Source organism: Toxotes jaculatrix, chromosome 3 (genome assembly GCF_017976425.1).
Source record: "Toxotes jaculatrix isolate fToxJac2 chromosome 3, fToxJac2.pri, whole genome shotgun sequence".
NCBI lineage: Eukaryota > Metazoa > Chordata > Actinopteri > Toxotidae > Toxotes > Toxotes jaculatrix.
The window spans coordinates 16458697-16580592 of record NC_054396.1 but is presented as its reverse complement, the minus strand read 5'-3'; the positions used below and the strand labels follow the sequence as shown (position 1 = coordinate 16580592).

Genomic DNA, 121896 nt, shown 5'->3' with positions numbered 1-121896 from the left:
TTAATAGCGTAACAGCATTTGGGTTTCTGTGTATCTGTGGTATGTTACAAGCTAACTAATCAATCAACCCACTTTACAAAGTCCTCTCCACAGAAAATATAAATAGAGCTGACCAGCCAGGCAAACAAATAATATCACACTCACATAAACTGCTAATTGGATCTTTACATCATTACTTGATGCACAGAATCTGTGCTTATTTTACAGTAACCTCTAATCTGAAAATAAGAGAAAGGCATTTGAATGATTAAAGTTTAGCCTGCATGTTTTTGCAGATGATTAATTTTAAAGAGAAAGAAAGAATGACAGAACGACTGAAAGAACAATTTCTTTAACACCTACTGATATTGACTGATCAGTCTTAAGGCTAACAGCACTATTTATTTTTTCATCTACTATGTAGCATCTTACAGGCCAAATTTATTTGTTTCACCAAGCTCAGTTTCTGGGGGAATGTATTTTTTGCTTCAAGTGTACTATACTTTTTTTTTCATCAGATACATACAAATGTTTGTTATTCACCTAACAGGTGCTTCTCTCCTGTTTCCTCAGATCTGACTTTGATGTGCTTCACCTATTAAGGCATGAAATAAGTCACCCATGTGTGGTTCAGAGAGTCAGAGCAGTCTCATTTCAGCGCGCCCCTGTTAAGGACCCTCTGGTGGCTACACCGCCGATTCACAGGACATGTACGGCAGTGCCAGAGCTGTAGGCCATATAGAGAGCAGCCCCGCACGGTCCCCGCGCCTGCCAAGGTCCCCCAGACTGGGCCATCGGAGGGCCAACAGCGGGGGCGGGGGTGGTGCGGGGGGCAAGACGCTCTCCATGGAGAACATCCAGTCCCTCAACGCTGCCTATGCTACTTCGGGGCCCATGTACCTGAGTGACCACGAGGGCGTGGGCTCCACTGCCACCTACCCCAAAGGCACTATGACTCTGGGTCGCGCCACCAGCCGGGCCATGTACGGGGGCCGCGTCACAGCCATGGGCAGCAGTCCTAACATCGCTTCAGTGGGGCTGCCCCATGCTGACCTTCTGTCTTACAGTGACCTGGGCTCCCTCTCCATGCTGCACCCCCACCACCACCAGGGGGTGCCCTCTGCCCTGCTGAGGCAGGCGGTGCGGGGCAGTGGGGGGGAGCTGCTGGAGATGCAGGCCCAGCTCAGGGAGATGCAGAGGGAGAATGAGATGCTGCGCAGGGAGCTTGACCTGAAGGACAGTAAGTTGGGATCTTCCACCAACAGCATCAAGAGCTTCTGGAGTCCTGAGCTGAAGAAGGAGAGAATAATGAGGAAAGAAGAAGCTGCACGCACATCAATCCTTAAAGAGCAGATGAGAGTCACTCATGAGGAGAACCAGGTGAGACCAGCCCTCTGAGCTAATCCACTCATTACTGCAGTAAATTTCAGTTGCTGCTAGTGTATTGTCCTTCTTTTTTCAAGTATTGTCTCTTTTGATCTGTGTCTCTGCTTTCATTGCTCTTTTTCTGCAATAGATCGCTGTCATCCCCAGTTCAAGCATTCAGAGAATTACTGCAGTCAATCATGTTGTTCAGTACTTGTGGAAACCTTTCTGGAAAGAGTAATTTGTGTACATAAATATTTAACACACACTCTCCTCGCCTAGTACTCCAGTATCAGTACAGAATCAATGTCAGAGAGATCACTTGAGCCACAGGAAATATGAAACCCTTTAATCTTGTTTTCTATAATGTAGTTTTTGAAATCTGTGCTGATATACAGAGACTCGTGTCTTGTATGTAACCACTGTATACTCCACAATTTGAACAATACAAAGCTGCTCTCGGTTGTTTAAGGACTGAGTGAGAAGCATGATGACACTGCCAACAGGTGAATTGTAGCTTTATTATAGTGTGGCCAAAATAACACTTTACTTTACTTTCATCGTTGTGATCGGACTGGCCGTAGAGAGTGAGACTGCTTGCCTCATTGTGGGGGTGTAGTCATGGCCCAGTTAAATCAGTTACTGACAAGAGTAGGCACGAGGCCCAGAGACAAATGTCAAGGACACTTAAACACTCAGTGTCTGTCTTACTCTCTCTCCATCTCTCTCCTTTTCCATTCCCTTTCCTTTACTTACTCTGACTTTGATCATTTCTCTCTATCCACCTTTGTTTATCTGCCCTTCACTATTTTCAAACATAGTTTTTTTTCTGGAAAAGTGTAGAAAAATATCAATACCAGATATACTCTTCTTTTTTAATTCAGGTACATTGAAAAATGTGTATTCTTCTACCAGTCAGGTGACAACGTGGTATCAAAGATGGCTGTGCTAACCTGATTTTGATGATTTTCATGTTTAATCTGAGTTGCAGGACTGCATTATCCTCTACAAACTGGGAAACAAATTTCATCATCTTTGGGATATACACTATATAACAGCAAATAGTAAACTGAGTCATAGTTCAGACAGAACGTTTCGATAGAAAGCCCTAGTGTGATATTTCCACTGCAAGCAAAAGTGCACGAAACACTGAAGTAGATTTCTGGAATAGGTCAGTGTATTGCTTGACTGGCTAGATGAAGCTTTACAGTGTTTTGTTTTTTTCCTTTTTCTTTTTCTTTTTGAGACAGGCTGTGGCATGATGCAGCAAATTGCAACAACGCTTCGAGCAAAGTAAAGGTTGAATTTTACCAGCTGGTCGTGGTCTTTGTGCCAGTCTGCCTGCGTTTCTGTCTTTCTAGCTGAGTGATGTTGTCAGACACAGAGCAGCCAATAGGCCGCTCATTACTCAAAGAGGCAGACACTGTCCCTCCACCCTTCAAGGGCATAGCAGGATACCATTAGTGTGACCCTTAAATGAGACCCGTCTGTCTGTGTCTGCTTGAATTTCTGTATATGAACGTTCCCTTCTAAAATTAATAGATTTTTGCTCACTTGATTTCACTTGAGTTTAAAGAGGCTGCAGTGTTCCAGCTCGTCTCTGAAGCAGTGCCATGCTGCCTGCTAAAGGGAAGGATGTTGAGCTCTCTGCCTCACAATTGGATGGTTTTACCTGCTGGCGATCCCTAGAGCGGAGCCAAAGGTACTTTCATTCTCTTATACCTGTATGATTCATGAAAATGTATAAGGATGATGTTGTGGAAAAGAATGTGCCTGTTCAAGCTAAACCAGCACTGGCACTGACAGGGCCCAGCCATTCATCATTTCACTTATTCCTTATGTTCACTGCGATTAAATACTCGGCGTGAATCCTTGTGGACAGCATATTTTTAGCTTGGCTTCATACACTGTAGGAGCTGAGTGTGTCCGGCAGAATGTGAAAGCTGTACAGTGTGGGTTTTCATTCCTTTGTGCTTGATACAAAGAGAGGACACTTTTTTATATCCTCAGCTTTGTCCATCAGTGTTTGCTCTGACTCTACACTGAATGATATTTATAGCCCTCCTGGTAGGGCTCATTAATGAAGTATGTCAGCTAATAAAAGGCAGATGTGCCTTGTTACTATAATTGGTCTTTTCTATCTTGATTTCTGGGGCTGTGAGGCATCCTTACATAAGTGTATACTTACGGTGGGATGGTTCGGTCACACCCATCGGGCTGGCTGAGGTTCTGACTGAGGAGCAAATTGCCTCATTAATAATGGAGTAATTTCAGGCCAATCATTACATCTGTCTTGTAGCACCCTTTGCAATTGCATCAGGTGCCTCAGGCCTCTATTAGCTTGAACAAATGCCATGCATTATTTATTTTGTGAAAAATAAGATCCTGGAAAACATGCTACCTTCTTTTTTTAACCAAATCTTTGAAAAAGAATAAAACCATTCAGGCATTAGAATCTGTTTTGTAAAGCACAGACTCCACTGTGAGTGAAATACCAACCATTGCCTGCAGAGCTTTAATCAAGACAGTCGATGGTCATGACTAAAGGTAATGATTAGCCCGGGACTTGTTTTGTGTTGCGCATTTTAATGTACTGTGCAACTGGCTAAGGCTGTTAAAGCAGAACCATCTGACTTGAATTCAACAGAATTTTTTGTCATGCTGAAGCTGGACAAGAGCTGCTGGAGGCAAGTGTGTGAGCTAGAGCGTACCATATCTGACTGAGTCATGACCACTGCTGCTCAGCCACCCAGTCAGCCTTCATCAACACAATCCCCAAAATGGAGGCTGAACTTCTCATATCACACCGCTTTGTCTGTGCATAGATACGGTGCCTCAGACACGACATGTTGTTTTCTCTCTCTCTTTACTGTGATTTGCTGATTGTTGCAAGAATAGTGTGAACATATGAACATGGTGGGACAGTTGTGTCTCATCAGTGTCAGGGTTTGAGCATACAGTATTGGGAGCACACTGTGAGAATAAGAATGCATTCTTGTCTGCGTGTTTGTACCATACAGTCTGTGGTGTGTACTGAATGTGTATGGATGGATGTATGTTTGCAGTTTTTATTATAGGTTTCCTCCCTTTGTAGTGATGCCACAGCTAATGTGTGTGCAGAGGTTTAGTCAACCCCATCTGTATTGTGTGTGGGATAGGTATAGTCACAATTGTTCTTTTGCATATGACTCATATGTGGTGGGGGGGCAGCAGGTGTGCACACAACACAATGTACATTAATGCAGAATGTTGAGAAGGTGGTAGCAGTCACATATACATACAGTGAGCAAAGGTATTGATGTTTTCAGTGATGTCAGGGAACGGTGAGCTCATGTGGACACAGGAAGTATCATGTGAACACCCATGGATATCCTTTCTGTGGCAAACCCCACCCCCAACCCCCAACCCATCTGAGCATACAAGATGGCTGCTGCTTCATCAACAGGACAGGGAGGTGATGAAATGAAGAGTCTCTCCCCTCATTTCATCTCAACAAGATGAGATGAAATGCAAAGAAGCAGGGGGGTACTCAAAGAGAGAGGGTTGGAAAGATTAAGATGGGAGTGGAGGATGGAGGGACAAAGCAAAGGGGATAAGATGTGTTACAGTCTGCTGCATCTCTTTCTCCAGAACTGTTTTAGATTAGATCAGAGCAGTGCAGAAATGTCCATTTTAACAAGTAAAGACTCCAATGCTGACGATTTATCCTTCTTTAAACAAGGAAAGAAAATTGGACAATAAGATGAATTTCTGTTATTTCCACTGCAATTTTACTTCTTTTTCAGAAACTTTCTGGAAATATAAGTAAACACATCAGATCACAGAATAACACAGATTACTCTATTTGGCATGTTTTCATAGTTTTATATAAAATGCATAATATTTTTAGATTGTGAGAATGAGCTTATTTAAAGTAAGTATAGCCAAAACAATATCTTGTAATAAGCATCTTAGGATAATATACTGGAATGAGGCAGTCATACATATGGTGAAAGAAAAGGAAAAGTGTTCTGAGCTGTGTGTCTTTGTTGATATTTGCAGTCCTCAGCTCCACAATAATGTGAGCGTTTATATTATTCTCTGGTCGTCTTGGTCTGGAGCTATCAATGACTCTCCACTGTCTCAGCTTTAGGAAGCAGTAACATGTGGACATATGCTTTTGAATCAGCATTGGTAGACAGACTGCATGGTTTCATGCAAAATCATTGTGAAATTATAAGGCTTCATCTCACCATAACCCAGACACTGTGAATCACTGAGCATTTTGCATTAGCATGAAGTAAAAGATTTAATACCCAGAATTAAATCACATAGCTGTGATTCATAGTGCAAATGCCAGAGCCTAACAGATGTACTGGTGCTTATGCAGCCTGTATCACCCTCTTACAGATATGATATAGAGGCTGATATTCCACCAACAATGCAGCAGATAAACATATTGGGTAAAAAAGTGGCCGTCAGCACCATCACCAGGTCCAAATTTGTCCAAGACTTTGGTTTGTGATAAAATAGCTGCATAACTAATAACATTCCCAACAGCCACAGCTGCACATTGAGTGTAGTTCTAATAAGTGAACGTTAGAATGCCAACATGCTAAACTAAGATGGTGAACATGATAAACATAACATCAACATGCACTGTTATTGTGAACATGTTAGCATGCTGATGGTAGCATTCAGCCCAAAGCGATACTATGCTGAAGTTCAGCCTCACAGAGCTGCTAGCATGGGTAATGCTGCATGGCTGTAGACTTACTGAGTGGTATTTGTATAGTATTATTACAGTGTTAGTGAATACTCATTATACTCATCGCTGTATTATTAGTATAGCTTACAGAATGCCATCCATTTGAGACTGCTGTAAATGCTGAAATCTGTGAAATCTGTGTGTGTGTGTGTGTTAATGTGTAATATCACCATTGATGACACTTTGACATAGAGTAAATGAAAGGAAACCTAAAGATAGGGACTGGTCTTTGGTGGCTTTATCAAACTAAATAATGGTCAGCTGTTACAGTTGGCTGTTTTGTTATACGAGGAGAGCTTGTAATATCTGCTCAGGCACGTATTATACACTTCAGATGATGAATAACAATACAAATAAAAGATATTATAAATGACCCTCTGCACAATGGGTGAACACTGAAAAGCACTATGACGAAAATCATTGAGTATTCAGTACGGTATTACTTAACTCCTGCATGCTGTCCTGACTCAGATTTCTGCATTCCCACTGCTCCAACTTTCTTTTAGCTGAGTGGAGATGAATAAATGCCACGTTTGCTGGCATGGCTGTGGGTGTAATTGTATATTGTCAGCCATCACGACATACAACACAGAGATTAGGAATGTAGTGAGAAGTAGGCTTCTCTGACTCAGCGCTTTGGAGCTGTCCATCTGTCAGATAGAAACACCCACTCTTTCGAACACACATGCAAATACAGTACAATATAACACACATACAGCTGCTCGTGCTTTTGCCACCTGGTTAAAAAAAAACCAAAAAACTATATGTCACCAGCTTTTAGTATCAATCTGTGGACAGGGTAGCTTTATTCATTTTCAAAACACTTTTGTAGCCATTTTGACCGACGGTCCAGACTGAAATATTTCAATACCTGAATTGCCATGAAATTTAGACCAATAATTCACTGTCCGAGGGTGAAACCTCCTGTCCCAAAACTATGAGTCTGCAGGACTTAAGTGATTCCCTGACTTTTCCTGTGGTGCCATGATGAGGTTGACATTTGTGGTTTTAGTGAAACATCTCAACAAGTAATGGGTGGATTGACATGACTTTAGCACACACATTCATGTCCTCCTCAGCATGAATTATAAAATCCATGAATCTATGAATCTTTTGTCTAGTGCCACCATCATGTCAAAAGTTTTGGTTTGTGATCAAATACCTGTAAAACTAGAGGCATTGCTCTAATTTTGAGGAGCATGGTAAACATAACTTCTCAACATTGTTTTGCATGAATAAAAGCTCACAAAGCTGCTACTGTGCCTGCAGACTCTTAGTCTTGTGAAAAGTCAAACCTATAGTGTGCTGGTGGATCTGTAATTAACTTGCTCGTAAGCAGACTTAGCTCTTGGCAGTTTGAGATTTTGAGGGGTTGGGGGTAGGCAGAGCCTAACTCCTCTTATCTCCTTCTTTTGTAGCTCTCAGAAGGGTTTTGTGTTTCTGCACAAAAGGATTTTTGACAGTCTGTTACCCCTGGCTGCCCCAGGTGTCAGTTAGAGGGGGAAACACTGTAGCTCAACATGTCTCCTTGACTCGTGAAACCTCTGGAAGCTCATTTTTAGAATATTCAGTGGTAGAGAAGCCTTCTTTTGAGGTGACCACAACTCAAGTATCTGCTGAGTCATGGCTGTCTCACAGGGACTGGTACAGTTTTGCTGTGGATGACGGGGGGATACAGAAGGAATGGCCGTATAGTCACTTTAACCCACAATGCAATTATGCAAATGGAATCATTGGAGTGCCTCCTGCAGTTTAGTTCCAAGGCAGCAGGTTATTGATCAAGGCAGAGAGACAGAGTACTGATGAAAAAGGGAGAGGGAGCAGGACTGAGCAGGGTAGAAGCACGCTGATATTTTCAGGGAGTTATTCTGTACATGGTCATAACTCATGAAGGAAACCGGTCATTTCTCATTTTGACTGGTTAAACTGACTACAACAGTATTGCGTGTGTTATTTTAAAGTAATCCCAGTTGTATTGTATTACTCAGACACTTCACAGATCCTTTCTTTGTAATTTATGGAAATGTGAGTAAGTGATAGCATGTGCGTGCAAATGAATGGGCTGCACTCAGTGTGAATTTGAGATGTATTATGTGGTTTCTGTTGCGGGACCAAATGCCACTGACTCACATAAGGGAGTGTGACAAAAACTGTTGAAGATGGCAGCGGTCTTGCACTCAGATTCATCAACTCCTTCTGCTAACACAAACACTGCCCTCTCATGGTTGGAAGAGCACATGCTTCACATGCATACAGTATCACATCTTGTGCACTGTGGAAGTGAACAGAGGAACAATAGAGGGATAAATAGTGCTTCTTTTTAGCTTGATTTGTTAGTAGCATCAGTATATCAGAGCTGCAACTGATGATTTCATTATGGATTCATCTGCCAGTTTTTTATTGATCAAGTGTTTGGTCTGTAAATGTCGGAAAAAAGTGAAAAAAAAAAAAAAGCCTGTCACGATTTTCCAAAACCTAAGGCCCAAAAGTATTCAGTTCACTATCACACGAGACAGAGATAAGCAGCAGATGTTCACATTGGAGAAGCTGGAGCCACATAATACTGATAATTTCTCTTGAAAAATGACTTATATGATTAATCAGTTATAGTTAGTGTTTAAGTTTCTGTTGCAATTTTCTGAGCAATTATCAGTTGATCGACTAATCTTTTCAGCTCTACAACTACTACACTACAACTCTAATACCTCCTCTCATCCTCATCTGATTATCACTACACTACTGACACTACACTACTAATTTTATTTACAATACTACTATTAATTGTCATGCTACAACAAGACCAATTATTGTAAAATCATGGTGATTAATTGGAGCCATTTCAAACCCATTTCAGATCTTTTCATCTCTCTCCAGAAAGGTCATCTTGATAAAGTCATATTTTTTCTGTGGGTATATTGACCTTTTTTATGGCAGACACTTTGGCTCGTCATAGCAGGAAAAGCACAGGTGAAACAGATTTTGTTAACAAAGGCTCAGTTCCATCAAGTGTCCTACTAAGCTCTGTCAGTGAACCAGCATGAACAATACCAAGACCCTGGAACAAGCTCAGCTAAATGGAAAACAGTCAACACTATTCAAATTATTGATCCCAGCTGTGCTGTTCCTGTTATGACAAGCCAGAATGTCTGATGTGAAAAAGGTCTCTTGTGAATGTGATGTACTGACTGATGGCTGAAGACTGATTAACAGGCAGCTGGACAGACTTACGGAGTGGCTCTCATTTGAAAACCCGGCCTCATATCAAAATGGGAAATAGCAACGTTTGTCCACAGTACAAAACGTATCAGTCTCACAATTAGGGCCTGGAAATTGTGAATTGTTCCCGTTTTTTGTCCTATTTGTTATAAGAGTGGCGTGTCCTTTTAAGAAGCTGGGCAGTGTATATGTTCTGTGTGTGCGCGCGTACCTGTTGTTTATGTGCGTAAGTGTGTGCGCGAGGAAGATGAATGCTGGAGAGTAAAAGTTGAGCGAGTTGTATGTGAGCTGCAGGAATTTAATACGGTGAATGTAAGAGTAACAATGAAGTTGAAACCCTTCCAGGTGAACAAGACTCCCGGCCCGTTTTTGGAGTTCTGCCGTTGTGTGTGCCGTTGTCCCTGGAGCTTTTCACGGTTCCTCTCTGCTCTCGGACCACGGTCGCGGAGCTGAGCAGAAATGGTTAACACATTCTTTTCTATTGGCCTGCCGACAGGTCACGTGACTGATTGCAGCGGTCTTCTCAAAATAAAAACATGGCGGCCATTCCTTTCATTCTCAGTGGAAAATGCATTATTTCAAGATCGTTTGGACATAAAAAAAAAAACATTTTGATGATAGCTCTAGCGAGAAATATACATCACAATATTCGTTCAGTTCTTGTAAATTATCTTTGTTTGTTATTACGATGAATATTTCACGTCTCGGCATTAAACTGTTAGTGTTACGTTTTCTGCCGTTATGTGGTTGCTATGAACGCTGCCACAGACGAAACCAAGTGGCGTGTTTGTTATTGTATATATTAGTTACATTGTGAGCTGCTGAAATATTTCTATAACTGTTGATGATATCCGTTCAAAACAAAAACAATATAAAACGGATTTTAGTGCCCCGGGGATTACATATATGAATATATTTATTGTTTTATTTTTATTGGACTAAAAGATAATCCTTTCCGGGTTGACCTAGTTCAATTCGATTTCTATATTAGTACTTCCGGTCAAAACTTCCGGTGATCTAACAGCGACAGCGGAAGACAGCGAGAGCCAACCAACAGCGATCGAGTTACATTAACAGTGAGATTATTTTATTCTATTTACATAGCACTAGCTATGTAGCTAACATTTAGGTCAGTTGTCCTGTAGATGTTTTAGAATTATCCGTTGTTTTTTCAGCGTTTGACGTTTTTTAGTTGATGTGCATACGAACAAAAAAAAAAAAAACACACGGCACCCTGAAAAAAGCGCCAACTTTTCTCGACCAGAAGAAACGATTCAATCTGGCGCAGAGAAAGCATAACCTATCGCTGTCGGAAACTACATTTAGACCAGGGGTCGGCAACCCGCAGCTCCAGAGCCGCATGTGGCTCTTTCATCCCTCTGCTGTGGCTCCCTGTGACTTTGGAAAATAAATAATGACTATTTAATTTAAATGTATTTTTATTTTAGTTCGTTGGTTTTTTTAAATGTAATTCTAAAGATGATGGCGATCTTGTAACATCAAAATAAAACGTTTTTCGTCACAACCGCCGACACCCGGCGGCAATATTTATTGAGCTTTTCGACCCCCGGTAGGTAAACGATGGATAAATCCAAGAAAAGTTTGGCAGACCACAGGTTACAGTCCTGATGTGCAGATTTTTATTTCATAAATACGAGGACATTGAGTATTTTATTTGAAACTTAGCATCAACAAAGCGTCTTTTTTCGGAGTTTGAAACGTTTTTGTTACATGCAGAAATAAAATTTCGTGTTCTCTGTATCAGTTCACTGGTTTCATAAATGCAACATGCAGTGTTGTCCTCATTTTAGATGTCAAAGGGTTTTGTGGCTCCAGGTGTTTTCTTTTCTATGGGAGGCGGTACAAATGGCTCTTTGAGTATTTAAGGTTGCCGACCCCTGGTTTAGACAGCTGTCAAGTTAGGAGTAGTATGAGATTGTCAGAGGCAGGCCTACCGAATAGTTGTTTGACTATTTCTAATCAAACAACGATTGCACCAGATGAAACACATGATGCACGGAAAAGGTGGTAAATAATCTTGATCGCGGCCGTTGGTAGTGTCCGACAGCGATAGGTTATGCTTTCTCTGCGCCAGACTGAATCGTTTCTTCTGGTCCAGAAAAATTAGCGCTTTTTTCAGGGTGCCGTGGTTTTTTTTTTTTTTTTTTCTTTTTTTTGTTTTTTTTTTCGTATGCATCTCAACTAAAAAGCGCCAAACGTTGAAAAAACAACGGATAACATCTACAGGACAACTGACCTAAATGTTCGTTACAATCTCTCTGTTGTCTCTCGCTCTCGCTGTCTTCCGCTGTCGCTGTTAGATCACCGGATGTTTTGACCGGAAGTACTGGCCCACACACTCAAGCTCTAACGTCAGCGGTCGCCATATTGTGCAAGGAGCGAATTGTGAGACTGATACGTTTTGTACTGTGGACAAACGTAGCTATTTCACATTTTGATGGCCTGTCTGACAGGCCGGCTGATTGGCGTGTGCCCCTGTCTAAGTGTAGAAATTGAAACCGTCTGCCAGGGGGCCTGGCTGGCTGATTTGTCTGGCGGGCCGGCCGATGGGCGTGATCGAGTCCCTGCCTAACTGTAGAAATTGAAACGTAGGGGGCCTGGCTAGCTCGCTCCCTTGGCACATGACGCCAGGTACGTCCACCCGGAAAGGATTATCTTTTAGTCCAATAAAAATGAAACAATAATATATATATGTAATCCCCGGGCACTAAAATCCGTTTTATGTTGTTTTTTATTGAACGGATATCATCAACAGTTACACAAATATTTCAGCAGCTCACAACGTAACGAATATATACAATAACAAACAGTGTTCATAGCAACCACATAACAACGGCTTGGTTTATAGAAAAGAATAGAAATAGAATGGGACAAAAAAGCGTGAACATTGCGCAATTTTCAGGCCCCAAATGTGAGTATTTCACATTTTGCATTTGAAACTCTGGCTGGTTTGTGTTGATCATCCGTCTCTGTTGCATCATGCTCTGACGCTCTGTTTTTACCATACATTTGTTTTTCTGTTCATTCTGCCCATGCTCTGCAGCTGCTGGATGCCAGGAGAACCAAGGTTTGTCCCTATGTTTGCACCACATTTTGTGTGCACAACATAGAGTCACCTTCAGTGTGGCGTGTATTTTCCAACACCTGGCAATCCCTTATACAACCTCCTCTCCTATGATCCTGTAAACTCCAAACAGAAGGGAAATATTCATAGCAGTTCAGTTTACCCCCTTGTCCTGTGAACCCTCATATGTTTCTCCACAAACACTGTAAAACTACAGAAAAGGATTAATTTGTTCAATTTTGTCAGTTGAAACGTGTCTGGTGCTCCATCTCCCTGTAGTACCACAAACCCTACAACCCCAGACTTTCTGTAATGTTGGTTTGATTTCACTATAGAAAACTGTTTCCACTCCTTCAAATCCTGTTTGGGGCCATTTTCTGGACATGGATTGATCTGTTTTTCTCTGGAGAAATCTGCTGGAAGAAAATTTCAACGGGCAAAATGAGCCCGGGTCAGTCTTTGACAGAAACTAGCCCTTGGCCCTAATGTTGTTCCCCTAAACCCAGAACCAAGAGCCCTACACACAATAAAATGTATTAGGTATAATATTGTGTGTTTAACTTTATTTTATTCTGGACCGACAGATTCACAGACCTACACACCTTTAATTAGCACTGCCCATTTCCTCTCTACAGTGTGTGGATAGTGTAGGTTCTGTTTATACATTTCATATTTTGTGCTGTCTGCATCCAATGGTAATGGCTCATTATTATCTGATGCTTGGGTGTTAGAGAGCAAAGACCTCTGCTGTGCTGCAGGAAAGCATCAGGGTGGTCTTCTGCTTTGATTAGCAAGTTAACAACCCTCATTAATTCTGCTCATGTGTATAAAAACAGAGCAACCTTTCACAGCACACTAATAAATTAATGTTTGACAGCTGTGATTTATTTCAATGCTTAATATAGTTTCTAGTAGTTAAATTAATACTGTGATTCTAAAGGACTCAAATTTGATTTTGGTCCCAGAAAAAAAAAATTCAAAAATTTTCTCACGTTTTCTCCAAAGTAGCCGTACTGTCATTTGTCAGTATCAGTTGTTAACTGTCTGTATGCCTGTAAAGATATCCAAAGGTAAGTAATTGATTCCCCATGTTTGTAGCATTTTTCCACAGCACTGTGTGCAACAGCATTTCAGAAGTGTGTGAATGTGTGGTTACCCTCATGTGTGGTGTTATCAAGACAAACTCTTGTGTGTTTATTCCTGAATTGAATTTCAATAATTGTTGAGTCTGTACATGTGTGTACATGCTTGTGTTTGTGTGTGTGTCCATCAGCATCTCCAGATGACCATCCAGGCTCTGCAGGACGAGCTGCGCACGCAGCGAGACCTAAACCACCTGCTGCAGCAGGAGAGCGGTAACCGCTCCGGTTCTGATCATTTCACCACCATTGAGCTGACGGAGGAGAACTTCCGTCGACTGCAGGCCGAACACGACAGGCAGGCCAAGGAGCTCTTCTTGCTGAGAAAGACGCTGGAGGAGATGGAGCTGAGGATCGAGACACAGAAACAGACACTGGGTGCCAGAGACGAGTCCATTAAGAAGCTACTGGAGATGCTGCAGAGCAAAGGGCTTCCCCCGGGGCCGGGCAGGGCATCTGAGGAGGAAGAGCAGGAGAGAGCCAGGCGCATTGCTGAGGCAGAAGCCCAGCTGGGACACCTGGAGGTCATTCTAGATCAAAAGGAGAAGGAGAATATCCATCTGCGAGAGGTATTCTATGACCATAGGTCATACTGTTATCTCTGTTTAAGAGCTAAAACTGACTGTCTTATATTTTGTCATCACTAGAGGGCAGTACCGAGTGTCACAAAATCCATATTCTCCACTCTGCTGCTCAAATTGTAGCATGTTGATTATGTAATGTAGAAACCAAAAACTGCAGAGCATATTGGTAGTGTTACGTGTACAAACAAACTTTATATGCAGTTTTTTTCAGTCAAATGGCCCTGCTTTCAGCAGTAGAGCTCACAGTAGATTCTGCTGCACAGGTGCCACATAATGTTGTGTCTTTTCTGTAAGGAACTGCACAGAAGAAATCAGCTGCATCAGGATCCAAGCAAAACCAAGGCCCTGCAGACCATCATAGAGATGAAAGTAAGACCCTGACTTGCAACATACAGCCTGAGCACAACCAAATGCAGCACTCACTATTAGCAAAGACATCACTCATCTAACTCCTCAGTACATGAACTCCTCCTGGTTGTATACAAACAAACAAACTAATCAAACCAGATTCATTTAAAATCAGATGTTGTATTTTTAATGCGTTTGAGTCACCGACCTTCACAATCCTTTGTGTTCTGCGTTAACTGCTGCACATCTAAATGGAGGCCTATGCTGATGTGTGTTCTACTGACTCTATTGTTGTCATTGTGATCCTCAGCAGCTGAGTCAATAGTCAACATACTGCCACTATTGCTCTCTCTCACAGAGACATGGAGGCACACTGTGTATCAGCTCACAAAGCAGTTGTGTAAACATAAACAAGAATCAATATTACAGTTCAACATTTCAGCTATCATTGCTCGCTGAAGAGGCGCAGCAGCCAGCCTGCAACATACTGATTGCATGACAAGCAATGATACGTTTAATCTTAATAATTAACTGTTCAACAGACATTACCGACTGTCTGCAAACATCTCAGACTGTCGGTGTGTCGTTTCTACCTAACTTTGTGCAGCTTCACTATGTGCAGAGCATCATTTAAAATTTTTATCTGAATAGACAAAATAGAGTCAGTCTGAATTACAGTAAACATGTGCATCAAATGAAGCTATTTGATGTAAGCTGATCGTGCAGGTCTTAAAATGGCATCTTGGATTTGAATAATTCACGTAAAAACAAGCAGTGGAAGAATATATATGTAATGTTTTTATGTAACTTTGAAGCTTGAGGGGAAATTTAAAGGACATTTAAATACTGGGACTGGGACATTCAAATTAAATTAGGAAGTATTTAATAGGATGGACTTGGATTGCAGTTTCAGACCACCATTATCAAATGTGATTGTATTTAGCTTTCAGCTCAAGCATATTTTAATTTTATACACATTAATATTCCATTCTGTGAGACAAATGTGTAACACTGAATGCAAATATTTATAATATGCTTATTTTCCATTCCAAGGGTAATAATGTCCGTTCAAATCAGGACTTGTTGTACAACAGCTGGATCTGGCATCAGAGAAATCAGGGCCATCCAGCTACTGAACCCACTGTAGACACCCCCAGCCTCACTGCAGAGGCCTGACATCACTTCCTCAAAATAAATCATGACATCATCGCTGAGCTGACACAGCCCCTCTCACTTGGCTGGATCGACGCTGTGCAGGCCCCAGCCTCCTCCAGCGCGGTCATGTGACATCTGTGTTCTGGGATCCTGTTGATTTGCATACAGAGCGAGGGAAGACCCACCTCCTCCTCCTCCTCCTCCACCTCCTGTGCTGTGCAGGAAGACCCTGCATCTCTCCCCTCTCCCTCTGCTGTGTTGATGCTGATGGAAGCACGAATAATCCTCCCTCCCTCTCTCCCCCCTACATCCCTCCCGCCCTCTCCTCCTCACTCACCAGAGACAGTGCACAGTATATAGCCTGCCTGCTGCTACCATGGAAACAGGTGTGGTTGTTTATGACAGTGAGAGGGCAGTATGCAGAGAGATAGAGAGAAAGAGAGACACACAGAAGCAGGGAAAGAGAGATAAAGAGCAAGATTTACTGACCAGGTCGATATACCAGTGATCACATGTGGATGGAATAAAATCTCCCTCCTTTGAAGGTACGGTGTCTTGTGTCTATTGCAGAAATGTTAGTTCACTGATGTTCGTCTCGGAACACGGAGACTGAGGTGAGATGCAGCGGCAGGGCGAAGTGCATGTACATGTACAGTGCTCATGCATTGATGTTAACCCCTCAGATCCTTCTCGGGTCGTCCACCATTCCTCATTACGATACATTACCCATGTTCCTCTGCAGTGGGCTATGACTGACCCTGCTAACGGCCACAAGTTCACAAGTTCAGAGCCACTAGGAGGAAAGAAGGAGAGACACAAAAAGACAGGAAGGAACAAGGTTGCTCTGTGCTCTGCTGGAGAGGGAGATGGACCATGGCTAATCTTAAAGACGTTGTATTATTTATTTAAAAAGCCGTGAAGCCAAAGCTGCACTCACAGTCGCAGTCCAGAGACTGGATTCTGCATTGATCTGCAAGCAGCTACGGCAAAAGCTACGGCTTGTTACTTTTCTTTCTTTCCCTCCGCACGTTTCTCTCCGGTCCTCGCTGATCTCTCCGTTCTGGATGTGTGCTCAGTATTTCCCAATGGTGATTAATCCTCTGAGCTGCTGCAAGGAGCTGGGTAGAAAGCTTCTGATTTCACCGACAGATGCTGCATTTGCTCTCAGCTACACCAAAGAGCTTCTTCCAGTTTCTCTTTATCTCACTATCTCGCTCTCTCTCACACTATCTCTTTTAGTCCCTCTAAACCTTTTTTGGGGGGGGGCTTGCTTTCAGTCTTTCTGTTTGTCCTGGGCTCTTGTCTCTAGCTCAGGTTTATTTGCAGCATGCAACTTGTGGACATGCCAGTCAGGGCTTTGAGGTGTGTCTCCTCTGCGTGTTTGTGTGCAGGACACCAAAATTGCCTCTCTGGAGCGCAACATCCGAGATCTGGAGGATGAGATCCAAATGCTGAAGGCAAACGGCTTACTGAACACAGAGGACAGAGAGGAGGAGATCAAACAGATGGAGGTCTACAAGAACCACTCTAAGTTTATGAAGACCAAGGTAGATACCATCTGCACTATGCATGCACTTTTAGAAGTACAGATCCTGTGAAAATTTTGCTGAGAAACAAGACGGAGTTGCTCGGGGTACAGAAAGACCTGTGCAGTGAGGAGAATGCTAAATGAAGCTGATGTGTCACTTAAATTAGCTGCTTTTGCGTTTAGTGTCATCAGCAAAGTGTCCTGCTGGCAACAATCTGAGCGATGCTTCTCTGCTGCTTTTTGTGAAGAGCTCAGTGTCAAGAATACCAAAAGAGGCATAATCAGCAAGTACACACTGTGGCATAATAAAAATACTCACTTACTGCTTCCTTAATTACGTATGAAAGCTGATTACTTTCTTATTCTGGCGTCAACAGACAATTAGGATGTACATTATGTTCAAAGAGTGAGGTGTACGCCTGCTCACAAAGTCAATGATAGATTAGTTTTTATTAAACCGACTTCACCTGCTTTAGTTTTCAGACTTGTCAGTGTTTTCATCACCCCCCGGCTCCATGACGAAATGAGAACTTGTGTTTTTGGCTGCTGCACGTCAGTAATTAGAGCTGTACTGTCAAGCCTTAAGCATACGTAGCCACCTGAAATCTGTGATCGTGTCAAGGTGTGTGTGTGTCGGTTGCTCTCTGGGGCTCATATGTCTCTCCAGGGCTTTGACTCTGTGTTTACATACCGCTTCTCATATTAGCCGACCAGGCGCAGACCAGTCACAGTTTTGTAATTCTATTTTTAGATCTCTTTTCATCAATCATGAATAGAGATGATGTATAATATATGATGAATGCAGGGGAGTCAGTCCCAAATGCATTTTTAATGAGAGAAAAGCGCGTTGATGAAAATAGTTCAAAAGCTGTACCAACTAAAAAGAATTTTCTCTTGCTTGCTTTCTGTCACACACACGTGCCGTGATGGTAAAACAATACATTGCTGATGTAATAGGTCTGATGTGTTGTCTGTTTCACGTGCCATGCAGATTGACCAGCTGAAGCAGGAGTTATCAAAGAAGGAGTCGGAGCTGTTGGCTCTGCAGACCAAACTAGAGACCCTCAACAACCAGAACTCAGACTGCAAACAGCATATCGAGGTGCTCAAAGAGTCTCTCACTGCCAAGGAGCAACGTGCTGCCATCCTGCAAACAGAGGTAATGAAAAACCCTTAACTTATTGGTACACATGCAGTAAATCAACCTAACAATACGCTGCCTCACAAACATTTTCATCCTCCTAGCCAAACTGAGCAAATAATAGGCTTGCCTTGTGCCTGAGGCTTATTACAGCAAATCATATCAGCACTTTATTTGCTTTGGGGACTTCAAACTAACTGTGTGTGACTGTGTGTGACTCAGGGCAACACCAAAAGAAACAGTAATGCAGAGTGTACTGTCACAGCACATCTAACAAACATCAAAAACATCAAAAAGCTGCACTAACAAATAAATAATTGTAGCAGCACCACACTGATAAATCCCCATGTGTTTTTTTCTGCAATTGCATGGAGATTAAGTGGAGATGAATACTTGAAAGCACTCGAAATGAATGCTGTTTTCCCTGTAGATATTTTAATAGGAGTTTTAGGTTTTGCAAATTTGTTGTGTTTAATAACTCCTATGAATCGTTTTGCTCAGTTACAGTCAAAACCACATTATATAAAATTCTTTTATTTTGAGTAGGCTCTGCCTGTGGACTTTCTCTAAGGTGTTTTTGGCTGTGTTGTGCTTCAGGTGGATGCTCTACGTCTGCGTCTGGAGGAGAAAGAGTCCTTCCTGAACAAGAAAACCAAGCAGCTGCAGGACCTAACGGAAGAGAAAGGCACTCTCGCCGGTGAAATCAGGGACATGAAGGACATGCTAGAGGTCAAAGAAAGGAAGATCAATGTCCTGCAGAAGAAGGTGAGAATCAGAGGTGAAGAAAACCTCACCATTTTTCTCCTTGAGTTATTGTTTCATTATTTATGGGTTAAACCAAACTACAGTGAGTAGGTGGAGGCATGTTTACTGCACGTGTACTCCAGATGTAGTCTGATGTTTGAAATGACTGACGAAGGGAGCAAGTTATTCTGTCAAATTCTTGTGTCCTGGACTAAACCAGTCACTCTGTGAAAATACAAAGCTGAGTGGTTACTCTCTCCATTAAGAGTGAGAGAGTCTCTGTTGCTCCCAGGGGAAAAGTGTCCATAGAAAGACAAGCAAGAAGATATTTCTGCCTCACTGGCTATAGTGCGTGTGTGCTATAAATACTCACAGAGTGTTACTCCCTCTCTCACCCTGACCTGCTCACCCATTCCCTGTGTTTTTTTTTCTCCTCTCTTGTTCTATTGTGCCTCCTCTCATTGATCCACTTTTATCTCTCAGTTTGTCGCCACTCTGCATCTAAATCTTTGTTTTTCATCCGATTTACTTATTTGTTTTTTTTCTCTGTTATGTCATTAATACAATATAGTAAATTGGATTAGTGCATATACTGCCGTGTCTCTACAGTAATCTAAATACACAGCAATTATTTGCTCATCAGTGACAGCTGGAGTCTACTTTTATTCTGCAGAAGTTCTCAAAACTCTTCTTAAAAGTCTGACTGTTTTTGATGTATTTCTTCTTGAAATGGAAAATGCTTCTGTGTAAAGCCCCAGCACATTTCAAGTTATGAACATGATGTCTGTAGAGGCTTTTAATCTTCAAAGACTTCTGTAATCTCAGTCTATTACACCAACTTTAAATAGTGCTCTGCTTTTGAGATCATGCTTGTTACTTCTGTTTCTCTGCTTTCTTTTCTCCCTTGTGGTAACACCATCCTGCCTTCCTGAGTCAGATTGAGAACCTGCAGGAGCAGTTGCGGGACAAAGACAAGCAGCTGGGTAACCTGAAGGACAGGGTCAAGTCTCTGCAGACCGACTCCAGTAACACAGACACTGCCCTGGCCACTCTGGAGGAGGCACTGTCAGAGAAGGTACAGGACTGCAGCAAACTGAAGATGCAAAGACGCATCTTGGGCACGGTTGGGATCTGACCGGCTGCTGTGAGACTAAATAATTTTTCCTCATTGGGAGCCACTTCATTGCAGGTTTCTGTCCTTCCGAGATGAATAAGTTTTGATGTCAGGGCCTGTATTTATTTAACTGCTAAAAGGGAAATTTTGAATCATTTACTTTTACTCCTTCCCTCAGACTTAAGAATAAATGTTATTTATCAAAGTCCTTACAACTTAAAAATGTTCTCAAATTTAAAAGAGCTCCAGAAGTCAAAAAAAAAAAATTCAAATTCAAATGCAGGGTTAATCCCTGTCTCTGATTGGCTACTCCTGCTCTGAACACACATATGATCAATCATGTGACCCTGATCATGTGAATACACATGCTCTTGAAGTTTACTCTTAAACGTCACTTGATGTAGGTTTATTTTGTTTGATCAATGGGTCTTGTTCTTTATATTCAGCATTAGAACATTCTTAACACTTTTGATTCTGTTTATGTGTGTGTGTGTTAGGAGAGGATTATAGAGCGTTTAAAGGACCAAAGAGAAAGAGAAGACAGAGAACGTCTGGAAGAAGTGGAGTCGTATAAGAAGGAGAACAAGGAGCTGAAGGAGAAGGTCAACAGCCTGCAGATAGAATTAACAGAGAAAGAGGTCAGTTCATGGAGTGAGGAGATTTTCTTTTATGTTAGGGTGTAGGGTGGTTGTGTGTTCACATGACTGCATATTGCACACACGTTGTGCCTTTGTGTTTCTCTACCCTGTGGTACTATAACACACGCAATGCACCTCTTTGTATGTACTGTGCAGCCTGCGCCATGCTTCTTTCTTTCAGTAGGCCTCTATATGACTTTTAAGCTGCTGCCTCTGGCTCTGTGGCCTTCTTATACCTGCTGACACTGTGCTGGCCCTGCCTGGTTTGAACCTGTGCTGCCTGTCTGTGCTGTTTGTCCATTTGCAGTCAAGTCTCATCGATCTGAAGGAGCATGCTTCATCCCTTGCGTCTTCTGGCCTCAAGAAGGATTCAAAGCTCAAATCACTGGAGATCGCTATCGAGCAGAAAAAAGAGGAGTGTAGTAAGTTGGAGACGCAGTTGCAGAAGGTAGGTGTGTGTATTACAGTGCAGAATCACTAACATAAGCATCATCATTATATCGGCAGCTTTGATCGAAATTTTATTATTGAGTGATGAGATTTGCAGTATATTTAGGTGTCTGAAATCTGCATCTAAGCAACTACGGTGAGATGACATCTACAACTCAGTCTGCTGAGTAAGATCATATGATATGATCGAAAGCCCAACTACTGTTTCCGGGGTCAAGAAATTAAAGTTCAGTCCCGAATTTACTCATTTTAATTTGTTGTTATGATGTAAAGGACATACATATGAGAAATTTCGACATATAATCTTCTATGCTTAATACTTCAGCTGTGACCGAACTGTGGAGAGCTCCTTTGTCCTGAATGAAGACTGTAGAGATGTCCTCATTAATTGCACTGAAGTGTAGATAAAAAGCCAGAGCAGCATGTCCGCTGTGAAGAAAAGAATTGGCTCACTGTGAGTCCAGGGACCTCTTAAATGGGGACTATAAAGTAGTTCTAGACTTAAATGAATTTTTTTTTTTATTCTAATTAGTTTGGTTTCATATTGGCTTAGTGGGTTTCGCCTGTGTTTTATTTTTATGAAGAAAAACACTGAAGAAGTCTGAATACCTAATAACAGACTCATCAATAGAAAAAATAACTTAAGCCCTTGTTTGAAAAGAGAAAAAGTTCTGTTAATATCACTCTAATCTGGACGCTAACCTGTCTTATATAAAACACAGTTAATTATGATAATGGATACCGTGATGCTTTCACTCCTGTTAGAGGCTGCATGCCTTTGTTAGGCCACTGCAGAGAGAAGACAGTCCACCCCCCGCTCTATAATCCACAGACTATCCCTGTGTCTGTTCCTCTGCATTTGTCCGTGTTTGTGTTGCCCTTAACCTGTAACAACAACATGTGCTGTTACTGATGTTACCAATGTGTCAAACATGTATTGAAACATGTCTGATCCTGCTGTACTCTTCTGTGGCTCAAAACTAACTCCTAACACTTACTCTCCCGGGTTTCCACCCCCTCCACTCCTTCCCTCAACCTCTCCGTTTGCAATGTAGCAAGCTGAGCAGCTATTCAGTCACATGAACAATCCTGTAAGTTCCTCTCTTGAGCTCTCTGAGGCACATATTGAAAGCATGAGGACACTGATGATTTCTTTGAAATATGCTAGATGGTGATCATGTCAGGCCCCAGCACAGGTTCTGCTTTCACCCACCGCCCCGCCCAGATGCATGTTGATCATTGCACTGTACTGATACAATAAGCTTTATACTGCACTCAGAGTCTCATGAGTCTCATTCTGCAACTGTTTGTGTTTGTGACACGTGGTGAAACTGGTGCTACGTATACAATATTTAAAGCTCACTTTATGTAGTTTGGTGGATATATTTAGTTTAGTTTCTACTATGCTGAATATACAGTACAGTAAATGTATTTATTTGTAACTTTTTGTAAAAATTGTGGCTCTGTAGTTGGTTTATCTGTGATTAGTTTATCTTCCGTGGGATTTTATTTTTCTTCCACATTAGAGAGAAAAAAGCTCTCTGCACGCTCAGGTCCAATGCAACAATTTAAAGTTACAGCTATGGAATGGAATGGAAGTAAAAGGATGTGGCCCGGTGTTAACTTCTGGTTCTCATATGTTTTGATACCTGCAACCCAAGAATGTAAAACAAAATTGGCCTTTAGTGTTGTCAAACTGTGACCACCAAATTTTACCAAGTATTTATGATGATGACAGAAAAATTAGTTAGATTTTATACTTTTACTGAATCAAATTCTGTGTATTTAAGAATATCTGTCAATGTCCAAGTCAAGCTTTAAATTTTTTCTTGGGATGGACTGATATTGATTTTTTTTTTTTCTTTAAGCTGATACCAACATTTAATATCTTACTGAAAGACTGTGTGTAACTCGTTGAAATTGCTGATGCAAAACAGTTTAAGTTTTAATTATCCTGCAGTATTGACAGATATTTTTGCAGTATTATTTGTGAAACTTTCAACAAATACCACATATCACAAAAACAGAGGATAAACAAAATATTGAAAGCAATTAGGTAAAGAGAAGCCATTATAAAAATGGAGCTCCTACAACCCTCAGCAGGCAGTATGGATCCTAATTTGTATGTCCAATAAAGTTTTCTTGTAGGTATTTTTAATATACCTCTGCAATGATTAGCGGTTCTAAAATGATTTCATGTACATTTTACAATCAAATTAGTGAGAATATTCCCCCTAATATTCATCCTAACATCTCTCCTCATGCTTAAAATATGAAACTTACTGTCAGCCGACAGATTGACTTGGTTTCTGTCGCTTGTATTTCTCCATTCTTTTGACTGACAAGTGCAAAGACTGTGCAGCTTCGTTGGGTTTGCATGATTTGGTCGACCTTGTTGCATGTTGTCCCTGTCAGTGTTGCCACGCTTCTCTTTCGTCTCAGTGTGGTGCGGTTAGCTGAGGTATCGGCCGTGGTTGGAGATCACTGCAGTGTTTTGGTGGATGGCTCTGTATAACTCCTGCACCTGTGCTGACATGTGTTGCTGCATATTGTCTCGAGGTTGACGTGCACCGCTGTAATGTAATTCACGGAGAGTTACAAACCGTTGCTATAATAGTGAGATTAGTCCATATTGAGCAAACGGCAGTGCTCTGATTAGTTTTTGACAGGTAACTAATGAGACAGAATAAGGATTAGCATTGTGCTGCTACTGATTTGTTTTTGTTTTGTTTTGTTTTTCTTTTTGCTTATTAAAGTGCAGTCCTGTACACACACATCGCCTGTACTTGGCATACTCACCACGTGTGCGAAGTGACTGGAAGTCTCAAAGGGCTGTTAAATGGAGCTAAATAATAGCTCTGTTAAAGCTAATGAGCCGTCACCAGTAATGATGCCTTTGTCCACAACATTTTACTCTGCTTTATTCATTCAGAAAGAGAGGGAGAGAGCAAGGGGAGTAGTTAATATAAGACACTGATGGACTACAGTGTGCTGTATGTATCTCTCTTCCATGGGCAGTAAAACACTCTGTGCTGCATTGCATGGCTGTGTTGACGTTATAATATTAACTGAGTGCATCTTTGCACGTGTGCATGTCTGTATGTGTCTTGCCCTGGTGTGTGGATGCAGAAAGCCCACGAAGTAGAGCAACAGTCGGGCTCCAGAGGGAACCCGGAGTACGTGGACCGGGTGAAGCTGCTGGAGAAGGAGGTGAGCTACTACAAGGACGAGGCCAGCAAGGCTCAGGCGGAGGTGGAGAGGCTCCTGGACATCTTACGAGAGGTGGAGACTGAAAAGAATGACAAGGACAAGAAGATTGCTGAGTTGGAAAGGTAACTGACTCTGACTCTAAAGTCTAGAAAAGTTAGTTAGGTTCCGTTTAACCTGTAGTGATGTAATTACTCCTTTTGTCTCAATTATTGTCTTAATAGTGATGGAGGGACATAGAAATTAGGGATGCACAGAATATTCGGCCACCGAAAATTTTCAGCCGAAAATGGCCCAAAAGTGCATTTTCGGTTTTCGGCTGAAAGACTTTTATCACCGAAACAATACGACCGAAACCGGATGTTGTGATTACGAAAATTTTAAAATGCACTTGACTTATATGCACTTTGTGTTTTTATCAGAGAACGTATTTAATTTTACAATCTTGTTTAAATTGATTTATTCTTTGGAACATTCATATTAATTTATGTAATCGCAATGCCTTGCAATTTTCGTGAGCTTAGTACACAGTCATATCCATAAATGCTATGGTACTAATAATTGGCATAATAATTTCTTTCGGTGTTTCGGTTTTCGGTTTCGACCAAGAATTTTCATTTCGGTGCATTCCTAATAGAAATATAATAAATAGAAATATTGTAGAAATATACACAAAGTATATTGTACACTTTAATTGAGCAGGGGCCTTTGCATATTAGAATGAGTGCAAGATGAGGACCACCAAAATTTTCTCACTTACCTCTGCTGTTGTCATTCAGGTAGTTTTGATTTTATCTGTAAGTGTTTTAATATATTAGTCTCAAAGATTTCTTGTTCAGTGATGTGTGCACAACAAACACATTTCAAGAGACAAAATATTGAGGTGAACCAATCCTTTAATTTTATTTTTCTAAACTAAATGCCAGTTTCCTCTGTCAGTTTTAAAGTGCCCTGAACTGTGTGCTCCATATTTTAAGTGAACTTCCATGTGTTTGTGGATCCATGTGAATGTCATTTCTGTTTTGTTTCTTTTTTCTGTACAAGTGCGACATCATAAGGGTCTGTCAGCACATTGTTCTGCTCTGGATGCGGTCATGTTCTTGTATAATATACTCAGAAAGATCTTACACCAGGAAGGATGTTTGTAAAAGTCCTGACACTATGTTAAATGTGAACACAAAGTGCCCCTCAAAGTGCCCCTCAGTCATCCCCTTAATGGAAGAGATTTCAATTAATGGGCCACATAAAAAAAAAAGCTGGTGGCCCCAACAGCTGTTGGCCTACCTCTCAGTGTGCTACGTGGTCCACAATCCCCACTCTGGAAGCAGCGTTTGGCTTTGGTTCGGCTGAAGTCTTTCTGGAGGAGAACATCATTTTGTCTTTCACCTGGAATGGATCTCAAACTGATGAGACAGAGACAAAGTCTGGTTGGACTGCATGAGAATCACACATGAGCACTCTCTGGCAATGAAATCAACCTCCCTGTCCTTTGCCACTTATAGAGTCCCAGTCCCCACCACTTACTTTTAAAACCAGATATATTTTTCCTTCTCAGTCAGCAAAAAGGGCGACTTCGTTTTAGTGTCATGCTATTTTGTTTGAGGTGTTTGATTAATTGAGTGTTCCTGTCTTTTTTTTGCCATCTTTACCCACTTCTTTCTGTCCTATTCCCTTTTCTATTTTCTGTTTCATGCCCACCTGCCCTCCCCCAACCCCCCTTTTTTTTTACCCTCTGCTGTTGATCACTCTCAACCTTGGTCTTGAACTTCCTTTTTTTCCTTTCTCAAATCCAATTCTGTTTTTTCATTCCCTTCTCCATCTCCCTTGCAACTCTTTCTCTGTTGTGCCCCCCCTGACACCAGCCCCCCTCCCTCTGCCCCTCGCCCCATCCCTCGTCCCGGTGGCAGAGCTCCCCCTGACCCGCTCCCTTCTGTGTCCGCTGCTCCCCAGCAGATAGGGGGCATGGTGTGGGATTTCCTGGGAAAGTGAGTGCTCTGCCCTGGCACTTCAGCTCGGCTGCGTGGTTAAAGTCTCCGACTGCGACTGCTGCAACTGCATCTGGTTTCACCTGTGTGCCTGGGTCTGCCTGCTGTCTGAAGGATTCACAGATCTTTGTATCAGAGTGACAAGCTCTGTTTTTACTCTCTGGTGTCATTACTGTACCTGTGCACATGATACAAAGATCCCTGGATTCATGTTTGCTTTTATTTCTTTAGCATGCTTAGTGGTTAACTCTATGCTTATGTGCCATGAATGGTTTTTGATCAGTCTGTGTGAGCATGTGACTTTGTGTGTGTGTGTGTGTGTGTGTTTGAGAGAGAGAGAGAGAGACCGAAAGACAGAGTTTTGGCTGCATGTTTATTTATTCAAACTGCATGTGTCAGCCAACACTGACAGCCATTTATCTCTGCACTATTGACAGAATGGGGATTTAAGTCAGCAAAAAGTTTGTTGTATGACAAATCAAATTACAAATGAACAAATTAAAGCACCAAATACGGTGTGATTAATTGTAGAGATGGGACTCATACTGTATGTGTCTCAATATTAAAATTCAACGTGAGGTACAAACCTTCAAGTTTGTACCTCAGATAATGTATAAGTGCAACAAAACAGGTCATAAAATTTGAAATATATGTCAGGGCATATATTCTGTGATATTCTTTGGATTCACTGAACAGTAATTGATTTGCTTCACGCTGTTGTTCCTGTCATGGCCTGTGTCTGTAATAATGCATGGTATAGCAGTAAAAATGATCACACCAAGGATTCAGTCAACCAATTTACATAGGAGAAAAAAATCTGTTGTGAATCAAAGCCACTTTTAAAATTTGCACTTGTTTATAAATATTTAATACAAAAACTGTAAATATTACACTACGTACTGTATTATTAGCTGTCTGAAGAGTTTGTAGAACTTGGTGTGATTTTTCCAACTGCTGTTGCTTCTTTTGTACATTTCAGTTCACTATACTGTACATGCTGTACCTCCTTGTGTTCTTTGTTGAAATATCTTTCACACACATAATACACATGCAGACACACACACATATACCCTTTTGTGTCTTTTTGTGGTGTTTGGTGTGGCTGTTTGTTGTAGCTTACTGTATGTAAGAATTTTTTGTCCTTAGAGCTGAGGCCTCCTCCTGCCATGAGCACGCTTCCCCTGCTCATTCCAGCCACCCATCTGCCCGCCTCATCCTACATCATCCTCCTCCTCATCTGTAACTCTCAGTCACCCTCACTCCTTCAAGTCATCCCAATAACATCACCTGACAGCCCCCTCTCTTCTCAAGTGGTCTTTCCCGGGGACCCACCTTCCTGCTCTCTCCCCGCCCAACCTGCCCCACTCCTGCCCTGCCTAGCTTGCTCTACCAGACACTAAGGGAAATGATCAGCCTAGTGGCCTGCATGAATAGAGATGCTGTGCTCCAGATCTACACGCGCTCAGTGAGTGAGGTGCTGTAGTAGGTAGGGTCTGGACTGAACCCTTGTTCCTGAAGTGTGTCGGTTCAGTCGGGTCTCTTCTGTCTCAACAACCCTGCATCCATAACCGATTCTCTCACTAGCTCACTCCTTCTCGCCCACTCGGTCAAACCACTGTTGGCTTCCCCTCCTTTTGCTCGGCACTTGAACCTTCACCCCTGTCCTCCTCCCCTCCTTTTTTGCCCGGCTGATTTTTTGCCTGTTTGACTGCATGTCTGCCACTCCCAGGCTTGGCAGCAGATGCACATGGTTCCATGTTTTCAGAGAAGGTGCATCCTGCATTAGCTGTGTCAGGCTGCAGAACGGCAGCTTTCACAGGCGCCTTTGTAGTCAGAGAACACACTGTGACTCCTCTGGGTCCACTCTATTGTTTTCTTGTGCTTGTTTCTTTATGTTCTGGTTCTAATGTCTCTTTCTTTACTTTTTCCTGTGTCTGCTCTGGTCTCCTGTTTTCAATGTCCCTTCCACTTGTCCCGTTGTTCCTTTCTCTTCTACCTTTTCCTCTCCCCATCTGCAGTCTAGCTCCCAGGTAAGCAAAGCCCCTGCCCCCCATCGTGCGCCCCATCTCTACCTACCCCATGCTAACTCTGGTGCTTAAACCTGTGAGTCATCTAAGCAGTGTCATGTTAACATGAAGCTATCAATTCATTTGTGATGCTCATGTCTTGTTGCTGTCCAAGTGATCTCGTGACTGGTACAATTTTGAAATAAGTCTCATTCAAAATGCACCTAACATTGATTGTCCACTGCATTTGTTGTACTTGTTTGTGTTTCATGTTTTTTGTTGTGGTATATGGGTACACTGTAACTACAGAATGGGATTTTGAAAGGTGATTGGCATGAAAATGTTCTTAAATCTTTGTGGTTGTACAGACAAGGAGGCAAAGACCAGACTAAGAAGGGTCCAAACATCAAACTGGGACCACAAGGAGACAAGAAAGGCTTAGGACAGGACCCTCGTAAGGACAGCTCCATGGACAGTGGCCACCACTTAAAGGTGCAGATTTTTCTCATGAGAAATATTTACCACTGATGATAAAGTGTTTAGTACTTGGCTAATGAAATGTGTGTCTATGAGGTTCCTGTATGCCCTTTGTGGGTTCCCACATCATATTTGTTGTCTAACAGCTGGAGGAGCTGATGAACACGCTGGAAAGGACAAGGCAGGAGTTGGACTCCACCAAGCAGCGTCTCTCCTCCACACAGCAGTCGCTGCAGGAGAGGGATACCCACCTCACCAACATGAGACAAGAACGTAGGAAACAGCTGGAGGAGATCCTAGAGATGAAGTTAGTGTCATTGTGACTTTAGACATTAGGCTTACAAAGACAGCCCCACAGTTTTATTTTTCTTTGTGTGTTTGCTACAAATACACTAAGAAAAATAAAACTAAAAAGTTTTTTTTCCATCCGGGATCAGTTCAGTTACTCCCTTTAACTATCCATCAGAATTAATTTATGAAAATGCAATGCATGCAGCTCATGCTTCATTTTGACTTAAAGCCACATCAGCATTTACACCTCCATAGTTTGCTGGTACTGGTTACAATTTTTGTCCATTTGGTCCTGTATCCTGAACTTTTTACAAACTTTAACAAATAAAACATCAAGTTTAGCTTTACCTGGCTGCTGGCTGTAGCCTTATATTTAATGGACAGACATGAGGGTGGAATCAATCTTTACATCTAACTCTTGGCACAAAAGTAAATAAGCACATTTCCAAAATGTCAGAATAATCCTTTAAAATCTCAGAGTGACAAGTGAGCTTGAGAAATGTGGTCTGACTTGTGAGGCCAATTTTATGTCATCCATCAGAGGAGAATAAAGTGATCAGATTTTTTGATTCGCTTGTGGCATTTATCATCATATGGCTCCTTTGAAGATGGATCCAAGCCAGAACTAGGTTTTTTTTTCTACTACATTTGACATCGATACAGGTGAATTGATGCGATTTGATTTACAGTTCTTTAATTAGTTTGATAGAATATAAGTGCTGATGCTCTAATCTTGTTTTTCTTCTTCAGACAACAAGCTCTCCTGGCAGCCATCAGTGAGAAAGATGCTAATATTGCACTGCTGGAACTGTCTGCCTCCAATAAAAAGAAGACCCAGGAGGAGGTGCTGGCCCTCAAGAGGGAGCGGGACAAACTGATGCACCAGCTCAAACAACACGTCAGTGCTGCAGCACAATGTCAAAGAAATCTCTCTCTGCACTGTAACTTGTTGCCAAGGCAACGTTAATCAGTATGGAAAAATATAGCTGCACAAGGCAACTAGCCATTTTTTTCCATTTCATATACAGGGGGTTGTACATGCACACTACCACTGATCCGTTTTGGTAGCTCAGTTTGGCAGGAAAATTTAGCATTTCATAATTTTGCAGCATGAGTCAGAGCTGTTGTTATGTTTTTGGGGGAAAGTTAAGTCCAACTCGAGTTTTAATTTGCTGACTGCCAGGCAAGTGCACATCTTTTGACCTAACATGACATTTAACTATTCCTGTCAAACTGTTTGACATAACTGAGGGCAAATCCATTCAATGTATATACTTGTTAATGTAATATTGAAGATGGTCAAAACTTGATAGTTAAAGACCTTTTCCACCAAGACTCAAACCAAGTTAATTGATATTTAACCCTGTGAGACCTGAACTATGAAAGAATGGTCAGAAAATTCTAATTTTTCAAATATGAACTCTTTATTTGTCCCTTTGACAAAATGTAAAAAAAAAAAATTAAAAAAAAAAAATTCTAAGTATATTTTTTGTTTGTATCACACATGTCAAAACATTTAGAAAAGTGAGGAGTGTCTACCAGGAGTCAGTATACGAGCATAAGAGTTCATCTAAAAGGGTTAAATGCAAAGTTTATGCTTGATGGTGATGCAATGAGTCCCAGAAATGTGGGTATCATATATGATACGTACGGGCTCACAGGGTTAACATGATATCAGTCACTCCTGTAGCTGCTTTTGTAACTAATTTGCATGTAACATGCAATGAAATAGACATAAACTTTGATGTTGGCAACACAAAGAGTAACTACACAAATGAATCCACTTTCAAAAATCACAAAGATATACAAAATAATCCAGAGTAAGTGCATTAATAAAGAGAAACTGTAAGTCACTGCTGACCGATTAAAGGAACAGTTCAACATTTTGCAAAATATGCTCATTTGTCAGGCTAGCTGGCTAGGCTAGCTGTTTCCTCATGTTTGTAGACATTATGCTAAGGTAACCTAATACGCGGCATGACAACAGAGAAGAATCAGCAGCAGGTACAGTCTAAAATACTGAAACAAGCACATTGCTACCCTAATTTGCATATATTGTAAGGTATCTCTGTTTTATGTCCATACGGGTCATTGTGCACTAATCAGTTTCCTCTTCCTACAGACACAAAGCAGAATGAAGCTGATAGCCGACAACTATGAAGATGAGCAATATCATCCACATGGTCCTCACCACCCCCAGCCTCAGCCCCCACACGCTCAGCCTCAGCCCCAGCCCCAGTATCCCCACCCTACCCATGCCCAGCAAACTCAGTATCCACACGCCCCACATCTGCAGCATCCGCAGCACCCACAAGCCCCCCCACAGCACCCGCACGCCCAGCAGCCACAACCACAGTATCCTCACGCTCCTCACCCACAACACCCCCAGCAGCACCCTCAGCATGCCCAACCACCTCCCCAGCACCAACAACACCCACGTCCCCCACAGCCCCAACACCCCCACCAACAGCACCCCCAGCACCCGCCACAGCACCCACACGGACATCCCCCTCCGCAGCACTCTCACTCTCAGCACCCACATGGTCCTCCCCAACAAGGACCACACCCACAGCATCCACATCCCCAGCATCCGCAGCATCCCCAGCATCCTCAGCATCCTCAGCATCCTCAGCACCCACAGCACCCACAGCACCCACACCACGCCCAGCATCCACGTCACCCATCGCCCCATCATCGTGGAGGGCCAGCCCGAGGACCCCCACATGCTGGTCACCGCCCGTCCCCAGACCAGGTTAGATGTCTCTCTATGTCATTCCTGTTATAATTTTCTAAGTCCCACCAAATTCACCAATAACTTCGACACCATTAACATGTACAATTAGCAACTGAAATAATTGTTAAATCAGCCATTATACAACAGCACAGCAATGTGTTGCCAAAGGTATACAGAGAACAACAGTGAGGTTTCCAGATATTTTTATTAAAACATAGTGCTGCAGCTGAGGTATTCTGTCAGCTAGTTTCCCCTATCATATAAAACCATGTAGCTTCCACTGCAATCCACCCAATTCAAAGTATAGCTGTGTGAGATTGTTGCCAATCTAGTACTGAAAGTACTTAGCACTTTAATTTTGCACATTAATACTTTGATGTCTTCTAATCAGCAGTTACTCCAGTTTCTGTCTACTTTCTTCTCTTCATGCATATCGCTCCTGTTGTCTTCAAACACTGCAAACACCAGGATGACGAGGAGGGCATTTGGGCATAATCCTTGCTGTGACAACCAAAGCTCTAATGTTGTTTTGAGGGGTGAGATATATTTAAGACTTTTCCGCTTTATGATTCTTAATTCCCTGTCTGCCTGCAGTGTCTGCTGTGTTTTGTAACAAACTGAACAGCTGGGTGACATCTGGATATCTTTATCTTTCACATTCAGATGATTCAGTCACTACTGGAGGAGCACAGCCATGCCATGATATTGAAATACTACCCAATCAAACATTTATTATCTCCAATCAATCAACACTCCGCAATGGGACTTTTGTTTATTTTCTGGGGAAGAGGAGGGTTGCACTCAGGTGTGCAGGTCCTGTGGGCAGACTGACAGTCGGGCAGGTAATTTCGATCATTTTCATCTTCAGTGTTTATTAAAAATACGCTTCCAAACTGAAGCTTAAACTAAGTTCTTCCGTTCTTGCTTAAGGTGACCTGGGACCTCTTCTTTGTGTGGACAGGAGCAGATGTCATCCACTTCCTCCATATAGGGTCACAGATGTGGGACTGAATTGGATAGAAAGAGGCAGATGTTGAAGTGCTCTTTGTCAAATTATTTGGACAGGCATGTGATCAACATGGCGGCCCTGCATCAGAGGTCTCACAGAGGTCACCTCACCTGTCTTGTCACCTGCTGAGCGGTCGACCTCTTCAGGCTGACAACGCCCTCTTGATCCTCCCAGCAGAGCTCTCATGACTGTCTGCCAGCCCAGTGTTTTTTTTTTTTTTTCTTCATCCTTCCTCCTTTGATTGGTTCAAGATCATGGTTGTCTTGCTATCTGTTTCACCTGCCTGACTGACTCCTCTGGCTCTGGTTGGCTCCCCCCGCCTGACTCTGTCATGGTTTCTCAATCCTCACTGCCCTGCTGACATCACCTGGTGACATCTGACCCCTCTGCCTGGCTATGATGACCCGCAATTGCAGAGTCTCTTGTACTGTTTTAATCATCTGATTGTGGCACACAGTAACCTCTTTTATTTACCATTATACGTGCTCCACCCACAATCCCTTTCTACAGAACCTCATGTTCAGCATTTCTGTGTGAAGTAGTGTCTCTTCACCTGCTTTTTTCCTTTAAACCTGAGAATAGCATGTTCCACACACACTGGATTTGAGTGATTTTTGTTTTTTTTTGGTTGTCATTTCTTGTTGGGGAAAAGGAAGCGCTTTGAGCTGACTGATAGTACGCCTTTAGCCTTGCCTGCAGCATCGAAGGGTTTCCTTGGCTGCATGAGCAGGGCCCTCCAGTTCTTGGGCTTGTTTTAGCCTTAAGGCTGTGGTTGCCATTGATGTTTCTCTTCATGTTACCTCATTTATCAGAAGTAGTCAAAAAAAAAAGGTATCAATCTATGCAGACGTCAGTGTAGAGTGAATGCATTTTTATTTCCCCATCTGTGCTCAAATTTATCAATCAAAGTGTAATTAACCATCCAATCAGAGTGGCCAAGAGAGTGGTCAGAAAATATTCATCAGAGTATTTTGAGTTTCTGAGACTATGCACCTATGCACCTCCTCTGTTGCAGGAATTTTTACTAATGGTGCTTCTGCTGGTGCTCAAACTAAATGGTGTCAGAAGACCTGGTCACGAGCATCTTTTAGTCCTTTTACAGTCGACGGACTTGATCCCGGGCTTCAAAAACAACTGTAAAAGACTTTGTACATATGATTTGACAATGGGGGCTTTGTGAGCAACAATCACTTAAAGACCCACACGGAGGAGATTTCACTCTATTAATACTGCTAATATAAAAAAAAAACATTATAGACTATGAAGTGGCAGCAATGTCCAATAGATGTTTTCCCTGCAGGTCTCTTTGTACCACTGACACCCCAGCCTCTGACCTACAGTATGCTCCTGCTCCCCTCTCCCTTGTGCTCTTCCACCAGTAGTCTGTTTGACCTCCCCAAACACAGTGACTCGTTTTCTCCTTCTCAACAAGGTGGCCTGTGCCTCGTAAAAAAAATGTACACATATATGATAGATATGCATATATTATACATATAGAGAGAAATCTATAGAGTGTGTCTATACGTGGTCAGAAAATCGTTTCAAACTGACAAGATACTATATGTTTTTTCTTCATGGTTATTTTTCTAACTGGCTGGAGGTCAGAGAGATGTCTTATTTAGAGTGTTGAGTGGTGTGATTTTCCTCTGATTTGTACATCATGAGAAAACCCCTCAGCAGCAAGTAACATTCCCTGTCTGGAAATACAGGACAGCCCAAAAGAAAAAAAAAAACATAAGAGCTTTAGAGCAGTTTATGGGAAATAGAGAAGTGTATCCAAATCTATCTAGAAGTCTAGAAAAGATCACATTATTACATTCCTTTCTAAATGTGAAAACAACTCAGTTGAAGACCACCTGGCCTGTGGTAACAACTAAGAACAACAACAAAAAAAAAAACAGAATTTTGCAGCTCACATAAGTAGCAATGAGATTATGTCTGCTTCACTCAGCAGTCAGAAACTTGCACTTGTGAGTGAGGACTATCACTATTAACATCCAAGTGGAGGTTTGAGTGACTCTGTCGGGATGCATTTCTTTCGAGTGTTTGTCATCGTCGTCGTCTTGTAAACAAAAGTGGTGACATATGTGACCGTGACAGCTGATTAAGTAAAAAAAAAAACACACATTGTTACAGTATAGTGGAAAATTTAATTAGACTGTTACTATCCCCACTTCCTCTTCCTCCCCCCTCATGGTGCCTGTGTGTCGCCCTACTATGGCCAAGTGTTGATTGTTGTATATAAATGTCCTTCCATCTCCCCATCTTCCACAAACTGAGATGATCCATGCATCATCTTTTATGTGTCTGCTTCCTCCATGAGCCTTTACAGCTCCTGTCACCGACTAAGAATTAACAGATCGTGTGAAAACGTTGGTGTTTGTGTTTACAAATGTTAAGAGAAAGGTCCTGATTTAGATTTAAGAAAAAAAAAGAAGGGACGACAATGCAAACAGACAGAGGAGCGAAAATCTTCTCACTTCACCATCAGGGGGGCGGAGTACAAATCCTCCATTTTCAGGTCCTTATCTACTGAATACTTGAAGTAGGGGGTTCTCCTACCATGAAATAGCATATATGATTTACATGGTAGACAACATGGAACATTTCAATTGTGCCCATGCATGCAGATTTTTACATAATGTGCCAACTGAAAGTGATGATGTAAGGATAATCTCCTGTTCTCTATGCAGAGCGATTTCTCAACTGTTGTGTCAAAATGGTTTAGGAGACACAGGGCTTAGAGGCTGGGGCTGGTTTCCTGGGCTTAGACTAAAGACTAATCCTGGTTATGAATGACCGACATCGCACTTCAGTGTGAGGTGGAGTCAAAAAGTCAAGTCTGCATCTGTGCCTAGAAGCAGCCGTGTAGAGAGACTTGAGTTGAAAGGCCTGTAGATTCACCAGTAATTTTCAAAAGGCCTTTAAAAGAAAAAATAAGTCTGAAAAGCCTAACATACATTTTCACTTTATTGTTGTATACAGGTTGTTTTTCTTTTGTTTTATGTCGCTAAAAACTTTGGATTAAACAAATCACTGTGACCAATGCCAGAAACATTTTTTTTCTTTGACAGAACAAATATTGTGTTTACTTTTTTATTATTCATTTTTGTATTTAAGTTAGCTTTATTTATTGAATATGCCAGTTTGAGACTGTGCTATTTGTATAAGTAAATGTTTTGAGCTGTACAGTAAAGACCTAGGAACAAGTTAAATGTGAGTGTCCAGCATGCTGAATGATTACTTGTGTGAACGTGAGCTAATCTCCCATGAAGCATCATTCTTCATACATTAATTGCATCTGCATCGTGCATTGTGACGGTGTGATGTTGTGTTTGAGAGTGATGTGTGTCTCACTTACTGTGTCCCCTTAGTAGACAGCCTGTGCAGTTTTGTGAGAGTGCAGCATGCTTTTGGGGTTGCTGGTGTAAATGTATTCAGAAAACGAGTGTGTGTGTGTCTGTGCGTATGGGTATGAGTGTGGGTGTGTGTGTGCACACACAACTGCATTTATTGATTTCTGGGTGTGTCTGTATGCCAGTGTGTGTGTGTGTTATGAATGCACAAGAGAAAAATCTATCTAAAAAAAAGCTTCATCCGAGGAAGTCCCTAGAGAAAAAAAAAAAAAAAGCGAGATTGAGTAAAAGTTTTGAATGAAGCATGGATACTCTGTAATGTTTTCTGTTTTTTAAATCCTAGGAGGCTGTCCTCAGTGCCCCAGTTTGCTATTGTATGTGATGTATCAGAATATTACTATTGAGTGTTGGCCAGCTTGTTTATATCCATCAAATAAAGGTGACTTTCTTTCTGTCTTTGTGATTGTCTATTTAAATGTAAAATCAGTTTTATCTTCATAGCTTTCTATTGCTAATACAAACAGTAAAAGTATTGAATGCATTGTATGATACTGCTGTGAAGTGCAAACATACACATTGACAACTGAAGTTTAGTTCAGTTTCTTATAAAAACTGCAGTGAAAGAATCATGATTATTCCTGGTTAGTCTAAATAAATAATATATGCATAGTCAACCAAAAAAAATAAAAAGCTGTGGCTGAAAACTACAGTTTGATTTGTTAGTTGTTCTGGCCGTCTGTATCTAAAACCTAAATTTCATTAACAAGGCAGACTATTATGAAGACTCTCCTAAAACATAATAATAAAACTCAGGTTCTACACTGTTGTTGTTAATTTGCCATGATAATTTTTCGAACACAGAGAGAAGTGTTGGTGTAATAAGAATCTTTCACATAGTATAGAAAAGGTATTCTTTCATATAAATAACCTATATTGTCCATAACACAAGTGAATGCACACAATTCACCCGCTTGAGCATGCTGGTGCATCTTCCATGTGAAATGTTTAAGTCCTTTTTGCAACAGTTGTGAGCTTTAAGGTCGCTTTAGGAAGCTGTGTAAGAAACGGTCTGCCCTGTCAGAAAGCCAGTACCCTGCCATGGCTGCCAATCCTCCTATGAATACAGAAGTGTAGACCAAATCTCCCTTAGCGGCCAGTGTGGCCAGAGCACAAAGCACCACCCCGAAGAACATCTGCTGCAGCACCTCCACCTCATCATCTTGGATATCCTCAAACAGACCTTTCTCCTGAACACCTGCAAGGGGGGGGGGGGGGGGGGGGGGGGGGGGGGGGGGATGGATGTGTGAGTGGTAGCAGTGAGGTTAGGTGTTACGTGTGGGTGTAAACATCCTTCTTGGTGTATGATGAGACTCACTAGGCAGCTGCTTCTTCACACAAACACTGTCCTTACGGATGAATCCTTTAGCACAGTCACAGCGGAAAGAGCCATCTGTGTTGGTACAAATCTCATCCAGACCATGGCAGGCGAGTACCCTGTCGCTACATTCATCTATATCTGAGCAACAGAAAGAGAGGCACATAATATAATCTCATCAGAGACTTGTATATTACTGCTGCTCCTCAGAAGCACAGAATAATACATAGGTAAAAAAAAATGATCTCTTATTTATAATTACCCAAACACTTGGACCCTGTCAGTCTGTACCCAGAAGCACATTTTCTGCAGCGTGCTGGTCCGCTACCCATACAGCCCACACAGGCAGGGTCACAGTCTGAGGAAGGAGTGACCACATAATACTTTAATTTACAGGCTATAAACACTATATATGAGTGACACTATATATGAGAGACTGATATTTTAATTGGGATTGAAAGCTCTCCAGTGAAATATTAATAAAGAAGAGACTAGCTTTGATCCACTGACCTCTGCACTCAAAGGACCCCTCTGTATTGAAGCAGTAGCTGGTGGGAGGACAGTTGCCCAGTTCGGTGCCACACTCATCGATGTCTATGAAACAAAACAAAACATGTATTCAGTGATTAGTCTCCTTGTCTCCTTATGTCATGCACATACAGTATATGATGTTTTCCAAGCTCTGCATACAGTACCTATACAGGAGTTATTATGGAGAATCCATCCTGCTCTACATTCCTCACACTGGTCATTTTCTGGGCCTGAACATTTACTGCAGGTACCAGGACAGCTGTGCACCTGAGCAGCCAACAGACAACACAGCCAAGCAGCCTGGAGCAGGTTGCTGGGAAGTATTCTTTTTCCCATCTGTCCTATCTGGTCCAGAAGATAAAGTTGTTTATATCGTCCAAAATATCACATTGAGGTTTGCTGAACAATGCTTGTACATTGGGAGCATAATAACTAGACTGTTGTTAGAATAAGTATATGACAGATATAAAAAAAAAAAAAACAACAACTTTGGGACATCTTGGGAAGAAGAGATTAGGACAGGTCTGACTGTTTGTGGCAACAAAGATTCATTTACTTGAGTACCGTACCATTACATTACAAATACCATTTTCAGGTACTTTACCTGAGAATTTCCAGTTCATGTTTCTTTGTAATAGATTTCAACAGTAAATGTGTATTTTTTTTTACTCCAACAAATTAACCTACAGCCAGGGCCGTCGGGAGGTTCGGGAGGTTTCCCAAACGGCTGATCTGGTCCAAGGTGGTGGTCGGAACGTTTTTTTTTTTTATCCTATAAAAAAGTAATAGTATTCTAAGATGTCAAAATATGCCAAAAAAAGTCATATTTTAGTAAGACCTCAAAATGTCATAAAAAACGTCATACGGGGGTAAGACGTCAAAATATGCCCCAAAAAAGTCATATTTTAGTAAGATCTCAAAATGTCATAAAAAACGTAATAGTATAGTAAGGCGTCAACATCTGACAAAAAAAGTCAAAAAATTTTTTGACCTCAAAATGTCATAAAAAACGTCATAGTATAGTAAGGCGTCAAAATCTGACAAAAAAAGTCAAAAAAAAATTTGACCTCAAAATGTCATAAAAAACTTCATAGTATAGTAAGGTGTCAAAATCTGCCAAAAAAAGTCAAAAAATTTTTTGACCTCAAAATGTCATAAAAAACGTCATAGTATAGTAAGGCGTCAAAATCTGCCAAAAAAAAGTCAAAAAATTTTTTGACCTCAAAATGTCATAAAAAATGTCATAGTATAGTAAGGCGTCAAAATCTGACAAAAAAAGTCAAAAAATTTTTTGACCTCAAAATGTCATAAAAAACTTCATAGTATAGTAAGGCGTCAAAATCTGACAAAAAAAGTCAAAAAAATTTTTGACCTCAAAACGTCATAAAAAACGTCATAGTATAGTAAGGCGTCAAAATCTGACAAAAAAAGTCAAAAAAAAATTTGACCTCAAAATGTCATAAAAAACATCATAGTATAGTAAGGCCTCAAAATGGGCCAAAAAAAGTCAAAAAAATTTTTGACCTCAAAATGTCATAAAAAACGTCATAGTATAGTAAGGCGTCAAAATCTGACAAAAAAATTCAAAAAATTTTTTGACCTCAAAATGTCATAAAAAACGTCATAGTATAGTAAGCCGTCAAAAAATCTGACAAAAAAATTTTTGACCTCAAAATGTCATAAAAAACGTCATAGTATAGTAAGGCGTCAAAATGGGGCAAAAAAAGTCAAAAAATTTTTCGACCTCAAAATGTCATAAAAAACGTCATAGTATAGTAAAGCATTAAAATGGGCCAAAAAAAGTCAAAAAAATTTTTGACCTCAAAATGTCATAAAAAACGTCATAGTATAGTAAGGCGTCAAAATCTGACAAAAAAAAGTCAAAATTTTTTTTGACCTCAAAATATCATAAAAAACGTCATAGTATAGTAAGGCCTCAAAATGGGCCGAAAAAAGTCAAAAAAAATTTTGACCTCAAAATGGCATAAAAAACGTCATAGTATAGTAAGGCGTCAAAATGGGGCAAAAAAAGTCAAAAAATTTTTCGACCTCAAAATGTCATAAAAAACGTCATAGTATAGTAAGGCGTCAAAATGGGCCAAAAAAAGTCAAAAATTTTTTCGACCTCAAAATGTCATAAAAAACGTCATAGTATAGTAAAGCATTAAAATGGGCCAAAAAAAGTCAAAAATTTTTTTGACCTCAAAATGTCATAAAAAACGTCATAGTATAGTAAGGCGTCAAAATCTGCCAAAAAAAGTAAAAAATTTTTTTGACCTCAAAATGTCATAAAAAATGTCATAGTATAGTAAGGCGTCAAAATCTGACAAAAAAAGTCAAAAAAAAATTTGACCTCAAAATGGCATAAAAAACGTCATAGTATAGTAAGGCGTCAAAATCTGACAAAAAAAGTCAAAAATTTTTTCGACCTCAAAATGTCATAAAAAAACGTCATAGTATAGTAAAGCATTAAAATGGGCAAAAAAGACAAAAATTTTTTTGACCTCAAAATGTCATAAAAAACGTCATAGTATAGTAAGGCGTCAAAATCTGACAAAAAAAGTAAAAAATTTTTTTGACCTCAAAATGTCATAAAAAACGTCATAGTATAGTAAGGCGTCAAAATCTGACAAAAAAAGTCAAAAAAAAATTTGACCTCAAAATGGCATAAAAAACGTCATAGTATAGTAAGGCGTCAAAATGGGGCAAAAAAAGTCAAAAAATTTTTCGACCTCAAAATGTCATAAAAAACGTCATAGTATAGTAAGGCGTCAAAATGGGCCAAAAAAAGTCAAATTTTTTTTTGACCTCAAAACGTCATTAAAAACGTCATAGTATAGTAAGGTGTCAAAATGGTCCAAAAAAAGTCAAAATTTTTTTTGACCTTAAAAAGTCATAAAAAACGTCATAGTATAGTAAGGCGTCAAAATGGGCCAAAAAAAGTCAAAAAATTTTTTGACTTTAAAATGTCATTAAAAACGTCATAGTATAGTAAGGCGTCAAAATGGGGCAAAAAAAGTCAAATTTTTTTTGACCTCAAAATGTCATAAAAAACATCATAGTATAGTAAGGCCTCAAAATGGGCCAAAAAAAGTCAAAAAATTTTTTGACCTCAAAATGTCATAAAAAACGTCATAGTATAGTAAGGCGTCAAAATCTGACAAAAAAAGTCAAAAATTTTTTGACCTCAAAATGTCATAAAAAACGTCATAGTATAGTAAGGCGTCAAAATCTGACAAAAAAAGTCAAAAAAAAATTTGACCTCAAAATGTCATAAAAAACGTCATAGTATAGTAAGGCGTCAAAATCTGACAAAAAAAGTCAAAAATTTTTTTGACCTCAAAATGTCATAAAAAACGTCATAGTATAGTAAGGCGTCAAAATGGGGCAAAAAAAGTCAAAAATTTTTTCGACCTCAAAATGTCATAAAAAACGTCATAGTATAGTAAGGCGTCAAAATGGGCCAAAAAAAGTCAAAAAAATTTTTGACCTCAAAATGTCATAAAAAACGTCATAGTATAGTAAGATGTCAAAGTCTGACAAAAAAAGTCAAAAAAATTTTTGACCTCAAAATGTCATTAAAAACATCATAGTATAGTAAGGCGTCAAAATCTGACAAAAAAAGTCAAAAAAAATTTTGACCTCAAAATGTCATAAAAAACGTCATAGTATAGTAAGGCGTCAAAATCTGACAAAAAAAGGCAAAAAAAAATTTGACCTCAAAATGTCATAAAAAACGTCATAGTATAGTAAGGCGTCAAAATCTGACAAAAAAAGTAAAACATTTTTTTGACCTCAAAATGTCATAAAAAACGTCATAGTATAGTAAGGCGTCAAAATCTGACAAAAAAAGTCAAAATTTTTTTTGACCTCAAAATGTCATAAAAAACGTCATAGTATAGTAAAGCTTAAAAATGGGCCAAAAAAAGTCAAAAAAATTTTTGACCTCAAAATGTCAAAAAAAACGTCATAGTATAGTAAGGCGTCAAAATCTGACAAAAAAAGTCAAAAAATTTTTTGACCTCAAAATGTCATAAAAAACGTCATAGTATAGTAAGGCGTCAAAATGGGCCAAAAAAAGTCAAAAATTTTTTTGACTTTAAAATGTCATTAAAAACGTCATAGTATAGTAAGGCGTCAAAATGGGGCAAAAAAAGTCAAAAATTTTTTCGACCTCAAAATGTCATTAAAAACATCATAGTATAGTAAGGCGTCAAAATGGGGCAAAAAAAGTCAAAATTTTTTTTGACCTCAAAATGTCATAAAAAACAAGATAGTATAGTAAGGCGTCAAAATATGACAAAAAAAGTCAAAAAAAAATTTGACCTCAAAGTGTCATAAAAAACGTCATAGTATAGTAAGGCGTCAAAATCTGACAAAAAAAGTCAAAATTTTTTTTGACCTCAAAATGTCATAAAAAAACGTCATAGTATAGTAAAGCTTAAAAATGGGCCAAAAAAAGTCAAAAATTTTTTTGACCTCAAAACGTCATTAAAAACGTCATAGTATAGTAAGGTGTCAAAATGGTCCAAAAAAAGTCAAAATTTTTTTTGACCTTAAAATGTCATAAAAAACGTCATAGTATAGTAAGGCGTCAAAATGGGCCAAAAAAAGTCAAAAAATTTTTTGACTTTAAAATGTCATTAAAAACGTCATAGTATAGTAAGGCGTCAAAATGGGGCAAAAAAAGTCAAATTTTTTTTGACCTCAAAATGTCATAAAAAACGTCATAGTATAGTTAGGTGTCAAAATGGGCCAAAAAAAGTCAAAAAATTTTTTGACCTCAAAATGTCATAAAAAACGTCATAGTATAGAAAGGCGTCAAAATCTGACAAAAAAAGTCAAAAAATTTTTTGACCTCAAAATGTCATAAAAAACGTCATATTATAGTAAGGCGTCAAAATCTGACAAAAAAAGTCAAATTTTTTTTTGACCTCAAAATATCGTAAAAAACGTCATAGTATAGTAAGGCGTCAAAATCTGACAAAAAAAGGCAAAAAAAAATTTGACCTCAAAATGTCATAAAAAACGTCATAGTATAGTAAGGCGTCAAAATCTGACAAAAAAAGTCAAAAAAAAATTTGACCTCAAAATGTCATAAAAAACGTCATAGTATAGTAAGGCGTCAAAATCTGACAAAAAAAGTCAAAAAAAAAATTGACCTCAAAATGTCATAAAAAACGTCATAGTATAGTAAGGCGTCAAAATCTGACAAAAAAAGTCAAAAAAAAATTTGACCTCAAAATGTCATAAAAAACGTCATAGTATAGTAAGGCGTCAAAATCTGACAAAAAAAGTAAAACATTTTTTTGACCTCAAAATGTCATAAAAAACGTCATAGTATAGTAAGGCGTCAAAATGGGCCAAAAAAAGTCAAAAATTTTTTTGACCTCAAAATGTCATAAAAAACGTCATAGTATAGTAAGGCGTCAAAATCTGACAAAAAAAGGCAAAAAAAAATTTGACCTCAAAATGTCATAAAAAACGTCATAGTATAGTAAGGCGTCAAAATCTGACAAAAAAAGTAAAACATTTTTTTGACCTCAAAATGTCATAAAAAACGTCATAGTATAGTAAGGCGTCAAAATCTGACAAAAAAAGTCAAAATTTTTTTTGACCTCAAAATGTCATAAAAAACGTCATAGTATAGTAAAGCTTAAAAATGGGCCAAAAAAAGTCAAAAAAATTTTTGACCTCAAAATGTCAAAAAAAACGTCATAGTATAGTAAGGCGTCAAAATCTGACAAAAAAAGTCAAAAAATTTTTTGACCTCAAAATGTCATAAAAAACGTCATAGTATAGTAAGGCGTCAAAATGGGCCAAAAAAAGTCAAAAATTTTTTTGACTTTAAAATGTCATTAAAAACGTCATAGTATAGTAAGGCGTCAAAATGGGGCAAAAAAAGTCAAAAATTTTTTCGACCTCAAAATGTCATTAAAAACATCATAGTATAGTAAGGCGTCAAAATGGGGCAAAAAAAGTCAAAATTTTTTTTGACCTCAAAATGTCATAAAAAACAAGATAGTATAGTAAGGCGTCAAAATATGACAAAAAAAGTCAAAAAAAAATTTGACCTCAAAGTGTCATAAAAAACGTCATAGTATAGTAAGGCGTCAAAATCTGACAAAAAAAGTCAAAATTTTTTTTGACCTCAAAATGTCATAAAAAAACGTCATAGTATAGTAAAGCTTAAAAATGGGCCAAAAAAAGTCAAATTTTTTTTTGACCTCAAAACGTCATTAAAAACGTCATAGTATAGTAAGGTGTCAAAATGGTCCAAAAAAAGTCAAAATTTTTTTTGACCTTAAAATGTCATAAAAAACGTCATAGTATAGTAAGGCGTCAAAATGGGCCAAAAAAAGTCAAAAAATTTTTTGACTTTAAAATGTCATTAAAAACGTCATAGTATAGTAAGGCGTCAAAATGGGGCAAAAAAAGTCAAATTTTTTTTGACCTCAAAATGTCATAAAAAACGTCATAGTATAGTTAGGTGTCAAAATGGGCCAAAAAAAGTCAAAAAATTTTTTGACCTCAAAATGTCATAAAAAACGTCATAGTATAGAAAGGCGTCAAAATCTGACAAAAAAAGTCAAAAAATTTTTTGACCTCAAAATGTCATAAAAAACGTCATATTATAGTAAGGCGTCAAAATCTGACAAAAAAAGTCAAATTTTTTTTTGACCTCAAAATATCGTAAAAAACGTCATAGTATAGTAAGGCGTCAAAATCTGACAAAAAAAGTCAAAAAAAAATTTGACCTCAAAATGTCATAAAAAACGTCATAGTATAGTAAGGCGTCAAAATCTGACAAAAAAAGTCAAAAAAAAATTTGACCTCAAAATGTCATAAAAAACGTCATAGTATAGTAAGGCGTCAAAATCTGACAAAAAAAGTCAAAAAAAAAATTGACCTCAAAATGTCATAAAAAACGTCATAGTATAGTAAGGCGTCAAAATCTGACAAAAAAAGTAAAACATTTTTTTGACCTCAAAATGTCATAAAAAACGTCATAGTATAGTAAGGCGTCAAAATGGGCCAAAAAAAGTCAAAAATTTTTTTGACCTCAAAATGTCATAAAAAACGTCATAGTATAGTAAGGTGTCAAAGTCTGACAAAAAAAGTCAAAAAAATTTTTGACCTCAAAATGTCATTAAAAACATCATAGTATAGTAAGGCGTCAAAATCTGACAAAAAAAGTCAAAAAAAATTTTGACCTCAAAATGTCATAAAAAACATCATAGTATAGTAAGGCGTCAAAATCTGACAAAAAAAGTCAAAAAAAATTTTGACCTCAAAATGTCATAAAAAACGTCATAGTATAGTAAGGCGTCAAAATCTGACAAAAAAAGGCAAAAAAAAATTTGACCTCAAAATGTCATAAAAAACGTCATAGTATAGTAAGGCGTCAAAATCTGACAAAAAAAGTAAAACATTTTTTTGACCTCAAAATGTCATAAAAAACGTCATAGTATAGTAAGGCGTCAAAATCTGACAAAAAAAGTAATAAAAAAATTTGACCTCAAAATGTCATAAAAAACGTCATAGTATAGTAAGGCGTCAAAATCTGACAAAAAAAGTAAAACATTTTTTTGACCTCAAAATGTCATAAAAAACGTCATAGTATAGTAAGGCGTCAAAATCTGACAAAAAAAGTCAAAAAAAAATTTGACCTCAAAATGTCATAAAAAACGTCATAGTATAGTAAGGCGTCAAAATCTGACAAAAAAAGTAAAACATTTTTTTGACCTCAAAATGTCATAAAAAACGTCATAGTATAGTAAGGCGTCAAAATGGGCCAAAAAAAGTCAAAAATTTTTTTGACCTCAAAATGTCATAAAAAACGTCATAGTATAGTAAGGCGTCAAAGTCTGACAAAAAAAGTCAAAAAAATTTTTGACCTCAAAATGTCATTAAAAACATCATAGTATAGTAAGGCGTCAAAATCTGACAAAAAAAGTCAAAAAAAATTTTGACCTCAAAATGTCATAAAAAACATCATAGTATAGTAAGGCGTCAAAATCTGACAAAAAAAGTCAAAAAAAATTTTGACCTCAAAATGTCATAAAAAACGTCATAGTATAGTAAGGCGTCAAAATCTGACAAAAAAAGGCAAAAAAAAATTTGACCTCAAAATGTCATAAAAAACGTCATAGTATAGTAAGGCGTCAAAATCTGACAAAAAAAGTAAAACATTTTTTTGACCTCAAAATGTCATAAAAAACGTCATAGTATAGTAAGGCGTCAAAATCTGACAAAAAAAGTCAAAAAAAAATTTGACCTCAAAATGTCATAAAAAACGTCATAGTATAGTAAGGCGTCAAAATCTGACAAAAAAAGTAAAACATTTTTTTGACCTCAAAATGTCATAAAAAACGTCATAGTATAGTAAGGCGTCAAAATGGGCCAAAAAAAGTCAAAAATTTTTTTGACTTTAAAATGTCATTAAAAACGTCATAGTATAGTAAGGCGTCAAAATGGGGCAAAAAAAGTCAAAAATTTTTGACCTCAAAATGTCATAAAAAACATCATAGTATAGTAAGGCGTCAAAATCTGACAAAAATTTTTTGACCTCAAAATGTCATAAAAAACTTCATAGTATAGTAAGGCGTCAAAATATGACAAAAAAAGTCAAAAAAAAAATTGACCTCAAAATGTCATAAAAAACGTCATAGTATAGTAAGGCGTCAAAATGGGGCAAAAAAGTCAAAAAAATTTTTTGACCTCAAAATGTCATAAAAAACGTCATAGTATAGTAAGGCGTCAAAATCTGACAAAAAAAGTCAAAAAATTTTTTGAACTAAAAATGTCATAAAAAACGTCATAGTATAGTAAGGCGTCAAAATTCTAAAAAAAAAAGTCAAAATTTTTTTTGACCTTAAAATGTCATAAAAAACGTCATAGTATAGTAAGGGGTCAAAATGGGACAAAAAAAGTCAAAAAATTTTTTGACCTCAAAATGTCATAAAAAACATCATAGTATAGTAAGGCGTCAAAATCGGACAAAAAAAAGTCAAAAAAAAATTGACCTCAAAATGTCATAAAAAACGTCATAGTATAGTAAGGCGTCAAAATCTGACAAAAAAATTCAAAAAATTTTTTGACCTTAAAATGTCATTAAAAACGTCATAGTATAGTAAGGCGTCAAAATGGGGCAAAAAAGTCAAAAAAAAATTTGACCTCAAAATGTCATAAAAAACGTCATAGTATAGTAAGGCGTCAAAATGGGGCAAAAAAAGTCAAAAATTTTTTCGACCTCAAAATGTCATAAAAAACGTCATAGTATAGTAAAGCATTAAAATGGGCCAAAAAAAGTCAAAAATTTTTTTGACCTCAAAATGTCATAAAAAACGTCATAGTATAGTAAGGCGTCAAAATCTGACAAAAAAAGTAAAAAATTTTTTTGACCTCAAAATGTCATAAAAAACGTCATAGTATAGTAAGGCGTCAAAATCTGACAAAAAAAGTAAAAAAAAAATTGACCTCAAAATGTCATAAAAAACATAGTATAGTAAGGCGTCAAAATCGGACAAAAAAAAGTCAAAAAAAAATTTGACCTCAAAATGTCATAAAAAACGTCATAGTATAGTAAGGCGTCAAAATCTGACAAAAAAATTCAAAAAATTTTTTGACCTTAAAATGTCATAAAAAACGTCATAGTATAGTAAGGCGTCAAAATGGGGCAAAAAAGTCAAAAAATTTTTTGACCTCAAAATGTCATAAAAAACGTCATAGTATAGTAAGGCGTCAAAATCTGACAAAAAAAGTCAAAAAAAAATTGACCTCAAAATGTCATAAAAAACGTCATAGTATAGTAAGGTGTCAAAATCTGACAAAAAAAGTCAAAAATTTTTTTGACCTCAAAATATCATAAAAAAACGTCATAGTATATTAAGGCGTCAAAATCTGACAAAAAAGTCAAAAAAAAATGTTGACCTCAAAATGTCATAAAAAACGTCATAGTATAGTAAGGCCTCAAAATGGGCCAAAAAAAGTCAAAAAATTTTTTGACCTCAAAATGTCATAAAAAACGTCATAGTATAGTAAGGCGTCAAAATCTGACAAAAAAAGTCAAAAAATTTTTTGAACTAAAAATGTCATAAAAAACGTCATAGTATAGTAAGGCGTCAAAATTCTAAAAAAAAAAGTCAAAATTTTTTTTGACCTTAAAATGTCATAAAAAACGTCATAGTATAGTAAGGGGTCAAAATGGGACAAAAAAAGTCAAAAAATTTTTTGACCTCAAAATGTCATAAAAAACATCATAGTATAGTAAGGCGTCAAAATCGGACAAAAAAAAAGTCAAAAAAAAATTGACCTCAAAATGTCATAAAAAACGTCATAGTATAGTAAGGCGTCAAAATCTGACAAAAAAATTCAAAAAATTTTTTGACCTTAAAATGTCATTAAAAACGTCATAGTATAGTAAGGCGTCAAAATGGGGCAAAAAAGTCAAAAAAAAATTTGACCTCAAAATGTCATAAAAAACGTCATAGTATAGTAAGGCGTCAAAATGGGGCAAAAAAAGTCAAAAATTTTTTCGACCTCAAAATGTCATAAAAAACGTCATAGTATAGTAAAGCATTAAAATGGGCCAAAAAAAGTCAAAAATTTTTTTGACCTCAAAATGTCATAAAAAACGTCATAGTATAGTAAGGCGTCAAAATCTGACAAAAAAAGTCAAAATTTTTTTTGACCTTAAAATGTCATAAAAAACGTTATAGTATAGTAAGGCGTCAAAATGGGCCAAAAAAAGTCAAAAATTTTTTTGACTTTAAAATGTCATTAAAAACGTCATAGTATAGTAAGGCGTCAAAATGGGGCAAAAAAAGTCAAATTTTTTTTGACCTCAAAATGTCATAAAAAACGTCATAGTATAGTAAGGCGTCAAAATGGGCCAAAAAAAGTCAAAAATTTTTTCGACCTCAAAATGTCATAAAAAACGTCATAGTATAGTAAAGCATTAAAATGGGCCAAAAAAAGTCAAAAATTTTTTTGACCTCAAAATGTCATAACAAACGTCATAGTATAGTAAGGCGTCAAAATCTGACAAAAAAAGTAAAAAATTTTTTTGACCTCAAAATGTCATAAAAAACGTCATAGTATAGTAAGGCGTCAAAATCTGACAAAAAAAGTCAAAAAAAAATTTGACCTCAAAATGGCATAAAAAACGTCATAGTATAGTAAGGCGTCAAAATCTGACAAAAAAAGTCAAAAATTTTTTCGACCTCAAAATGTCATAAAAAACGTCATAGTATAGTAAAGCATTAAAATGGGCAAAAAAGACAAAAATTTTTTTGACCTCAAAATGTCATAAAAAACGTCATAGTATAGTAAGGCGTCAAAATCTGACAAAAAAAGTAAAAAATTTTTTTGACCTCAAAATGTCATAAAAAACGTCATAGTATAGTAAGGCGTCAAAATCTGACAAAAAAAGTCAAAAAAAAATTTGACCTCAAAATGGCATAAAAAACGTCATAGTATAGTAAGGCGTCAAAATGGGGCAAAAAAAGTCAAAAAAATTTTCGACCTCAAAATGTCATAAAAAACGTCATAGTATAGTAAGGCGTCAAAATGGGCCAAAAAAAGTCAAATTTTTTTTTGACCTCAAAACGTCATTAAAAACGTCATAGTATAGTAAGGTGTCAAAATGGTCCAAAAAAAGTCAAAATTTTTTTTGACCTTAAAAAGTCATAAAAAACGTCATAGTATAGTAAGGCGTCAAAATGGGCCAAAAAAAGTCAAAAAATTTTTTGACTTTAAAATGTCATTAAAAACGTCATAGTATAGTAAGGCGTCAAAATGGGGCAAAAAAAGTCAAATTTTTTTTGACCTCAAAATGTCATAAAAAACGTCATAGTATAGTTAGGTGTCAAAATGGGCCAAAAAAAGTCAAAAAATTTTTTGACCTCAAAATGTCATAAAAAACGTCATAGTATAGTAAGGCGTCAAAATCTGACAAAAAAAGTCAAAAAATTTTTTGACCTCAAAATGTCATAAAAAACGTCATAGTATAGTAAGGCGTCAAAATCTGACAAAAAAAGTCAAAAAAAAATTTGACCTCAAAACGTCATAAAAAACGTCATAGTATAGTAAGGCGTCAAAATCTGACAAAAAAAGTCAAAAATTTTTTTGACCTCAAAATGTCATAAAAAACGTCATAGTATAGTAAGGCGTCAAAATGGGGCAAAAAAAGTCAAAAATTTTTTCGACCTCAAAATGTCATAAAAAACGTCATAGTATAGTAAGGCGTCAAAATGGGCCAAAAAAAGTCAAAAAAATTTTTGACCTCAAAATGTCATAAAAAACGTCATAGTATAGTAAGATGTCAAAGTCTGACAAAAAAAGTCAAAAAAATTTTTGACCTCAAAATGTCATTAAAAACATCATAGTATAGTAAGGCGTCAAAATCTGACAAAAAAAGTCAAAAAAAATTTTGACCTCAAAATGTCATAAAAAACGTCATAGTATAGTAAGGCGTCAAAATCTGACAAAAAAAGTAAAACATTTTTTTGACCTCAAAATGTCATAAAAAACGTCATAGTATAGTAAGGCGTCAAAATCTGACAAAAAAAGTCAAAAAAAAATTTGACCTCAAAATGTCATAAAAAACGTCATAGTATAGTAAGGCGTCAAAATCTGACAAAAAAAGTAAAACATTTTTTTGACCTCAAAATGTCATAAAAAACGTCATAGTATAGTAAGGCCTCAAAATGGGCCAAAAAAAGTCAAAAAATTTTTTGACCTCAAAATGTCATAAAAAACATAGTATAGTAAGGCGTCAAAATCGGACAAAAAAAAGTCAAAAAAAAATTTGACCTTAAAATGTCATAAAAAACGTCATAGTATAGTAAGGGGTCAAAATGGGACAAAAAAAGTCAAAAAATTTTTTACCTCAAAATGTCATAAAAAACATCATAGTATAGTAAGGCGTCAAAATCGGACAAAAAAAAGTCAAAAAAAAATTGACCTCAAAATGTCATAAAAAACGTCATAGTATAGTAAGGCGTCAAAATCTGACAAAAAAATTCAAAAAATTTTTTGACCTTAAAATGTCATTAAAAACGTCATAGTATAGTAAGGCGTCAAAATGGGGCAAAAAAGTCAAAAAAAAATTTGACCTCAAAATGTCATAAAAAACGTCATAGTATAGTAAGGTGTCAAAATCTGACAAAAAAAGTCAAAAATTTTTTTGACCTCAAAATATCATAAAAAACGTCATAGTATATTAAGGCGTCAAAATCTGACAAAAAAGTCAAAAAAAAATGTTGACCTCAAAATTTCATAAAAAACGTCATAGTATAGTAAGGCCTCAAAATGGGCCAAAAAAAGTCAAAAAATTTTTTGACCTCAAAATGTCATAAAAAACGTCATAGTATAGTAAGGCGTCAAAATCTGACAAAAAAAGTCCAAAAATTTTTTGAACTAAAAATGTCATAAAAAACGTCATAGTATAGTAAGGCGTCAAAATTCTAAAAAAAAAAGTCAAAATTTTTTTTGACCTTAAAATGTCATAAAAAACGTCATAGTATAGTAAGGGGTCAAAATGGGACAAAAAAAGTCAAAAAATTTTTTACCTCAAAATGTCATAAAAAACATCATAGTATAGTAAGGCGTCAAAATCGGACAAAAAAAAGTCAAAAAAAAATTGACCTCAAAATGTCATAAAAAACGTCATAGTATAGTAAGGCGTCAAAATCTGACAAAAAAATTCAAAAAATTTTTTGACCTTAAAATGTCATTAAAAACGTCATAGTATAGTAAGGCGTCAAAATGGGGCAAAAAAGTCAAAAAAAAATTTGACCTCAAAATGTCATAAAAAACGTCATAGTATAGTAAGGCGTCAAAATGGGGCAAAAAAAGTCAAAAATTTTTTCGACCTCAAAATGTCATAAAAAACGTCATAGTATAGTAAGGCGTCAAAATCTGACAAAAAAATTCAAAAAATTTTTTGACCTTAAAATGTCATTAAAAACGTCATAGTATAGTAAGGCGTCAAAATGGGGCAAAAAAGTCAAAAAAAAATTTGACCTCAAAATGTCATAAAAAACGTCATAGTATAGTAAAGCATTAAAATGGGCCAAAAAAAGTCAAAAATTTTTTTGACCTCAAAATGTCATAAAAAACGTCATAGTATAGTAAGGCGTCAAAATCTGACAAAAAAAGTAAAAAAATTTTTTGACCTCAAAATGTCATAAAAAACGTCATAGTATAGTAAGGCGTCAAAATCTGACAAAAAAAGTAAAAAAAAAATTTGACCTCAAAATGGCATAAAAAACGTCATAGTATAGTAAGGCGTCAAAATCTGACAAAAAAAGTCAAAATTTTTTTTGACCTTAAAATGTCATAAAAAACGTTATAGTATAGTAAGGCGTCAAAATGGGCCAAAAAAAGTCAAAAATTTTTTGACTTTAAAATGTCATTAAAAACGTCATAGTATAGTAAGGCGTCAAAATGGGGCAAAAAAAGTCAAATTTTTTTTGACCTCAAAATGTCATAAAAAACGTCATAGTATAGTTAGGTGTCAAAATGGGCCAAAAAAAGTCAAAAAATTTTTTGACCTCAAAATGTCATAAAAAACGTCATAGTATAGTAAGGCGTCAAAATCTGACAAAAAAAGTCAAAAAAATTTTTGACCTCAAAATGTCATAAAAAACGTCATAGTATAGTAAGGCGTCAAAATCTGACAAAAAAAGTGAAAAATTTTTTTGAACTAAAAATGTCATAAAAAACGTCATAGTATAGTAAGGCGTCAAAATGGGGCAAAAAAAGTCAAAAATTTTTTCGACCTCAAAATGTCATAAAAAACGTCATAGTATAGTAAGGCGTCAAAATGGGCCAAAAAAAGTCAAAAAATTTTTTGACCTCAAAATGTCATAAAAAACGTCATAGTATAGTAAGATGTCAAAGTCTGACAAAAAAAGTCAAAAAAATTTTTGACCTCAAAATGTCATTAAAAACATCATAGTATAGTAAGGCGTCAAAATCTGACAAAAAAAGTAAAAAATTTTTTTGACCTCAAAATGTCACAAAAAACGTCATAGTATAGTAAAGCTTAAAAATGGGCCAAAAAAAGTCAAATTTCTTTTTGACCTCAAAATGTCATAAAAAACGTCATAGTATAGTAAGGCGTCAAAATGGGCCAAAAAAAGTCAAAAAAATTTTTGACCTTAAAATGTCATTAAAAACGTCATAGTATAGTAAGGCGTCAAAATGGGACAAAAAAAGTCAAAAAAAATTTGACCTCAAAATGTCATAAAAAACATCATAGTATAGTAAGACCTCAAAATCTGACAAAAAAAGTAAAACATTTTTTTGACCTCAAAATGTCATAAAAAACGTCATAGTATAGTAAGGCGTCAAAATCTGACAAAAAAATTTTTGACCTCAAAATGTCATTAAAAACTTCATAGTATAGTAAGGCGTCAAAATCTGCCAAAAAAAGTCAAAAAATTTTTTGACCTCAAAATGTCATAAAAAACATCATAGTATAGTAAGGCGTCAAAATCTGACAAAAAAAGTCAAATTTTTTTTTGACCTCAAAATATCGTAAAAAACGTCATAGTATAGTAAGGCGTCAAAATCTGACAAAAAAAGTCAAAAAAAAATTTGACCTAAAAATTTCATAAAAAATGTCATAGTATAGTAAGACGTCAAAATCTGACAAAAAAAAGTCAAAAAAAAAATTTGACCTCAAAATGTCATAAAAAACGTCATAGTATAGTAAGGTGTCAAAATCTGACAAAAAAAGTCAAAAATTTTTTTGACCTCAAAATATCATAAAAAACGTCATAGTATAGTAAGACCTCAAAATGGGCCAAAAAAAGTCAAAAAAAATTTTGACCTCAAAATGTCATAAAAAACGTCATAGTATAGTAAGGCGTCAAAATCTGACAAAAAAAGTCAAAAATTTTTTTGACCTCAAAATGTCATAAAAAACGTCATAGTATAGTAAGGCGTCAAAATCTGACAAAAAAAGTCAAAAAATTTTTTTACCTCAAAATGTCATAAAAAACGTCATAGTATAGTAAGGCGTCAAAATCTGACAAAAAAAGTCAAAAAAAATTTTGACCTCAAAATGTCATAAAAAACGTCAGAGTATAGTAAGGCGTCAAAATCTGACAAAAAAAGTCAAAAAAAAATTTGACCTCAAAGTGTCATAAAAAACGTCAGAGTATAGTAAGGCGTCAAAATTTGACAAAAAAAGTCAAAATTTTTTTTGACCTCAAAATTTCATAAAAAACGTCATAGTATAGTAAAGCTTAAAAATGGGCCAAAAAAAGTCAAATTTTTTTTTGACCTCAAAACGTCATTAAAAACGTCATAGTATAGTAAGGTGTCAAAATGGGCCAAAAAAAGTCAAAAATTTTTTTGACCTCAAAATGTCATAAAAAACGTCATAGTATAGTAAGGCGTCAAAATCTGACAAAAAAAGTCAAAAAAATTTTTGACCTCAAAACGTCATGAAAAACGTCATAGTATAGTAAGGCGTCAAAATCTGACAAAAAAAGTCAAAAAAAAATTTGACCTCAAAATATCATAAAAAACGTCATAGTATAGTAAGGCCTCAAAATGGGCCAAAAAAAGTCAAAAAATTTTTTGACCTCAAAATGTCATAAAAAACGTCATAGTATAGTAAGGCGTCAAAATCTGACAAAAAAAGTCAAAAATTTTTTTGAACTAAAAATGTCATTAAAAACGTCATAGTATAGTAAGGCGTCAAAATCTGAAAAAAAAAGTCAAAATTTTTTTTGACCTTAAAATGTCATAAAAAACGTCATAGTATAGTAAGGCGTCAAAATGGGACAAAAAAAGTCAAAAAATTTTTTGACCTCAAAATGTCATAAAAAACATCATAGTATAGTAAGGCGTCAAAATCTGACAAAAAAATTTTTGACCTCAAAATGTCATAAAAAAACTTCATAGTATAGTAAGGCGTCAAAATCTGACAAAAAAATTTTTGACCTCAAAATGTCATAAAAAACATCATAGTATAGTAAGGCGTCAAAATCTGACAAAAATTTTTTGACCTCAAAATGTCATAAAAAACTTCATAGTATAGTAAGGCGTCAAAATCTGACAAAAATTTTTTGACCTCAAAATGTCATAAAAAACTTCATAGTATAGTAAGGCGTCAAAATGGGACAAAAAAAGTCAAAAAAATTTTTGACCTCAAAATGTCATAAAAAACATCATAGTATAGTAAGGCGTCAAAATCTGACAAAAATTTTTTGACCTCAAAATGTCATAAAAAACTTCATAGTATAGTAAGGCGTCAAAATGGGACAAAAAAAGTCAAAAAAATTTTTGACCTCAAAATGTCATAAAAAACGTCATAGTATAGTAAGGCGTCAAAATCTGACAAAAAAAGTCAAAAATTTTTTTGACCTCAAAATGTCATAAAAAACGTCATAGTATAGTAAGGCGTCAAAATCTGACAAAAAAAGTCAAAAAAAATTTTGACCTCAAAATGTCATAAAAAACGTCAGAGTATAGTAAGGCGTCAAAATCTGACAAAAAAAGTCAAAAAAAAAATTGACCTCAAAGTGTCATAAAAAACGTCATAGTATAGTAAGGCGTCAAAATTTGACAAAAAAAGTCAAAAATTTTTTTGACCTCAAAATTTCATAAAAAACGTCATAGTATAGTAAAGCTTAAAAATGGGCCAAAAAAAGTCAAATTTTTTTTTGACCTCAAAACGTCATTAAAAACGTCATAGTATAGTAAGGTGTCAAAATGGGCCAAAAAAAGTCAAAAATTTTTTTGACCTCAAAATGTCATAAAAAACGTCATAGTATAGTAAGGCGTCAAAATCTGACAAAAAAAGTCAAAAAAATTTTTGACCTCAAAACGTCATAAAAAACGTCATAGTATAGTAAGGCGTCAAAATCTGACAAAAAAAGTCAAAAAAAAATTTGACCTCAAAATATCATAAAAAACGTCATAGTATAGTAAGGCCTCAAAATGGGCCAAAAAAAGTCAAAAAATTTTTTGACCTCAAAATGTCATAAAAAACGTCATAGTATAGTAAGGCGTCAAAATCTGACAAAAAAAGTCAAAACTTTTTTTGACCTCAAAATGTCATAAAAAACGTCATAGTATAGTAAGGCGTCAAAATCTGACAAAAAAAAGTCAAAAAAAAATTTGACCTCAAAATGGCATAAAAAACGTCATTGTATAGTAAGGCGTCAAAATCTGAAAAAAAAAGTCAAACTTTTTTTTGACCTCAAAATTTCATAAAAAACGTCATAGTATAGTAAAGCTTAAAAATGGGCCAAAAAAAGTCAAATTTTTTTTTGACCTCAAAACGTCATTAAAAACGTCATAGTATAGTAAGGTGTCAAAATGGGCCAAAAAAAGTCAAAAATTTTTTTGACCTCAAAATGTCATAAAAAACGTCATAGTATAGTAAGGCGTCAAAATCTGACAAAAAAAGTCAAAAAAATTTTCGACCTCAAAATGTCATAAAAAACGTCATAGTATAGTAAGGCGTCAAAATGGGCCAAAAAAAGTCAAAAATTTTTTTGACTTTAAAATGTCATTAAAAACGTCATAGTATAGTAAGGCGTCAAAATGGGGCAAAAAAAGTCAAAAATTTTTTCGACCTCAAAATGTCATTAAAAACATCATAGTATAGTAAGGCGTCAAAATGGGGCAAAAAAAGTCAAAATTTTTTTTGACCTCAAAATGTCATAAAAAACAAGATAGTATAGTAAGGCGTCAAAATATGACAAAAAAAGTCAAAAAAAAATTTGACCTCAAAGTGTCATAAAAAACGTCATAGTATAGTAAGGCGTCAAAATCTGACAAAAAAAGTCAAAATTTTTTTTGACCTCAAAATGTCATAAAAAAACGTCATAGTATAGTAAAGCTTAAAAATGGGCCAAAAAAAGTCAAATTTTTTTTTGACCTCAAAACGTCATTAAAAACGTCATAGTATAGTAAGGTGTCAAAATGGTCCAAAAAAAGTCAAAATTTTTTTTGACCTCAAAATGTCATAAAAAACGTCATAGTATAGTAAGGCGTCAAAATGGGCCAAAAAAAGTCAAAAAATTTTTTGACTTTAAAATGTCATTAAAAACGTCATAGTATAGTAAGGCGTCAAAATGGGGCAAAAAAAGTCAAATTTTTTTTGACCTCAAAATGTCATAAAAAACGTCATAGTATAGTTAGGTGTCAAAATGGGCCAAAAAAAGTCAAAAAATTTTTTGACCTCAAAATGTCATAAAAAACGTCATAGTATAGAAAGGCGTCAAAATCTGACAAAAAAAGTCAAAAAATTTTTTGACCTCAAAATGTCATAAAAAACGTCATATTATAGTAAGGCGTCAAAATCTGACAAAAAAAGTCAAATTTTTTTTTGACCTCAAAATATCGTAAAAAACGTCATAGTATAGTAAGGCGTCAAAATCTGACAAAAAAAGTCAAAAAAAAATTTGACCTCAAAATGTCATAAAAAACGTCATAGTATAGTAAGGCGTCAAAATCTGACAAAAAAAGTCAAAAAAAAATTTGACCTCAAAATGTCATAAAAAACGTCATAGTATAGTAAGGCGTCAAAATCTGACAAAAAAAGTCAAAAAAAAAATTGACCTCAAAATGTCATAAAAAACGTCATAGTATAGTAAGGCGTCAAAATCTGACAAAAAAAGTCAAAAAAAAATTTGACCTCAAAATGTCATAAAAAACGTCATAGTATAGTAAGGCGTCAAAATCTGACAAAAAAAGTAAAACATTTTTTTGACCTCAAAATGTCATAAAAAACGTCATAGTATAGTAAGGTGTCAAAATGGGCCAAAAAAAGTCAAAAATTTTTTTGACCTCAAAATGTCATAAAAAACGTCATAGTATAGTAAGGTGTCAAAGTCTGACAAAAAAAGTCAAAAAAATTTTTGACCTCAAAATGTCATTAAAAACATCATAGTATAGTAAGGCGTCAAAATCTGACAAAAAAAGTCAAAAAAAATTTTGACCTCAAAATGTCATAAAAAACATCATAGTATAGTAAGGCGTCAAAATCTGACAAAAAAAGTCAAAAAAAATTTTGACCTCAAAATGTCATAAAAAACGTCATAGTATAGTAAGGCGTCAAAATCTGACAAAAAAAGGCAAAAAAAAATTTGACCTCAAAATGTCATAAAAAACGTCATAGTATAGTAAGGCGTCAAAATCTGACAAAAAAAGTAAAACATTTTTTTGACCTCAAAATGTCATAAAAAACGTCATAGTATAGTAAGGCGTCAAAATCTGACAAAAAAAGTAAAACATTTTTTTGACCTCAAAATGTCATAAAAAACGTCATAGTATAGTAAGGCGTCAAAATCTGACAAAAAAAGTCAAAAAAAAATTTGACCTCAAAATGTCATAAAAAACGTCATAGTATAGTAAGGCGTCAAAATCTGACAAAAAAAGTAAAACATTTTTTTGACCTCAAAATGTCATAAAAAATGTCATAGTATAGTAAGGCGTCAAAATGGGCCAAAAAAAGTCAAAAATTTTTTTGACCTCAAAATGTCATAAAAAACGTCATAGTATAGTAAGGTGTCAAAGTCTGACAAAAAAAGTCAAAAAAATTTTTGACCTCAAAATGTCATTAAAAACATCATAGTATAGTAAGGCGTCAAAATCTGACAAAAAAAGTCAAAAAAAATTTTGACCTCAAAATGTCATAAAAAACATCATAGTATAGTAAGGCGTCAAAATCTGACAAAAAAAGTCAAAAAAAATTTTGACCTCAAAATGTCATAAAAAACGTCATAGTATAGTAAGGCGTCAAAATCTGACAAAAAAAGGCAAAAAAAAATTTGACCTCAAAATGTCATAAAAAACGTCATAGTATAGTAAGGCGTCAAAATCTGACAAAAAAAGTAAAACATTTTTTTGACCTCAAAATGTCATAAAAAACGTCATAGTATAGTAAGGCGTCAAAATCTGACAAAAAAAGTCAAAAAAAAATTTGACCTCAAAATGTCATAAAAAACGTCATAGTATAGTAAGGCGTCAAAATCTGACAAAAAAAGTAAAACATTTTTTTGACCTCAAAATGTCATAAAAAACGTCATAGTATAGTAAGGCGTCAAAATGGGCCAAAAAAAGTCAAAAATTTTTTTGACTTTAAAATGTCATTAAAAACGTCATAGTATAGTAAGGCGTCAAAATGGGGCAAAAAAAGTCAAAAATTTTTGACCTCAAAATGTCATAAAAAACATCATAGTATAGTAAGGCGTCAAAATCTGACAAAAATTTTTTGACCTCAAAATGTCATAAAAAACTTCATAGTATAGTAAGGCGTCAAAATATGACAAAAAAAGTCAAAAAAAAATTTGACCTCAAAATGTCATAAAAAACGTCATAGTATAGTAAGGCGTCAAAATGGGGCAAAAAAGTCAAAAAAATTTTTGACCTCAAAATGTCATAAAAAACGTCATAGTATAGTAAGGCGTCAAAATCTGACAAAAAAAGTCAAAAAATTTTTTGAACTAAAAATGTCATAAAAAACGTCATAGTATAGTAAGGCGTCAAAATTCTAAAAAAAAAAGTCAAAATTTTTTTTGACCTTAAAATGTCATAAAAAACGTCATAGTATAGTAAGGGGTCAAAATCTGACAAAAAAAGTAAAAAAAAAATTGACCTCAAAATGTCATAAAAAACAGTATAGTAAGGCGTCAAAATCGGACAAAAAAAAGTCAAAAAAAAATTTGACCTCAAAATGTCATAAAAAACGTCATAGTATAGTAAGGCGTCAAAATCTGACAAAAAAATTCAAAAAATTTTTTGACCTTAAAATGTCATAAAAAACGTCATAGTATAGTAAGGCGTCAAAATGGGGCAAAAAAGTCAAAAAATTTTTTGACCTCAAAATGTCATAAAAAACGTCATAGTATAGTAAGGCGTCAAAATCTGACAAAAAAAGTCAAAAAAAAATTGACCTCAAAATGTCATAAAAAACGTCATAGTATAGTAAGGTGTCAAAATCTGACAAAAAAAGTCAAAAAATTTTTTGACCTCAAAATATCATAAAAAACGTCATAGTATATTAAGGCGTCAAAATCTGACAAAAAAGTCAAAAAAAAATGTTGACCTCAAAATGTCATAAAAAACGTCATAGTATAGTAAGGCCTCAAAATGGGCCAAAAAAAGTCAAAAAATTTTTTGACCTCAAAATGTCATAAAAAACGTCATAGTATAGTAAGGCGTCAAAATCTGACAAAAAAAGTCAAAAAATTTTTTGAACTAAAAATGTCATAAAAAACGTCATAGTATAGTAAGGCGTCAAAATTCTAAAAAAAAAAGTCAAAATTTTTTTTGACCTTAAAATGTCATAAAAAACGTCATAGTATAGTAAGGGGTCAAAATGGGACAAAAAAAGTCAAAAAATTTTTTGACCTCAAAATGTCATAAAAAACATCATAGTATAGTAAGGCGTCAAAATCGGACAAAAAAAAAGTCAAAAAAAAATTGACCTCAAAATGTCATAAAAAACGTCATAGTATAGTAAGGCGTCAAAATCTGACAAAAAAATTCAAAAAATTTTTTGACCTTAAAATGTCATTAAAAACGTCATAGTATAGTAAGGCGTCAAAATGGGGCAAAAAAGTCAAAAAAAAATTTGACCTCAAAATGTCATAAAAAACGTCATAGTATAGTAAGGCGTCAAAATGGGGCAAAAAAAGTCAAAAATTTTTTCGACCTCAAAATGTCATAAAAAACGTCATAGTATAGTAAAGCATTAAAATGGGCCAAAAAAAGTCAAAAATTTTTTTGACCTCAAAATGTCATAAAAAACGTCATAGTATAGTAAGGCGTCAAAATCTGACAAAAAAAGTCAAAAATTTTTTTGACCTCAAAATGTCATAAAAAACGTCATAGTATAGTAAGGCGTCAAAATCTGACAAAAAAAGTAAAAAAAAAATTTGACCTCAAAATGGCATAAAAAACGTCATAGTATAGTAAGGCGTCAAAATCTGACAAAAAAAGTCAAATTTTTTTTTGACCTCAAAATATCGTAAAAAACGTCATAGTATATTAAGGCGTCAAAATCTGACAAAAAAAGTCAAAAAAAAATTTGACCTCAAAATGTCATAAAAAACGTCATAGTATAGTAAGGCGTCAAAATCTGACAAAAAAAGTCAAAATTTTTTTTGACCTTAAAATGTCATAAAAAACGTTATAGTATAGTAAGGCGTCAAAATGGGCCAAAAAAAGTCAAAAATTTTTTTGACTTTAAAATGTCATTAAAAACGTCATAGTATAGTAAGGCGTCAAAATGGGGCAAAAAAAGTCAAATTTTTTTTGACCTCAAAATGTCATAAAAAACGTCATAGTATAGTAAGGCGTCAAAATCTGACAAAAAAAGTAAAAAATTTTTTTGACCTCAAAATGTCACAAAAAACGTCATAGTATAGTAAAGCTTAAAAATGGGCCAAAAAAAGTCAAATTTCTTTTTGACCTCAAAATGTCATAAAAAACGTCATAGTATAGTAAGGCGTCAAAATGGGCCAAAAAAAGTCAAAAAAATTTTTGACCTTAAAATGTCATTAAAAACGTCATAGTATAGTAAGGCGTCAAAATGGGACAAAAAAAGTCAAAAAAAATTTGACCTCAAAATGTCATAAAAAACATCATAGTATAGTAAGACCTCAAAATCTGACAAAAAAAGTAAAACATTTTTTTGACCTCAAAATGTCATAAAAAACGTCATAGTATAGTAAGGCGTCAAAATCTGACAAAAAAATTTTTGACCTCAAAATGTCATTAAAAACTTCATAGTATAGTAAGGCGTCAAAATCTGCCAAAAAAAGTCAAAAAATTTTTTGACCTCAAAATGTCATAAAAAACATCATAGTATAGTAAGGCGTCAAAATCTGACAAAAAAAGTCAAATTTTTTTTTGACCTCAAAATATCGTAAAAAACGTCATAGTATAGTAAGGCGTCAAAATCTGACAAAAAAAGTCAAAAAAAAATTTGACCTAAAAATTTCATAAAAAACGTCATAGTATAGTAAGACGTCAAAATCTGACAAAAAAAAGTCAAAAAAAAAATTTGACCTCAAAATGTCATAAAAAACGTCATAGTATAGTAAGGTGTCAAAATCTGACAAAAAAAGTCAAAAATTTTTTTGACCTCAAAATATCATAAAAAACGTCATAGTATAGTAAGACCTCAAAATGGGCCAAAAAAAGTCAAAAAAAATTTTGACCTCAAAATGTCATAAAAAACGTCATAGTATAGTAAGGCGTCAAAATCTGACAAAAAAAGTCAAAAATTTTTTTGACCTCAAAATGTCATAAAAAACGTCATAGTATAGTAAGGCGTCAAAATCTGACAAAAAAAGTCAAAAAATTTTTTTACCTCAAAATGTCATAAAAAACGTCATAGTATAGTAAGGCGTCAAAATCTGACAAAAAAAGTCAAAAAAAATTTTGACCTCAAAACGTCATAAAAAACGTCAGAGTATAGTAAGGCGTCAAAATCTGACAAAAAAAGTCAAAAAAAAATTTGACCTCAAAGTGTCATAAAAAACGTCAGAGTATAGTAAGGCGTCAAAATTTGACAAAAAAAGTCAAAATTTTTTTTGACCTCAAAATTTCATAAAAAACGTCATAGTATAGTAAAGCTTAAAAATGGGCCAAAAAAAGTCAAATTTTTTTTTGACCTCAAAACGTCATTAAAAACGTCATAGTATAGTAAGGTGTCAAAATGGGCCAAAAAAAGTCAAAAATTTTTTTGACCTCAAAATGTCATAAAAAACGTCATAGTATAGTAAGGCGTCAAAATCTGACAAAAAAAGTCAAAAAAATTTTTGACCTCAAAACGTCATAAAAAACGTCATAGTATAGTAAGGCGTCAAAATCTGACAAAAAAAGTCAAAAAAAAATTTGACCTCAAAATATCATAAAAAACGTCATAGTATAGTAAGGCCTCAAAATGGGCCAAAAAAAGTCAAAAAATTTTTTGACCTCAAAATGTCATAAAAAACGTCATAGTATAGTAAGGCGTCAAAATCTGACAAAAAAAGTCAAAAATTTTTTTGAACTAAAAATGTCATTAAAAACGTCATAGTATAGTAAGGCGTCAAAATCTGAAAAAAAAAGTCAAAATTTTTTTTGACCTTAAAATGTCATAAAAAACGTCATAGTATAGTAAGGCGTCAAAATGGGACAAAAAAAGTCAAAAAATTTTTTGACCTCAAAATGTCATAAAAAACATCATAGTATAGTAAGGCGTCAAAATCTGACAAAAAAATTTTTGACCTCAAAATGTCATAAAAAAACTTCATAGTATAGTAAGGCGTCAAAATCTGACAAAAAAATTTTTGACCTCAAAATGTCATAAAAAACATCATAGTATAGTAAGGCGTCAAAATCTGACAAAAATTTTTTGACCTCAAAATGTCATAAAAAACTTCATAGTATAGTAAGGCGTCAAAATCTGACAAAAATTTTTTGACCTCAAAATGTCATAAAAAACTTCATAGTATAGTAAGGCGTCAAAATGGGACAAAAAAAGTCAAAAAAATTTTTGACCTCAAAATGTCATAAAAAACATCATAGTATAGTAAGGCGTCAAAATCTGACAAAAATTTTTTGACCTCAAAATGTCATAAAAAACTTCATAGTATAGTAAGGCGTCAAAATGGGACAAAAAAAGTCAAAAAAATTTTTGACCTCAAAATGTCATAAAAAACGTCATAGTATAGTAAGGCGTCAAAATCTGACAAAAAAAGTCAAAAATTTTTTTGACCTCAAAATGTCATAAAAAACGTCATAGTATAGTAAGGCGTCAAAATCTGACAAAAAAAGTCAAAAAAAATTTTGACCTCAAAATGTCATAAAAAACGTCAGAGTATAGTAAGGCGTCAAAATCTGACAAAAAAAGTCAAAAAAAAAATTGACCTCAAAGTGTCATAAAAAACGTCATAGTATAGTAAGGCGTCAAAATTTGACAAAAAAAGTCAAAAATTTTTTTGACCTCAAAATTTCATAAAAAACGTCATAGTATAGTAAAGCTTAAAAATGGGCCAAAAAAAGTCAAATTTTTTTTTGACCTCAAAACGTCATTAAAAACGTCATAGTATAGTAAGGTGTCAAAATGGGCCAAAAAAAGTCAAAAATTTTTTTGACCTCAAAATGTCATAAAAAACGTCATAGTATAGTAAGGCGTCAAAATCTGACAAAAAAAGTCAAAAAAATTTTTGACCTCAAAACGTCATAAAAAACGTCATAGTATAGTAAGGCGTCAAAATCTGACAAAAAAAGTCAAAAAAAAATTTGACCTCAAAATATCATAAAAAACGTCATAGTATAGTAAGGCCTCAAAATGGGCCAAAAAAAGTCAAAAAATTTTTTGACCTCAAAATGTCATAAAAAACGTCATAGTATAGTAAGGCGTCAAAATCTGACAAAAAAAGTCAAAACTTTTTTTGACCTCAAAATGTCATAAAAAACGTCATAGTATAGTAAGGCGTCAAAATCTGACAAAAAAAAGTCAAAAAAAAATTTGACCTCAAAATGGCATAAAAAACGTCATTGTATAGTAAGGCGTCAAAATCTGAAAAAAAAAGTCAAACTTTTTTTTGACCTCAAAATTTCATAAAAAACGTCATAGTATAGTAAAGCTTAAAAATGGGCCAAAAAAAGTCAAATTTTTTTTTGACCTCAAAACGTCATTAAAAACGTCATAGTATAGTAAGGTGTCAAAATGGGCCAAAAAAAGTCAAAAATTTTTTTGACCTCAAAATGTCATAAAAAACGTCATAGTATAGTAAGGCGTCAAAATCTGACAAAAAAAGTCAAAAAAATTTTCGACCTCAAAATGTCATAAAAAACGTCATAGTATAGTAAGGCGTCAAAATGGGCCAAAAAAAGTCAAAAATTTTTTTGACTTTAAAATGTCATTAAAAACGTCATAGTATAGTAAGGCGTCAAAATGGGGCAAAAAAAGTCAAAAATTTTTTCGACCTCAAAATGTCATTAAAAACATCATAGTATAGTAAGGCGTCAAAATGGGGCAAAAAAAGTCAAAATTTTTTTTGACCTCAAAATGTCATAAAAAACAAGATAGTATAGTAAGGCGTCAAAATATGACAAAAAAAGTCAAAAAAAAATTTGACCTCAAAGTGTCATAAAAAACGTCATAGTATAGTAAGGCGTCAAAATCTGACAAAAAAAGTCAAAATTTTTTTTGACCTCAAAATGTCATAAAAAAACGTCATAGTATAGTAAAGCTTAAAAATGGGCCAAAAAAAGTCAAATTTTTTTTTGACCTCAAAACGTCATTAAAAACGTCATAGTATAGTAAGGTGTCAAAATGGTCCAAAAAAAGTCAAAATTTTTTTTGACCTCAAAATGTCATAAAAAACGTCATAGTATAGTAAGGCGTCAAAATGGGCCAAAAAAAGTCAAAAAATTTTTTGACTTTAAAATGTCATTAAAAACGTCATAGTATAGTAAGGCGTCAAAATGGGGCAAAAAAAGTCAAATTTTTTTTGACCTCAAAATGTCATAAAAAACGTCATAGTATAGTTAGGTGTCAAAATGGGCCAAAAAAAGTCAAAAAATTTTTTGACCTCAAAATGTCATAAAAAACGTCATAGTATAGAAAGGCGTCAAAATCTGACAAAAAAAGTCAAAAAATTTTTTGACCTCAAAATGTCATAAAAAACGTCATATTATAGTAAGGCGTCAAAATCTGACAAAAAAAGTCAAATTTTTTTTTGACCTCAAAATATCGTAAAAAACGTCATAGTATAGTAAGGCGTCAAAATCTGACAAAAAAAGTCAAAAAAAAATTTGACCTCAAAATGTCATAAAAAACGTCATAGTATAGTAAGGCGTCAAAATCTGACAAAAAAAGTCAAAAAAAAATTTGACCTCAAAATGTCATAAAAAACGTCATAGTATAGTAAGGCGTCAAAATCTGACAAAAAAAGTCAAAAAAAAAATTGACCTCAAAATGTCATAAAAAACGTCATAGTATAGTAAGGCGTCAAAATCTGACAAAAAAAGTCAAAAAAAAATTTGACCTCAAAATGTCATAAAAAACGTCATAGTATAGTAAGGCGTCAAAATCTGACAAAAAAAGTAAAACATTTTTTTGACCTCAAAATGTCATAAAAAACGTCATAGTATAGTAAGGCGTCAAAATGGGCCAAAAAAAGTCAAAAATTTTTTTGACCTCAAAATGTCATAAAAAACGTCATAGTATAGTAAGGTGTCAAAGTCTGACAAAAAAAGTCAAAAAAATTTTTGACCTCAAAATGTCATTAAAAACATCATAGTATAGTAAGGCGTCAAAATCTGACAAAAAAAGTCAAAAAAAATTTTGACCTCAAAATGTCATAAAAAACATCATAGTATAGTAAGGCGTCAAAATCTGACAAAAAAAGTCAAAAAAAATTTTGACCTCAAAATGTCATAAAAAACGTCATAGTATAGTAAGGCGTCAAAATCTGACAAAAAAAGGCAAAAAAAAATTTGACCTCAAAATGTCATAAAAAACGTCATAGTATAGTAAGGCGTCAAAATCTGACAAAAAAAGTAAAACATTTTTTTGACCTCAAAATGTCATAAAAAACGTCATAGTATAGTAAGGCGTCAAAATCTGACAAAAAAAGTAAAACATTTTTTTGACCTCAAAATGTCATAAAAAACGTCATAGTATAGTAAGGCGTCAAAATCTGACAAAAAAAGTCAAAAAAAAATTTGACCTCAAAATGTCATAAAAAACGTCATAGTATAGTAAGGCGTCAAAATCTGACAAAAAAAGTAAAACATTTTTTTGACCTCAAAATGTCATAAAAAATGTCATAGTATAGTAAGGCGTCAAAATGGGCCAAAAAAAGTCAAAAATTTTTTTGACCTCAAAATGTCATAAAAAACGTCATAGTATAGTAAGGTGTCAAAGTCTGACAAAAAAAGTCAAAAAAATTTTTGACCTCAAAATGTCATTAAAAACATCATAGTATAGTAAGGCGTCAAAATCTGACAAAAAAAGTCAAAAAAAATTTTGACCTCAAAATGTCATAAAAAACATCATAGTATAGTAAGGCGTCAAAATCTGACAAAAAAAGTCAAAAAAAATTTTGACCTCAAAATGTCATAAAAAACGTCATAGTATAGTAAGGCGTCAAAATCTGACAAAAAAAGGCAAAAAAAAATTTGACCTCAAAATGTCATAAAAAACGTCATAGTATAGTAAGGCGTCAAAATCTGACAAAAAAAGTAAAACATTTTTTTGACCTCAAAATGTCATAAAAAACGTCATAGTATAGTAAGGCGTCAAAATCTGACAAAAAAAGTCAAAAAAAAATTTGACCTCAAAATGTCATAAAAAACGTCATAGTATAGTAAGGCGTCAAAATCTGACAAAAAAAGTAAAACATTTTTTTGACCTCAAAATGTCATAAAAAACGTCATAGTATAGTAAGGCGTCAAAATGGGCCAAAAAAAGTCAAAAATTTTTTTGACTTTAAAATGTCATTAAAAACGTCATAGTATAGTAAGGCGTCAAAATGGGGCAAAAAAAGTCAAAAATTTTTGACCTCAAAATGTCATAAAAAACATCATAGTATAGTAAGGCGTCAAAATCTGACAAAAATTTTTTGACCTCAAAATGTCATAAAAAACTTCATAGTATAGTAAGGCGTCAAAATATGACAAAAAAAGTCAAAAAAAAATTTGACCTCAAAATGTCATAAAAAACGTCATAGTATAGTAAGGCGTCAAAATGGGGCAAAAAAGTCAAAAAAATTTTTGACCTCAAAATGTCATAAAAAACGTCATAGTATAGTAAGGCGTCAAAATCTGACAAAAAAAGTCAAAAAATTTTTTGAACTAAAAATGTCATAAAAAACGTCATAGTATAGTAAGGCGTCAAAATTCTAAAAAAAAAAGTCAAAATTTTTTTTGACCTTAAAATGTCATAAAAAACGTCATAGTATAGTAAGGGGTCAAAATGGGACAAAAAAAGTCAAAAAATTTTTTGACCTCAAAATGTCATAAAAAACATCATAGTATAGTAAGGCGTCAAAATCGGACAAAAAAAAGTCAAAAAAAAATTGACCTCAAAATGTCATAAAAAACGTCATAGTATAGTAAGGCGTCAAAATCTGACAAAAAAATTCAAAAAATTTTTTGACCTTAAAATGTCATTAAAAACGTCATAGTATAGTAAGGCGTCAAAATGGGGCAAAAAAGTCAAAAAAAAATTTGACCTCAAAATGTCATAAAAAACGTCATAGTATAGTAAGGCGTCAAAATGGGGCAAAAAAAGTCAAAAATTTTTTCGACCTCAAAATGTCATAAAAAACGTCATAGTATAGTAAAGCATTAAAATGGGCCAAAAAAAGTCAAAAATTTTTTTGACCTCAAAATGTCATAAAAAACGTCATAGTATAGTAAGGCGTCAAAATCTGACAAAAAAAGTAAAAAATTTTTTTGACCTCAAAATGTCATAAAAAACGTCATAGTATAGTAAGGCGTCAAAATCTGACAAAAAAAGTAAAAAAAAAATTGACCTCAAAATGTCATAAAAAACATAGTATAGTAAGGCGTCAAAATCGGACAAAAAAAAGTCAAAAAAAAATTTGACCTCAAAATGTCATAAAAAACGTCATAGTATAGTAAGGCGTCAAAATCTGACAAAAAAATTCAAAAAATTTTTTGACCTTAAAATGTCATAAAAAACGTCATAGTATAGTAAGGCGTCAAAATGGGGCAAAAAAGTCAAAAAATTTTTTGACCTCAAAATGTCATAAAAAACGTCATAGTATAGTAAGGCGTCAAAATCTGACAAAAAAAGTCAAAAAAAAATTGACCTCAAAATGTCATAAAAAACGTCATAGTATAGTAAGGTGTCAAAATCTGACAAAAAAAGTCAAAAATTTTTTTGACCTCAAAATATCATAAAAAACGTCATAGTATATTAAGGCGTCAAAATCTGACAAAAAAGTCAAAAAAAAATGTTGACCTCAAAATGTCATAAAAAACGTCATAGTATAGTAAGGCCTCAAAATGGGCCAAAAAAAGTCAAAAAATTTTTTGACCTCAAAATGTCATAAAAAACGTCATAGTATAGTAAGGCGTCAAAATCTGACAAAAAAAGTCAAAAAATTTTTTGAACTAAAAATGTCATAAAAAACGTCATAGTATAGTAAGGCGTCAAAATTCTAAAAAAAAAAGTCAAAATTTTTTTTGACCTTAAAATGTCATAAAAAACGTCATAGTATAGTAAGGGGTCAAAATGGGACAAAAAAAGTCAAAAAATTTTTTGACCTCAAAATGTCATAAAAAACATCATAGTATAGTAAGGCGTCAAAATCGGACAAAAAAAAAGTCAAAAAAAAATTGACCTCAAAATGTCATAAAAAACGTCATAGTATAGTAAGGCGTCAAAATCTGACAAAAAAATTCAAAAAATTTTTTGACCTTAAAATGTCATTAAAAACGTCATAGTATAGTAAGGCGTCAAAATGGGGCAAAAAAGTCAAAAAAAAATTTGACCTCAAAATGTCATAAAAAACGTCATAGTATAGTAAGGCGTCAAAATGGGGCAAAAAAAGTCAAAAATTTTTTCGACCTCAAAATGTCATAAAAAACGTCATAGTATAGTAAAGCATTAAAATGGGCCAAAAAAAGTCAAAAATTTTTTTGACCTCAAAATGTCATAAAAAACGTCATAGTATAGTAAGGCGTCAAAATCTGACAAAAAAAGTCAAAAATTTTTTTGACCTCAAAATGTCATAAAAAACGTCATAGTATAGTAAGGCGTCAAAATCTGACAAAAAAAGTAAAAAAAAAATTTGACCTCAAAATGGCATAAAAAACGTCATAGTATAGTAAGGCGTCAAAATCTGACAAAAAAAGTCAAATTTTTTTTTGACCTCAAAATATCGTAAAAAACGTCATAGTATATTAAGGCGTCAAAATCTGACAAAAAAAGTCAAAAAAAAATTTGACCTCAAAATGTCATAAAAAACGTCATAGTATAGTAAGGCGTCAAAATCTGACAAAAAAAGTCAAAATTTTTTTTGACCTTAAAATGTCATAAAAAACGTTATAGTATAGTAAGGCGTCAAAATGGGCCAAAAAAAGTCAAAAATTTTTTTGACTTTAAAATGTCATTAAAAACGTCATAGTATAGTAAGGCGTCAAAATGGGGCAAAAAAAGTCAAATTTTTTTTGACCTCAAAATGTCATAAAAAACGTCATAGTATAGTAAGGCGTCAAAATCTGACAAAAAAAGTAAAAAATTTTTTTGACCTCAAAATGTCATAAAAAACGTCATAGTATAGTAAGGCGTCAAAATCTGACAAAAAAAGTCAAAAAAAAATTTGACCTCAAAATGGCATAAAAAACGTCATAGTATAGTAAGGCGTCAAAATCTGACAAAAAAAGTCAAAAATTTTTTCGACCTCAAAATGTCATAAAAAACGTCATAGTATAGTAAAGCATTAAAATGGGCAAAAAAGACAAAAATTTTTTTGACCTCAAAATGTCATAAAAAACGTCATAGTATAGTAAGGCGTCAAAATCTGACAAAAAAAGTCAAAAATTTTTTTGACCTCAAAATGTCATAAAAAACGTCATAGTATAGTAAGGCGTCAAAATCTGACAAAAAAAAGTCAAAAAAAAATTTGACCTCAAAATGGCATAAAAAACGTCATAGTATAGTAAGGCGTCAAAATGGGGCAAAAAAAGTCAAAAAATTTTTCGACCTCAAAATGTCATAAAAAACGTCATAGTATAGTAAGGCGTCAAAATGGGCCAAAAAAAGTCAAATTTTTTTTTGACCTCAAAACGTCATTAAAAACGTCATAGTATAGTAAGGTGTCAAAATGGTCCAAAAAAAGTCAAAATTTTTTTTGACCTTAAAAAGTCATAAAAAACGTCATAGTATAGTAAGGCGTCAAAATGGGCCAAAAAAAGTCAAAAAATTTTTTGACTTTAAAATGTCATTAAAAACGTCATAGTATAGTAAGGCGTCAAAATGGGGCAAAAAAAGTCAAATTTTTTTTGACCTCAAAATGTCATAAAAAACGTCATAGTATAGTTAGGTGTCAAAATGGGCCAAAAAAAGTCAAAAAATTTTTTGACCTCAAAATGTCATAAAAAACGTCATAGTATAGTAAGGCGTCAAAATCTGACAAAAAAAGTCAAAAAATTTTTTGACCTCAAAATGTCATAAAAAACGTCATAGTATAGTAAGGCGTCAAAATCTGACAAAAAAAGTCAAAAAAAAATTTGACCTCAAAATGTCATAAAAAACGTCATAGTATAGTAAGGCGTCAAAATCTGACAAAAAAAGTCAAAAATTTTTTTGACCTCAAAATGTCATAAAAAACGTCATAGTATAGTAAGGCGTCAAAATGGGGCAAAAAAAGTCAAAAATTTTTTTGACCTCAAAATGTCATAAAAAACGTCATAGTATAGTAAGGCGTCAAAATGGGCCAAAAAAAGTCAAAAAAATTTTTGACCTCAAAATGTCATAAAAAACGTCATAGTATAGTAAGATGTCAAAGTCTGACAAAAAAAGTCAAAAAAATTTTTGACCTCAAAATGTCATTAAAAACATCATAGTATAGTAAGGCGTCAAAATCTGACAAAAAAAGTCAAAAAAAATTTTGACCTCAAAATGTCATAAAAAACATCATACTATAGTAAGGCGTCAAAATCTGACAAAAAAAGTCAAAAAAAATTTTGACCTCAAAATGTCATAAAAAACGTCATAGTATAGTAAGGCGTCAAAATCTGACAAAAATTTTTTGACCTCAAAATGTCATAAAAAACGTCATAGTATAGTAAGGCGTCAAAATCTGACAAAAATTTTTTGACCTCAAAATGTCATAAAAAACTTCATAGTATAGTAAGGCGTCAAAATCTGCCAAAAAAAGTCAAAAAATTTTTTGACCTCAAAATGTCATAAAAAACGTCATAGTATAGTAAGGCGTCAAAATCTGCCAAAAAAAAAGTCAAAAAATTTTTTGACCTCAAAATGTCATAAAAAACGTCATAGTATAGTAAGGCGTCAAAATCTGACAAAAAAAGTCAAAAAATTTTTTGAACTAAAAATGTCATAAAAAACGTCATAGTATAGTAAGGCGTCAAAATCTGACAAAAAAAAAGTCAAAAAAAAATTTGACCTCAAAATGTCATAAAAAACGTCATAGTATAGTAAGGCGTCAAAATGGGGCAAAAAAAGTCAAAAAATTTTTCGACCTCAAAATGTCATAAAAAACGTCATAGTATAGTAAAGCATTAAAATGGGCCAAAAAAAGTCAAAAAATTTTTTGACCTCAAAATGTCATAAAAAACGTCATAGTATAGTAAGGCGTCAAAATCTGACAAAAAAAAGTCAAAATTTTTTTTGACCTCAAAATATCATAAAAAACGTCATAGTATAGTAAGGCCTCAAAATGGGCCGAAAAAAGTCAAAAAAAATTTTGACCTCAAAATGGCATAAAAAACGTCATAGTATAGTAAGGCGTCAAAATGGGGCAAAAAAAGTCAAAAAATTTTTCGACCTCAAAATGTCATAAAAAACGTCATAGTATAGTAAGGCGTCAAAATGGGCCAAAAAAAGTCAAAAATTTTTTCGACCTCAAAATGTCATAAAAAACGTCATAGTATAGTAAAGCATTAAAATGGGCCAAAAAAAGTCAAAAATTTTTTTGACCTCAAAATGTCATAACAAACGTCATAGTATAGTAAGGCGTCAAAATCTGACAAAAAAAGTAAAAAATTTTTTTGACCTCAAAATGTCATAAAAAACGTCATAGTATAGTAAGGCGTCAAAATCTGACAAAAAAAGTCAAAAAAAAATTTGACCTCAAAATGGCATAAAAAACGTCATAGTATAGTAAGGCGTCAAAATCTGACAAAAAAAGTCAAAAAATTTTTCGACCTCAAAATGTCATAAAAAACGTCATAGTATAGTAAAGCATTAAAATGGGCAAAAAAGACAAAAATTTTTTTGACCTCAAAATGTCATAAAAAACGTCATAGTATAGTAAGGCGTCAAAATCTGACAAAAAAAGTAAAAAATTTTTTTGACCTCAAAATGTCATAAAAAACGTCATAGTATAGTAAGGCGTCAAAATCTGACAAAAAAAGTCAAAAAAAAATTTGACCTCAAAATGGCATAAAAAACGTCATAGTATAGTAAGGCGTCAAAATGGGGCAAAAAAAGTCAAAAAATTTTTCGACCTCAAAATGTCATAAAAAACGTCATAGTATAGTAAGGCGTCAAAATGGGCCAAAAAAAGTCAAATTTTTTTTTGACCTCAAAACGTCATTAAAAACGTCATAGTATAGTAAGGTGTCAAAATGGTCCAAAAAAAGTCAAAATTTTTTTTGACCTTAAAAAGTCATAAAAAACGTCATAGTATAGTAAGGCGTCAAAATGGGCCAAAAAAAGTCAAAAAATTTTTTGACTTTAAAATGTCATTAAAAACGTCATAGTATAGTAAGGCGTCAAAATGGGGCAAAAAAAGTCAAATTTTTTTTGACCTCAAAATGTCATAAAAAACGTCATAGTATAGTTAGGTGTCAAAATGGGCCAAAAAAAGTCAAAAAATTTTTTGACCTCAAAATGTCATAAAAAACGTCATAGTATAGTAAGGCGTCAAAATCTGACAAAAAAAGTCAAAAAATTTTTTGACCTCAAAATGTCATAAAAAACGTCATAGTATAGTAAGGCGTCAAAATCTGACAAAAAAAAGTCAAAAAAAAATTTGACCTCAAAACGTCATAAAAAACGTCATAGTATAGTAAGGCGTCAAAATCTGACAAAAAAAGTCAAAAATTTTTTTGACCTCAAAATGTCATAAAAAACGTCATAGTATAGTAAGGCGTCAAAATGGGGCAAAAAAAGTCAAAAATTTTTTCGACCTCAAAATGTCATAAAAAACGTCATAGTATAGTAAGGCGTCAAAATGGGCCAAAAAAAGTCAAAAAAATTTTTGACCTCAAAATGTCATAAAAAACGTCATAGTATAGTAAGATGTCAAAGTCTGACAAAAAAAGTCAAAAAAATTTTTGACCTCAAAATGTCATTAAAAACATCATAGTATAGTAAGGCGTCAAAATCTGACAAAAAAAGTCAAAAAAAATTTTGACCTCAAAATGTCATAAAAAACGTCATAGTATAGTAAGGCGTCAAAATCTGACAAAAAAAGTAAAACATTTTTTTGACCTCAAAATGTCATAAAAAACGTCATAGTATAGTAAGGCGTCAAAATCTGACAAAAAAAGTCAAAAAAAAATTTGACCTCAAAATGTCATAAAAAACGTCATAGTATAGTAAGGCGTCAAAATCTGACAAAAAAAGTAAAACATTTTTTTGACCTCAAAATGTCATAAAAAACGTCATAGTATAGTAAGGCCTCAAAATGGGCCAAAAAAAGTCAAAAAATTTTTTGACCTCAAAATGTCATAAAAAACATAGTATAGTAAGGCGTCAAAATCGGACAAAAAAAAGTCAAAAAAAAATTTGACCTTAAAATGTCATAAAAAACGTCATAGTATAGTAAGGCGTCAAAATGGGGCAAAAAAGTCAAAAAATTTTTTGACCTCAAAATGTCATAAAAAACGTCATAGTATAGTAAGGCGTCAAAATCTGACAAAAAAAAGTCAAAAAATTTTTTGAACTAAAAATGTCATAAAAAACGTCATAGTATAGTAAGGCGTCAAAATTCTAAAAAAAAAAGTCAAAATTTTTTTTGACCTTAAAATGTCATAAAAAACGTCATAGTATAGTAAGGGGTCAAAATGGGACAAAAAAAGTCAAAAAATTTTTTACCTCAAAATGTCATAAAAAACATCATAGTATAGTAAGGCGTCAAAATCGGACAAAAAAAAGTCAAAAAAAAATTGACCTCAAAATGTCATAAAAAACGTCATAGTATAGTAAGGCGTCAAAATCTGACAAAAAAATTCAAAAAATTTTTTGACCTTAAAATGTCATTAAAAACGTCATAGTATAGTAAGGCGTCAAAATGGGGCAAAAAAGTCAAAAAAAAATTTGACCTCAAAATGTCATAAAAAACGTCATAGTATAGTAAGGTGTCAAAATCTGACAAAAAAAGTCAAAAATTTTTTTGACCTCAAAATATCATAAAAAACGTCATAGTATATTAAGGCGTCAAAATCTGACAAAAAAGTCAAAAAAAAATGTTGACCTCAAAATTTCATAAAAAACGTCATAGTATAGTAAGGCCTCAAAATGGGCCAAAAAAAGTCAAAAAATTTTTTGACCTCAAAATGTCATAAAAAACGTCATAGTATAGTAAGGCGTCAAAATCTGACAAAAAAAGTCCAAAAATTTTTTGAACTAAAAATGTCATAAAAAACGTCATAGTATAGTAAGGCGTCAAAATCTGACAAAAAAAGTCAAAATTTTTTTTGACCTTAAAATGTCATAAAAAACGTCATAGTATAGTAAAGCTTAAAAATGGGCCAAAAAAAGTCAAATTTCTTTTTGACCTCAAAATGTCATAAAAAACGTCATAGTATAGTAAGGCGTCAAAATGGGCCAAAAAAAGTCAAAAAAATTGACCTCAAAATGTCATAAAAAACGTCATAGTATAGTAAGGCGTCAAAATCTGACAAAAAAATTCAAAAAAATTTTTGACCTTAAAATGTCATTAAAAACGTCATAGTATAGTAAGGCGTCAAACTCTGACAAAAAAATTCAAAAAATTTTTTGACCTCAAAATGTCATAAAAAACGTCATAGTATAGTAAGGCGTCAAAATCTGACAAAAAAATTTTTGACCTCAAAATGTCATTAAAAACTTCATAGTATAGTAAGGCGTCAAAATCTGCCAAAAAAAGTCAAAAAATTTTTTGACCTCAAAATGTCATAAAAAACATCATAGTATAGTAAGGCGTCAAAATCTGACAAAAAAAGTCAAATTTTTTTTTGACCTCAAAATATCGTAAAAAACGTCATAGTATAGTAAGGCGTCAAAATCTGACAAAAAAAGTCAAAAAAAAATTTGACCTAAAAATTTCATAAAAAACGTCATAGTATAGTAAGACGTCAAAATCTGACAAAAAAAAGTCAAAAAAAAAATTTGACCTCAAAATGTCATAAAAAACGTCATAGTATAGTAAGGTGTCAAAATCTGACAAAAAAAGTCAAAAATTTTTTTGACCTCAAAATATCATAAAAAACGTCATAGTATAGTAAGACCTCAAAATGGGCCAAAAAAAGTCAAAAAAAATTTTGACCTCAAAATGTCATAAAAAACGTCATAGTATAGTAAGGCGTCAAAATCTGACAAAAAAAGTCAAAAATTTTTTTGAACTAAAAATGTCATAAAAAACGTCATAGTATAGTAAGGCGTCAAAATCTGAAAAAAAAAGTCAAAATTTTTTTTGACCTTAAAATGTCATAAAAAACGTCATAGTATAGTAAGGCGTCAAAATGGGACAAAAAAAGTCAAAAAAATTTTTGACCTCAAAATGTCATAAAAAACGTCATAGTATAGTAAGGCGTCAAAATCTGACAAAAAAAGTCAAAAATTTTTTTGACCTCAAAATGTCATAAAAAACGTCATAGTATAGTAAGGCGTCAAAATCTGACAAAAAAAGTCAAAAAATTTTTTGACCTCAAAATGTCATAAAAAACGTCATAGTATAGTAAGGCGTCAAAATCTGACAAAAAAAGTCAAAAAAAATTTTGACCTCAAAATGTCATAAAAAACGTCAGAGTATAGTAAGGCGTCAAAATCTGACAAAAAAAGTCAAAAAAAAATTTGACCTCAAAGTGTCATAAAAAACGTCAGAGTATAGTAAGGCGTCAAAATTTGACAAAAAAAGTCAAAATTTTTTTTGACCTCAAAATTTCATAAAAAACGTCATAGTATAGTAAAGCTTAAAAATGGGCCAAAAAAAGTCAAATTTTTTTTTGACCTCAAAACGTCATTAAAAACGTCATAGTATAGTAAGGTGTCAAAATGGGCCAAAAAAAGTCAAAAATTTTTTTGACCTCAAAATGTCATAAAAAACGTCATAGTATAGTAAGGCGTCAAAATCTGACAAAAAAAGTCAAAAAAATTTTTGACCTCAAAACGTCATAAAAAACGTCATAGTATAGTAAGGCGTCAAAATCTGACAAAAAAAGTCAAAAAAAAATTTGACCTCAAAATGTCATAAAAAACGTCATAGTATAGTAAGGCCTCAAAATGGGCCAAAAAAAGTCAAAAAATTTTTTGACCTCAAAATGTCATAAAAAACGTCATAGTATAGTAAGGCGTCAAAATCTGACAAAAAAAGTCAAAAATTTTTTTGAACTAAAAATGTCATTAAAAACGTCATAGTATAGTAAGGCGTCAAAATCTGAAAAAAAAAGTCAAAATTTTTTTTGACCTTAAAATGTCATAAAAAACGTCATAGTATAGTAAGGCGTCAAAATGGGACAAAAAAAGTCAAAAAATTTTTTGACCTCAAAATGTCATAAAAAACATCATAGTATAGTAAGGCGTCAAAATCTGACAAAAAAATTTTTGACCTCAAAATGTCATAAAAAAACTTCATAGTATAGTAAGGCGTCAAAATCTGACAAAAAAATTTTTGACCTCAAAATGTCATAAAAAACATCATAGTATAGTAAGGCGTCAAAATCTGACAAAAATTTTTTGACCTCAAAATGTCATAAAAAACTTCATAGTATAGTAAGGCGTCAAAATCTGACAAAAATTTTTTGACCTCAAAATGTCATAAAAAACTTCATAGTATAGTAAGGCGTCAAAATGGGACAAAAAAAGTCAAAAAAATTTTTGACCTCAAAATGTCATAAAAAACATCATAGTATAGTAAGGCGTCAAAATCTGACAAAAATTTTTTGACCTCAAAATGTCATAAAAAACTTCATAGTATAGTAAGGCGTCAAAATGGGACAAAAAAAGTCAAAAAAATTTTTGACCTCAAAATGTCATAAAAAACGTCATAGTATAGTAAGGCGTCAAAATCTGACAAAAAAAGTCAAAAATTTTTTTGACCTCAAAATGTCATAAAAAACGTCATAGTATAGTAAGGCGTCAAAATCTGACAAAAAAAGTCAAAAAAAATTTTGACCTCAAAATGTCATAAAAAACGTCAGAGTATAGTAAGGCGTCAAAATCTGACAAAAAAAGTCAAAAAAAAAATTGACCTCAAAGTGTCATAAAAAACGTCATAGTATAGTAAGGCGTCAAAATTTGACAAAAAAAGTCAAAAATTTTTTTGACCTCAAAATTTCATAAAAAACGTCATAGTATAGTAAAGCTTAAAAATGGGCCAAAAAAAGTCAAATTTTTTTTTGACCTCAAAACGTCATTAAAAACGTCATAGTATAGTAAGGCGTCAAAATCTGACAAAAGTTTTTTGACCTCAAAATGTCATAAAAAACTTCATAGTATAGTAAGGCGTCAAAATATGACAAAAAAAAGTCAAAAAAAAATTTGACCTCAAAATGTCATAAAAAACGTCATAGTATAGTAAGGCGTCAAAATCTGACAAAAAAAGTCAAAAATTTTTTTGACCTCAAAATGTCATAAAAAACGTCATAGTATAGTAAGGCGTCAAAATCTGACAAAAAAAGTCAAAAAATTTTTTGACCTCAAAATGTCATAAAAAATGTCATAGTATAGTAAGGCGTCAAGATCTGACAAAAAAAGTCAAAAAAAAATTTGACCTCAAAATGTCATAAAAAACGTCATAGTATAGTAAGGCGTCAAAATCTGACAAAAAAAGTCAAAAAATTTTTTGACCTCAAAATGTCATAAAAAACGTCATAGTATAGTAAGGCGTCAAAATCTGACAAAAAAAGTCAAAAAAAAATTTGACCTCAAAATGGCATAAAAAACGTCATAGTATAGTAAGGCGTCAAAATCTGACAAAAAAAGTCAAAAAATTTTTTGACCTCAAACTGTCATAAAAAACGTCATAGTATAGTAAGGCGTCAAAATATGACAAAAAAAGTCAAAAAAAAATTTGACCTCAAAATGTCATAAAAAACGTCATAGTATAGTAAGGCGTCAAAATCTGACAAAAAAAGTCAAAAATTTTTTTGACCTCAAAATGTCATAAAAAACGTCATAGTATAGTAAGGCGTCAAAATGGGACAAAAAAAGTCAAAAAAATTTTTGACCTCAAAATGTCATAAAAAATGTCATAGTATAGTAAGGCGTCAAAATCTGACAAAAAAAGTCAAAAAAAAATTTGACCTCAAAATGTCATAAAAAATGTCATAGTATAGTAAGGCGTCAAAATCTGACAAAAAAAGTCAAAAAATTTTTTGACCTCAAAATGTCATAAAAAACGTCATAGTATAGTAAGGCGTCAAAATCTGACAAAAAAAGTCAAAAATTTTTTTGACCTCAAAATGTCATAAAAAACGTCATAGTATAGTAAGGCGTCAAAATCTGACAAAAAAAAGTCAAAAAAAAATTTGACCTCAAAATGGCATAAAAAACGTCATTGTATAGTAAGGCGTCAAAATCTGAAAAAAAAAGTCAAAATTTTTTTTGACCTTAAAATGTCATAAAAAACGTCATAGTATAGTAAGGCGTCAAAATGGGACAAAAAAAGTCAAAAAATTTTTTGACCTCAAAATGTCATAAAAAACATCATAGTATAGTAAGGCGTCAAAATCTGACAAAAAAATTTTTGACCTCAAAATGTCATAAAAAACGTCATAGTATAGTAAGGCGTCAAAATCTGACAAAAAAAGTCAAAAAATTTTTTGACCTCAAAATGTCATAAAAAACGTCATAGTATAGTAAGTTGTCAAAATCTGACAAAAAAAGTCAAAATTTTTTTTGACCTCAAAATGTCATAAAAAACATCATAGTATAGTAAAGCGTTAAAATGGGACAAAAAAAGTCAAATTTTTTTTTGACCTGAAAATGTCATAAAAAACGTCATAGTATAGTAAGGCGTCAAAATGGGCCAAAAAAAGTCAAAAAAATTTTTGACCTCAAAATGTCATAAAAAACGTCATAGTATAGTAAGATGTCAAAGTCTGACAAAAAAAGTCAAAAAAATTTTTGACCTCAAAATGTCATTAAAAACATCATAGTATAGTAAGGCGTCAAAATCTGACAAAAAAAGTCAAAAAAAATTTTGACCTCAAAATGTCATAAAAAACATCATACTATAGTAAGGCGTCAAAATCTGACAAAAAAAGTCAAAAAAAATTTTGACCTCAAAATGTCATAAAAAACGTCATAGTATAGTAAGGCGTCAAAATCTGACAAAAATTTTTTGACCTCAAAATGTCATAAAAAACGTCATAGTATAGTAAGGCGTCAAAATCTGACAAAAATTTTTTGACCTCAAAATGTCATAAAAAACTTCATAGTATAGTAAGGCGTCAAAATCTGCCAAAAAAAGTCAAAAAATTTTTTGACCTCAAAATGTCATAAAAAACGTCATAGTATAGTAAGGCGTCAAAATCTGCCAAAAAAAAAGTCAAAAAATTTTTTGACCTCAAAATGTCATAAAAAACGTCATAGTATAGTAAGGCGTCAAAATCTGACAAAAAAAGTCAAAAAATTTTTTGAACTAAAAATGTCATAAAAAACGTCATAGTATAGTAAGGCGTCAAAATCTGACAAAAAAAAAGTCAAAAAAAAATTTGACCTCAAAATGTCATAAAAAACGTCATAGTATAGTAAGGCGTCAAAATGGGGCAAAAAAAGTCAAAAAATTTTTCGACCTCAAAATGTCATAAAAAACGTCATAGTATAGTAAAGCATTAAAATGGGCCAAAAAAAGTCAAAAAATTTTTTGACCTCAAAATGTCATAAAAAACGTCATAGTATAGTAAGGCGTCAAAATCTGACAAAAAAAAGTCAAAATTTTTTTTGACCTCAAAATATCATAAAAAACGTCATAGTATAGTAAGGCCTCAAAATGGGCCGAAAAAAGTCAAAAAAAATTTTGACCTCAAAATGGCATAAAAAACGTCATAGTATAGTAAGGCGTCAAAATGGGGCAAAAAAAGTCAAAAAATTTTTCGACCTCAAAATGTCATAAAAAACGTCATAGTATAGTAAGGCGTCAAAATGGGCCAAAAAAAGTCAAAAATTTTTTCGACCTCAAAATGTCATAAAAAACGTCATAGTATAGTAAAGCATTAAAATGGGCCAAAAAAAGTCAAAAATTTTTTTGACCTCAAAATGTCATAACAAACGTCATAGTATAGTAAGGCGTCAAAATCTGACAAAAAAAGTAAAAAATTTTTTTGACCTCAAAATGTCATAAAAAACGTCATAGTATAGTAAGGCGTCAAAATCTGACAAAAAAAGTCAAAAAAAAATTTGACCTCAAAATGGCATAAAAAACGTCATAGTATAGTAAGGCGTCAAAATCTGACAAAAAAAGTCAAAAATTTTTTCGACCTCAAAATGTCATAAAAAACGTCATAGTATAGTAAAGCATTAAAATGGGCAAAAAAGACAAAAATTTTTTTGACCTCAAAATGTCATAAAAAACGTCATAGTATAGTAAGGCGTCAAAATCTGACAAAAAAAGTAAAAAATTTTTTTGACCTCAAAATGTCATAAAAAACGTCATAGTATAGTAAGGCGTCAAAATCTGACAAAAAAAGTCAAAAAAAAATTTGACCTCAAAATGGCATAAAAAACGTCATAGTATAGTAAGGCGTCAAAATGGGGCAAAAAAAGTCAAAAAATTTTTCGACCTCAAAATGTCATAAAAAACGTCATAGTATAGTAAGGCGTCAAAATGGGCCAAAAAAAGTCAAATTTTTTTTTGACCTCAAAACGTCATTAAAAACGTCATAGTATAGTAAGGTGTCAAAATGGTCCAAAAAAAGTCAAAATTTTTTTTGACCTTAAAAAGTCATAAAAAACGTCATAGTATAGTAAGGCGTCAAAATGGGCCAAAAAAAGTCAAAAAATTTTTTGACTTTAAAATGTCATTAAAAACGTCATAGTATAGTAAGGCGTCAAAATGGGGCAAAAAAAGTCAAATTTTTTTTGACCTCAAAATGTCATAAAAAACGTCATAGTATAGTTAGGTGTCAAAATGGGCCAAAAAAAGTCAAAAAATTTTTTGACCTCAAAATGTCATAAAAAACGTCATAGTATAGTAAGGCGTCAAAATCTGACAAAAAAAGTCAAAAAATTTTTTGACCTCAAAATGTCATAAAAAACGTCATAGTATAGTAAGGCGTCAAAATCTGACAAAAAAAGTCAAAAAAAAATTTGACCTCAAAACGTCATAAAAAACGTCATAGTATAGTAAGGCGTCAAAATCTGACAAAAAAAGTCAAAAATTTTTTTGACCTCAAAATGTCATAAAAAACGTCATAGTATAGTAAGGCGTCAAAATGGGGCAAAAAAAGTCAAAAATTTTTTCGACCTCAAAATGTCATAAAAAACGTCATAGTATAGTAAGGCGTCAAAATGGGCCAAAAAAAGTCAAAAAAATTTTTGACCTCAAAATGTCATAAAAAACGTCATAGTATAGTAAGATGTCAAAGTCTGACAAAAAAAGTCAAAAAAATTTTTGACCTCAAAATGTCATTAAAAACATCATAGTATAGTAAGGCGTCAAAATCTGACAAAAAAAGTCAAAAAAAATTTTGACCTCAAAATGTCATAAAAAACGTCATAGTATAGTAAGGCGTCAAAATCTGACAAAAAAAGTAAAACATTTTTTTGACCTCAAAATGTCATAAAAAACGTCATAGTATAGTAAGGCGTCAAAATCTGACAAAAAAAGTCAAAAAAAAATTTGACCTCAAAATGTCATAAAAAACGTCATAGTATAGTAAGGCGTCAAAATCTGACAAAAAAAAGTCAAAAAAAAATTTGACCTCAAAATGGCATAAAAAACGTCATTGTATAGTAAGGCGTCAAAATCTGAAAAAAAAAGTCAAAATTTTTTTTGACCTTAAAATGTCATAAAAAACGTCATAGTATAGTAAGGCGTCAAAATGGGACAAAAAAAGTCAAAAAATTTTTTGACCTCAAAATGTCATAAAAAACATCATAGTATAGTAAGGCGTCAAAATCTGACAAAAAAATTTTTGACCTCAAAATGTCATAAAAAACGTCATAGTATAGTAAGGCGTCAAAATCTGACAAAAAAAGTCAAAAAATTTTTTGACCTCAAAATGTCATAAAAAACGTCATAGTATAGTAAGTTGTCAAAATCTGACAAAAAAAGTCAAAATTTTTTTTGACCTCAAAATGTCATAAAAAACATCATAGTATAGTAAAGCGTTAAAATGGGACAAAAAAAGTCAAATTTTTTTTTGACCTGAAAATGTCATAAAAAACATCATAGTATAGTAAGGCGTCAAAACGGGCCAAAAAAAGTCAACATTTTTTTTGACCTCAAAATGTCATAAAAAACATCATAGTATAGTAAGGCGTCAAAATATGCCAGAAAAAGTCAAAAAAAATTTTGACCTCAAATGTCATAAAAAATGTCATAGTATAGTAAGGCGTCAAAGTCTGACAAAAAAAGTCAAAAATTTTTTTTACCTCAACATGTCATAAAAAACGTCATAGTATAGTAAGTTGTCAAAATCTGACAAAAAAAGTCAACATTTTTTTTGACCTCAAAATGTCATAAAAAACATCATAGTATAGTAAAGCGTTAAAATGGGACAAAAAAAGTCAAATTTTTTTTTGACCTGAAAATGTCATAAAAAACGTCATAGTATAGTAAGGCGTCAAAATGGGCCAAAAAAGTCAACATTTTTTTTGACCTCAAAATGTCATAAAAAACATCATAGTATAGTAAGGCGTCAAAACATGCCAGAAAAAGTCATATTTTAGTAAGACCTCAAAATGTCATAAAAAATGTCATAGTATAGTAAGGCGTCAATATGGGCCAAAAAAAGTCAAAAAATTTTTTTGACCTCAAAATGTCATAAAAAACGTCATAGTATAGTAAGGCGTCAAAGTCTGACAAAAAAAGTCAAAAATTTTTTTGACCTCAAAATGTCATAAAAAACGTCATAGTATAGTAAGGCGTCAAAATGGGACAAAAAAAGTCAAAAAATTTTTTGACCTCAAAATGTCATAAAAAACGTCATAGTATAGTAAGGCGTCAAAATCTGACAAAAAAAGTCAAAAAATTTTTTGACCTCAAAATGTCATAAAAAATGTCATAGTATAGTAAGGCGTCAAGATCTGACAAAAAAAGTCAAAAAAAAATTTGACCTCAAAATGTCATAAAAAACGTCATAGTATAGTAAGGCGTCAAAATCTGACAAAAAAAGTCAAAAAATTTATTGACCTCAAAATGTCATAAAAAACGTCATAGTATAGTAAGGCGTCAAAATCTGACAAAAAAAGTCAAAAAAAAATTTGACCTCAAAATGGCATAAAAAACGTCATAGTATAGTAAGGCGTCAAAATCTGACAAAAAAAGTCAAAAAATTTTTTGACCTCAAACTGTCATAAAAAACGTCATAGTATAGTAAGGCGTCAAAATATGACAAAAAAAGTCAAAAAAAAATTTGACCTCAAAATGTCATAAAAAACGTCATAGTATAGTAAGGCGTCAAAATCTGACAAAAAAAGTCAAAAATTTTTTTGACCTCAAAATGTCATAAAAAACGTCATAGTATAGTAAGGCGTCAAAATGGGACAAAAAAAGTCAAAAAAATTTTTGACCTCAAAATGTCATAAAAAATGTCATAGTATAGTAAGGCGTCAAAATCTGACAAAAAAAATCAAAAAAAAATTTGACCTCAAAATGTCATAAAAAACGTCATAGTATAGTAAGGCGTCAAAATCTGACAAAAAAAGTCAAAAAATTTTTTGACCTCAAAATGTCATAAAAAACGTCATAGTATAGTAAGGCCTCAAAATCTGACAAAAAAAGTCAAAAATTTTTTTGACCTCAAAATGTCATAAAAAACGTCATAGTATAGTAAGGCGTCAAAATCTGACAAAAAAAAGTCAAAAAAAAATTTGACCTCAAAATGGCATAAAAAACGTCATTGTATAGTAAGGCGTCAAAATCTGAAAAAAAAAGTCAAAATTTTTTTTGACCTTAAAATGTCATAAAAAACGTCATAGTATAGTAAGGCGTCAAAATGGGACAAAAAAAGTCAAAAAATTTTTTGACCTCAAAATGTCATAAAAAACATCATAGTATAGTAAGGCGTCAAAATCTGACAAAAAAATTTTTGACCTCAAAATGTCATAAAAAACTTCATAGTATAGTAAGGCGTCAAAATCTGACAAAAAAAAGTCAAAAAAAAATTTGACCTCAAAATGGCATAAAAAACGTCATTGTATAGTAAGGCGTCAAAATCTGAAAAAAAAAGTCAAAATTTTTTTTGACCTTAAAATGTCATAAAAAACGTCATAGTATAGTAAGGCGTCAAAATGGGACAAAAAAAGTCAAAAAATTTTTTGACCTCAAAATGTCATAAAAAACATCATAGTATAGTAAGGCGTCAAAATCTGACAAAAAAATTTTTGACCTCAAAATGTCATAAAAAACTTCATAGTATAGTAAGGCGTCAAAATCTGACAAAAAAAGTCAAAAAATTTTTTGACCTCAAAATGTCATAAAAAACGTCATAGTATAGTAAGGCCTCAAAATCTGACAAAAAAAGTCAAAAATTTTTTTGACCTCAAAATGTCATAAAAAACGTCATAGTATAGTAAGGCGTCAAAATCTGACAAAAAAAAGTCAAAAAAAAATTTGACCTCAAAATGGCATAAAAAACGTCATTGTATAGTAAGGCGTCAAAATCTGAAAAAAAAAGTCAACATTTTTTTTGACCTCAAAATGTCATAAAAAACATCATAGTATAGTAAAGCGTTAAAATGGGACAAAAAAAGTCAAATTTTTTTTTGACCTGAAAATGTCATAAAAAACGTCATAGTATAGTAAGGCGTCAAAATGGGCCAAAAAAAGTCAACATTTTTTTTGACCTCAAAATGTCATAAAAAACATCATAGTATAGTAAGGCGTCAAAACATGCCAGAAAAAGTCATATTTTAGTAAGACCTCAAAATGTCATAAAAAATGTCATAGTATAGTAAGGCGTCAATATGGGCCAAAAAAAGTCAAAAAATTTTTTTGACCTCAAAATGTCATAAAAAACGTCATAGTATAGTAAGGCGTCAAAGTCTGACAAAAAAAGTCAAAAATTTTTTTGACCTCAAAATGTCATAAAAAACGTCATAGTATAGTAAGGCGTCAAAATGGGACAAAAAAAGTCAAAAAATTTTTTGACCTCAAAATGTCATAAAAAACGTCATAGTATAGTAAGGCGTCAAAATCTGACAAAAAAAGTCAAAAAATTTTTTGACCTCAAAATGTCATAAAAAATGTCATAGTATAGTAAGGCGTCAAGATCTGACAAAAAAAGTCAAAAAAAAATTTGACCTCAAAATGTCATAAAAAACGTCATAGTATAGTAAGGCGTCAAAATCTGACAAAAAAAGTCAAAAAATTTTTTGACCTCAAAATGTCATAAAAAACGTCATAGTATAGTAAGGCGTCAAAATCTGACAAAAAAAGTCAAAAAAAAATTTGACCTCAAAATGGCATAAAAAACGTCATAGTATAGTAAGGCGTCAAAATCTGACAAAAAAAGTCAAAAAATTTTTTGACCTCAAACTGTCATAAAAAACGTCATAGTATAGTAAGGCGTCAAAATATGACAAAAAAAGTCAAAAAAAAATTTGACCTCAAAATGTCATAAAAAACGTCATAGTATAGTAAGGCGTCAAAATCTGACAAAAAAAGTCAAAAATTTTTTTGACCTCAAAATGTCATAAAAAACGTCATAGTATAGTAAGGCGTCAAAATGGGACAAAAAAAGTCAAAAAAATTTTTGACCTCAAAATGTCATAAAAAATGTCATAGTATAGTAAGGCGTCAAAATCTGACAAAAAAAGTCAAAAAAAAATTTGACCTCAAAATGTCATAAAAAATGTCATAGTATAGTAAGGCGTCAAAATCTGACAAAAAAAGTCAAAAAATTTTTTGACCTCAAAATGTCATAAAAAACGTCATAGTATAGTAAGGCCTCAAAATCTGACAAAAAAAGTCAAAAATTTTTTTGACCTCAAAATGTCATAAAAAACGTCATAGTATAGTAAGGCGTCAAAATCTGACAAAAAAAAGTCAAAAAAAAATTTGACCTCAAAATGGCATAAAAAACGTCATTGTATAGTAAGGCGTCAAAATCTGAAAAAAAAAGTCAAAATTTTTTTTGACCTTAAAATGTCATAAAAAACGTCATAGTATAGTAAGGCGTCAAAATGGGACAAAAAAAGTCAAAAAATTTTTTGACCTCAAAATGTCATAAAAAACATCATAGTATAGTAAGGCGTCAAAATCTGACAAAAAAATTTTTGACCTCAAAATGTCATAAAAAACTTCATAGTATAGTAAGGCGTCAAAATCTGACAAAAAAAAGTCAAAAAAAAATTTGACCTCAAAATGGCATAAAAAACGTCATTGTATAGTAAGGCGTCAAAATCTGAAAAAAAAAGTCAAAATTTTTTTTGACCTTAAAATGTCATAAAAAACGTCATAGTATAGTAAGGCGTCAAAATGGGACAAAAAAAGTCAAAAAATTTTTTGACCTCAAAATGTCATAAAAAACATCATAGTATAGTAAGGCGTCAAAATCTGACAAAAAAATTTTTGACCTCAAAATGTCATAAAAAACTTCATAGTATAGTAAGGCGTCAAAATCTGACAAAAAAAGTCAAAAAATTTTTTGACCTCAAAATGTCATAAAAAACGTCATAGTATAGTAAGGCCTCAAAATCTGACAAAAAAAGTCAAAAATTTTTTTGACCTCAAAATGTCATAAAAAACGTCATAGTATAGTAAGGCGTCAAAATCTGACAAAAAAAAGTCAAAAAAAAATTTGACCTCAAAATGGCATAAAAAACGTCATTGTATAGTAAGGCGTCAAAATCTGAAAAAAAAAGTCAAAATTTTTTTTGACCTTAAAATGTCATAAAAAACGTCATAGTATAGTAAGGCGTCAAAATGGGACAAAAAAAGTCAAAAAATTTTTTGACCTCAAAATGTCATAAAAAACATCATAGTATAGTAAGGCGTCAAAATCTGACAAAAAAATTTTTGACCTCAAAATGTCATAAAAAACTTCATAGTATAGTAAGGCGTCAAAATCTGACAAAAAAAGTCAAAAAATTTTTTGACCTCAAAATGTCATAAAAAACATCATAGTATAGTAAGGCGTCAAAATCTGACAAAAATTTTTTGACCTCAAAATGTCATAAAAAACTTCATAGTATAGTAAGGCGTCAAAATCTGCCAAAAAAAGTCAAAAAAATTTTTGACCTCAAAATGTCATAAAAAACGTCATAGTATAGTAAGGCGTCAAAATCTGACAAAAAAAGTCAAAAAATTTTTTGACCTCAAAATGTCATAAAAAACGTCATAGTATAGTAAGTTGTCAAAATCTGACAAAAAAAGTCAAAATTTTTTTTGACCTCAAAATGTCATAAAAAACATCATAGTATAGTAAAGCGTTAAAATGGGACAAAAAAAGTCAAATTTTTTTTTGACCTGAAAATGTCATAAAAAACGTCATAGTATAGTAAGGCGTCAAAATGGGCCAAAAAAAGTCAACATTTTTTTTGACCTCAAAATGTCATAAAAAACATCATAGTATAGTAAGGCGTCAAAATATGCCAGAAAAAGTCAAAAAAAATTTTGACCTCAAATGTCATAAAAAACGTCATAGTATAGTAAGGCGTCAAAGTCTGACAAAAAAAGTCAACATTTTTTTTGACCTCAAAATGTCATAAAAAACGTCATAGTATAGTAAGTTGTCAAAATCTGACAAAAAAAGTCAAAATTTTTTTTGACCTCAAAATGTCATAAAAAACATCATAGTATAGTAAAGCGTTAAAATGGGACAAAAAAAGTCAAATTTTTTTTTGACCTGAAAATGTCATAAAAAACGTCATAGTATAGTAAGGCGTCAAAATGGGCCAAAAAAAGTCAACATTTTTTTTGACCTCAAAATGTCATAAAAAACATCATAGTATAGTAAGGCGTCAAAACATGCCAGAAAAAGTCATATTTTAGTAAGACCTCAAAATGTCATAAAAAATGTCATAGTATAGTAAGGCGTCAATATGGGCCAAAAAAAGTCAAAAAATTTTTTTGACCTCAAAATGTCATAAAAAACGTCATAGTATAGTAAGGCGTCAAAGTCTGACAAAAAAAGTCAAAAATTTTTTTGACCTCAAAATGTCATAAAAAACGTCATAGTATAGTAAGGCGTCAAAATGGGACAAAAAAAGTCAAAAAATTTTTTGACCTCAAAATGTCATAAAAAACATCATAGTATAGTAAGGCGTCAAAATCTGACAAAAAAATTTTTGACCTCAAAATGTCATAAAAAACGTCATAGTATATTAAGGCGTCAAAATCTGACAAAAAAAGTCAAAATTTTTTCTGACCTCAAAATGTCATAAAAAACATCATAGTATAGTAAGGCGTCAAAATCTGACAAAAAAAGTCAAAAAAATTTTCTGACCTCAAAATGTCATAAAAACGTCATAGTATAGTAAGGTGTCAAAGTCTGACAAAAAAAGTCAAAAAAATTTTTGATCTCAAAATGTCATAAAAAACGTCATAGTATAGTAAGGCATCAAAATATGCCAGAAAAAGTCATATTTTAGTAAGACCTCAAAATGTCATAAAAAATGTCATATGGCCGTAAGGCGTCAAAGTCTGACAAAAAAAGTCAAAAATTTTTTTGACCTCAAAATGTCATAAAAAACGTCATAGTATAGTAAGGCGTCAAAGTCTGACAAAAAAAGTCAACATTTTTTTTGACCTCAAAATGTCATAAAAAACGTCATAGTATATTAAGGCGTCAAAATCTGACAAAAAAGTCAAAAAAAATTTTTGACCTCAAAATGTCATAAAAAATATCATAGTATAGTAAGGCGTCAAAATCTGACAAAAAAAGTCAAAATTTTTTTTGACCTCAAAATGTCATAAAAAATATCATAGTATAGTAAGGCGTCAAAATCTGACAAAAAAAGTCAAAAAAATTTTCTGACCTCAAAATGTCATAAAAAACGTCATAGTATAGTAAGGTGTCAAAGTCTGACAAAAAAAAGTCAAAAATTTTTTGATCTCAAAATGTCATAAAAAACGTCATAGTATAGTAAGGCATCAAAATATGCCAGAAAAAGTCATATTTTAGTAAGACCTCAAAATGCCACAAAAAATGTCATACGGCCGTAAGGCGTCAAAATATGCCACAAAAAGTCATATTTTAGTAAGACCTCAAAATGTCATAAAAAACATCATAGCATAGTAAGGCGTCAAAATATGCCAAAAAAAAGTTATATTTTAGTAAGACCTCAAAATGTCATAAAAAACGTCATAAGGCCGGCTGACCCATAGAGTAACCGCCTCTCCGCTAAATATTGAAAGTACACTCCCACTAAAATCCAAGATGGCGCAGCTCAAATCCCATGGTTTGGTCACAAAACCGACTCCCCGAAACCTATGGGTGACGTCACGGGTGCTACGTCCGTGTTTTATACAGTCTATGACCGTAACGTTAGACTGGGATGATTCCGCACCGCTGGACTGGGTGAAACTAATATTTTGCATATTAAGGGGGGATACGAACGGCCCCTCCCAATTTGAGATGATCCCTGTTTCTACTGAAATGTGATTGGCTCAGCCGCTCAGTCAGTCATCAAACTGTCAAAAGAAAACAAGAAAGACGGGCCAGGTAAATTAAGAGAGAAGCCACACACACACACACACACTCTTAATTGCTTTTATTTGAGCAAAACCACATGCAAGCAGTACACAAGGCATGTTCTTTTCCATGTTTTCATGGTACCAAATAAAGCAGAAATTGAACAGAATTTTGCCAGTATTTTTGCCTCCGTTCTCTGCACACGCGCGCGCGCACACGCACACACACATGCACACTAGTTTTAATTTTTAAATAAACATAGTGTTTGAGTATGCACAGTATGTGTGAGCATATGTAGCTTACTTTAGTACACTCTACTTACTGTATATCATGTATATCATTAGATTGTTTTTATATTGCAAATAAAGTATTCATGTTAAAATCACAGTTCCACTTACATCCGTTGTGCGATCGGGTAAAAGGCCTCTCCAAACCAAGCTCCCGGGCTGAATTTCAACCCCAGCCCGCCCCTGCCTACAGCCATAGTTACTTTTTCATAGTAAATGTTTACATACTAACATATAATCTGTTTACGAAATATGACGCAATGCCATAGATTGAACTACTGCTGTCAATAATGTCAAAAATACTTTTGCATGTCTAATAATACTCATAAACCTGTTGTGGTACTCGTTTGTTTTTGCCTCGTTAAACTTTATTTACTTGTTTTATCTTTCTACAACATTTACACACGGGGTCACATTCTGACAAATCAGCACACGGTAATTCTGACACTGGAACAGTCAACAAGCATTAAAGTAGAGCTTAACACAAAATCTACAGGTAAGTCGTGAGTTTTCTTTACCTCCCTCAAGTGCTGTCGACCTACTCTGAGCTGTCTTTAGTAAAGTTTCAACGCAGTGAATCCATCTGAGACGCACTTGTCATACTCGCCTGGCGCCCTTGTGTGTGATTACAGACTAAAACCCAAACGTCCCGAGCGAGCGGAGCGTGTAACGAGCCTGTGAGCACCGCCCCGCCAGAATGTAGTGCAATATGTAACAAGCGCTCTTCTGTGTGATTAGACTGACACTGGGTCGCACCAATCAGATCCTCATTACTGCGGCCAATCACAACCTGAGACCCATACCCATACGCAGAAATTAGTACATTTATTTATAGACAAGCGTGGACAGACTTACAGTACACGGATATATTTAGTTTGTACCACTTTTAGGTTTAAAACTTTAAGGATAAGTTTTATTATATTATGTATATGGATTGTTACTAATAACCCAATGACCGGTGTAGCTTATTCCTGTGTGTCGTGGGGCTTCAAGGAGCCACATTGTTGACACTGGGTGGCATATTCCTTCTGTGCACTAATCACGGATACTGCAGTTTGTTTTGAGGCAATCATACATATCCTGCTGCAATAAATACACAGCAGTTCACCAAATCCTCAGCTGAAAACCATAATATAGATTATTTACAACCTTTAAGTGTCTGATCTTAATTTCATCCATGATTTGGATGAACATGTCCTTCATAACATCTATGGGTGCTTCAAGGGCGTTGTCTCCAAGTTTTTATCAACTCCAGGATATTTACACATTGATGCCTTCTCCTTGTCTGGTCTCTGTTTAGACTTTGTTCTCCATCCAGCTGTGTCGCCCCATTTCCACTCTGTCCATGTCTTTCTACCAGATCTCCTCCCTGTCCGTCCCACACTTAGCTCAGTTAGAAGAGCCTGGGTCTGAGAGGGAAGCTTGAACAGAGGCAGTCCCTGAAGAAGCTCTGGTAGATTCCTGTCACTGCTTGGATGGGAGTCAAATTTCACCAGAATAAAACGCTCTCCCGCTCTGCCCAGCTGCTTTTCCGCTTGAATGAGACACAGTATCGCTGTGAACACATCAGAGTAAGGGGAACATATCTGAGGGAGAGCCTTGTCTTCCCCCTTCATCTTGATAGCCTCCTTGTGCTGATGGGTCCATTCCTCTGTTCTCTCCATTGCTTTGTGAGTCAAAACGACCACAACTCGCTTCCCCTGGCTGTTCAGCTCCGGTAACTGGGAGTACAACCATAGCAGAGGCCCCAGAGTGCACTGCTCCTTCCTGCTCCACTGGTCCACAGATACATTGAACCCATGGTTGCAGAGCATAGAGCCAAGTCGACAAACTGACTCTGAAACACCATCATCCACATCTGGAGGGCTCAGCAGCACCACGTGACCTTTTCTGCCAACTTCAAAGAAGAAGAACAAGGAGATGAATGTCAGAGTTAGCTTGCTCCGTTGTAACGTCATATATATATACATTTTATTTATTTATTTAAACTAATTAATGAATTTATTTATTTATTTTTAGGAAAAGTAGAAAAAAAACTCACTCTTCACAAATCCACCATGATGCCAACTCCACACCCATTCTACAAAAGTTAGAAAATTAAGAGTAAATATACATATATTTGTGGGTAAAATGCACATATAAGTGTGTACTTTAAGAACATTTCCCGCAATTAGTAAACATGATTTGGTCTTTGAGGGGAATGAAATGAGCCTTTGTGATGTGTGCGATGTGTGCCTATCTTGGCATTCTTACATATTTAATACACTTACTGCAAAAAGAAAAAAAATAGATGAAACTTACTCTTGACAAAGTCATGAATTAAACAAAATATGAGCGCGGTCAAGCAAACCAGCAGCATAACACCGGCAATCAGGAGACTCCAGCGCCACCTGAGAGCTGCAGGGGCTACAAAACAAAAACCCCATTGATATACATATATACATACTTTTTTTTTTTCAAATAACAGGTATTGCACACCAGCTAAATACACCATATCATGACCCAACCAGTATTAGTTTCTGTATTTATATAGTGTGTCAGACTTACTGTTATCAATACAGAATGGACCCAGTTCATGTCCCATTCCCTCTATTTTCACCTGCATGAATGGATGAACATGAATGAGTTATTCAGCTTCAGTAATTTATATCATACGACTCTGTGGCTGACAGTTGAGAATACTTTACCATAACACATGGTGAGAGGTTAAGGTTGACATCTTCAAACACCCCTATTTTCGCCTGAGGAGAACACAATTGTAAATCTTATTAGTTTTTTCTCAAGACATCTAGAGTATTTTCAGTTTATTTAATGGAGCAGCTGTAAGTGTAAACATTATATTCAATCATCAGTTAGTATGAAGGTGACACAGACTATATATATGTGTCAGACACATAAGATGAATAAGATGATTTTTCCAAACTTAAAGCACCTAAGTGGACATAAAAGTGTCAAGTTTGTTGTCAGGGGGCTACAACCCAAACAAATGGTACTTTTGTTGGGTTAAAAATGAGGGGTACAAGGCTAATTAAGATCTCCTTACCCAGAGTCCTTTGCTGTTTTGTCTCCATGTGCCTAGAGACAGCTGTTGCCTGAAGCCCTTAATCTCGCTGCAGCTGTTGTGTTTTTGACACAACCACACCTCCCCCTCCAGCCTGCAGGGGGCAGATAGGTTCCACCACAGCATTGTGCCATTGTTGTTCATTTGACCCTGGCCTACAGACACTGACACGTTCTGCCACGTATTCCTTCGGGATAAATCTGGAATAGACACATAGAAAACAGCAGCACACCAATGATGAACTATCCACACTTTACCCTGTAAACTGAAACTGAAGAGGAGACCTTAAGGTTTCTCACCAGTGTCCTTGAAGGGGCAGCTGAGGGAGCGCACGTACTGCTGATCATACCATGCCTAACACCCACAAAATAAACAGGTCAGTCATAAAAATCAGGACGCAGCACTGTTGATAAGGTAGCTGTAAATAATCATGATGTGGAAGTGACAGTACCATGAGACACATGCAGTGAGTCACAGAATAGAGTGGGATGATCACCCTGTTCCAAGTCTGTAAGGCAAGTAAGAAATACAATACTTTTTACTCCAAAACTAGTGTCTGGCAGCTGCAATTACTAGTTACTTAGCAGATTTGGATTTTATACACAGTAACACATGGTAACATATGACAGCACTCACATAAAGACTGGCAACAGCTACTTTCACCTTTGATACTTAAATACATTTTGTTGATAATTATGCACTAGCACTGAAGTAAATGTTTTCTTGTAATTGAGTTGTTTTATTGTAATTTTGCTTATTTTACTTGAGTGAAGGATCTGAATGGTTCCTCAGCCTCTGCACCAAACACAAATGACAAACTGGAAACAAACTGACAAACAAAGGCACTGACCTGACATGTCCCATTCCGCTCATACTGGATGCACACTGAGGGGAGGCTATCATTCTTGCCATCAAACCACAACTCCACGTAATTCTTCTCTTCATGAATTACAGGCCTTATTTCAGGCACTGAAAAGAAGGGAATAACTATTTTAATGCCAAAAGACAAATACAAATGAAAAATGGTAGTGTGACATGTAGGGATTTTTTTTTCTTACCACGACACTCTTCTACACATTTCTTCAGCTCCTGGGAACACACTGAGGAGATATAGTGTTACAGTATGTGTCAATCACTGCTGCCATAGGTTGTAGTCACGAGTTAAATCTCTGAAAGATGAGAAACTTTACCTTCATCTAGAGAAGGAGCAACGACTTCTTCCCTTACGAGCAACTTTGAAGAATAAACAGACACTTTACTGCTGAAGGAAACCCCAGGTAGCTTAGCAATCACCATGGACATCTAAAGAAGTCACACACAGACATACACACAAAGTTTTTGAGCCAAGGTAGCTGAAAGGAAGCATGCAGTATATCTCTACTGACAATACAGTTAAAATTCCAGTACAATGAGTCTCCAGTACCTTTGCCCGGTTTTGCTGAGTAAGAGCTGCGTGATTGACTGTAAACTCCACCTTTTTGCATGTGGGCAGAGAAGGCGCTGTTTTGTAACACACTGTCACGGATGCTGTTGCAACAGAGAAAACATGACAGAGAGATAGCTTAGAACTGAAGCTTAGAAAAGAGTAATGGTAAATTTAGCTGTTAGAAAAGTACTTAAAACTCACTTCCAAACCCATACTTAAAAGACCATGCTAGTGGACAGCAGCCATTTACACAAACACAACAAAATACTGTTTACTTCACATTGTCATTTTCACACCAGCTCCCATGTTTGCTCATTCAATCTTTCAGTAATGATTTCCCAACATCCCTTAACATGCTCTACAACAGCTTACTGTCAGTCTTGGATGGTGTTCAAAACAGTTTTCGCTCGTAACTACACCACCATGTGTAACTCTGACTAACAGTAAAGAGAAACACTAAACTAAAGAAGAGGAATTGTTCACTGGACTCGGCGACCTATTACAAACAAATTTAAAGTCTCTGAAAGTCAATTTTCATGAATTACTGAAAAACAAAAGAAATCCAATGGGTGTCTGGATGGTAGGAAATCACTTGTAGCATACTTTGGGAGATGGTCTGTACATAAAGGCTAATTCATGGATGGGTTAATGGATTTAAACCTTTTGGATTCCTCCTCTCCTCACTGTCATCCTCCTCTTCGAACCCGGAGTGGCCTTCATCCTCCACATCGTTATCTGAATGGACATGGAGCTCTGTGTCTATCACCAGACATAAGGTACACGACTCATTGCTCTTTGAGCAGAGCTTGATAGATGCTGTCAGGTTCTGAACATTCACAACGTTATTCTCTGGTAGGGAGAGTATCTCATCCATCATGGAGCATTCAGAGAGACCCTTAAAGGAGGCAAAATGTGAAAAGGTAAACTATTTTACATTTTACTGAGTCTGGAGAGCAAATATTTGCTGTCCAGAGGTTTATATTGGGATTAATGTGTATACAACAGCTCTGTATTGTGACGAACTGGCAGATGGCTACTTTTAATTAATAATGTTTGAGAATAAAACACTAAATCAGTGAGAAGGGAAATTAAAATGTCAGAGCAGGCTACTTCAGTCCTAACAGGAAATTAAAAGCTTAATATGTCAACAAAAACTGTATGTACAGTATTGCAGCACAGGAAATGTCTGCTTTGGTGTATCCAAGCAGTGTGTCCTTGAGTACCTGTGAGCAAATGACTTCATCGCTGTCATATCCAGAAATCTCCAAACCACATGCTGACATGCATAGGGTCAGTAAAACCCCCCACATGAACCATCCAGGAAGAAACATCGTGTCTCCTGACACTCAGAAAGATTCAAGCCCTATGGCATTTTCCTGTAAGTGCCTTTCTCCAAGAGCAATGCGAAAACCTTGTTAAACAAGTCCAGTGTCTTCGCATCACGACTTTAGATTGGAGATTAACCTCAAGAAATCCTGGAAGCGACGTCACTCTGGCACAGTGAGCAATCAGTCGAGACAACCTGTTAGAGCGCAGCTGTGGATGTCACCTGGGTTTCAAATTAGTTTTTTGGGCTGGGGAAGAAGAGACATAAATTAATTCTGCTCTAAGTATCCTGTGACTTTTTTTCTTTGCTGTGAATAAAATTTGATACAAACTAGCCCCAACAGTTTTCTGGTGTAAGTCACAAATCCCGTAACAGAGATGATAGTTGGGAAACGGGCTGTCCCTTTTTAAAACACCTTCAGACATTATGTAAGCAAACAGTGCAACAGCATAAATGTAAATAATGTAAAATTAATGTAACATTAGATATTGTATCAAATAACACCAGTAATCTTATAGAAATATAATCTAAATTACTTACTGTGTTTAGTGACCCACTTGAAATAATCCACTCTGAGGAGTGCATGTCCTCCCCACAGGCTATTCAGCTCTACACTTTGTCAAAGTATCCTAGAAGTGCGTCATGTGAAAATTGCACCATACAGCACGTCAGTGTCTTGACTCATGAGATGCCCCTCCCTCTCTCGCTCTCTCTCTTTCTCTTTGAGTCTCTCTGATTTACAGTCCCTTTTTCATGTTAAATGCACATTACTATGAAACTTCCTGTTCTGAAGTCTTCATTACAGTGTAACCAGCACAACCTTGATGGGTCAAAGTCCGCAACTATTTTTAATCAGATTAACACTCCACCTTGAACAGTGGATTAAAGTAGTTCTATACACAGGCCGGCATTTTAAACAAACTTTATAGCTTGTTTGTTGGCAGCAATTAGTTAAACGTTCTCTGTATTGTTATGTGGATTTGGCAAGGATTCCTCCTTTTGCAGTTCCCTGTAAACTGTGCCTTGACAAACACGTTTATCACATTCACTGAAAAGAAACCACATACCTTTGACCCACACTAAGGGAGTCCAAGGCCAATGAAACACAACCACACACAGCTCAACTGGTTTGACTACATTATCTCAGACTAAATACAAAACCTGTGTCTGCCTTTCACCTTTGGGAAATGTGTTCAAACCGGACTGAAAACACACAATAAGTGGCAATGAATTTTGAATATAAATTACGTTGTTGTGTAACTTAACTATGAGGTAACAAACCTTTCCATTTTATAAGGATTTATACATGTTCTCTGCAATATTTCAGACTGAAATGTTTCACTCTGCAATATTATTGCTGCAGTTAGTTGTTTCCTGATTAAAAGATAAACAGTAAGTGATGCAGAACTAGCACCACCTAAGTGAACCAGTTCTACTACTTGATGTTCATGCAATGTATCAAATTTACCACTAATATTCTTTAATTCAATTTTAGTAAAGTTCTGAATCTAGGATCTTTTATTTTTTTTACTGTCATGTTTTATTTTGTGGTGCTGCCAGTAACAGATTTGAATAGCCACAAAAAGGGGGATGAAGGAGGGAGGGAGATTGTGCTTTTTTCCTTTTATCTCAATTAAAGTTGCTTCAATTTACTGTATATTTGTGATAAAAATTCTAAACTTTCATGAACTGTTCCCCAGTACTGATTCACTTCACAGCATTGGCTACATATTGAATACACTTCAGTAAATACTGAAAACACCACTGTTAACCGGTCAAATGAAAAGGCGTACCACATGAACAAAACACAAATGCAGGGTTGCTGCGCAATAGTGTTGCATTCTTTACCTGTGAAGTGCTAAGATGCTTATCAGAAGTGCTCGTTATGTCAACAGGAGACTGCAGCTTTTCTGCTAACTAGGCTCTAACAAAGCCTGTAACACTGATGTAGTGTTTGACCATGAGTAACTGTTATACTCATGTGGTTGATCAGCAAGCATTATACAGTATGCCTCTGTTTTAGTACACATATCATAGATGGTGTGTTGGCATAGTCACATATTTTCATGCAGTATTATCACTGAAAATTAAGTTTATTTGTAACTACATGATTTTAACTTTTTAATTTTATGTGAATAATAAAAGTGTAGAATTGGTGTTTAGCATTGACAAGCCTGTGCATTCAGGATGAAGTTGATGCCATGCACGGCTATTGTGCTGTAGAAATGTCACTATGAATTCTTGATTGTTTCTTGAATGAAATTGCATTGTATACAACTTAAAATTAAATCTTTTCAAGTGATTCAGCATGGTTCACAGTTAGATTTGTGAAACGATAAAATCATCCAGGGGTCTCTGCAGGGCAGACTCAGCAGACATGAGCCAGCAGTCCAGTGTTGGGGGGAAGATAATGCTGTAGTCAACAGCTCTGGACCTACAGAAGAAAGACATTAATGGTCACCTTTGTGTATCAGAGTGATAAAACTTATTGTAAACTGTCTCAAACAGCTCTCTTTATGATACCAACAAACAATACAGAAATGTACCTGGTAACATCAATCTCCTGGTCATTGATAATGAGCTTTGTTAAGGGAGTTTGTTGCACCTCTTGATAAACTGCTGGCTTGAGAACTGGACACACAAAGGACAAACGATAAAGGAATGGCACTGAAAAAGCTGGCACTTAAAGAGACACAGCTCAAAACATTTGTTTCTTTTAATCAATAATTTCTTTATCAAACATCTCAGGGTGGGAGCAAATATTGATTCAATATATTTTTGACCTGATATGAAATAATAAAAGCAAATGCAGCAATTTTCCAAGCTGTGCACAGATGTACACACACAGCCTGTTCACCCACCTAAAATTCCTTCAGTGCTGTTGTCAGATGACTTCTGTCTCAAAACCGGCCACAGGAATTCTATCCCGCTCTTCTCTTGTAATAAGATGACAATGCGGATATCTCCAGCTGCAACATCTACTTCATTCTGCCGCTTAATCACAGTCACACTAAAAAAAAAATGCAATTTATCTTAACTATCTTATGGACTATTTTTAAAGGCTCTGCACACCCACACAAGTCATTTCCCAACAGGCACGTATTTACTCTAAGGGCTACACCAGCAGAAGACCACGTCAGTTTCCACTCCTGTGAGCCAAGAACAGAAGTCTGAGGCTGCAGTGGGAACAAGCTCACCAAAACCAAGTTAAACCAAGTTAAGAATGGAAAAAAAGTAGACTGGTCTGATGGACCTAACCTGCCTTGTGTCAACAGTCCAGGCTGCTGCTGGTGGTGGTATAATGGCGTGTTTTCTTGGCTCACTTTGGTCCCTTAATACCAATCATTCATGGTCCGAATGTCACAGCTTATCTGGGTATAGTTGCTGACCATGAGCATCCCTTTGTAGCCACAATTTACCATCTTCAGGATCTCAAAGATGTGTTTCTAATTCATGCCATGAAGAACTGAGGCTGTTTTGAAAGCAAAGGGAGGAACTACCCAGAACTATGGTGTTCCTAATAAATTGTTCAGTGAGTGTATCTTGGCTGAAGAGGTCCTAAGCTATGCTGGGCTTTACATGAGTTCATCAGAGTCCATGCAGCAATAAGAATGATAAAGGTATTTTTTTGTCCCAAACAAAGCTAGCAAGAGAGTGAAGAAGATGTCAGTCAAACATCAAACTCTGATACACTCATGAGAAGAGCGCTTCTTACCCAAAATAATTCAAATCAGCTGTGTGGGTATGTTTAAACATTCAATCATACCACAATATGTCTGTGCCTTAACTGGACACTTCAGTGTTTCATTTGTGGCCTAATGTCACATCAGAAGCACACTTGGTTAAAACTGTGAAATATGCAAAAATCAAGCTGAACAAGTTGAACAGCCGATGGTAGATTTATTCTTTGTGGAATCACTCCTCTTATCTAACTCTTGGCAAGGAAGTCAGTGGTCAATGGAAGTTTTTTTTCCAAAATGTCGAACTGTTCCTTTAAGAGTCGCTCTGACTGGACCTTAGGCCATACACCTGTACATACCACTGGACATGATCATAGCGTAATTCCTGACTATTACAATGAAAAGTCACCTTCCAGCTGTGATGAGATCCTCTCCAGTGTGGTGTATCGCTCTTTGTCCATCGTGTACAATGATTTCCCTGGTGTCAATCTCAACATACTGGTCAGTTCTGAAGTGGATGACGATCCTTGAGAAGCCTCCCTTTTCTTCCGAATCAAGCTCTCCGTTTATAGACAGTTCTAGTACAAAAGAGAATAACCACACTTGAAACAAGGGAGTAATTACGGAGAGCAAAATGCTATAATATGATATTACTGACTTAGTGATGGCACAGAGAGGAACATTACTGACCCCTGCTGGGCTGATGAAGTAGTTTAAGGCCCATGTTTCCAGTGACATCAAAGCATAGAGGAAGAGACTGATTCTCAGTTTTTAGCAAAAACCTGTGGACAAGAGGAACTAGAGATACACAGACACACACATACAGAGTCACACAGCAGAGGGAAACACATGTCCTGAAAATAAACTGCTTTTGCACTCAGTACCAACTTAACTAACTAATGATGCATTATAGCATGTTTGATAATGACTATAAACTCCAAATCTCAAATCTGGTGACGATCAGTAGACATGAGCATTTGCAAGGTAAAAGCATGCGTGTGCCTGCGTGGCCCTTTCAAGACATTTACCATTGTGCCCTCAGACTCACTACCACACTTTTTGTACTATTTTGTAATATTTACTATGCAAAAAAAGAAATAGATTTTACATAAAATATACCATGAATAACATTAGTAAGATACTTTACCACTAGTTGCTGTGGCTGGCAGACTTTCATCTTCGTCGATTAGTGAAGAAGTTGTTACAGCAACAGCATTTTGTACATCATCATCATAGTCATTGGCCAGTATAGGTGAAGAAGCTGTAAATAAATTTACACAAAACCAGTTATGTACATTTCTATTATAAAACATTACAGCATATTGTATTAATTGAAGCGGAAAATGCATAAACTAGCATCCGTTTTCTGACACCTCAAAACAAACCACTAAATATATACCATTATAATCTTCTAACTGACCACAGACTTAATATAACATTGATTTAAATGCTCACATTTTGTAATTTTGTGGATACAATTTGCTGCATTATTGGTACTTGATTTTAAAAAATCATGAAACACCACCTTGTTCATATTAAACCATGTGACTGACATTTTTACTTGTAGGCCAAACAAAAATACACAAATTTATAGATGGTGCTAAGAATACAAGTTCATACACCCAAACACTGAATGAAATGATGACTCCCAGTCTCAAGAGGCTTGGCAAGAGAGAAAAGACTGAAAAAATTAAAAAAGAAATAGATTTTACATAAATTATACCATGAATTACATCTGTGAGATACTTTACCAATAACTGTTGGGGCTGGTAAATTGTCAAAACGGCTGATTTGTGCATCAAATCCTCCTTGAAGAAGAAGTCCTGTAGCAACAGAGCAATGGGGCACAATTTACACAAAGCCAGTTATGAAAATTTCTATTACAAAATGCTAGATCATATTATATATTGTATATTCATTTAAGAGGTAATAGTATTAACTAACGTCTATATTCTGACACCTCAATACAAACCACTAAATACATGTACCATTATAATTACCATAAAAATGACTTACTTTTTATTTTTGCAGTACTAAATTTTAGTTATGCAAAAATAGACAACAGATCGGGATATGTTGGGGTAAAGACAAAGAAAATGACATAAGCATAAGCATAATGCAGTGCCTCTGCCAAGAAGGTTGTGTTTTCTGCCTTGTGTGTTAATATAATACTTCAAAAAGTGCTAAAGACCTGAAGAAGTTTGGTGGAAAGTTTAGGCCAAGAAGCATAGCAGATCAATAAAGTTTTGAGAAGATATACAATTTGTCTATCAAGAATAAATCACATTCTCACAATTATTTCATGAGGAGAGGTAAAATATATTTGATTCCAACTTTATGCGCAACAGTGCATAAGTCCTTATACATGAAATGGAAGCAAATTATTTTTGTTCTCTACAAGATTCCTTGAAAGATTTATTGGCTGGCAGATCCATTTTAGCCTAAACTAATTTCCACCAGTCAGTAAATACTTAACATAACATAATCTTCAGACATAGCTTGAGAAGAAAGTCAGGGTTTTTTTTTTTGTTTGTTTTTTTTAATTTGGTAAGTCATGCCTATGTTTTTATGTGTTATCTTTCATTGTGTGTTGTGATGCAGAAAATTTCTATTCCTTTTTCAATTTTTGGAGGGATTGATTTAGAGGATTGTCCAGCCTTGGTGAAGGTATGCACTGCCTGTGCCTGTTACATGAATATTTGTGGTTGGTGCCATAATTACAAAATAGACGGATGGGTCAGAATTGGCCCAGAAATAGTAGGTTACCTGAAATATGTGGTAATTGGAAGTCCCGGGATCCTCCAATTAGGGGGGGCTTTCTGTGCATCATTACCCTGTTCCTGGGAGCTAGAAAATAAACAAATTTAAGAAATAAACATCTGTCACTATCTCGCATGTACTATTTAATTTTATTTGATTTTACATTTTGCATATACATGTACAGCTCAACCCAGCCTTATATCGACACTGTATCTGCTTAGATTAAGCTGCTGTGGCCAGTCCCTCAAGTAGAGGCCTGTCCACCAGGAGCTTGCCCCTCCAGGTGTCTCTCCAGGAGGAACCCCTGGTTTGCCTGAGTTGGGCAATGTTACAAATTTTCTGTGATTCAAAGAGGGTTTTGGCAAAGCAAAGTAAAAGTTGATTATAAGATCATAAAATGCATACATCTGGCATATTTTTGATGAGGCAATAAATACACTGAAAAGAAAAAGTAAGTGAACTTTTTGGAATTGCATTTGTGTATAAATTTGTCAGTTATGAACAAACACAATCAATCTTAACTAATGTCACACAAATCATTGTATTGTCCTTGTTAATACTCGATACATCTTTTAAACATTCACAGTATTTTGGAAAAAGTGTGTGAACCCCATGGCTAATGACTTCAAAAAAGCCAACTGGAGTCAGGAGACTGCAAAACCTGGAATCCGTTCAATGAAACCAGATTAGAGGTGTTAGGGCTATTTTGACTTATAAAAAAATACTCAGATATTTTGAGTTTGCTCTTCACAAGAAGCATCTGCTGATGTGAAGCACGTCTCACAAACAAGAGATCTCAGAAGACTTTGTCGTCTTTATCGTCAAGAATTTTTGGTTTGTAAAAAGCTGGAGAGAGTTACAGAGTCATTTCAAAGAGTTTAGGCATTCATCAGTCCACAGTCAGACAAAGTTTAGTTCTGTGGCAGCTCTCCCTAGAAGTGGGCGCCAGCTAAGATGACCCCAAAGGCACAAGGCATAATGATCAGTGAGGTAAAAAAGAAGCCCAGTGTAACAGCTACAGCCTACTTTAGCTGGTTAACAGCTCTGTTCATGAGTCTACCATATGCAAATCATGGTGCAAGATTGCACAGGGCATGGCGTCCATGACAGGACCCCACCGAGGAAGCCACTGCTCTCCAAAAAAAAAAAGAAAGTGGTGACTGAAGTCCGGGTGGCTGTCACCAGCAGAAGTTCAGTGGAAGCTGAACAGGTCAATGACCCAAAAGATCAAAGTAAATCTACTATAGAGTGACTTCAAACAAAGAAAATCCACCCTTTGGCATCAGAGCCCAGACCTTAACCCAGCAGAGCTGCTGTGGAATGAGCACAGAGAGTGGCTCACACCAGAGGTCCCAAGAACATGTCTGAGCTTAAGCAGTTCTGTGAACAAGAATGATCCAAAACTCTTCCTGAATGTTGTGCAGGTGGATTTTTTTTTTTTTTTTTTGCTGTTTTTTTTTTTCCTCTCTTGTTCAGCTTTGTCAGTGGGGTTGTGCTCTGTTTTGTTGATGCATTAAATGTATATGATGTAGATTGTATATACTGGGAAATGTAAATAAGATTTTTTTTTTTTTTGCAAAAGTTGTAAGTTGTCATTCTGGAAACATCATCGGGGACATCTCTGAAGCTATAAAATCTCTACATACAGTAAAATACATATAGTGTAGATGTGTGTTTAGTGTGTCATACCTTTAGGGCTGTGACTATAACCATGAGAATGAACTCTGGCTGTTGAAAATAAAATGAAATCAAGATATGATATAAAATGAATCGGTTAATCAAGTTCTTGTTAATTAATTAACTGTATTTCATACAAAAATACATGGTCCTTGTTAACTGCAATAACTGTATTCATGCATTGTAATAAATTGGAAACATAAATTGCCAGAGAAACTGATAAGAAATTGATAAGAGAAACATGTTGAAAAAGAGAAGCTGAATACTATTGAGTGTGCAAGGTGTTTGATTTGTTCACATCTGAGTTACTCACAGATAACTGAGGTGCCACCAATCAACCTGGGTGAGGACGCTTTTTGATAAGCTTGCACCAGCCCCAGCTCCAGCTCAGGTGTTTCACCTTCCTTGGGTTTATGGAGCACATCTGTGTTCTCCCCTGGAGGCTTGGTGACAACCATGGATGTGAGTGGGGTCACAAAGCTGTACTTCAGCGACAGCTCCAAGGCCTCTTTCTTGACTTTCTCCTTCTCAGTTTCAGATGACTGCAACCTGTGCCACAAATTGTGCACATATGTTTTAAACATGATAGCTAACATGAGGGTGTTGTATGACAAAACTGTTTATCTTTTGAAACCAATTTTGCTAAGTCATCAGTAGAGTCCCCTAGCCCCAGTTTGCACATTTTTCCAAAGATAACCAGTTAATTATCAGCAAGAAATGAGAAGCGTACTTTTTTCTACTTACATGTGAAATCAAAAATTATACCATGAATTTGGACCTGTAAATCTGCCACTGTGTTCACTGTAAACCACATATGAGTCCTAGGAAAATGGAAAGCTTGACAGGTATAACAGTAACTAAAAGGGCTTAAAGGGCTTAATATTTGATTGACAGAAAATTAATCAGCAACAGTTTTGATAATTGAATAAATTATTTAAATCATAGCAAAATCAGTAAACATTCTCTTGTTCAGGCAATTTAAAGATGTTTTCACCTTGGTCTCTGGGAAACTGTGATGGGCCTTTACCAATATTTTCTTATACTTTATAGTCTCAACAATTAACTGATTATACAGAAATATGAAGGTTGCAGCCATTCAAGAAATAACTGATCACAAACAGCAACAAAGACATCACACTCACTCTTTCTCCAGAAGCTGCTGGACTGTAAGGTAGGCCCAAACCCTTTGGATGCGGTCTTCAGACATTGCTCCAGTAGACTCCACAGTGGCGTTTGAGTCAGAAAATATCATCTTTCTATTCCCCTGTCATAGTCCGAATTAAGTGTTAAGAATATACATGGACTTTCAACGTTTCAGAAGATTACAGCTGATGCACAGAGTGGATTGATCCTTACTGAAATGGCCACAACTTGGGGGATGAAGGTATCAAGGCTGTTGTCAGTGATCTGACCGGCCACCACAATCTCAGAGCCATTATAATATTGGCTGAAGTTAGTCTGGGTTAGATTGGTCCCACCCAGATAGATCATTGTCACATCTGTCAACAGAGGAGTTGCCACCTCTTCATAGAATCCCTGTAGAACCACATTATATGAATATTTAATCTCTCCAAAGCCAACCACGCTCAGGTTTAACTATGAAAATGTGCAAAATCACATGAGAAACAGAATGCTCATAATGCAATGGAAATGCAAGCAATTCAAAATACCTTCAACTGCAAATCAGCATCAGAATCCTCATAAATTCGTCGTGCCACACCATTGTTTTGCAGCGACATTGTCTTAAGGAAGTCAAAATTGACATCAAAACCAAAACCAAGACAGTACAGGGGGAATTTGCCTCCAATGGCCTCTCTTGCATTTGACTGTATTGTTTTGAGAGCTGTCACCCCTGCAAAGACACAGGACGTGGATTGAAAAGGATTAGAAATTGATGAACTCAAATTCCTTTACACAGTACAACCAAACAACTATCCTATAAGTCGAAGTTACAGTACATAAATACATTTCATCGACTTAAATGCAAATAGCGTTATTATCATTTGCATTTAAATGTCCATGATCTCCAAAGTCCCCACATCGATGGGTTGTAGCCAGCTGCCAGAGGAGGGTACTGAGAAAAAGACTGCAGTCTATCCAACGATAGTGAGATCACTTAAAAATTGACTGTGCTGTTTTTAAGCATTTGTGCATGTGTGTTTTATTATAACCTGTGGTTGGGTCTCCATCAGTGAGAAGTATAAGGATAGATGCTGAAGTTTCTCTGGGATTTGCATTCAGCATACGAGCTCCTTCCAACACTGCACTGTTAATGTCTGTGGCTAAAATGAGAAAAAAAAGTGTCATTCCTGCCGTTTGGCTGTCAAATATCAACATCCCATAACAAAGAAATCATTGAAAAACTTCACCTCCTCTATCTTTAATATTCTGTGCAAAGTTCTTGGCACTCTCCAGGTTCCTCTTGGTGGCCTGAACAAGTTTTCGTTTCCAGTGAAAAATGGAGCTATCAAAAGTGATGAGACCAAAGTAGTCATCTTCTTTCAGGTCATTCAAGATGTGGATTAGTGCTATTCTGGTCTGAGAAAAAAAAAAAATTAAAAAATACAAGTTACTCAAAATAAGACATGTTATGGTGTTTGTTTCATGTGTGTTCTTAAATAATTGACTTTAAATGTGAAAACTGAAAACTAAAATGCTTCCAATGCTTCAGCTCATACAGTACCTGTTCTATTTTTCTGCCATGCATGGAGCCACTTTGATCGATGACAAAGACAACATTCTTTGGTATGCGGGGAAGACTAGATGGAGCAAAGTGATGAACAAAGTACCCGCTTGAGCTCTGGGGAAGTGTTTGAGAAGACAGTTAGATTGGTTAAAAAAAGGCAGGGGAAGATAAAATATCCATTTAAGAAAAATATTATTTAGAGTATTTATGTTCAGTGCCAATAAACCAGTTAAAGTCATTAGTCCTCCAGGAAATTAACCCTTGCTGTACCGTGATGTGTCCCAGTGAGGTGTCCCTGTTGACATCATAAACAATAACCAGATCTCCATTCATACCCTCATTGCCACAGCTGCCACATGTTTTCTGTTGTTCCTCTGTGGGGTAAAAATACACCCACGCCTGGAAACAGAATGAAAGTAGTAAATGGGTTTTATTGGTCAAAAAGACGAGTCATCTGCTTTTCATCCGATTTGATTAGATTCGTCTTTGTTGACACTTCATGGTGGTGAGTACGACTGGTACAACAAAATGGAAAATGCAAACTGTTAAAGTACATATAGACATATTTTATATAAAAATTAATGAATAATGCTAAGAGCAATAAATCAGAATGTGGTTTGTACAGTGCTATCATGTATAGTACAATTAAAAAGTTCAATATGGGTCAGGATAAGAAAGCAATCAAGTTAAATAGAGGTCACAATTTTGCACGATCTGCATGCTGTACCTGTTTGTCTGTGTGTGTTTTGGTGATAGCATTAGCCAGGGCTTCGGTGCTTAGATCTCCTTTAACCTCAATATAACTGATGCTGGCTGTGTCATGAATGTACACATCAACCTGGTATTGAGAATAAAGCAGAATAATTAGGACGACTGACCATCCATCACAGCTGTCCTGGATGACCACTGAAATAGATACCAACAGGTAAAGACACACCTTGAAGTCTTTGACCGGCTGCATGGGGCGAGCGTGGATTTGCAACTCGTACTTGCCAAGCTTACGTTTCAGCAGTTCCTCATATGTGAGTTCAAAAGTCACCTTTTTGTGAGCAGCCACAGTCACTGAGGTCTTAAATTCCTCCAGAGTCCGTCCAACAGAGCTGCAAAACAGATGATAGTCATAGCATTAAAGCAATGGTCCTCCTGCTCCTCATGACCCTATAAAACAAAATTCTTTGCGACCCCTCATCACAGGTTATGGCCTTAGTGCGTTTAGGAATTGTGAGTAGTTCAACCAAAGATTTTTTTTCCCACCTAAGATTGTTTCAGTTGAAAGATTTGAGAGATCTAAAGATGTGAAAGTAGCCAGTATTTTGCAGGAAAAAAAGCAAGAATTTGAGAGAAAAAATAGATTTTTTTTCTTCTTTTTCTTCTCCCTTATCCCAAAGTACAATATAAAATCCACCTGTTTAAGACTTGGCAATAAACTGATCCACCGATCTATGTACCTGACAAGCCCAGCACTTTGGCCACGGGACACAGCCTGAGTATACTGCTGCTGAGCTTGCTCCTTAGCTTTCACGACACCATCGTACACCTGCCCATCCATAAACCTAAGGAAGAGCAAGAAAAACTTCTTGTTTATGTACATATTTCTTAATAGCCCATGATTTATTTTCATGATTCTTTAATGAGTTATTCTTTATGTGCAAATTCCTTGAAAACATTCAGTTTTCTTCACACACATTCTGAATTTACTGATGAAGGCATTCTTGGGAATCCGGACATGGAATTCTATTTCCTTTGACTCTTCCATACGATTTGCCACGCGGCTTGTGATGACAGTGGTGGCATAACGACTGGTCACGGTAGAGTTGATGTGAAAGCTGTAGATGTCCCAGTCATCCTGAGCAAATATAGGGGGCAGATTTCACAATAAAAAAAAGGGCTTCATTGATTGCTGGCTGACAGCTAGCTGACCAAAGATCAGATGATGGTGGAAAACAAAGTATTGGTGGATGACATCATTGAAATCTCATTGGTCTGACTGCAGTAACACCCCCTTCTCGTTATTTTTCATTTTGACTTTGCACATGCACACCTTCACACTTTTCACACAACACATACATTGCACTGATTTATGTTCCTTTCCTGAAGACTTGCTTTAACATTAAACTTTTACCTTAACCTAACCATACCAATACTTAAACCTAAAATGTAAAGATTTACATCAGGGAACCCTGAGTCCCCTCGATTGTGACTGGGTGAACAGACTATTGCACATTCAAACACACACAGACACATACATATGAACAACATGACATAACACTGAAGGTAGGGAGCCAGCCTATCAGAGGCAGAGTTCAGACAGCTGAATCTCACAAAGAAGCTGAAGTACAAAAAATTTAAGCACAAGCCTCAGATGTCTGTTACGATAACTGTTCAGGATTTAATTTATGAATTAGTCAGCAGGAAGATATTGATACATTCAATAGATTTTCTTACCTTTCAGTGTGGTATCCTATCTTTTTAGCTTTTATGACCTTACCTTGTTTGGCTGTGTGGTAACCAAAGTCAGCAGCAACCCAAAGAGGGTGATTTGCACCACAGCTCTCACCATGATGGCTCCTGTCCGAGTGCAACCCAGGCAGCCGAAACTGTCTTTTAAACTCAAACAGACAAGGACAGCATTAATGTGTACATAAATTTTTTTTTTTTTTTTTTTTTTTTTTTTTAAAGGGCAAACTCTTCTTTCGCCTCCTGTCTCACTTGTATACGTGACAAAAACACACGCCCACACACACAAACACACTCCCACTACATACTCCTGGGAACCACACAAAACTAACACAAACAGCCACGATAGGCTGACAGCAAAAATTCAACTACTTATGTGAGCTTTACTGTTTACATCAAGGTTACAGCTTGTCCACTTTGCAAAGACTTTGTAACCATACTGAGAGCTTTTCATGGCAAGCATGTGGCGATGTACTACAAGGGATATTGCCTGAAACTCAATATTAATGTAAAGAAACCAATAATTGCACAAAGGAATATCAGAAATTGACAATCAGACAACAAAACCAAATATATAAAGATCTTTATTAGTAAAATAAGCTAAAAACAATAGATAAAAAGAGTACTCCGGAGAATCGAATTAAAAGAGTCCAACAGGCTGTCCACTGGCCCAGACGGAGTGTAGGTGATTCCCTGAACAGCAGGTCTCTGCATGGCTGTCTGTTGGTAGCTTGAGAGACAAACAAAATAGGGCATCCGTCAGGGTGGTCAGCCACTTTTCAGTCTTTGTACTATGTATACCAGTCCCAGAAAACAAAATCAATAAACCTGTGGGGCAAATACAAACAAAGATATATATGTATAAATAAAGAAACACAACAAACTCAAGAACCCAACACAAAACAACTCAAAGAATTAAATAACTAATCCATTTAAAGTAAATCCACTACAAACAAAATAAGGCCCAATCCACAAAGATTACTGAAACTATTTGGGGAAAAATGACCGAATCTGAATGACTGAATATCGAAACCACTAACAACAAAGGAAAGATAGAATAATCGCAGCAAACAGCGTCACTAAACGCTATTTCAATCGATGTATGCAAAGAAATCCAGGGCTACTTAACCGCAGGAGGGGTGGAACGCGTCCCCACCTCTCCACTTTCATCCAAGGCCACCCCCTCTCGCACCGGGCGTCTGTGGCGTGGTCTCAGCAGCGGACAAACACGACTCAATTCTCGCGCTGTTCGCCGGACTCTTAAGGCAAGGTGCCGTGGCGACCGTCTGACCAGCACTCTTCCACCGCGTTCTCGGTCGTTTCTTGCTCGCCGTCGGCTCAGCTGCTTCTCCTGCCCGCTGCTCCTGTTCTCCGCTGCCTGCGTCCCGCCAAAACACACACCTGTGTCTTATCAGGTGTTCAATTAGTTCCGGTCGGTGCGCACGCAACCTCTCTCTCTCTCTCTCTCTCTCTCTCGCTCTCTCTCTCTCTCTCTCTTACACACACACACACACACACACATTTAGACACATACACTTAGTGACCCTGTGACACATACATTACATCATAATTTTACAGCATGATACATCTTCTCAGTAAAATAATTATTGCTTTTTTAAATCAGTTTCGTGTTCCCGCAGTTTAGCGAATTTCCTAGCCTTCTCTTGTGACATTCAGACTGACTGTTTTGGCGACTTCTTGAGGTATGAGTTTCAGTTGTGTCCATAAATGTTTTTGAAAAGCACATTGGTGAAGGTATTGTATCCTAAGATCCAAGAAAGAATAAATTTGTTTTTATTTCACAAAGAAAATAATAGAAATCTGATCTGATTTGTATGTGTAATCACAAAAGCAGGTTCTGTGGTTATCGATTCACTAATAAATTTTCACATTATTTAAAATTTACATGTTGTGTCCTGATGTTTAGCATTACCTATTACCCTGTTGCAGATTCCTTAATTCCTAGATTGTAGATTTTTTTTTTTAATTATTGATTATTGAAATTCTATACAAATAATGTATGAACAGTCAGAATGACTGATATGGCCATTCTAGTAATTCTGGTAGTTTGAGTGTTAGTGAAACAAGTACATGACTAATAACGGATCGTGTCAAGCAAAAATGAATTTATTATTACTCTCTTCAAGTATGTACAGCTTTTGTGAAAGAGTACCGATCTGACGAGGTCAGGAAAGTTTGAGAAGAAAGGTGATACAGCAGGCAAAAGCAAACATACAACTAGCTTTCATTGCAAGCGTTAAAGTGATCAAAGACAGGAATTACTGTGTAAAGCACAAAGAAAAATAGCTGCATAGGAGATCTAGAAAAAATCTATGTCACCATGAAAGAAATACTGCCTTTAAGACAAATGTTCAGTTTAATTCAAAATATTCTCACGCTGTGCAAATATGGAGGGATTTTATAGGGGCATTCCATCGAATTTACGCATAAAGTTCAGCTTCCTCATCACAAGGAGTGCTGCTTAGCCTGTGCAAACTGCTGCTCTGGAAAAAAAAAGCTCTCTCAAATTTGAAAAACCCTAATGATGTCAAAGTTTTTTACCAAGTTATATTATGGGAAACCCAGTTTCCAGCCTTCCTGGAACTCCGCCTACACTCTGGACTAAAAGTCAGGACATCTCAACTGTCATATCATGTTGCCTATAGTTTTTTGTTGTTGTTGTTGTTGTTGTTTTTTATCTGTCTCTTTTGAGACCCCAAACTGTATGGAAGTGCAATAAAACAATTGCCCCTTAAACTGAAAAAAAAAAAAAAAAAGTTAAAACTGAACGTGCTATCAGCTGGAAAACAGAGGAAACACAAAGAGATTAAAGTAACTCTTGTTAAATTCAGTCTGCACTGAGAAATCTGCCTGTATTGGCTGTCTCAGTTTTGTACAACTGACTCAATCTACCCATCCTTTTGGACTACCTAGACACACTGATGCATTCCACAGACTATTCTTCCGAGGGAATTAAATAAGTTATACAATAGAAATAAGTATTGAAAGTGAACGTGTTGTTTTTCCGTACTACTGGAATAACAGAAACGGTGATAGTGCAATATTTGTTGGAGATCTTTGAATTCAGCCAGCCATAATACATACAATTAGCTGTATGAGCCAGATGATTGTGTGAGGCCTGCATCTAATAAATATAGTTTACAAAACCTACGCATTGTACAAATAACACATCAAACAGTTGTGGCTTCTCAATAATTCACATTCTTCATGGCTGTGTCTCTAACATCATCATATCATCAGTGTTTATCAAACAACAACCAACCACACAGTAATCTCTTGAAAAACCACAAAGGCAACGATATATAAAGCTACAGACTGCATTGGTAGAGGTATGGGATGACTATGATTTTGACTCACATGTTGAGTCCTTCAGCCCTCCATGTCGTATGGTTTCATTGCCAGTTTGTCTCAACAATATCCTCCTCCTGTAACTCACCACATCAACCTGTGCACATTCAGAATATCAGTGTATTCATGCAGGCTGTGGTGCAGGTGGTAGAACAATCCCACAGAAAAATGATTTCAGTGAACAAGGAAAAACTTAGTTAAGATATTAAACAACCTTTTTTTTAGTTTTACAATCTGTGATATTTTATGAACTGCAACATGACCAGATTATAGTGTTTAATTATGTTCTGTTGCTAAATTAAATATGTTTTATTCCACATTCATTATTCAAATCACATAATTTACCTTGGATGGTGAAAGCATACATAGAATATCTAGTGTCTGCTTTGAATCTAAATGCTTTTCTTCAGAAAACTGAAACTGCAATTCAAGGCACTCTCACAGGTGTTCTTTTTTTTCACCTGAAGATAAAGTTCAAGTTCATTCAAATCTCTTAAGGATATTTCAAGCGCTTGTGCTGGAAGCATTTCATCGATGAAGAATGAAACCTATCCTTGGACTGAGAGAGCAAAGTTAAGCAACCGGTCCTAGTGACCAGGATGTCAAGTCTTCACAGTGACGGCATGATGGTGGCTAATAAGGTGTTGCATTAAGACACATAGCTGCAGCACCAACCTATGGGTTATCTAATGTTAACTGTACAAACACAGGAGCTATGTACAGACTAACAAGAATTCATATATACACACAGCAGCTTATATATAGGAGTGATATGAGCAAACACAAACATGAACTATTTATATAAACACAGCATGAATGAACCGTACATTATGTACATTCAGTGAGTGGAAAGGTATGTAAGCAATGACAAAAATCTGCACTTTTAAGCCTGACTTGGCTAACTATACATCTTTAAATGTACTACTACCGTTGCACTGCACTCATGGGTTATGTACTGTAATATGGACATGAGGTATGTTGATGCAAATTAAACAAACAACATAAAACTCAAGAATCGAGACGAGTATGTACATATGGTTACATACATGCTGGTTAAATCTATACAGTATATGCACATAAGATTGACTAGAACTATAATGAGATTTCTTTTTGGTACTAGAGTTGGAAGACGCAATGCTACTCAGGTTAGAGAGTCCTGGCTTTGGGGTCGGGCGGCTGATATGATGGAGCTGGGGCAGGGCTTGGGGCATCCTGGGCTGAGGGCACAGCAGGAAAGGCAAAAACTCCTGAAGGGAGAGGGAAGGAGGACAAGGCCCTGAACGGAGCAGGAGAGTGTAGCTGATAGCTGGGATGGGGCCCTGTGGACTGGCTGGTCATCATGGAGGTGTCAGGCCACAACAGGGGCGGACCGCAGGCCCCTGGACCAGGGGCTATCCATGATGATACCTAAAAGGGTTACATAATGGACAGCTATTAGCCTTCACAACAATGATTAAATGCATTTAGAAAATGCAATAAAATACACAAATCATATGCTGCCTGACAACCTGTAGAACATTCAAAACTTTTCTTTGTAAACTTTTCTATTTTCCCAAGCTTATGGTTATCTACTGTGTGTGTGTGTGTGTGTGTGTGTGTGTGTGTATTTGTGATTTATGTCTGTCGGGTGGATGCAGTGTAGGGTTCATCACTCTTTGGGTGGATTGGTGTTTTGTTATTGTTGCATTTTCTTGTATTTAATCAGTTATATTCTTCTGTTCATGTTGAGTGTTGCTGTTTGTATTGTGATGTTTAAGTCAATAAACCAACTAAATAGTTTACTTAGCACACTACTTGTAATTACATGTTATGTATACAGTATAATGGCACAACAATTTTAGTTGTGAGCAGTATTAATTTATTCTTTTTTATTATTTTTTAAATTTTAAGTGCCTATTGTGCAACTTCTCCACTTTCAGCCTCACTATCTAAACGCGTCTAAAAGATTTTCACTCCACCTTGAACACAAATTGGTACATAACTAGCATGAAACTCACATCTGAAGCACAAGTTAGTTGTCTGTGTGTTTGAGGCATAACCTGATCCCACAGCTGCTGCCCACTGATGCTCAGAGAGTTGGTTCGCGGCCTGTGGGTGACAATAAGAACCTCCTGGGCCCAGTCGTCCATCAGGCGCTGCAAGTCTTCAGGCAGGTTGTTTTCATTGGAGCTCCTTGATGCGCCAGTGTATGTGGCTGTCTTGTTGTTGCTGTTATTGGCCTGAGCTTGGGCCAGTCCCATCACTGGCTGATGAGGAGGTGTGGCACTGGTAGGCGGCTGCTGTGATTGATTGAAAGACCCTGATCCGGCTGCAGACCCTAAAAGGACACACACACAAGCTGATTACACTGATTTGAACATGATTTAACATGACTTTGAATTAATTCATTTTTACTAAGACACTGCAACTCTACATACTGCTGCCGCGCTCCTTGCCGAGACACAGTCGCTTCAGGGTTGACCCTATAAGACAAAAAAAAGCCTTATACATATTATTGTTCTCATTAGCAGGTAATAATGATTGATAACAGGATGCAGTGCAAAGCAAAGCTGCTGAATACTGCCACAAAACAAATGATCAAACTAAAATTAAATCGACAAATGGGTAAACAAAGCAATCAGTCCCCTGAAACAAGACAGGACATTTATTAGGAAATTCATGCAGGTGGCCCAGGTGAGAGCCATGTCAAAGGGCAGTGTTGGATTGTTAGACAGACAGAGATAAGAAAGAGGAGAGAGATGTTAAAGAGAGATGAGAGTGCAGACTGGGGTGCATGTGGCATGCAAAAGTCCATTGCCTAGTAATGCAGGATGGACAAGTTACAAAAAATATGTAAGTTATAAGGCGGATAAATAGCATAAGTATCAGTAGGAGACACTTGTGAGAAAATGGCTATTACTATTATAATGAATCTTGATTATCCAAACCTCAAACCTCTGAAAGAAGGCAACAGTTCCAACAAACTATTGGGCAAATTCTTGGTTCTTCTTAGTTGGGAGAAAATTGTGTACATTCCTGATTCACATTTGGAAAGGATTTTTGAAATAACCTTTAACATGAAAAAAAAACATTTAATCAATCAAAAATGTTTACTGCTTCAAAACAAACTTTACTGTTCAGGGTGGGGGGTGTCGGGGGGTGTTCAATAAGCGGTTTGAATAAACAATATCTTTTTGTGCAAGCAAAAATACAAGATAAATGAAAGAGATAAATTCGAGGCAAAGCAAAAGAAAACCCAGCAGTGTTGCAGAATAGTTTTGTAGAGACAGAAAAAAAAGACATCAGTGAGCGAAAAGAAGAGAAATAGACTATATGGGAAAAAAACAGGTGAAGCTATGCAGGAAGAAAAGAGATACAAACAGATAGATAAAGACACAGGCCCACTGAGAAATCTAGCTCGTGGCTTGCTACTGGATTTATAGGTCACTCTCTCAGATGGTTGAGGGTAATTAGACCAGCCTGTAGAAGAGTATAATCAAAGAGGCAGAAAGATACCAGGGTAAGAAGAGCACACACTGAAATACTCAACCTCATTAAACAAAACACCACAGACGAGCATTTGTTATTAATTTTCTGGTGGTTTGAGATGTTTACAGTCAAGTAATAGCTGAAAGACTGTGTTGCTGGTGGTCACCTTGTCCGAGTGGAGCTTGTGTGCTGGTACCGTCTCCGTGTAGTCCAGCGTAAATATTATCAGAAGACAAAGACCCCTTGAGGGAACAGGGCTGCTGAGTCTGCACAGGCTCTGATGTAGAGCTGGGAATGTGGCTTGTGCATGACCTCGCCCTGCCATGAGTGGGGAAAGACCCTTTAGCTGGAGAGCCATTTAAACTCAATGTGGGCTCACCTGTACCAGTCGCAGCACCTGAAAACATACACAGAATGCATTAGAATGCTGGACACCTTGCTATAAATATTCAACTTATAACACTGGAGATTCAGAAAAGATACTCACTGGATCTGCTGGAGTCACTAGTTTTGGTTGTGACATTTCTAAATTGCTGAACCAGAGGGCTGAGAAGTTTGCCAGGCTTCAGTTTGTGCTTGCTGGACCTCTTCCTACGGCCAGCATGTGGTGCAACGTGCGAGAAACCCAGGCCAGGAGGAGGGACTTTGCCAAGCCGGTGATATAGCAGTTCCACTTCTCCCCGCTGATGGGCCTGCAGCTCAGAGATCTCCCTCAGATGCCTGTGCAGATGGAGGAAGGAATATACTCATCAGTTACGAGCTAAATTACAAAATATTTTTACGTCAAGACACTAAATAAGGCTGAAAGTTATGCTTACTTCTCCCTGAGTCTCTGTAGTTCCCTCTTCATGTCCGAGTCCTCCATCTCTGAGTCATTATCGCTGCTGCCATAGGCTGAGCCGTGCACGCCTCCATGCCTGCTCGGTGAGTCAGAGCTCTGCACACTGCTGCTGCGCCCTGAACGACGGAGGAAGGCCACTGCCCTCTTCATGAGGTCACTTCCTCTGCGCTCGGAGCGGGTATGGTGAGATGGGGTGGCAGGAGCCAGCTTTGCAGGGCTACTCTCAGCCCCCGAGTCCGAGGACAGAAAGCGAGCATGGACCGTGACATCCACGGGGACAGAGTTCGAAGTCAGGGCACGAGGCAGGGAACCCCGCTTGGCCATGGAAGGAGGCGTATCCAGGTAGAAGTCAGGCGGGGCAGAGTAGCGGCTGCAGCGTGTCCTCTGTGTAATGTCGTCTTCAGTGCTAACCACAGAGAAACGGCCAATTGTTGTGGAGGCAACCATGGCCTCGGCCTGAACATGGTCCCCACTGTATCCTACAGGGTGTGCTGGTGAGGCAGCGCTGCTCCAGCTCCTTTGTTTCACATCTCGTCTGTTGGCCACTTCGGGAGGTACAGAGATTATCTGCCAAAAGCAAAGAACAGACTGGGTATTGATAAAGCATAATGATGCTTCTCTAATAGCAAGTGCAGTGGAACTAATCTGAAAGACAGATTTAAATCTCCCTTTTGTACCTTAAATCGACCTCTTGTTCCAGAGCAGGAAGCAGAATGAGGAACGTGTCTTCTTGACAGAGAAGCTGCAAAAATTTGCACAACACTGAATACTGTGCCACTGCAGTAATAAATTAACAGTAGCACATAAATTTAGTGAGAAGTTAATGACGACAGCTGTTGATTAGTGCACGCTGTACATACCACACACGGCTGAGTCACTCAGTGTGCTTAAACTATCCATTCTCTCTGGAATTTGAGGCTAATAGAGGTGACAGGATAAGAAATGAACAAAAAAGAGACATACGAAGAACAAATACCAACCACTGATCATTGTCCTATAATATACTTTTAATTATTGCCTAAAAGATTGTTGACGATGATGTCTAACTCATGTATTTGGTAATATACAGACATATACAGGCTGAAATATATTGCAGAATGCAGACTATGCCTATTAATTCAGTTTTTTTCTTCAATTCCCAATGTAAAAATCTAAATATAAGAAAAATTGGTGACAAACGAGTGGGAAAATTTAGATTTCACTTTGTAATATGTTGTTGGAAAAAAATACATTTGTGAAATTGTTTGGTAGTTATTTTAATATAGACAGCAGAGAAATGTTTTTTTTTATACAAATAATGCCTGTGAATACAAAATGAAACATGCCTATAGTTTCAATAAGACAATTTGAAATACACAATACTTTGTCATCTGTCAAACTCTTGATTTTACATATAGTGAAAATACTGCACGTCGTTTATATTGTTATTGTACTTACCAGCTGTTCTCCTCCCCTATAGCGTCCCTCCCCCATTGGCCCCGGCGTGCTGTTTCCTGACCCTCCTGCGGCGCTGTCTGGACCAGGAGGAGACTGGATATACTCAGTACCAGAGCCTGGTGTCTCTGCAGCACTGCCTGATGGATACATGGGAGCATATTCCTGGTAGAGCAAGTTCCTTAGTTTCTCGTCTAGTGTTTTTATGGTGCTGTCCACAAAGCCCCCACGGCTAAGCCGTCCTTCACCATCTGACTCACCAGGCCCTGCACCCTGCTGGGATGGCGCTGGGCTCTGGGGTAGCGAGGACACTTTGGTCCCTCCCACACTGGAAAAAGGCTGGTGGAGCACCACAGGCTGCTGCGGTCGTTCGCTTCGAGCTGCAGAGGTGTAGGAGACAGACAGCGGCTCTTTGGCTGAACCTGGCTCCTGGAGTGGAAGTGGGGTGAGAGGAGACCCACCCTGTGAACCGCTCACATCCAAAGATAGCGGCATGACCAGAGGGCAGCAGGGCACCTCCTCAGCCATAGAAACAGGACATGTCATGTCAGGCATCTGCTGAGTGGCATGTATTGGCGAGATGGAGCCCAGAGGGGATCCCTGTGACTCATCAACTGGGAAAGACGTATGTGGAGACGACGGGGGCAAAGTCTGAGCCCTGGCTGGCTGGGCCTGGTGCACACTGGGCTGCACCGAGCTGCCTGCAGGCTCCACTGATGATACAGACTGAAGGGTTGGGGGAGCAGATACGGGAGGTGACAGAGTGGCTAAAAGAAGTGGGTCTGTGTTAGACATTATTGGAGGGCTGCAGAATCCATACACGTCATAGGAGAAGCCTCCACTTCCACCAGACATTGTGGAAGATGACCCCTCATCTGCAGGAGGAAAATAAATGAAAATAAGCCAAATTTATAACACATTACAAGATTCAAAAACATATTTTTTAAAGTCATCAAATGCCCATAAGAACTGAAGGGTGTCTTTCATTTAGCTGCCACAGGGTGGTGCTATTGTTCCATGAAGCTGTCAGACATTCTGGTGAAATTGCTCTTTAGGAACTAAAGTCACCTCTGGATGGCCTTGCGGTGCCACTGTCAGTAGGCTGGGTAGTGGTTGAACTCCCAGGTGACTGCGTAGTTGTGCCTTCAGATGGGGTCTCCTGGCTGGATGTGGGTGTCTCCTCTACAGGGCAGATTATGAACCATCTTTTTCCTGTATGAAGAACTGCAATCCAAGATTTCAGACAATTACCACCCCGTGCTCTTACAAGTGAATGTGACATATGCAAAAAAGGATTTGCCTAGTTTTTTGAGAGAGAAAATTGTTATACCATTCTGCTGATAGACAGGCTGTGGTGCTCCAGGCTGCTGACCCTGCAGAGTGACAGATAGATGTAAGCTCACTGAATATGCTACCTGCCACTTGCTGTGGCACACTGTATTTATATGTCTCTGTCCATGTCTAAATCTCTGTATAACCATGTTTAGTGCATTTGTACAGACTATATTCATGTCTATATCTACCCGCCTCTTACCTCTCCCACTAGCCCCTCAGACATCTGGCCTTGCTGAGGACTGCAACTCAAGGTGGAGGCCCTTTCACCCTCTATGTCTTCATTCAGCATGTCTTCAGCTTTATCCACAATGTCCTTAAGCTGGTCAATGAAGATCTCCTTCTCTAACAGTAGAATAAAGCCATTCTCTACCTGCAGGCATACCGTTTTAAAGATGTTAAACAATATCACAAATATATCCAATAAATAAGACAAAAACTACTAACTGCAAAAGGCTGAACTGACCATGTAAGTAGCAATTTCCTCTGGAGCATCTCCATCTAGATCAAATTTAAATGTCACCATTTTGTGATTGTGTGTCTCCAGCTGGCATTCGACCATTTTATCACCAGTGTTGCAAACCTGTGAAGGCAGAGGTTACAAATTTACAATCAGAATAAGAAGAAACTGAGAAATTTTAAGAAATTGAAACTTCAGTTGTCACAAATTACTACATGACTCACATTGAGCATGCTAAGTTTGGGTTTGCTGGTCTTTTCTTGCCGGGAACGTGTACGGGCAGACTTGCGGTGGTGTTTCCTGGGTTTTCCGTCCCCTTTCCCCCCACTTGCCAAGCTGTCATAGCCGTCACTGGTTTCCTTACCAGATGCCACATCAGAGTTGAGGCTATGAAAAAAAAAGTTGAAAACACTTAATTGTGTCTAGGTTGTAGACACATTTTCAACATATTAAGTTATAAACAACAGAATATGTAAAGACAAATACCTGTCATACGCATAGTTGGGTAAGGATACTGGTTTGTCCTGATGCACATCCTGAAGACAGAAAAACAGACAGATGCCTTCACTTTGGTAAAGCTCTTATTTTTAAAGAATGGATCATTGCAAGACCATATAGCAATAGTAACAACGTTATGGTGTGTTATTAGCTTTTGAACTTAGAAGCTTATCTCAGTCTCAGATGGAGAGGCTGTGAATTTAATTACAAAGGCAGCCAGTTTTA

The 121896-nt window shown here is 35.5% G+C and overlaps 5 protein-coding genes across 11 annotated transcripts in view; 1 reads left to right on the top strand and 4 right to left on the bottom strand.

Moving 5' to 3' along the window:
- Positions 1 to 687: 687 nt before the first annotated feature.
- erc2 (ELKS/RAB6-interacting/CAST family member 2) lies at positions 688 to 32928 on the top strand. Its single transcript, XM_041033492.1, has 20 exons — positions 688 to 1359; positions 13666 to 14100; positions 14410 to 14484; positions 17010 to 17165; positions 18138 to 18305; positions 18885 to 19052; positions 19969 to 20106; positions 20643 to 20783; positions 21091 to 21231; positions 24363 to 24565; positions 26303 to 26425; positions 27737 to 27907; positions 28444 to 28455; positions 28800 to 28923; positions 29055 to 29215; positions 29950 to 30097; positions 31322 to 31398; positions 31888 to 31951; positions 32402 to 32469; positions 32597 to 32928. The coding sequence occupies exons 1-19, from the start codon at positions 688 to 690 to the stop codon at positions 32426 to 32428; spliced, it is 3204 nt and encodes a 1067-aa protein (XP_040889426.1). The 3' UTR covers positions 32429 to 32469; positions 32597 to 32928.
- Positions 32929 to 35069: 2141 nt separating this feature from the next.
- Positions 35070 to 91835, bottom strand: LOC121179943 (protein disulfide isomerase Creld1). 2 transcript variants are annotated; one of them, XM_041035107.1, is made up of 6 exons: positions 91714 to 91835; positions 38369 to 38549; positions 38184 to 38267; positions 37936 to 38031; positions 37674 to 37814; positions 35070 to 37553 (listed from the first exon to the last, which is right to left on the bottom strand). In XM_041035107.1, exons 2-6 carry the CDS (start codon positions 38538 to 38540, stop codon positions 37333 to 37335), a joined length of 714 nt encoding a protein of 237 aa, XP_040891041.1. In that variant the 5' UTR covers positions 38541 to 38549; positions 91714 to 91835; the 3' UTR covers positions 35070 to 37332. The 2 variants fall into 2 exon arrangements, with proteins under 2 accessions (XP_040891041.1, XP_040891040.1); XM_041035106.1 differs by lacking the exon at positions 91714 to 91835 and adding an exon at positions 91307 to 91428.
- LOC121179942 lies at positions 91259 to 97674 on the bottom strand. Its single transcript, XM_041035105.1, has 15 exons — positions 97550 to 97674; positions 96906 to 97256; positions 96343 to 96577; positions 95680 to 95783; positions 95447 to 95558; positions 95315 to 95356; positions 95107 to 95225; positions 94708 to 94764; positions 94556 to 94610; positions 94239 to 94456; positions 93883 to 93936; positions 93743 to 93794; positions 93497 to 93601; positions 93237 to 93275; positions 91259 to 93092 (listed from the first exon to the last, which is right to left on the bottom strand). The coding sequence occupies exons 2-15, from the start codon at positions 97011 to 97013 to the stop codon at positions 92404 to 92406; spliced, it is 1989 nt and encodes a 662-aa protein (XP_040891039.1). The 5' UTR covers positions 97014 to 97256; positions 97550 to 97674; the 3' UTR covers positions 91259 to 92403.
- Positions 97675 to 99083: 1409 nt separating this feature from the next.
- On the bottom strand, positions 99084 to 110453 carry itih3b.2 (inter-alpha-trypsin inhibitor heavy chain 3b, tandem duplicate 2). 6 transcript variants are annotated; one of them, XM_041035098.1, is made up of 22 exons: positions 110301 to 110453; positions 109498 to 109658; positions 109261 to 109365; positions 108750 to 108912; positions 108540 to 108650; positions 108083 to 108211; positions 107810 to 107926; positions 107496 to 107664; positions 107298 to 107408; positions 106797 to 106978; positions 106483 to 106662; positions 106269 to 106390; positions 105440 to 105675; positions 105139 to 105177; positions 103456 to 103536; positions 102423 to 102512; positions 101837 to 101950; positions 101380 to 101487; positions 101099 to 101267; positions 99871 to 100019; positions 99556 to 99640; positions 99084 to 99443 (listed from the first exon to the last, which is right to left on the bottom strand). In XM_041035098.1, the coding sequence occupies exons 1-22, from the start codon at positions 110370 to 110372 to the stop codon at positions 99329 to 99331; spliced, it is 2808 nt and encodes a 935-aa protein (XP_040891032.1). In that variant the 5' UTR covers positions 110373 to 110453; the 3' UTR covers positions 99084 to 99328. The 6 variants fall into 6 exon arrangements, with proteins under 6 accessions (XP_040891032.1, XP_040891033.1, XP_040891035.1 ...); XM_041035099.1 differs by having other exon boundaries at positions 102441 to 102512; XM_041035101.1 differs by lacking the exon at positions 102423 to 102512.
- Positions 110454 to 114160: 3707 nt separating this feature from the next.
- wnk2 (WNK lysine deficient protein kinase 2) overlaps positions 114161 to 121896 on the bottom strand; it is a 21262-nt gene continuing 13526 nt past the window's right edge. The window contains exons 15-30 of the mRNA XM_041034136.1: positions 121660 to 121709; positions 121398 to 121560; positions 121180 to 121296; positions 120916 to 121086; positions 120712 to 120754; positions 120450 to 120605; positions 119385 to 120256; positions 118808 to 118865; positions 118625 to 118689; positions 117925 to 118514; positions 117594 to 117826; positions 117273 to 117503; positions 116999 to 117097; positions 116056 to 116100; positions 115636 to 115955; positions 114161 to 115045 (exon numbers count right to left, since the gene is read on the bottom strand). Of these exons, the coding sequence (XP_040890070.1) occupies positions 114785 to 115045; positions 115636 to 115955; positions 116056 to 116100; positions 116999 to 117097; positions 117273 to 117503; positions 117594 to 117826; positions 117925 to 118514; positions 118625 to 118689; positions 118808 to 118865; positions 119385 to 120256; positions 120450 to 120605; positions 120712 to 120754; positions 120916 to 121086; positions 121180 to 121296; positions 121398 to 121560; positions 121660 to 121709 (3474 nt within the window). The 3' untranslated portion in view covers positions 114161 to 114784. The remainder of the gene's footprint in view (positions 115046 to 115635; positions 115956 to 116055; positions 116101 to 116998; positions 117098 to 117272; positions 117504 to 117593; positions 117827 to 117924; positions 118515 to 118624; positions 118690 to 118807; positions 118866 to 119384; positions 120257 to 120449; positions 120606 to 120711; positions 120755 to 120915; positions 121087 to 121179; positions 121297 to 121397; positions 121561 to 121659; positions 121710 to 121896) is intronic.

Bases quoted from the DNA above. Each gene is read 5' to 3' on its own strand.
- erc2 (XM_041033492.1), top strand. From the start codon at position 688: ATGTACGGCAGTGCCAGAGCTGTAGGCCATATAGAGAGCAGCCCCGCA. The intron at 1,360-13,665 runs GTGAGACCAGCC...TGTGTCCATCAG, and splicing joins TCACTCATGAGGAGAACCAG to CATCTCCAGATGACCATCCA. The intron at 18,306-18,884 runs GTAATGAAAAAC...GTTGTGCTTCAG, and splicing joins CTGCCATCCTGCAAACAGAG to GTGGATGCTCTACGTCTGCG.
- LOC121179943 (XM_041035107.1), bottom strand. From the start codon at position 38,540: ATGGGAAAAAGAATACTTCCCAGCAACCTGCTCCAGGCTGCTTGGCTG. The intron at 37,815-37,935 runs GTAATTATAAAT...TCTGTTGCTCAG, and splicing joins GACAGGGTCCAAGTGTTTGG to ATATAGATGAATGTAGCGAC. The intron at 37,554-37,673 runs GTGAGTCTCATC...CCCCCCTTGCAG, and splicing joins TGTGAAGAAGCAGCTGCCTA to GTGTTCAGGAGAAAGGTCTG.
- LOC121179942 (XM_041035105.1), bottom strand. From the start codon at position 97,013: ATGTTTCTTCCTGGATGGTTCATGTGGGGGGTTTTACTGACCCTATGC. The intron at 96,578-96,905 runs GTACTCAAGGAC...GCCTCCTTTAAG, and splicing joins ATGAAGTCATTTGCTCACAG to GGTCTCTCTGAATGCTCCAT. The intron at 93,276-93,496 runs GTAAGTTTCATC...TAACTTTTGTAG, and splicing joins AATTCATGACTTTGTCAAGA to AATGGGTGTGGAGTTGGCAT.
- itih3b.2 (XM_041035098.1), bottom strand. From the start codon at position 110,372: ATGGTGAGAGCTGTGGTGCAAATCACCCTCTTTGGGTTGCTGCTGACT. The intron at 108,651-108,749 runs GTGTGTCTTTAC...TCTCAATACCAG, and splicing joins AGCCGGTCAAAGACTTCAAG to GTTGATGTGTACATTCATGA. The intron at 99,641-99,870 runs GTGGGTGAACAG...TTGTGTGTCCAG, and splicing joins CAGCACTGAAGGAATTTTAG to TTCTCAAGCCAGCAGTTTAT.